Here is a 118,382-nt window from a genome sequence, read left to right on the forward strand (position 1 = left end):
GAGGAAGACCTGGGAAAGACCCTCCTCTCAGTTCCAACATGAGCTTCCTCTGCCCCGGCAGCTGAGCAGCTACACTCTGTGTTCACGGGGGCAGAGCAGGTATGAGAGGCTGGAGCTGGACTGGGCCAGGAGCTCTGATGCTCACACACTGGCACACCCCCCTCTCAGCCCCGCCTGCCAAGGATTTGCCCTTTCTTAGCGAAAGGGAAGAGGACTCATGTGGGACCCATAGAGTTATATTTGAACCATATCAGGGATATATTAACAGAGGTTATAGTCTGGCAACATATACATGAATACATATTTTTTACCAAAGTTAACTAGCATTATTTTTCATATACTATAATTTTTTGCAACTAGTAGAGCTCTTTCTATTCCCAGTTACAAATAAAACATTTTTGTTCAGCAACCTCTGTTCAGCTGACAAACTGCTGTGAGCCTGACAAATAACACAGGACAACAATTACTGCAAGACATGTGTAAGTTGGTCCACATTTTAATGGCTTCCTTTTGAGTAGCCTGTCTAAGAAACCAGTTGCAGACTTTTCTCCAAATATCACAATTGTTCAGTTCTACGTTCCAGGCTGCCAATTTGATGAGCTGCTACTCATATAATACTACTAAATCAATAAACACACTAATTGCTGTACATATGCTCTTTGCCTTAATGTCTTAGTTGTAGAGAAAAGATGGGGGGGGGACCATAACTGTCTCATCAATATAAAAATATATCTGCAGTGGCACTCCTTAAATAAACATGTATAAACAGTACGAGTCAAAAGTCTGGACACACCTATTCATTCAAGGGGTTTCTTCATGGTAGAATTATAGTGAAGACATCAAAACGATGAAATAACACATATGGAAACATATAGTAACCAAAAAAAGTGTTATACAAATAAAAATATATTTTATATTCTTCAAAAAAGCCACCCTTTCGCTTGATGATAGCGGTGCACACTCTTGGCATTCTCTCAACCAGCTTTATGAGTTCCCACATATGTTGAGCACTTGTTGGCTGCCTTTCCTTAACTCTGCGGTCCAAGTCATCCCAAACCATCACAATTGGGTTGAGGTCAGATTATTGTGGAGGCCAGGTCATCTGATGCACCATCACTCTCCTTGGTCAAATAGCACTTATATAGCCTGGAGGTGTGTTGGGTCATTGTCCTGTTGAAAAACAAATGATAGTCCCATTAAGCGCAAACCAGATGGGATGGCGTATCACTGCAGAATGCTGTGGTAGGCATGCTGGTTACGTGTGCCTTGAATTATAAATAAATCACTGACAGTGTCACCAGCAAAGCACCCCACACCTCCTCCTCCATGCTTCACAGTGAGAACCACACATGCAGAGATCATCATTCACCTACTCTGCGTCGAACCAAACATCTCCAATTTGGACTCATCAAACCAAAGGACATATTTCCACCGGTCTAATGTCCATTGCTCGTGTTTCTTAGCCCAAGCAAGTCTTCTTATTATTGGTGTCCTTTAGTAGGTTTCTTTCCAGGACATCGACCATGAAGGCCTGATTCACAGTCTCCTCTGAACGGTTGATGTTGAGATGTGTCTGTTATTTGAACTCTGTGAAGCATTTGTGGGTTGCAATCTTAGGGGCAGTTAACTCTAAGGAACTAATCCTCTGCAGCAGAGGTAACTCTGAGTCTTCCTTTCTTGTGAGGGCCCTCATCAGAAACAGTTTCATCATAGCGCTTGCGGGTTTTTGCAACTGCACTTGAAGAAACTTTAAAAGTTGAAATTTTCTGTATTGACTGACCTTCATGTCTTGAAGTAATGATGGACAGTCAGTTCACTTTGCTTATTTGAGCTGTTCTTGCCATAATATGGATTTGGACTTTTACCAATTAGGGATATCTTCTGTATACCACCGCTACCTTGTCACAACATAACTGATTGGTTTAACAAACTACAGTTTTGGCAAGTCAGTTAGGACATCTACTTTGTGCATGACACAAGTAATTTTTTCAAAAATGGTTTGTTTACAGATTATTTCACTGTATCACAATTCCAGTGGGTCAGAAGTTTACATATACTAAGTTGACTGTGCCTTTAAACAGCTTGGAAAATTCCAGAAAATGTCATGGCTTTAGACGCTTCTGATACACTAATTGACATAATTTCAATTGGAGGTGTACCTGTGGATGCATTTCAAGACCTGCCTACCTTCAAACTCAGTACCTCTTTTCTTGACATGATGGGAAAATCAAGTTTAAATCAGCCAAGACCTTCACAAGTCTGGTTCATCCTTGGGAGCAATTTCCAAATGCCTGAAGGTACCACGTTGATCTGTACAAACAATAGTACGCAGTGTAAACACCATGGGACCACGCAGTGGTCATACCTTTCAGGAAGGAGAGGAGACGTTCTCTCTCTTAGAGTTGGACGTATTTTGGATGCAAAAAGTGCAAATCAATCCCAGAACAACAGAAAAGGACCTTGTGAAGATGCTGGAGGAAACAGGTACAAAAGTATCTATATCCACAGTAAAACGAGTCCTATATCGACATAACATGAAAGGACACTCAGCAAGAAAGAAGCCACTGCTCCAAAACCGCCATAACAAAAGCCAGACTACGGTTTGCAACTGCACATGGGGATCGTACTTTTTGGAGTAATGTTCTCTGGTCTGATGAAACAAAAATTAACTGTTTGGCCATAATGACCATCGTTATGTTTGGAGGAAAAAGGGGGAGGCTTGCAAGCCGAAGAACACCATCCCAACCATGAAGCACGGGGGTGGCAGCTTCATGTTGTGAGGGTGCTTTGCTGTAGGAGGGACTGGTGCACTTCACAAAATAGATGGCATCATGAGGGAGGGAATTTATGTGGATATATTGAAGCAACATCTCAAGACATCAGTCAGGAAGTTAAAGCTTGGGCGCAAATGGGTCATCCAAATGGAAAATGACCCCAACCATACTTCCAAAGTTGTGGCAAAATGGCTTAAGGACAACAAAGTCAAGGTATTGGAGTGGCCATCACAAAGCCCTGACCTCAATCCCATAGAAAATGTGTGGGCAGAACTGAAAAGGGGTGTGCGAGCAAGGAGGCCTACAAACCTGATTCAGTTACAACAGCTCTGTCAGGAGGAATGGGCCAAAATTCACCCAACTTATTGTGGGAAGCTTGTTGTAGGCTACCCTAAACATTTGACCCAAGTAAAAAATATATAAAAAAAATGTAATAGGCAATGTTACCAAATACTAATTGAGTGCATGTAAACTTCTGACCCACTGGGAATGTGATGAAATAAATAAAAGCTGAAATAAATCTACTATTATTCTGACATTTCACATTCTTAAAACAAAGTGGTGATCCTAACTGCCGGAAGACAGGCAATTTGTACTAGGATGAAATGTCAGGAATTGTGAAAAACTGGGTTTAAATGTATTTGGCGAAGGTGTATGTAAACTTCCGACTTCAACTGTATATATATATCTTTATTTTATATAATCAATTTTAGAATAAGGCTGTAATGTAACAAAATGTTAAATTCAGGGGGGGGGGGGGTCTGCTGACTTTCTAAACGCACTGTATATGAATGCAGCTGACATTACATTAAAGCCATTAAACTGCTTCTATCATAGCACACTACGCTTTATTACGGGCGATAGGTTCAGAACACATCACTGCATTCTTTACCAGAAAGTAGGCTGGCACTCAATGAAGTCACGTAGGTCAATTCATTGCTTTCTTTAATCTATAAAGCGATCTTACAAAAACAAACACTCGTACCTAACGTCATTAATGATGTGGTTAAAAACACCAACACAGAATCCAAGTCCAATTTGTGAACAGTCTCTCGGTTATCCAACCCTCTAAGGTGAAACGTGACGTGGCCATTCAGATACGGTATGGTTCAGGTGGGAGGGGGTGTTTTGGTTTTGATGAGGTTCTGTCAGTCAGATTGAGGTTCAGGTCTGGTACGGCAGTATGTCAGTCAGGACGTCGATGAGGTTGTCCAGCCCCCACAGGTACCCGTCCTCTCGGTTGCCCTCTTCCCAGGGGGTGCGGTGGTCCAGGGTGAGATGAGGCGGCAGGGGAACAGTCTTCCCAAAATCAATCATCCATACTCCAGTCTTCCCTGTACTGTCATGCACAAAAAGCAGGGAGCTGCCCACAACCTGCAGAGAGAGACAGATGTTAGTGTGCACCTCTCCATACATAGACCAGCATCAAGACATGCATTATACTGTGAAAGCAGTGCAAAACAGCTTACCTCGTGTGTCCTGAAGAAGTCGGATGTCTCCAACACAAGTCGAAGCTCCTTCAGTCGTCTTAGATATCCCTTCTGAAAATGGAGAAGAGAAATGTCATCCTGAACGAGGAAGGGGGATGACGGAGGTAAGATTAAGAGCGACACACACTCACCACAATTAGAGCGTTGCAATCCACATAGTCCTGCAGTGCCTGCTTCACCGCTTCTCTGCTCTTGGTCCTTTTGAAGTTTGTGTTGCACACACCATCAGCCTTCTAAAACAGGCATTTAACAATGTTGTAGAGAGTCACATCAAATTATTGGCACCCTTCATAAAAAAAAAATGTAAACTACAAAATACATACAGTACAAATACCATGCTATATTACATGCTCCAAAACATTTGGAAATTATATTATACTAATATTGCTCAGAGAAAGACATTTGTTAAATGATTGGCAACCCTAAACATCTCCCTTTAAAGAACTGTTTTGGCCTTCCACTGCTTCCCGTTTCACTGGGGTATAAACATTGGGTCAAATCCCTTTGTCATTCATCACCATGCAGAAATGCAAAGAACTCACAAATGAAGAGACAAAAAATGTGTAAAGAAAAATAAATACTATTACTACCACTATTAGGGCAACAATTAATTAGTTGAAAACCCCTGGAACAGTGGTCAACTTACCTGGTGGAGGATGCGTGTGGGCACCTCAATTTAAAATATATTTTGGCAACATCCTTACTACATTTAGGTCTGAAAGGCACTTGCCTATTGGGCAAGTCAGGAATATTTGTTGGGTTCCCGAAGATTATAGCCACTTGCCCATAAATTTGGGAATAGTTGATTACACGCAGAAATGCCATAACTGTTCAGGCCCTAAAACAACAGGGAGGAAACAGAAAAATAAATCAAATTGACTGACCTGCTAGCGACATTGGACACGCAACTTTTGCCAAGCGTGAGACGCTCCTATGAAACTTGGGCCCCAGTATAGGTCCTATGCTATAGGTTATTGAAATTATTTGCAGTATGGTTGTTTTCGGTTTTAAAAATCACCTGACTAATGGGAAAACCCCAAAGCAGTCTGAAATTGTCAGTCTTTCACTTAAACAAAACAATGGGTATGAACCAAAAATATGTTTTAGGCTAGGCCTAGTTGAATTCTTTGCAGTTTTGTTGTTTTGAGTTGTATTTTTTAATCAACTGGGGCAACCTCAGAGCAGTTAATTATTATTATTATTTTTTTTACCAGGTAAGTTAACTGAGAACACTATCATTTAGAGTAAAGACCTGGGGACTAGTTACAGGGGGGAGTGAATGAGCCAATTGGAAGCTGGGGGTGATTAGGTGGCCATGATGGTATGAGGACCAGATTGGGAATTTAGCCAGGACACCAGGGACGCCATGGTATCTTTAGTAACCACAGAGTCAAGACACCTGTTTAATGTCCCATCTGAAAGACAGCACCAATCATTGCCCTGGGGCATTGGTACATTGTTTTTAGACCAAAGGAAAGAGTGCCTCCTACTGGCCCTCCAACTCCACTTCCAGCAGCATCTGGTCTCCTATCGAAGACCAATCCTGCTTAACTTCAGTGGCAAGCCAGCAGTGGGATTCAGGGTGGTATGCTGCTGGCTACTTGCTCAGTTCACTTGCACCAGGCAACCCTCAAAGTCAATCCCTGCTTCCTTATCTATAGGACTATGCAGGGAAAAAAGTGGGAAAAGGGAAGTTCTCTCTCTCACTCAAATGTTCAAGCATTGAAAAAAAGCTTGTAGACAACTAATGGTTCAGGCTATAGTATGAGGAAGCATTGCCCACTAATGTTTGTACCATGTTTTATGCTGCTACCATGTGTTGTTGCCTTGCATTGTTGTTGTCTTAGGTCTCTCTTTATGTAGCGTTGTCTCTCTCGTCATGATGCGTGTTTTGTCCTATATTTTTAATCCCGGCCCCCGAGGAGGTCTTTTGGTATACCGTCATTGTAAATAAGAATGTTCTAAACTGACTTGCCTAGTTAAATAAAGGTTCAATAATAAATCAATTTTTAAATTAAATGTAAAAGTATGATTTAAGTTCATTTCAGATATTTCTAGCGTCTGAAACCCTACTTCTTTAAAGAGTATCTTAAATAAATCCACTGTCTGCTAAATGACTAAGATGTCATTTCTCTTCCAACGTTCACCAGCCTTGGCTCTGGTCATACAGCACTTAAGCCATAGAAACACAATGGATCAATACATCTGACCAACTTATCTCATCTCCGTCCGTCTGTCCGTCTGTCTGTGTGTGTGTGTGTGTCCATGCCTTGATTCCCTCAATGCGGAAACCCAGAGTGGTGGTGGAACTCAGGGTTTCTCTCCACTGCATGTATCTGGTCTTGAGTACTGCCTGTAGGGCTTGCTCCTCTGCAGTGGGGGCCTCTGGGTCCACGTCCACCATCTTCTCATACATGTCTTGACGAGGCTGTGGACGCTCCCGAGCCTTCGTCAGCTCCTCCTCCAGGTATGTCCTAACAGAGCAGACAGCTCAATATTATATACATACTCATCACAAGACAACACACCCAGAGCCAGTTTGCCTATTCCTGGACTCAAAATAACACTTTAGCCCAGAGGTTTGTTTAATCTGGGTCAGGGTAAACCAGCTCCCAGTGTCTCTAAATCACACAGTCACACACCGGGTGCCAATCTTGCAGTCCATGATGGCGGGGGAGTTGAAGTGAGTGAGCAGGTCATCCATCATGTTGTAGTCCTGTTCAGCCTGCTGCACCACTCCGTGGTAGCCTGGTACGAAGGGCCTCAAAGAGTCCTCCATCAGCCTCTGCAGGCACTGTTGCTCCCCCTCAGTGTAGCGCTTCAGCAGCATCCCATAGTCCCCTGCATGGAAGCTCCCTGGCACACCAGCCACAAAAGGGGGAAAGAGGGGGAGGGAGACTATGCATGTTATACTTTCAAAACACATTTGGTACTACACAGCCATTTTTATTAGCAGTAAGAAATACTAACTTCACAAAACCATCAAGGCAGCAAAAGACCAATTAAAGATTGCCCGACAAAGAACCAACCTGCATGTCCGACCACTTGTACCCAGGGCTGTGGCTTCTTGGGGGGCACGGAGAGGGGAGGCAAGGTCCCTGTACTTCCAGGTTTCTTCCATGTGACGCCCTGCATGGGAAGAGCAAGCAATCTTGCACATTACACATCACAACCCCATTCCTTAGCGTACAGTGCAACACCTCTAGCTTACATTTCCTTCTCTGTCTGTCCTACTCCCTTGTAACTCCACTGAGAGACTCCGTCATGAGAAAGACAACCTCAGACTTCAGACTCCGTCACACAACTTGTTGACCTATGGCTGAGTGTCTCTATGGAAACAGCCATTGACAGACTCCTAGACTGAGCCAAGACATGTAGGAGAGGTTGGGCTGGAATCTTACGCAACAGTAGCTATTAAAAATATTGCCTACTCAGACCATTATTACCGTTCCTGCTGGCCGATGTGCGTTGTTAGGTAGATAATGTTAAGTGTAGCACAGAGAATTTGCAACCAAACCTTTACTTGCCAAAATTCCCAACTTGGAAGACAACACATGCTAAACATCTATGTCTAGTTTCAGGGGGTTCTTTGAATTTAGAAAATGCTCCATTATTACATTAAATAAATGTTTTGTGCCACGAAGTAATCCAACAAATTATTTTAATAACGGAGCATTTTCTAAATTCAAACGAACTAGACATGGAAGTTTAGAAGAAGTGTTGTCTTCCAAGTCGGAAATCGGGAAGAATCGCTAAGTAAAGGGTCTCTGTGCTACGTTTAACATTACCTACCTATTAACACATATCAGCCAGCAGGAACAGTAATGGCCTGACTCGACAATATTTTTAATAGCTGGTGCAACAGCTGCACACATTCATCAAACATTTACAGGCTGCTGGACTTGTTTTGATCAAAGATGTAGTGAATGTGAGACCACACCCACACGTTAAAGTACCACAGTGAGTGTTCAAATCAAATGTATTTGTCACATACACATGGTTAGCAGATGTTAATGCGAGTGTAGCGAAATGCTTGTGCTTCTAGTTCCGACAATGCAGTAATAACCAACGAGTAATCTAACAATTCCAAAACTACTACCTTATACACACAAGTGTAAAGGGATAAAGAATATGTACATAAAGATATAGGAATGGGTGATGGTACAGAACGGCATAGGCAAGATGCAGTAGATGGTATCAAGTGTTGAGTTTGTTGTTCTGCTCTAAGTCTCTGTAGTTTGACAATATTCTAAAACATGTCCCCCAGTATGTATAGATGAGGATATGCATTTATGTGGAAATACTTGCCCAATCTGTTCTCCATTAGTGTAGTGGCCTGCAGCTACACCTGAAACTACAACCCCCCAGGTAAGGAGAGTATACACCTGAAGGAGTTGACCAAACCTTTCTGTTCTTCAAAACTTAGTTGTCTAGAAGTAGATTACTTTCTTTCTATACAAATACAATGAGATTTCAAAGAATAAATTGTTCCATCTTTGTCCAATCTCTAATATATCCCCACACATCTATGTCCATCTTTTTTCTATCACCCATTCCCTCTCTCCTGCATGTTGTCAACTGTAGGATAGTGGGCAGCCAGAGCAGATAAACTCCATAAACAATGGATGCCAAGGGAGAGGCCAGCGTAGTATTAGTGAATGAGAGGGTGGAAAACCTTAGTTCATGTAGACAATACTCACTATATATCACTGGAGTGTTGGCTAGTAGACATGATGCAACACCCTGGTGCTGCCAGGGGTGAAATTCTGTAATCTCTGTATCAGTCTAATACTCTTTAATGCCCGAAAATGTTATGTAGCTATACAAATAGCCTATCCCCAGCTCAGCCTATACAGTGACAGGCTTTGAGCCTCGGTCTGTAGATACAGAGGGATGAGGAGAGGGCACCTAGGAGACAGATCACAAGTGTGTTTCGAGTTTCTGTGCCATTGTGGACTTCTTTTCCCTTTGCCGTCACAGTAATAAAAAAGGCATAAGATGTACTGACACGACAGGTGGAAATTTACCGGGACTGGAGAAATCTCATAGGTTGCTCTCATTTCCAGTAGTTTAGGCTAAATTTAGCAGAACTGTTGAGCCAAAGCTAGTTCTAATCATATAATCTAATGAAACCTGCATCTTCCTGAGCAGAATGTAACATTATTTCAGACTCATGCTGATATGTCCCATCATATGGCAGCTGATAGAGTATGATATCATTAACATAATATTGGTTGGGCCCTCTCCATCACAGTGGCGCACTCCACAAATGTTAACCCGCACACACTCACCCGGGGAACCGCATCAGGAAAGCCGCGGTCGTCCTCGTATTCTTCAAAAGACGAGGCGGGTGACAACCCAGACGATGAGGCGTTTGACAACTTTCTGAGTAGAAGTGATGCGGGGGAGCCTCCGAACCCACTGTCCGAGCAAATCGAATCGTCGTCGGGATGAGAGCCAACGGAGATCCCGCTAACCCTGATGGACTCCAATTCAATTCGGCATGGGCTTGTATTACATTTGACCATCAGTTGTGGAACATTTTCGTGTGCGTTTTCGCAATGTGAGAGGAAATCAACGACATGTTTTGTAGAGTCTGCCGACCATACAGGAACCCCCGATACGTTTGGGTAACTGTGGTTCATATCCCCCATACTCATCGGGCTATGAGCTGTGGTCACTGGGTTTTAGTCATACTCATCGGAAATTTAGCGGTGAATGAGTGCAGCCTCACCTGATTTAGCTGCTGCGGAGGTTTGCTAGCTAATCCAAACGAAAAGAGAGCCACCGTGCATTTCATCTCCGAATGGAAACAATAACCTGGCTGATCTCAGCAACTCTATGCCCCTTTGAACCATCCAGAAAAGTTTAACCACCTAAGCAGGCCTATTGTTACATTACCTTTTGCACGGGCAATAAGGCAGATATTGCGATGTTTTAATTAGCAAACACATTCACATTTTTATAACCGCGACCAAATGTTTTCAACCAGATGCTGGCAACAATTCTTCGTCACCACATAGGGGTGCTAGATTTACATTAGTTATTCTTTAGCCACTCCCTGTTGACCCAGTTAACTCCGCCCATAAGCTACACTGCGTTGGCCACATGTTAATCATCGATAAGTGGCTGTCTTGCCATGGGGCTGTAGCTCAGCTTATGATAACGAAATAGTCTTGCCTTTATTTTCTGGAGAATTGCCATTTTAGTTAAAAATGGTTATAAAGTATTGAGCACGTGCTACACAAGCACCGCATTTTGCATTCGTAACTAAAACCCATTGAAAGAGAGGACATTGCATGTTTAAATGTGTAAAGTTATGAATGATCCTCTAAGAAACAACTTCTGATAGATGGTGATTTAGTTAAGTGGAAAGCATCTGACATTTTATTAGCAGTGGAGGTCAAATATATACACTGCTCAAAAAAATAAAGGGAATACTTAAACAACACAATGTAACTCCAAGTCAATCACACTTCTGTGAAATCAAACTGTCCACTTAGGAAGCAACACTGATTGACAATAAATTTCACATGCTGTTGTGCAAATGGAATAGACAACAGGTGGAAATTATAGGCAATTAGCAAGACACCCCCAATAAAGGAGTGGTTCTGCAGGTGGGGACCACAGACCACTTCTCAGTTCCTATGCTTCCTGGCTGATGTTTTGGTCACTTTTGAATGCTGGCGGAGCTTTCACTCTAGTGGTAGCATGAGACGGAGTCTACAACCCACACAAGTGGCTCAGGTAGTGCAGCTCATCCAGGATGACACATCAATGCGAGCTGTGGCAAGAAGGTTTGCTGTGTCTGTCAGTGTAGTGTCCAGAGCATGGAGGCGCTACCAGGAGACAGGCCAGTACATCAGGAGACGTGGAGGAGGCCGTAGGAAGGCAACGACACAGCAGCAGGACCGCTACCTCCGCCTTTGTGCAAGGAGGAGCAGGAGCACTGCCAGAGCCCTGCAAAATGACCTCCAGCAGGCCACAAATGTGCATGTCTGCTCAAACGGTCAGAAACAGACTCCATGAGGGTGGTATGAGGGCCCGACGTCCACAGGTGGGGGTTGTGCTTACAGCCCAACACTGTGCAGGACGTTTGGCATTTACCAGAGAACACCAAGATTGGCAAATTCACCACTGGCGCCCTGTGCTCTTTACTGATGAAAACAGGTTCACACTGAGCACGTGCACGTGACAGTCTGGAGACGCCGTGGAGAACGTTCTGCTGCCTGCAACATTCTCCAGCATGACCGGTTTAGCGGTGGGTCAGTCACGGTGTGGGGTGGCATTTCTTTGGGGGGCCGCACAGCCCTCCATGTGCTCGCCAGAGGTAGCCTGACTGCCATTAGGTACCGAGATGAGATCCTCAGACCCCATTGTGAGACCATATGCTGGTGCGGTTGGCCCTGGATTCCTCCTAATGCAAGACAATGCTAGACCTCATGTGGCTGGAGTGTGTCAGCAGTTCCTGCAAGAGGAAGGCATTGATGCTATGGACTGGCCCACCCGTTCCCCAGACCTGAATCCAATTGAGCACATCTGGGACATCATGTCTCGCTCCATCCACCAACGCCATGTTGCACCACAGACTGTCCAGGAGTTGGTGGATGCTTTAGTCCAGGTCTGGGAGGAGATCCCTCAGGAGACCATCCGCCACCTCATCAGGAGCATGCCCAGGCGTTGTAGGGAGGTCATACAGGCATGTGGAGTCCACACACACTACTGAGCCTCATTTTGACTTGTTTTAAGGACATTACATCAAAGTTGGATCAGCCTGTAGTGTGGTGTTCCACTTCAAATCCAGACCTCCATGGGTTGATAAATTTGATTTCCATTGATAATGTGTGATTTTGTTGTCAGACCATTCAGCTATGTAAAGAAAAAAGTATTTAATAATATTTCATTCAGATCTAGGATGTGTTATTTTAGTGTTCCCTTTATTTTTTTGAGCAGGACTCTATATATATAATTTTTCATTTTTTAAAAACTCCCCTCCAAAAAACAGCAGAAAAGGCCCGTCAACTTCATTCAATATTGTCATCCTCCTACAGTAGTAAATGGAAGCAGCTCTTCCAGCTGCTCACCCAGGAGTGGAAGGGTCCAGGCCTGGAAGGTTCACTGTTAATTAATGAGACCCAGCCAGCTGTAGTGGCAGCTGCCCCTTGAGTAAAGCCCTAAGGAGGAACCTTCAGCCCATCCAAGCAACACTAACTGTACTGCAGAGAGGACACTGCACGTAGTTCACTCACACAACTAAGAGGAAAAGCTGCTGCAGTGACGATTAAGAGTAGATACGTTGAGTAAAAGTAACAATATTTACAGACTCAAATACATAAAATCACAAGCTTTGCATTCATCAATCACTTGTTTTATAAAAAGGGAAATGGGGTATTACTGTCACAACATACACAATGCATGAGTTATAAAACCATAGTATAAAATCAGTCACTCAGTTCAAATTCAACAAACTGTGGCTTAACAGCCTTCACAGTGGTATCTTTATCCACAGATCAGGCACTGTCTGCCAGAGGACAACAGAATAAGCTGTGTGTGCATCCGTGTTTGCACTTGCATAAGCCTATCGGTTGATAAGGTCTGCTTGTGTGCAAAAATATCATAGGTGTAGTGCAGTGGTCTTGTTTAGTCACAGTGTCGACTCCGATTGTAATCCTTGGTCTCAGTTTGCAGCACAGGAAAGAACCTATTGTCCGGATTGGGAGTGTGCAGAATTGATGGCTTTAGTGCCCCGTGTTCAGGTCCCTCATATAGTCTTGTAGTGCCTGCAACCGGGCATCGATCTCAGACAGGTCAGCCCCATCTATGGAGCCCTCTGGGTAAAAGACAAGCAGTACATAGCCAATGTTAAATTATTTGTTTCAGCAAGGGTCTCACACAGAAGGTTACTAGGGCTCATATTAAAAAGACATGATTTTTTTTTAGCTAAGTGACTCTGATTACACTTTAGATTGGAGAGTAGGGCAGGGATTGGTTACCTTTGTCTGATCGTATCCTGCGTGTGGGAGTGCTGCAATGGGGCTTCCTGGTCAAATTTCCTCCTCTGGGCTACAAAAAGAAGTCACTGTCACTCAACAAGTCAAGGTCTATCACCAGCTGTAAAAAAAACAACAACAAAAAACACCGCACTCACCATGGTTGGACCATTGTAGGTCTGCTTCCTTCCTCTGAAACACATAACAAAATTAGAAACTGTCTGAGACACGCAGTAAAGCAACAGAACATCTCCCATTTTCTCAAACAAACCCAGTTTGAACTTTAATACCATATGATATAGATGCAAGTTATAGAATAACTTACCCGATTGTCAACTCATCCAACTCCACCAATGAATTCACAGAGGACTGTCTGCTCCTCCTACTCTCTATTGATAAACTCCTCCCTCTGCTCCCACTGCCTGCCCTGGTTAGCTGGGGATATGCCTCCCTGGACCGAGATCGGCCCCTCTCCAGAACAGGCGATGCTAGCATGTCCCTCCGGACCTTCCTCTGGCTGAGGGAGAGAGAGAACACAGGAGGCCAAGTTAAGTTGTGATTAGTCAAAGTATCACTCAGTATTGGTTTTTATATTAGCATTAAGCTAAAATGGGTTGCCATTTGAAATCCTTGAATGCATTTCAGCAGATGAAAATCACTATAACAGTGTTCACATACATGGTATAATTGGCACAAGCTTGGACTGCAGATAGTTATGACAGTTAAATGATTAGAGGGAGATGTCTGACTTTTTGAGCTCCCCCTCTCTCAGTCGGCGCTGCCTGTCCTGGATATATGCAGTGGGGTCGAAGCGTGGTGCTCGCGAACCTGGAAATAGGAACGACAGGATTGACTGGGAGCTCCTAGTAAAAAACCAAGCAGAGAGTCAAGCTCTGACAGCTTTACTCAGACTTGGTGCTACATCAACTTTGATTGAATCCATTTCATTACCAAACTTATACTAAGTCAAAAACAATGCAATGAAGCTAAATTACCGTTAATCTCCAAAGCCTAATAAAGAGAGAAAAAAATGCAATACCTGTGGGAGAAGGTGAGGGTCTGGAAACATGCGAGCGGGGCCCTGAGGAGTCTGCCCTACGACCTTCTGACCTTCGACCCCTCTCTTCTGTCCTCTCCCTGGACCCTGAGCGAGCCCTGACCACAACACGTCCCAAACTGCGCTCCCGGGAGAGTGAGCGCCTGATCTCCCCATCACCCCGTGAGGCACTGCGCCCAGAGAGGGCAGGGGTCAACCTACTTTAGACACACACATAGTAAACAACATTAGCCACAGGCAGAGAGTATCATAAGGAGTGTGTGAGTCAGTAAGTAAGTAGGAAAGTGAGTGAAAGAGAAAAGAAAAAGGAAAGACATACATGCTTAGATTGACTAACCCTCGCCTAAGCAACGCCAGCTCATTGGTCAAACTCTTAACGCGAATCCGGAGAGCTCGCTCCGATGCTCTTAGCTCCTCCAACTAGGAGACAGGAAACGTCTGAATTACCAGCTTAACAGAGGAATCAGCACCAACAATGCTACTTATAATGGCACACAAATTAGTACTTCTAAGTCTTGACATGCACACAAGGCCTTGTTATGGTATGCAGGAATCTATGTTACTAGCTACATTATTTCCATCAACACAAAGCCAGTCATGTGGAATTATTTAAAGTTATAAAAGTTACAGACAAATGGCTTACTTGAAATAGGATGCAAGCAAGGACCAACCTGCTCCAGTAGGCGGCGCTGCTCCTGGCCCCTCTTGGTGGCAGAGCGCTGACTCTTGGCCCTCTCTCTGAGGAGCTGGTCCTCTAAACTCCTGACCACCTCTCTGAGCCCCCGAGCCCCTCCTCCAGGGGTGGAGCCAGTCCCCACTATCTGCAGACGCTCCAGAGCCTTGGTCAGGGCCTCCTTCTCGTCTCTCACCAAGGCGAGTCTGACAACAGAGAGAGAAGTGAGGGCCCTTAACCTCTAGCCTGAGTTTGGCCAAGAGTCTAAAGAACAATAATAGATTATAATTTACTCTGCCCGTAGCCGGCGTATCTCTGGCTCTGCTGGTTTGTGCCCTGCATGGTTGGCAAGGGCGTTTAGCTCAGTCTTCAGGGCTCTGATCTCCTTCTGCAGGGCAGCAGGGTCAGGCTTGCCATGGTAGGGCAGAGGCAGGGGGTAGTGGATCCTATAGGAAATAATGATTTATGTAAACCCTGGATTGCTGATGCTATGTATTGTCCAATCAGAGGCTTTGAAGCCACAGGTTGGTCTTATTGGCACTCCCCAGAAGGAGCAGTCCTCCATAGGAATGAATGGAATTCTACAGTATTTAAAGTACATGTATTTAATTATTTAAAAAGTTGTTTAACTCACATAATATAATTTAAAAGCATGCATTAAGATGTCTGTAATAGAATAAACATGGCAAAATCAACTGTAGACAGTATATATTTTTTTTACAATGGTGGGGGAGACCCCGCGCCCCGTCAGTCATCTAGTGAAGTGGTTCCAAACCAGGGGGAAACCACTGAAAATTGGAATGCAGAAGGTGGCATTTCAAAATTGTTTTCCTCTTGTCATGTCAGTCATTGCATACCTTAGAGAGCCATTTATAACTTGTCAGAAATGTCCAGATCACTAGCCCGACAGCTGTTTTTTAGCTAAGTTTTTAAGCCCATAGATTTTGCAGTCAAATATCAAATTAATACACATTAGACATGGCAAAATGTATAGAATTGCAAGAAAATGCGTTTTAAAACAGCATAATGTCCTCTGCACTCCATGACAAAATATGTAGAATTGCAGGCAATAAGCTAAGGAATATCCACATTTAATCCATATAATATAGCCTACACCTTCACAAAAAATCCATTATTTATTTTAGACAGGTCTAAAGAATCATTATATGAAGAAAGTGTAGTCTATTTCAGAAGAACATACTCTGAGTTGTCCTTATACTCTGAGTTAGGTCCTGATTTGGCTATTCCAAATAGCTGTGGGCTACATTTAGCAAAGACGATTTTCTTTGAATTTGCTTCGCATATTTTATAGTATGAAGAACACAATTGAACAAAGCTGAATAAAATAAAAAGGACATTTTCTCCAAACAATTTGAGGGAGTGTGCACATGCGCCAATTCTGTGTTGAGCAGTTAACAAAGAAATAGGTACTCATATATGCTTAATTTAGAGTTATTAATGTAACTTTAGTTGTTCTACAAACGTTGGGCTGTAGGTTTTGATTTTTAATACATTGTAAGGCTGCATGATGTGACTAATAATGATTTGAAAAAAGTTGTTTGAAAAGGCATGAGCTTTGCTTTGTTTTTTTTGCGCAGGCTGTAAACACTACATCAGCCATTCATTCACAATTTGACAAGCACTTGATAATGCCTAGAATTTCACGGCGGCATCCCCTTCGTGTGGCTGTAACGCACCCTAAACAAATCCATGACTTTTGCGGCCAGTGGCCGTTGTGCCCTTCTCCCTGAGTGCTGCGCGCTCCAAAATACCTATCAATCACATGGCTCTCCATCACGTGATCGGGTCTTTCTCACAGAATACAAGTTGCGTCCCACATCGGTGCATATTGAAGATATTGGAAGAACTGTCCATATTTACTTTTCGTCAGCCAACAAGATGAGTAGGCCTAAAGAACAGCAAAAGCAAAATCACTAGCCTATGCATAGTCCCTGTACCCCTACCTACATGTACAGTTTACCTCGACTAACCCCCGCACATTGACTCGGTACCACCTGTATATAGCCTTGTTATTTTATTTATATTTAACTTTACATTATTTAGTCAATATTTTCTTAACTCTATTTCTTGAACTGCATTGTTGCTTAAGCGCTTTTAACTAAGCATTTCACGGTAAGGTCATCCTGTCATATTCGGTGCATGTAACAAATAACATTTGATTTCATGTCAAATCTACTATCCCCAAGAGTACAAAAGTCAGATATTCTATTCTGTGCAAGATATAAATATTCCAAACAGTCTGGGACAATTGTGGGATGCGATAGATCCCAAATTAATACAACCACTAGCATAAAAATAAAACACATTTACATAATATGGCTATCGCAACAGATCAGAACGTTTAGCTTATAATGTTGATAAACTATTAGGCTATGTCTTCACATTATAGGCTCAACAATGCGCACATGGTAGTAGGCTAGAAGCGAGAATGTTCCATTAGCGGAAAACACCATTACCAAAGTGACCGCAAAGGCAATTATGCATCGAATGCTTTTATTATAATGGTGCGTTTTTATGTGAAAATGATCATCCCCAAACTTGAAACTCACATGCTGCTTATGTATGCCAGTTAGGCTCCACACCACTTGTAAAGCAGATTAATGTGCTTAATTTTAAGAAGTTATTTGGTCACTTTAGATGTGATACAAACCTTATCAAAACATATAGGGGGCTAGGCATCCGCTACAAGACCATGGTGCTTGCCTACGGAGCTGTGAGGGGAACGGCACCTCAGTACCTCCAGGCTCTGATCAGGCCCTACACCCAAACAAGGGCACTGCGTTCATCCACCTCTGGCCTGCTTGCCTCCCTACCACTGAGGAAGTACAGTTCCCGCTCAGCCCAGTCAAAACTGTTCGCTGCTCTGGCCCCCCAATGGTGGAACAAACTCCCTCACGACGCCAGGACAGCGGAGTCAATCACCACCTTCCGGAGACACCTGAAACCCCACCTCTTTAAGGAATACCTAGGATAGGATAAAGTAATCCTTCTCACCCCCCTTAAAAGATTTAGATGCACTATTGTAAAGTGGCTGCTCCACTGGATGTCATAAGGTGAATGCACCAATTTGTAAGTCGCTCTGGATAAGAGCGTCTGCTAAATGACTTAAATGTAAATGTAGGCTACATTAAGTGTGCGACTATGATTCGAAAAAGTTGCAAAAAAATCATTGTTTCTGATGTTGGGCACCATTCATCATGATAATATAGAATTCACAAATGATAGGCTAATACTATCCCCCATCAGACTATTCTTGATTTAATATTACCTTTACTAAATAATATGTGACATTTGTTTTTATTTCGAATGGACCATTATCATGCAGCTGTCTCGAAACAGGGGCAGCAGGAAAAAAATACATGTCATCTATGCACTTAAATAGCAAATGGGAGGTATGTTATACTCCTGTTGTAAATATAAGCAATGTGCTTAATATTAGGAAAGTTGAGAAATAAATATAGTAGGCCTAGCCTATAGAAAACTGATGGGATCCTGATGGGATTATTGCACAATTGCATAACCTATAGAAATATTGCGCAACATGAGCTCTTATGAAGTGTTTGATTAGATTTTCAATTACAATTCCATTGATGTCAGAGTGATTAGAGGGACAATAGAATGCTAATGCCTTGTACGAATCCGACGGCGAGTGGGTAACCTGCCTCTACTATCAGTCCTATTAGCCAACGTACAATCTTTGGATAACAAAATGGACGAGCTACGATCACAAATATCCTACCAACGGGACATTAAAAACTGTAATATCTTATGTTTCACAGAGTCGTGACTGAACGACTACATGGATAACATACAGCTAGCTGGGTTTTCGGTCCATTGACAAGATAGAACAGCTGCCTCCGGTAAAACAAGGTCTGTGTATATTTGTAAACAACAGCTGGTGCACAAAATCTAATATCAACGATGTCTCGAGCTTTTGCTCGTCTGAGGTAATCACATAATGGGCTGCCGAGTGGCACAGCAGTCTAAGGCACTGCATCTCAGTGCTTGAGGCGTCACTACAGATACACTGGTTCTAATCCAGGCTGTATTTATTTACCAACTATTTATCATTTGTAGCTGTCTATTTACCACCACAAACCGATACGGGCACTAAGACCGCACTCAATGAGATGTATACGGCCAAAAGCAAACAGGAAAACGCTCATCCACAGGCGGTGCTCCTAGTGGCCGGGGACTTTAATGCAGGGAAACAAATCCGTTTTAACTCATTTCTACCAGCATGTTAAATGTGCAACCAGAGGGGGAAAAAAACGACACCACTTTTACTCCACACAGACACGTACAAAGCTCTCCCTTGCCCTCCATTTGGCAAATCGGACCATAATTCTATCCTCCCGATTCCTGCTCACAAGCAAAAGCTAAAGCAAGAAGCACCAGTGACTCGCTCAATACAGAAGTGGTCAGATGATGCAGATGCTAAGCTACAGGACTGTTTTACTAGCACAGACTGGAATATGTTCTGGGATTCTTCCGATTACATTGAGGAGTACACCACATCAGTCACTGGCTGCATCAATAAATGCATTGATGACATCGTCCCCACAGTAACCGTACGTACATACCCCAACCAGAAGCCATAGATTACAGGCAACATCCTATCGTGGAAAATGACATAATTAGTCATGCTATCCCGTATTTTACTGTTTAAAGAACTGTGTCATTTTATGCTAGTGTTTTTCCAACCTGATACAAACTTGTCTTTGTGAAACTTAGTAATAAGACTGGGCATATAGCTAAGGCCCGCTTGGGTGACATCCCCTGGGTTTATTATCTACAGAAAGTCACATGTATGAAAACTTACAGAAAGGAGCACATAAAATTTTACTGTTGCGAATGTGCTAACTAATGACCTTTTACACACTATCTGCTGACAGCCACATATACAGAAAGGGGTTGTATGTATTTTCTCTATAAAAGCAGAGACCCGGCTATGTTTGTTAAGCTTTCAACTCAACCATTCTTGGTGATGTTGATTGCTTCATCTTTGCAAATCTTATGATGAAGTGTTGTTTGAAAGAATCTGCAGTCTCTCTTCCCACGACAAACCGCACTGAGCTAAAGGCTAGAGCTGCCACTTTCATGGAGCGGGCCTCTAGCCCAGACACTTATAAGAAATCCCGCTATGCCCTCCGACGAACCATCAAACAGGCAAAGCACCAATACAGGACTAAGACTGAGCTAAAGGCTAGAGCTGCCACATCTGACGCACGTCGGATGTGGCAGGGCTTGGAAACTATTACAGACTACAAAAGGGAAGCAGAGCCGCAAGCTGCCCAGTGACACGAGCCTAACAGATGAGCTAAATGACTTGTATGCTCGCTTCGAAGCAAGCAACACTGAAGCAAGCATGAGAGCATCAGCTGTCCCGGAAGACTGTGATCACGCGCTCCACAGCCAATGTGAGTAAGACCTTTAAACAGGTCAACATTCACAAGGACACAGGGCCAGACGAATTACCAGGACGAGCATGCGCTGACCAACTGGCAAGTGTCTTCACTAACATTTTCAACCTCTCCCTGTCTGAGTCTGTAATACCAACATGTTTCAAACAGACCACCATAGTCCCTGTGCCCAAGAACACTAAGCTAACCTGCATAAATGACTACCAACCCGTAGCACTCACATCTGTAGCCATGAAGTGCTTTGAAAGGCTGGTCATGGCTCACATCAAAACCATTACCAACAGATCCACAGATGACACTGCCCTTTCACACCTGGACAAGAGAAACACCTACGTGAGAATGCTATTCATTGATCACAGCTCAGCATTCAACACCACAGTGCCCTCAAAGCTCATCACTAAGCTAAGGACCCTGGGACTAAACACCTCCCTCTGCAACTGGATCCTAGACTTCCTGACGGGCTGTCCCTAGGTGCCACGCTGATCCTCAACACAGAGGCCCTTCAGGGATGCGTACTCAGTTCCCTCTTGTACTCCCTGTTCACCCATGACTGCATGGCCAGGAATGACTCCAACACATCATTAAGTTTGCCAACGACACACAGTGGTAGGACCGATCATAGACAATGATGAGACAGCCTATAGGGAGGAGGTCAGAACCGTGTGGTTCCAGGATAACAACCTCTCCGTCAAGGTGATCAAGACAAAGGAGATGATTGTGGACTACAGGAAAATGAGGACCAAGCACACCCCCCATTCTCACCGATGGGGCTGTAGTGGAGCAGGTTGAGAGCTTCAAGTTCCTTGGTATCCACCACCAACAAACTATCATGGTTCAAACACACCAAGACAATTGTGAAGAGGGCACAACAAAGCCTATTCCTCCTCAGGAGACTGAAAAGATTTGGCATGGGTCCTCAAAGTTTTACAGCTGCACCATGATGCACCACTGGTTGCATCACTGCCAGGTATGGCAAAAGCTCGGCCTCCGACCGCAAGGCACTACATAGGGTAGTGCGTATGGCCCAGTACCTAACTGGGGCCAAGCTTCATGCCATCCAGGACCTCTATACCAGGCAGTGTCAGAGGGAGACCCTAACAATGGTCATAGACTGTTCTCTCTGTTACCGCACGGAAAGCGGTACCCGGAGCGCCAAGTCTAGGTCCAAAATGCTTCTTAACAGCTTCTACCCCAAGCCATAAGACACCTGAACAGCTAATCAATGTTGGTTAAGGTCTTGTAATTAAGCATTTCACGGTTGTATTCGGCGCATTTAACAAATACAATTGGATTTGGAATATGGTCACCGCAACAGCCCTAGACGTGTGAGATAAAAAAAAGAATATAATCCATTTTAAATTCAGGCTGTAACACAACAAAATGTGGAATAAGTCAAGAGGTATGCATACATTCTGAAGGCACTATATAAATCATTGATAAGGAAAAGTTAACTTGGCAAGTTTGCAGTTGTAAGATTCAAGTAGAGTTTGATAGTGAAGTTTAAGATAGTGATCGCTAAAAGAAACAAACCTGTCAAATTCAACAGTGTAGATAAGGATGAGGTATCTTTTGGCACTGAGGTTAGGAGATTGCTGTTGGGCACGTGGACGAGCAACAACCCCAGCTTTACGGTTCCGCAGGAGCTCCAGGTCAGCATAGGTCAAGAGGTCAAGGGTAACAGACTCACTAGTCTGAAGAAAAATAATGCATTATAATCACAACACTTAAATCATACATGTTTTAGCTTCCTTTAATGCTTCACAGACTCACATTACTAACAGCAGATTCCAACATGCTGCAGAAGATGGGAAATTGCTTGAAGTTGCCTGTTTTGCGAGTGAGGTCTTCGATGTCTGGAACACAATGAAAACATGATAAGACCATAAATAGTCATGTCTACAATGTCCATATAAATTAATTGTAATTTAACAATACTTCACTTACATGCTGGATCAAACTCTCCCCTCCACTGGTCAGCTGTCATTGCATCAGATATCTCGACTATTAGCAATCCTTCTTCTAGCTCGATCTTCACAGCAAACCCTACTCCTCGGAAAATAATGTCCTCCTGTACCACTGAGCCCACCTCCATCTCCCTGCTTTGGTCGCAACGTCTACAGACCTACAAGACCGAGACAGACAATCAATCGATTCACAGCATCTCACACATTTTGAGTAACTAGCCAATGGAAATGTGATTACGAATCTTTGCTGGAACGTAATATAGCTAATATATGCCAAGTTAAATAATGGTTAAATAAAATAAATAACGTTAGTTTAGCTGGAGAGAACTTAACTAGCCAACAACATCTGGTTTGCTAGCTAACGAACGATAACTAAAACAGCTAGCGAGCAGGCTTGCAAATGAACTGCTGTTTTCTGCTAACTTAATTACACTGCTATCTTGCAAGTAACTAAACTAGCGGGCAAGTTTGCTTGCTCGGTCTGTGTTGGTAAATAACAGCTAAGTTAGCTAGCTAGCTAACGTTAGCCAGCTTGCTAGCTAGGTAATATATGCTTGGTTAGTTACATACCCGTAGTGAAGTGCTCGAACACAGATTCCAAATTGCTACACCTTGGATAGCATTGTTTTTCTCAAAATAAAATACAAATACCGAATGAAGTCAGATAATGTCTTTGGCATGATAGAGTACACCCCTCTTTGATACCTGACAGTTTGGAAGCCGCCGCCGCCACTGTTGAATGTAGCGGTTCCTTAACCGGGAATGCATAACTACCGCCCCCTACACAATATAAAGTAAATCTATTGGTCTAAAATACTATACAAGGAACTCTGATTGGGTGGAGCTACCGTCAGTCATATGTAAACGCTGTGAGGATCTCGCGGGTGCTCAAGCATCAGCTCCGAGGCCCTCTAGTGAAATTGATGCTGAGCCCCATGATAAGCAACACGGCTTTGTAAATATAAATCCTCAAAGAGCTAAATACTTCTGTAGCTGTTCTACCAGAACAGAAAATAGTAAGCTGGCGGGCACTTGGTCAGTAGGAATTATTTAATTGCAACAACACACATGTATGCAGACAAGCACAGTCACACACATACAAACCCTGCCCCTGTTGCCTAGGGATGTGTACACCATGGCCCTGGCCCCCCATCACCCCTGGTTGATCCGAAAAGGGGCTGAGCTGGTGTATGCAGTACTGCCTGACCGAAGAGTGTTCCTGGATTTAGTGTGTTTGTGTGAGCAAGGAGGAAAAGGAGGCAGGACGGTGCTAAACATTGTAATACACTTTATGAGAGAGGTACACACACGCGCACAGACCATACTGGAACGACATGTTGGAGCTACTATAAACAGACAAACACACACACACATGTGCGTGCGTCTGTCCATTTTCTGTAGTTTGAAAACACCTGCCTCACTAATACTGTAATACAAGCACAAACTAGAGTCCTTCAGAGTAGGACTGTATTTGGATCACCAGGCAGGCACTATGCTATGTCCTTCTACTATAGCGTCTCGTACAAAATTCCCCTCCCCGTCAGAGTCCATATCTCATTCACTCTGCCCCTCTATCTTGGGTTTTGGCTTCATTGCTTTAAGACTACTGCTAAACACAGATTGAGCTCTCTCTAGAATTCAAAGTTATTTTCCCCAAATCCTATGATATTGAAAATAGTGTGTCTTATCTCATCTAATAAGTGTATCCAGTGAGACTTCATCTCTGAAGACAGTGTGTAGTACTGTAGGCCATACAATGTTTTCAGAAAGTTATCTCAACTTGTCCTTTTAGTGTGTTATTGCGCATTCTATTTCAGAGTTGTTGGCAATTTTTTATGTAGGCTACAGTACATAATATGTTGCTGTGAAAAGTAAAGGTTTCCTGTATATTCCATTTGTATTTATCCTACATCTCTCAAATACATGATGTTACAGGTTCCTTACAGGTCCATATCATATCAATTGTTTTTCCAATAAACTGAAATAATACATTTTCAGGGCCCCCATTTACAGTGTTCATTCAGTATTGACAATGCTAAACCAAATGCAAACTGATAAAGAAACAGCTTAAACTTCTGATTAGTGAACTACTGCTTTAACATTCAGAACAGTCTGATGCTCTTGTGGTTGGTGAAATATCCCCCCCCCCCCCCCCCCACTCAAGCAGTATACATCTTTTATTGAACCTTTATTTAACTAGGAAAGTCAGTTAAAAGGTGGCCATGGATGTGGTTGAATAAATACTGTTACAGTAACCTCAATGTGGCCATGGACGTGGTACTCATTTTAAGGTTGAATAAATACTGTTACAGTAGTTTGTAAGATGGAGACGTGAATCCGACATAGCAATTATTCATTTGTAGACAAATTGGAATTAAAGCCTAAGACTAAGTCAGTGGCACAGATGGAACGATCCTAGCAGAATATACATCTCCTTCAAATGTTGATATTTGGTTGCGTTAACAACCAAACACAATTCAATTTCTAGTTTGTCTACAAATTAATAATGTATGTGGTGTATTCACGTCTCCATCTAAACTAAAAATCCAAGTTAAAGAATTGAACAAAATCAAGTCAAATCCATCTTTAAATGCACTTCAAATCAAGTTTGATTTGATTGTCGTTTTCTTTAACTTTGACTTTTCGTTGAGATGGAAACGTTATTCAAACACATGAATTATTCATTTGAAGATTAAATTTGAAATCAACCAAAGCTTCACACCCTAGGCCTATATTGAAACCATAGCTGTTGATGACTTCATAAATGCTATATAGGCCTAAATAGTATCATTGATAATATATGAATACATTGGTTACATTTCATTTGCTCTATTAAACCTGCCTTTTGGAATGACTTTGATAACAACAGTGAATCAATTTAGTAATTAAGTGGAGATCTCTTAATAATCATTCTCATGATAGCACATTGGTAGTAGTCAGAGACAAATATCAAAGCTAAGTTGGGCTTCTTTAAAACACGGGATGGGACACCAAAGGGATAGCTGTATATACAGTATATTTACTTACCAGTAGGAGGTGCTGCCCAGTTTATTGTTTTTTTTCTGATAGTGGATATAAGGTTGTTTCAAAGGTAAAAACGCAACATATTTGTCTAAATTGAAAATTGGTTACCATGATGACATAATCCTGTGGTTTAAATTTCACCCTCAAGACAACAGTTTATGTTGATTACTTTTTGCAAATCCAATGTAGATTCCACATCACAATATGTTGACAAATCACATTGAAACAATGTTGATTCAACAATTTTTTACCCAGTGAGATCTTTGCTTTGTATTCTCAGAAATCTCACGTTGTGTAATGTGTGAAAAGGTTAACCTGAATTGGGAATGTATACAGTGAAAATATTGTTTTAGTCAGGCACACAGTTGAGGTGTGTTTGGTAAACATACATAACTGTGTTCGTGGATCAACTCCAGCCTATGTTCAATGTCAATGGCAGTGGGGAGTCTTGACCTGTTGAGTGCACAGAGACTTTCCACTGCCAGGCCTCTTGGGTAGACCTTCTTTATTAAACCTCACCATGCGTTCCTGGATGCTTGCAATGGTGGAGAAATACTGATCCAGTCAGTGAGGGAGAGGTGCTAGCTTCTCTAGCGGCATCAAGCTCTTGTATGTGTGCAAGGGCCAGGATGAGGATCTCTATCCGTTATGTAGGAAACCGCTTTCATTATCTTCCCGCACATTTTGGCAAGGTGTACTTTGGTCGTGTTTCAATATAAAAAAAGAGCATGGTATTTATTTTTGAGAGGCTGTGGTGTTAGTGCTTAGTAGTCAATATGATAAACTTTATGTCCAACTTTCTATTAAATAATCATACATCAAATGTATCAAATGTACAGATTAATTTATGTCACATGCCCTCTTGAATAACCTTCTACTTTCTGATAAAAACACAAATTAACATTTTCAGTTGTTTTGTAGTGGATCAGGCAGGTTTGTTGTATATACAGTTGAAGTCAGAAGTTTACATACACTTAGGTTGGAGTCAATAAAACACGTTTTTTACCACTCCACATATTTCAAATTTAATCGTTTACAGACAGATGATTTCACTTATAATTCACTGTATCACAATTCCAGTGGGTCAGAAGTTTACATACACCATGTTGACTGTGCCTCTAAACAGCCTGGAAAATTCCAGAAAATAGGCAATTTACATAATTTGAGTCAATTGGAGGTGTACCTGTGGATGTATTTCAAGGCCTACCTTCAAACTCAATGCCTCTGCTTGACATCACAGGAAATCAAAAGAAATCAGCCGAGATCTCAGAAACAAATTGTAGACCTCCACAAGTCTGGTTCACCCTTGGGAGCAATTTCCAAATGCCTGAAGGTAACACATTCATCTGTACAAACAATAGTACGCAAGTATAAACACCATGGGACCACGCAGCCGTCATGCAGCTCAGGAAGGAGACGCTTCGTCTTCTAGAGAGGAATGTACTTTGTCGCGAAAAGTGAAAATCAATCCCAGGACAACAGCAAAGGACCTTGTGCAGATGCTGGAGGAAACAGGTACAAAAGTATCTATATCCACAGTAAAAGGACATAACCTGAAAGGCCGCTCAAGAAGGAAGCCAGACTACAGTTTGCAACTGCACATGGGGACGAAGATCGTACTTTTTGGAGAAATGGTCTGTCTGATTAAACAAAAATAGAACTGTTTGGCCATAATGCCCATCATTATGTTTGGAGGAAAAAGGGGGAGACTTTCAAGCCGAAGAACACCATCCCAACCGAGAAGCATGGAGGTTGCAGCATCATGTTGTGGGGGTGATTTGCTGCAGGAGGGACTGGTGCACTTCACAAAATAGATGGCATCATGAGGGAGGAAAATTATGTGGATATATTGAAGCAACGTCTCAAGACATCAGTCAGGAAGTTAAAGCTTGGGCGCAAATGGGTCTTCCAAATGGACAATGACCCCAAACATACTTCCAAAGTTGTGGCAAAATGGCTTCAGGACAACAAAGTCAACGTATTGGAGTGGCCATCACAAAGCCCTGACCTCAATCCTATAGAAAATATGTGGGCAGAATTGAAAAAGCACGTGCGAGCAAGGAGGCCTAGAAACCTGACTCAGTTACACCAGCTCTGTCAGGAGGAATGGGCCAAAATTCTCCCAATTTATTGTGGGAAGCTTGTGGAAGGCTCCCGAAACATTTGACCCAAGTTAAGCAATGTAAAGGCAATGCTACCAAATACTAATTGAGTGTATGTAAACTTCTGACCCACTGGGAATGTGATGAAAGAAGTAAAAGCTGAAATAAATTCTTATCTCTACTATTATTCTGACATTTCATATTCTTAAAATAAACTGGTGATAAAATCTGCCCTAAAACAGGGAATTTTTACTAGGATTAAATGTCAGGAATTGTGAAAAACTGATATTAAATGTATTTGGCTAAGGTGTATGTAAACGTGTATGTAAACGATTTCAACTGTAGAGCGCTACTGAAAGATTTTCAGCATACAGATTAGGACATTCCTCATTGATCAGGATTTGGAAGCAGATGTCCTCTTCCACTCTGTTTTGGTATTTATCTGGAGACTGAGCTCTGGATGAACAGAATGCCACAGATAGACCTGAAGAACTAAATAAATTAGTTTTTATGAATCCGCACAACAAAGAGCACGCTAACCAAACAGTAGTACTGGGAAAAACAATGTTTTAATATAGAAAAATCTTGAACATTCTTCAGTGCCATGGTCGGCAGAGGTCTTCTTGGCACTTGATTTCAGATTGGCCTTCAAGAAAACGATTTCAAATCCCATGTTATTATGTGTAACATCAAGCCGAAGCAACCAATAATTTTGTCAACATAAACAGATTAATTCAAACCTAGAAAATAACACAAATGACCAGAGGATGAATCTTACCTTCCTCTCTTTCTTCTTCTGAGCAACTGGCTCTTCATCCTTTTCCTCCTTCTCTATCCCTTTCTCCTAATGACTATCTTCCAAGTCCTATACAGTGTTCATCACAATGAAAGTCATTTGCTTTATAATCTGTATATAACTATAACTATCCGGCGCCGACAGAGATGGCCGCCTCGCTTCGCGTTCCTAGGAAACTATGCAGTTTTTTGTTTTTTTACGTGTTATTTCTTACATTAGTACCCCAGGTCATCTTAGGTTTCATTACATACAGTCGAGAAGAACTACTGAATATAAGATCAGCGTCAACTCACCATCAGTACGACCAAGAATATGTTTTCCGTGACACGGATCCTGTGTTCTGCCTTACAAACAGGACAACGGAATGGATCGCATGCAGCGACCCAAGAAAACGACTCCGAAAAAGAGGGAAACGTAGCGGTCTTCTGGTCAAACTCCGGACAAGGGCACATCGCGCACCACTCCCCAGCATTCTTCTTGCCAATGTCCAGTCTCTTGACAACAAGGTTGATGAAATCCGAGCAAGGGTAGCATTCCAGAGGGACATCAGAGACTGCAATGTTCTCTGCTTCACGGAAACATGGCTTACTGGGAAGACCCTATCCGATGCGGTGCAGCCAACGGGTTTCTCCACGCATCGCGCCGACAGAAACAAACATCTTTCTGGTAAGAAGAGCGGCGGGGGCGTATGCCTCATGACTAACGAGACATGGTGTGATGAAGGAAACATACAGGAACTCAAATCCTTCTGTTCACCTGATTTAGAATTCCTCACAATCAAATGTAGACCGCATTATCTTCCAAGAGAATTCTCTTCGATTATAATCACAGCCGTATATATCCCCCCAAGCAGACACATCGATGGCTCTGAACGAACTTTATTTAACTCTTTGCAAACTGGAAACCATTTATCCGGAGGCTGCATTCATTGTAGCTGGGGATTTTAACAAAGCTAATCTGAAAACAAGACTCCCTAAATTTTATCAGCATATCGATTGCGCAACCAGGGGTGCTAAAACCCTGGATCATTGTTACTCTAACTTCCGCGACGCATATAAGGCCCTGCCCCGCCCCCCTTTCGGAAAAGCTGACCACGACTCCATTTTGTTGATCCCTGCCTACAGGCAGAAACTTAAACAAGAGGCTCCTACGCTGAGGTCTGTCCAACGCTGGTCAGACCAAGCTGACTCCACACTCCAAGACTGCTTCCATCACGTGGACTGGGACATGTTTCGTATTGCGTCAGATAAAAATATTGACGAATACGCTGATTCGGTGTGCGAGTTCATTAGAACGTGCGTTGAAGATGTCGTTCCCATAGCAACGATAAAAACATTCCCTAACCAGAAACCGTGGATTGATGGCAGCATTCGCGTGAAACTGAAAGCGCGAACCACTGCTTTTAATCAGGGCAAGGTGTCTGGCAACATGACCGAATACAAACAGTGCAGCTATTCCCTCCGCAAGGCTATTAAACAAGCTAAGTGTCAGTACAGAGACAAAGTAGAATCTCAATTCAACGGCTCAGACACAAGAGGCATGTGGCAGGGTCTACAGTCAATCACGGACTACAAGAAGAAACCCAGCCCAGTCACGGACCAGGATGTCTTGCTCCCAGGCAGACTAAATAACTTTTTTGCCCGCTTTGAGGACAATACAGTGCCACTGACACGGCCTGCAACGAAAACATGCGGTCTCTCCCAGCCGAGGTGAGTAAGACATTTAAACGTGTTAACCCTCGCAAGGCTGCAGGCCCAGATGGCATCCCCAGCCACGCCCTCAGAGCATGCGCAGACCAGCTGGCCGGTGTGTTTACGGACATATTCAATCAATCCCTATACCAGTCTGCTGTTCCCACATGCTTCAAGAGGGCCACCATTGTTCCTGTTCCCAAGAAAGCTAAGGTAACTGAGCTAAACGACTACCCCCGTAGCACTCACTTCCTTCATCATGAAGTGCTTTGAGAGACTAGTCAAGGACCATATCACCTCCACCCTACCTGACACCCTAGACCCACTCCAATTTGCTTACCGCCCAAATAGGTCCACAGACGATGCAATCTCAACCACACTGCACACTGCCCTAACCCACCTGGACAAGAGGAATACCTATGTGAGAATGCTGTTCATCGACTACAGCTCGGCATTCAACACCATAGTACCCTCCAAGCTCGTCATCAAGCTCGAGACCCTGGGTCTCGACCCCGCCCTGTGCAACTGGGTACTGGACTTCCTGACGGGCCGCCCCCAGGTGGTGAGGGTAGGCAACAACATCTCCTCCCCGCTGATCCTCAACACGGGGCCCCACAAGGGTGCGTTCTGAGCCCTCTCCTGTACTCCCTGTTCACCCACGACTGCGTGGCCACGCACGCCTCCAACTCAATCATCAAGTTTGCGGACGACACAACAGTGGTAGGCTTGATTACCAACAACGACGAGACGGCCTACAGGGAGGAGGTGAGGGCCCTCGGAGTGTGGTGTCAGGAAAATAACCTCACACTCAACGTCAACAAAACTAAGGAGATGATTGTGGACTTCAGGAAACAGCAGAGGGAACACCCCCTATCCACATCGATGGAACAGTAGTGGAGAGGGTAGCAAGTTTTAAGTTCCTCGGCATACACATCACAGACAAACTGAATTGGTCCACTCACACTGACAGCGTCGTGAAGAAGGCGCAGCAGCGCCTCTTCAACCTCAGGAGGCTGAAGAAATTCGGCTTGTCACCAAAAGCACTCACAAACTTCTACAGATACACAATCGAGAGCATCCTGGCGGGCTGTATCACCGCCTGGTACGGCAACTGCTCCGCCCTCAACCGTAAGGCTCTCCAGAGGGTAGTGAGGTCTGCACAACGCATCACCGGGGGCAAACTACCTGCCCTCCAGGACACCTACACCACCCGATGTTACAGGAAGGCCATAAAGATCATCAAGGACATCAACCACCCGAACCACTGCCTGTTCACCCCGCTATCATCCAGAAGGCGAGGTCAGTACAGGTGCATCAAAGCTGGGACTGAGAGACTGAAAAACAGCTTCTATCTCAAGGCTATCAGACTGTTAAACAGCCACCATTGAGTGGCTGCTGCCAACACACTGTCATTGACACTGACCCAACTCCAGCCACTTTAATAATGGGAATTGATGGGAAATGATGTAAATATATTACTAGCCACTTTAAACAATGCTACCTTATATAATGTTACTTACCCTACATTATTCATCTCATATGCATACGTATATACTGTACTCTACATCATCGACTGCATCCTTATGTAATACATGTATCACTAGCCACTTTAACTATGCCACTTTGTTTACTTTGTCTACATACTCATCTCATATGTATATACTGTACTCGATACCATCTACTGTATGCTGCTCTGTACCATCACTCACTCATATATCCTTATGTACATATTCTTTATCCCCTTACACTGTGTATAAGACAGTAGTTTTAGAATTGTTAGTTAGATTACTTGTTGGTTATCACTGCATTGTCGGAACTAGAAGCACAAGCATTTCGCTACACTCGCATTAACATCTGCTAACCATGTGTATGTGACAAATAAAATTTGATTTGATAACATTGATAAATGCCATAATAATAATATTTTGTTGGGTGCTTATATTTGTCCTATTTCACATGCACAAGTGTGTATTAATATGCATGTGTGAATTGGAAATGTGTTTTATGCATATCCCAACTGTCCTTGAGACGCCCTCAGAGTGGGGTCACGGCCAGGGTCTGCTATTTTCAACAGCAACTCTAGAGCAGTTGCTTAAGGGCACATCAACAGATTTTTCACCTTGTCGAATCGGGTATTCGAACCAGAAACCTTTAGTTTTTTTTCTGTGTTTGAGGAAGGGGAAGAGTGGACCTGAAGGTTGCTAGTTTGAATCCAGCCTCGGCTATAAATAACATTTCTAAACAACCGCTAGTCTCCAAAAGTGTTATTTTTCACATTTGTGAATTAAAGATCACCTGAGTTCATGGAATGATTAAGGTAGCATAATCATAACATCTAAAAAAGTTATTCTAATGAGGTTGGTTTATTACTGTACTATACTCACGTTACTTTGTTTATGAAATCAGTATCTTAAATTAGTTATCTGTTGAGGTTTCTTGTGGACTGCATATTACCTGATCTAACTTTAAATACATCACATCCCACTGAGCACAACATCTATTCCACGTTGGTTCAACGTAATTTGATTGAAACAACATTGATTCAACCAATGTGTGCCCAGTGGGCTGTTTGACAATTTACTTTGAGAGCCACATATGTCATTAAAAGTGAAGAATTATTGACCTACAATAAAAAGTCATTCAAAGAATTGGTTGGAATATAGAAACAGGTTAATTAATGACAAATCAAATCAAATTGTATTTGTGACATACAAATGGTTAGCAGATGTTAATGCGAGTGTAGCGAAATGCTTGTGCTTCTAGCTCCGACCATGCAGTAATATCTGACAAGTAATCAAACCTAACAATTTCACAACAACGACCGTATACACACACAAGTGTAAAGAAATTAATAAGAATATGTACATAAAAATATATGAATGAGCGATGGCCAAACGGCATAGGCAAGATGCAGTAAATGGTATAGAGTACAGTATATACATATGAGATGAGTAATGTAGGGTATGTAAACATTATATAAAGTGGCATTGTTTAAAGTGGCTAGTGATACATATATTACATACATTTTTTCATTATTAAAGTGGCTTGAGATGAGTCAGAATGTTGGCAGCAGCCACTCAATGTTAGTGGTGGCTGTTTAACAGTCTGATGGCCTTGAGATAGCTGTTTTTCTGTCTCTCGTTCCCCGCTTTGATGCATGTGTACTGACCTCGCCTTCTGGATGATAGCAGGGTGAACAGGCAGTGGCTCAGGTGGTTGTTGTCCTTGATGATCTTTTTGGCCTTCCTGTGACATCGGGTGGTGTAGGTGTCCTGGAGGGCAGGTAGTCTGCCCCCGGTGATGCATTGTGCAGACCTCACTACCCTCTGGAGAGCCTTACGGTTGTGGGCGGAGCAGTTGCCGTACCAGGCAACTGACAGGATACAGCCCGACAGAATGCTCTCGATTGTGCATCTGTGTTTCTGTGTTTTTGGTGACAAGCCAAATTTCTTCAGCCTCCTGAGGTTGAAGAGGCGCTGCTGCAACAAAATAATACATAAAAAAACGAAATACTGCATAGTTTCCTAGGAACGCGAAGCGAGGCGGCCATCTCTGTTGGAACTCAGCTGTCTAAAATGTTGTTTTAGAGCTACAGTTCATATAAAGAAATTAGTCATTTAAAATACATTCATTAGGCCCAAATCTATGGATATCACATGACTGGAAATACAGATATGCATCTGTTGGTCAGATCCCCCCCCCCCCCAAAAAAGTAGGGGCCTGGATCAGAAAACCAGTCACTATCTGGTGTGACCACCATTTGCCTAATGCAGCGCGACATCTCCTTCGCATAGAGTTGATTAAGCTGGTGATTGTGGCCTGTGGAATGTTGTCTCACTCCTCTTTAATGGCTATGTGAATTTTCTGGATATTGATGGGAAGTGGAAAATGCTGTCGTACAAGTCAATCCAGAGCATCCCAAACATCCTCAATGGGTGACACATCTGGTGAGTATGCAGGCCATGGAAAAATTGGGACATTTTCAGAATCCAGGAATTATGTACAGATCCTTGCGAGATGGGGCTGTGCAATATCATGCTGAAACGTGATGGCGGTGGATGAATGGTACGACAATGGGCCTCAGGATCTCGTCATGATATCTCTACATTTAAATTGCCATCGACAAAATGCAATTGTGTTCATTGTCCGTAGCTTATGCCTGCCCATATCATTACCCCACTGCCACCATGGGGCACTCTGTTCACAATGTTGACACCAGCAAACCGCTTACCATACACGCTGTCTGCTATCTGCCCAGTAGTTGAAACCGGGATTCATCCTGAAGAGCCCACTTCTCCAGTGTGCCAGTGTCCATGGAAGGTGAGCATTTGCCCACTGAAGTCGATTACGATGCCGAACTGCAGTCAGGTCAAGACCCTGGTGAGGACGATGAGCATGCAGATGAGCTTCACTGATACGGTTTCTGACAGTTTGTGTAGAAATTATTTGTTTGTGCAAACCAACAGTTGCATTAGCTGTCCAGTTGGATGGTATCAGACAATCCCGCAGGTGAAGAAGCCAGATGTGGAGGTCCTGTGGTGGCGTGGTTACAAGAGGTTTGCGGTTGTGAGGCCAGTTGGACATATTGCCAGATTCTCCAAAACAACATTTGAGGCAGCTTATGGTAGAGAAATTAACATTAAATTCTCTGGCAACAACTCTGGTGGACAAGCTTCAGGGGAGTCATCTGTAGGTTACCCAGAACCAGGCTGTACAGCTATATGACAGACACTTCAAAACCTTGTTCCTTATGATTTATTTTTTGACTTTCCGTTTTTCCATTTATGAATGTGTTATTCAATGCGTTTCTATGAGCTATAGCAGTAAAGGCCAAATTCAAGATTTCATAAAATATATTTTTTTATATATATACTTTTTTTTTTTACAAGGCGGTGGCCCGTTCTTGTAGGTTCATGCTCTACAACATCCGCAGAGTACGACCCTGCCTCACACAGGAAGCAGCGCAGGTCCTAATCCAGGCACTTGTCATCTCCCGTCTGGATTACTGCAACTCGCTGTTGGCTGGGCTCCCTGCCTGTGCCATTAAACCCCTACAACTCATCCAGAACGCCGCAGCCCGTCTGGTGTTCAACCTTCCCAAGTTCTCTCACGTCACCCCGCTCCTCCGCTCTCTCCACTGGCTTCCAGTTGAAGCTCGCATCCGCTACAAGACCATGGTGCTTGCCTACGGAGCTGTGAGGGGAACGGCACCTCAGTACCTCCAGGCTCTGATCAGGCCCTACACCCAAACAAGGGCACTGCGTTCATCCACCTCTGGCCTGCTCGCCTCCCTACCACTGAGGAAGTACAGTTCCCGCGCAGCCCAGTCAAAACTGTTCGCTGCTCTGGCCCCCCAATGGTGGAACAAACTCCCTCACGACGCCAGGACAGCGGAGTCAATCACCACCTTCCGGAGACACCTGAAACCCCACCTCTTTCAGGAATACCTAGGATAGGATAAAGTAATCCTTCTCACCCCCCTTGAAAGATTTAGATGCACTATTGTAAAGTGGCTGTTCCACTGGATGTCTTAAGGTGAACGCACCAATTTGTAAGTCGCTCTGGATAAGAGCGTCTGCTAAATGACTTAAATTAAATGTAAATGTAGACCTACATGGGTCCTAAAATTCAAAATCAAATGACTAAACTATACACTTTATGACCATATAAAAAACAATTCCATGTGTTAGCTTAGTCTTAGTATTTACTGCGATTGAAGGGCTTAGACCATTAAAAAACAACTTAAGACATACATATTCAAGATAGCTTTTAATGTTTGATTTTCTTAAAGTCTATATTTTGCATTAGTAGGTAATGTTTTGATGTTTCTACTTATTGATGTATTGATGCTGTTTTGTTTATCTACATTATGTGCATTGAGCATGGGCTCTACAAATTAAATATTGTCATTATTATTATAAACTTATTTTCAATGGTCCCATAAATCTAAAACCACAAACAATTTGGCTCTACACGAATTACAGCACTACAAGTCATCCATCCATAGAGCAGGGGGACAGGCACAGGCCTCCAGGACCAATCTGTGCTATGTAAAAGTAGCCCAATCATACATTTCAAGTCGAGACAGATTGAGATCACTCTTTACATATTGAAATGTATTTATTTTAAAGCAGATAGATAAATGAATGACACAACCCATAACAAAAGTTCATAATGTAATACCAGATAAGCAAATGTAAAAACTAAAAACATTGAATGCAAAATTATTGGTATGTTTACAAAAAGGTGTAAAGTTGATCAATTTACTGTTAATTCAATGGGCTGCAGCACTTGAAGCCTCTGTCTCTCTGTGTTGTTAACAACTCTCCTCTGTCTCCTACCATTTTTCATACAGAAATCTCTGAAGTTTTCTCCCACAAAGAAGAAAAGGAAGGGGTCCAGGCAGCTGTTCCCTGCTGCAAGACAGAGCGTTACCACGGCGGCCTTCCGAATCCCTTGGAGATAGCTGCAAGAATCCACACAACCATTTAGCTGAGCCTTCCGCTCTGCTGCCAGGAAGAAGGTTCGTACTACATGATAGGGCAAGAAGCAGATCATGAAGATGCCGAGACCGAGGATAACGAGGGCACAAGACTTCCTCCTGGAGGGCCTCTTCATCCCCTCCACCCCAGCCCTACACTGCCTCAAGCTGAGCAGCACACACGCGTAGCAGACAGAGATGACAGTGAAGGGCAGGGTGAAGCCAACCACCAGGGCAGCACGGTTCAGGACGATGATGGTGCCAAGGCTGCTGCCCAATTCCAGACAGCGGGTCCGCTCTTCCCCCTCCTGCATAGTCCCAGAACTCAGTAGGGGTGCGGAGGCCAGGGACACAAAGATCCAGATGAGTAGACACCCTCCCCAACCACAGGATCCCCCCTCCAGATTCATGAACGTATAGGGGCGCGATACGGCCAGGTAACGGAGGACACTCAGGGCCAGCAGGAAGTAGACAGAGCCATACATGTTGATATAGAATACATAAGAGACCAGGCGGCAGGTGATGTCCCCAAACGGCCAATGGGAGTCCAGCAGGTAGTATGCTGCCCTGAGTGGCAGTGAGCACACCAGCATAAGGTCAGACAACAGCAAGTTCAACATGTACAGGTTGACTGTGGTGATACTCCTCTTCCTCCTGTACATGCTCAGAAAAACCCAGAGGGAGGCACTGTTGGCTATCAGGCCCAGGAAGAAGAAGAGCAGGTATGCAGCAGGAAACACGTTGCGCTTGAAGCTGTCAATGGGACAATCGCACGTCAGATTCCTCACCTCTGATTCCAGACTCATATTACCTGTGCCTCCAGTGAGACCTGTGAATAAAGGGAGGGAGACACAGGTATGGAAAATGTACTGCAAGTGCTGGAAGGTAAAAAGACAGCAAACAAAAGACTGAAAATGTGAATACTAACAGTACATTATGTTGAGGCATTTAATTACAGACCTCTCCTCTTCCGATGCTACCTATTTACCGTACATTTTTACAGCCACATGAGGGGCATAAAGACAGAATCTGATTATATGCTTTACTATCAGATGTTGTGGTTACTTTATAAAACTAGCCAACAATGACTGATAGATTTTTAAACCTGTCTTTTTCTAACAAAAGCCACTTTACAGGAACTATTTTTCACATACAGTGCATTTGTTAAGTTTTCAGAACCCTTCCCCTTTTCCACATTTTGTTACGTTACAGTCTTATTCTAAAATGGATTAAAAAATAAACACAATGCCCCATAATGACAAACCAAAACTTTTGCAAATGTGTTTGCCAATGTATTACTAATAAAAACAGAAATACCTTATTTACATAAGTATTCAGGCCCTTTGCTATGAGACTCGAAATTCAGCTCAGGTTCATCCTGTTTCCATTGATCATCCTTGAGACGTTTCTACAACTTGATTGGAGTCCACCTCAATTGATTGGACATGATTTGGAAAGGCATATACCTGTCTATATAAAGGTCCCACAGTTGACAGTTCATGTCAGAATAAAAACCAAGACATGAGGTCGAAGGAATTTTCCATAGAGTTCCGAGACAAGATTGTGTCAAGGCACAGATCTAGGGAAGGGTACCAAAAAAGATCCTCAAGAACACAGTGGCTTCCATCATTCTTAAGTGGAAGAAGATTGGATGCACTAACACTCTTCCTAGAGCTGGCTGCCGGGAGATGACCAATAACTAGATGGTTATTACTAGAGCTCCAGAGCTCCTCTGTGGAGATAGGAAAACCTTCCAGAAGGACATCCATCTCTGCAGCACTCCACCAATCAAGCCTTTATGGTAGAGTGGCCAGAAAGAAGCCACTCCTCAGTAAAAGGCATATGGCTGCCCGCTTGAAGTTTGCCAAAAGGCACCGAAAGACTCTCAGACCATGAGAAACAAGATTCTCTTGTCTTATGAAACCAAGATTGAACTCTTGGCCTCAATGCCAAGCGTCACGTTCGGAGGTAACCTGGCACCATTCCTATGGTGAAGCATGGAGGTGACAGCATCATGATATGGGGATGTTTTTCAGCGGCAGGGATTGGGAGACTAGTCAGGATAGAGGGAAAGATGAACAAAGCAAAGCAAAGCAAAGAGAGATTCTTGATGAAAACTTGCTCCAGAGCGCTCAGGACCTCAGACTGCTGCAAAGGTTCAACTTCCAACAGAAAAACAACCCTAAGCACACAGCCAAGACAATGCAGGACTTGATTCGGGACAAGTCTCTGAATGTCCTTGAGTGGCCCAGCCAGAGCCCGAACTTGAACCCAATTGAACATCTCTGGAGAAACCTGAAAATAGCTGTGCAGCGACACTCCCCATCCAACCTGACAGAGCTTGAGAGGATCTGCAGTGTAACTTGCTTGTAGTAATATACCAAAGAAGACTCGAGGCCAAAGATCTTTCGACAAAGTACTGAGTAAAGGGTCTGAATACTTATGTAAATGTGATATTTTTGTTTATTTAGTTTTTTAAATTTGCAAACAACAAATCAACAAATCTTTTTGCTTTGTCATTATGGGGTATTGTGTTGATTGATGAGGGGGGGGGACAATTTTATCCATTTTAGAATACGGCTGTAACATAACAAAATGTGGAAAAAGTCAAGGGGTCAGAATACTTTCCGAATTGATGTCCAATTATAATATTTTGTAAATTAATGATATTAGACCAGTGGTCTCCAACCCTGTTCCTGGAGAGCTACCCTTCTGTAGGTTTTCGCTCCAACCACAGTTGTAACTAACCTGGTTCAGATGATCAACAAGATAATTATTAGGAACAGGTGTGCTAGATTAGGGTTGGAAGGAAAACCTACAGGACTGTAATACTCCAAGAACAGGGTTGGAGAGCCCTCTATTAGACCTAGCTGATCAGCTGTTGATTTATTTCAGGGAATCTGGTTTCTCATATGTGGATTTAGTATTCACTCGTTTCAACAGGTCTAATATCAAATATAACAAAAATAAACATGAGAAAGTTGACCGTACCTCTTTCTGTGGTCCAATACTGTTGCATACTTGTCATCAGTCCAGTGAACCCTGTTGAATCAGTCTTCTGATGGCTGTGGTAGTAAGTGTCTGAACTATATCTGGAGAAAGCCAAACAGAAATGAGTGCAATCTCTTTCTCTACAATGCCTTCAGGGTTTACTCGGGGTGTGACTTCCTCTGATGTAATTGCAATACCACTCTGCCGCTCTCCAAGTCCAATTCTACCTAATTTGCCATTGTAAACAGTTCACTGAGGCTATTCAACTGCTATGCAAAGCAACTGTGTGTTCAATTATGTTTTTATGACAAGGCTGCTTTGAGTAAGTTAAGATAACATTTGAAATATGATTGAGACAGTTTATAATGGAATATACAGTTGTCACCGTTTTTGACAAACCTCTGTGCATGCAATTAGATCCACTTAAGTAGTTTCACAATGTCCTATAAAAAGCAATGTTATAGTGAGTTTTACAGTTTTTACTGTAACATGCAATGTTCGTGTGTTCATTCCATGACAGGCTCTGACCTGTTTTCTTCTGTTTGATTCAACCTTTCTGGAGCATCAGAGATAAAGATCAGTTTAGCATCCGCTCTACACCAAAGAAAAAACAAAACTACTGAGCATAAACACTTCTTTTGATGAACAATCTCTCCAATCCAAGTAACCCACAGTTTTCTTGACCTGAATGTGTCATTTTCGCTGAGCGAGGATGTATTGAACAGGATGTATTATTGAAATGATTCAGTACCTCACTAACAGTGACATATCATCCATATGTTACTGATGAAATATGTTTGAATTAAGTACCAAGAAGTACCAATCATTATTACCATCTTATTTGAGGTCAACTACCTGGTAATTGAACTGTACCCATAAAATAAAGTGTAACGACCAAAGCAAAAAAAATAACCATAAATCCTATGACGTTTTAGACAATGGTAAAAACAAAGGTTTTATCATAGCTTTAGAGAAAGACAGAAATATACAATTAATCACATAGGAACATCTTTTCCAAATAATTTTAAGGCAGAAAAATACCAAAACATATGTATTTAACATAACATATGTTTAACAATACCTTTGCTATAGAACATGCATTCATTTTCAATGTAAAATAAAGTAAATCCTTAACGGAAATGTTGTTTGTCGCCCATCTGTCACCCCTTTGTGGGGAATAAGCACTAAGAACCCTCTGTAGTTACTGTGGTTAGACTAGAGCGTCCTCTAGTGGAACAGGGGACTGAGACTGGAGACATCCCTCCTGCCTCACTGTGTAGGTTTATTGGCGGAATCTGTTAGAGCTGGTGTGTGATTGGTGACCGTGGCAGTATGGGTCATTTAGTTTTTTCTACTGGCCAAAATGGTCTGGATGCACATTGTAAGCTGTCAAGGGGAATCAGGGAAAGATGTAAGGTTAAGCAGTTACAAGTTAAAGATATATCAAAACCAGAAAGAAAAAATAAAATGTTGAGAATTGCGGCTTACTGATTGTTGTTTTGCGAGGAGGTCGTGATGTAAGGCCTGTCGTCACTCCCGCTCCTTGTCATTGCTGGTTTTCCAGGTCTGGGCCAGGGCTCTCACCAGCTTCTCATCTAGACTTGGGTTATCTTGCCACTGTAAAAACACAAGTCATTGTAATGCGCATTTGATTTTTTTCCACTCAATACTTCGAGACATCAGTGTAATATTAAATACTAATATAATATGAATGTAATATAATATGAGGGACTAACCAAGCGCAACACATAGTCATCCAGGGAGAGGTTCAGTAAGGAATGCAGGGACTTGATGGCCTCGTTGACCTTCTCACAGCTAGAATAAATCATGTTCTGTTTTTCAGGAGAGAGACGCATTCAAATGTTAATGTGAGACACATCTATCCACTGACAGATAATCCCAAACAGAAACTTTAGAGATAAGCAACTGATTATCACACAAGTGTGGTGGTGAGACAGGCCTGATACCTTCAGCTGCCCATTAGTTGTCTTGTACAGGGATGAGAGACTGACAGCCATAGTTGTGGAGGTGGAGGGGCTGGGAACGTTGGTGTTGCTGTGTTCTGCCTTGTTCAAGAAGAAAGCACCCTTCATAGTGAAGAGATAAACATACAGCTGTTTTTACACATCATACATATATCATTCACACTTGACTTATTTTTGAGGAACAAGAGTTCAAGTAAGGAAGTCGCAATGACTCAAAACCACAATTACTCTATGTTTACAGGCAAGAGCAGAAGAGAGAGAGAGGGGGGTGTGGGGCGAGCTCCCTTCAATACAGGACCTCCATCAGGCGGTGACAGAAAAATTGCTATAACGTCCAGCAAATGGTACCAGAGCATCGGCTCATTACAGGCTTACTCTAAAATGAATCAAATAGTTTCCCCCTCATCAATCTACACAAAATACCCCATGGCAAAGCAAAAACAGTTTTTTAGAAATTCTTGCCCAAAAAAAACCTACAAAAAACAATGTAATATCACATTTACATAAGTATTCAGACCCTTTACTCAGTACTTTGTTGAAGCATCTTTGGCAGCGATTACAGCCTCAAGTCTTATTGGGTATTGCGCTACAAGCTTGGCACACCTGTATTCGGGGAGTTTCTCCCATTCTTCTCTGCAGATCCTCTTAAGCTCTGACACAGTGGGGCAAAAAAGTATTTAGTCAGCCACCAATTGTGCAAGTTCTCCCACTTAAAAAGATGAGAGAGGCCTGTAATTTTCATCATAGGTACACTTCAACTATGACAGACAAAATGAGAAAAAAAATCCAGAAAATCACATTGTAGGATTTTTAATGAATTTATTTGCAAATTACGGTGGAAAATAAGTATTTGGTCACCAACAAACAAGCAAGATTTCTGGTTCTCACAGACCTGTAACTTCTTCTGTAAGAGGCTCCTCTGTCCTCCACTCATTACCTGTATTAATGGCACCTGTTTGAACTTGTTATCAGTATAAAAGACACCTGTCCACAACCTCAAACAGTCACACTCCAAACTCCACTATGGCCAAGACCAAAGAGCTGTCAAAGGACACCAGAAACAAAATTGTAGACCTGCACCAGGCTGGGAAGACTGAATCTGCAATAGGTAAGCAGCTTGGTTTGAAGAAATCAACTGTGGGAGCAATTATTAGCAAATGGAAGACATACAAGACCACTGATAATCTCCCTCGATCTGGGGCTCCACGCAAGATCTCACCCCGTGGGGTCAAAATGATCACAAGAACAGTGAGCAAAAATCCCAGAACCACACGGGGGGACCTAGTGAAAGACCTGCAGAGAGCTGGGACCAAAGTAACAAAGCCTACCATCAGTAACACACTACGCCGCCAGGGACTCAAATCCTGCAGTGCCAGACATGTCCCCCTGCTTAAGCCAGTACATGTCCAGGCACGTCTGAAGTTTGCTAGAGAGCATTTTGATGATCCAGAAGAAGATTGGGAGAATGTCATATGGTCAGATGAAACCAAAATATAACTTTTTGGTAAAAACTCAACTCGTCGTGTTTGGAGGACAAAGAATGCTGAGTTGCATCCAAAGAACACCATACCTACTGTGAAGCATGGGGGTGGAAACATCATGCTTTGGGGCTGTTTTTCTGCAAAGGGACCAGGACAACTGATCCGTGTAAAGGAAAGAATGAATGGGGCCATGTATCGTGAGATTTTGAGTGAAAACCTTCCATCAGCAAGGGCATTGAAGATGAAACGTGGCTGGGTCTTTCAGCATGACAATGATCCCAAACACACCGCCCGGGCAACAAAGGAGTGGCTTCGTAAGAAGCATTTCAAGGTCCTGGAGTGGCCTAGACAGTCTGCAGATCTCAACCCCATAGAAAATCTTTGGAGGGAGTTGAAAGTCCGTGTTGCCCAGCAACAGCCCCAAAACATCACTGCTCTAGAGGAGATCTGCATGGAGGAATGGGCCAAAATACCAGCAACAGTGTGAAAACCTTGTGAAGACTTACAGAAAACGTTTGACCTCTGTCATTGCCAACAAAGGGTATATAACAAAGTATTGAGATCAACTTTTGTTATTGAACAAATACTTATTTTCCACCATAATTTGCAAATAAATTCATTAAAAATCCTACAATTTGATTTTCTGGATTTTTTTCCCTCATTTTGTCTGTCATAGTTGAAGTGTACATGTGATGAAAATTACAGGCCTCTCTCATCTTTTTAAGTGGGGGAACTTGCACAATTGGTGGCTGACTAAAAACGTTTTTGCCCCACTGTATACATACATACATACATACTACACTGACACTCATGCACATTCACATATACTACATCCGCACTACGTACTTTTCTTTATTTTACTCTTATTATTATCTATCCTGACGGATAGTACCCTGCCTTTATGTACATATCTACCTCAAATACCTTGTACAGCTGCACAGTGATAAAGTACTAGCACTCCCTGAATATAGATTCATTCTTATGTATTTTATTCCTCGTGTTACTATTTTTTTTAAACTCTTCATCATTGGGAAGAGCACTTCACGCTAGTCTACACCCATTGTATTCGACTGCTCACCATTGTCCATGAAAACGTATTTATGTGTGTTGTAAAACTAATGTATAGTACTTCTTCTTTACCTCTGCCTCGTACTCAGCCCAGGCAGTTTTGCGGTCAGCCTCACTGAGCTCCTCCTCCTCTTTGTGGTCCAGCAGGGACTCGTGTTCATGGTAGCAGACAATCTGCCCTTTACAGCTCTGCAGCAGCTCTGCCAGCACCATGTCCTGGGAAACACAGACAAACAATGTCACTCAACTCCCTACTCTAATAATTGAGATTATAATGGTCTTGTGTGTTTAATTTGAAGCTCTGGTCACCTTGGGCAGCAGGGGTGTGGTCCTCTTGCTCTTCTTCTCAGAGTTGGGGTCATCCAGCAGGTCTGGCTCAAACATGTAGAGCTCCGTCAGTTCAAACAGTGTGAAGTGTCTCTGTATCTGCTGCTGGTCCACCACCCGGGACGACAGTGACTGCTTGGCCACCTGCAGGTCATAGATCTTCTCCTCCATAGTGCCCTGGAAAGAATCAGCAATTCAATATCAGTGATTACAGAATTATATGTAGGGTCCTATAAAATCCGCATTGCGAAGAACGCTGACGGAATCCAGACATTAAAACGGAATTCAACAATATTTAAAAATGTATTGAACTTAGTAGAAAATCAACTAAATGTATTATTAGAAAATTCATTGATTTGCCAAAGATCACAAGACATGAACAAAATGCATCAGTGATTCATATTTTCCTGCAACTTTCTGAAAATGGCACAGGAATGTCCCTGTCCGAGTGTGTGTCTGTGTGCAGTGTGCACATATGTCTAAACTGTGTAACCGTTGAGATGATGCTAATGATAACCTTCGTCTGGTAAAGATGGAAAGGCGTGCCAAAAAAAACATCTCAATTAAATGTTAACAACAAAGGAACCTATGCCTACCTGGCAGAATGATATCATGATTATTTGCATCAATCCAGTGGCCAGGTTTTGCACACTGCAATGCATGAACTCTACAGAAACATAGCAACGGTCTCTTGCTGGTGCACACTTGCATTAGGGTTACTACACCTAAATAACCAAACTTCTTCTAGTTTTCCCAGACCATTTCCCAAAATTGGTCTCCTGAGCATTGTTGTGTACTTAGAACATCCAAACATTTTTTTTCCTATAAAAAAAAGTAAAAAAGTGAATTTAAGATGGAAAACCTGAAAAAAAAACAGAGGAAAACCGAAACCTGGCCAAACAAAACCGGAGAAAACTGAATTTGGGAAAAAATAAAAAATATATTATAGGGCCTTATAAACTCAGCAAAAAAAGAAACGTCCTCTCACTGTCAACTGTGTTTATTTTCAGCAAACTTAACATGTGTAAATATTTGTATGAACATAAGATTCAACACCTGAGACATAAACTGAACAAGTTCCACAGACATGTGACTAACCAAAATGGAATAATGTGTCCCCTGAACAAAGGGGGGGTCAAAATCAAAAGTAACAGTCAGTATCTGGTGTGGCCACCAGCTGCATTAAGTACTGCAGTGCATCTCCTCCTCATGGACTGCACCAGATTTGCCAGGTCTTGCTGTAAGATGTTACCCCACTCGTCCATCAAGGCACTTGCAAGTTCCCTGACATTTCTGGGGGGAATGGCCCTAGCCCTCACCCTCTGATCCAACAGGTCCCAGACGTGGTCAATGGGATTTAGATCCGGGCTCGTCGCTGGCCATGGCAGAACACTGACATTCCTTTCTTGCAGGAAATCACGCACAGAACGAGCAGTATTGCCATGCTGGAGGGTCATGTCAGGATGAGCCTGCAGGAAGGGTACCACATGAGGGAGGAGGATGTCTTCCCTCTAACACACAGCATTGAGATTGCCTGCAATGACAACAAGCTCAGTCCGATGATGCTGTGACAACACCGCCCCAGACCATGACGGACCCTCCACCTCCAAATCAATCCCGCTCCAGAGTACAGGCCTCGGTGTAACGCTCATTCCTTCGAGGATAAACACGAATCAGACAATAACCCATGGTCAGACAAAACCGCGACTCGTCAGTGAAGAGCACTTTTTGGCAGTCCTGTCTGGTCCAACGACGGTGGGTTTGTGCCCATAGGTGACGTTGTTGCCAGTGATGTCTGGTGAGAACCTGCCTTCAGTCCAGCCTCTCTCAGCCTATTGCAGACAGTCTCAGCACTGATGGAGGAATTGTGCGTTCTTGGTGCAACTCGGGCAGTTGTTGTTGCCATCCTGTACCTGTCCCGCAGGTGTGATGTTCAGATGTATCAATCCTGTGCAGGTGTTGTTACACGTGATCTGCCACTGCGAGGATGATCAGCTGTCTGTCCTGTCTCCCTGTAGCGCTGTCTTAGGCGTCTCACAGTACAGACATTGCAATTTATTGCCCTAGCCACATCTGCAGTCCTCATGCCTACTTGCAGCATGCCTAAGGCACATTCATGCAGATGAGCAGGGACGCTGGGCATCTTTCCTTTGGTGTTTTTTAGAGTCAGTAGAAAGGCCTCTTTATAACTTTAGATTAACTAACTTCTTAGTAATGACTCGGGACGTCGGTTTTGATACGAAAGCTTCTTTTAGTAAGAATAATTGTTTACGTTACATTTAACAACAATTGTTTTGGTACAGAGCAATGCAGGTAAGATGCTGTCGGAAAGTCAGCCACAATCACTAGCACCTGCACATAATTGGCGCGTTATCACTCATTCCTCTCGCAAGGCATTCTGGGACTTGCAGTCAAAAAGCGTAATTCAACACAACCAATACAATTACATATGCAAATAAATCCAAAGAAATATCTTTACAGATACAGCTCAAAGAATAAACTTAAATATTAACTCTAACACATTAAAGTTATAACATCAGTGTCCTAAGTTTTCATAACTGTGACCTTAATTGCCTACCGTCTGTAAGCTGTTAGTGTCTTAACGACTGTTCCACAGGTGCATGTTCATTAATTGTTTATGGTTCATTGAACAAGCATGGGAAACAGTGTTTAAACCCTTTACATTGAAGATCTGTGAAGTTATTTGGATTTTTACGAATTATCTTTGAAAGACAGGGTCCTGAAAAAGGGACGTTTATTTTTTTGCCGAGTTTATATGTAATCATACAATGTGTCTCACAATCATATTACAGGAGATAGGGTCATAACGAGATGTGATTACCTGAGCCAAGAAGCGGTAGACAAACACAGCCTTCAGCTGGCCAAAACGGTACACCCTGAAGATGCTCTGGATGTCATAGGAGGGACTCCACGAAGCATCAAAAATTATGACCCTGTTAGCTGCTACCAGGTTGATCCCAAGGGACCCAGCTCTTGTCGAGATGAGAAACAGACGACCCCTGAAAGATAAGGTGGGGTGAAATGAAATCAAAGGAGTGAGTGTGATCTTAAAAACAGACCATCTTATCAATTCACATTAGGTCTACAATTACTGATGCCTTGCCATATAATAATACATCACTAAGTAAAGTGTTATGCTGCATACTGTGTTGAGGTTTGGCACCACAGCGAAATGTGAGATGTAGAAAAGTACAGCAGTCAGACAGAAATGTACTGCTCGTTGGTGGCATCATTTAAATCTTGCACCCATTTCATCCTGGATGTGGCGCTGGCATCCAGCTGCCATCACCTACAGTTTAGAAAAGGAAACAAAGAAAATATTATACAATAATAGACTCTGAAGATGCATTTTTTGTTGTTGTAAAACTATAGCATTTGAAAAGCCAATGGGACTGGTACCTTTGTATAGGGATGATTGCCTGTTGTTTTTGGCTTTGTTGGTGAGGTCCAAGAAATCTTCAATCATGTCTAATGTGATCAAGGATTGACTGAACACCAACCTGTGAATATACAACAAAAACTGATGAAGAAAAGGTTAATTCAACAAATCTGCTCTGTGAAACTGGCTAACTTGATCCTTCTTTTTTGAAATGCATCCCTGGTGCCTGAATCCATTTCCCAAGCACACATATGATGAATCCCAAACCAGCCCCTCACCCCTACCAACCTGCTCGGAGGGCCCTCTGTTGTCACGTTGCTGACAAAACTTAGAGGGTGACTTCAAGAGTGGCGGGGGGATCAAATAAACCCTTCAACTTCAGGGACACACTCGTGACTTGAATGATGCAATTCATGTTCCACATTTAAATAATAAAATTAGCATGAAATTCAAATGAGAAAATTCCCCGTCATTTTACAAGATAAAAACATCAGTAACAGTTAAACATTTCATTTGGGATGTATTTCATATGTTACATGTGTCAAGCTTTGAAATCAGACAAAAACAAATACAGGTGGCTTATAATTAGGCACGCCTCTCCATTCTTTTGTGTGAATTTGTACAAACTCAAAATAATGTGGTGTGTTTTTGGGATACCACTTCGCTCTGAAGCATAGCTTGCTCGGTCAAAGTGTTTATCGGAGGGTCTAAATAGCCCCTACACCCTCCATCATTTTCAATTCCTCAGCTTTGGGACACGACCCTCCAACTGCTCTTAAACGCGAGTAAAACCAAATGCATGCTTTTCAACCGATCGCTGCCTGCACCCGCATGCCCGACTAGCATCACCACCCTGGATGGTTCCGACCTTGAATATGTGGACATCTATAAGTACCTAGGTGTCTGGCTAGACTGCAAACTCTCCTTCCAGACTCACATCAAACATCTCCAATCGAAAATCAAATCAAGAGTCGGCTTTCTATTCCGCAACAAAGCCTCCTTCACCCACGCCGCCAAGCTTACCCTAGTAAAACTGACTATCCTACCGATCCTCGACTTCGGCGATGTCATCTACAAAATGGCTTCCAACACTCTACTCAGCAAACTGGATGCAGTCTATCACAGTGCCATCCGTTTTGTCACCAAAGCACCTTATACCACCCACCACTGCGACTTGTATGCTCTAGTCGGCTGGCCCTCGCTACATATTCGTCGCCAGACCCACTGGCTCCAGGTCATCTACAAGTCCATGCTAGGTAAAGCTCCGCCTTATCTCAGTTCACTGGTCACGATGGCAACACCCATCCGTAGCACGCGCTCCAGCAGGTGTATCTCACTGATCATCCCTAAAGCCAACACCTCATTTGGCCGCCTTTCGTTCCAGTACTCTGCTGCCTGTGACTGGAACGAACTGCAAAAATCGCTGAAGTTGGAGACTTTTATCTCCCTCACCAACTTCAAACATCAGCTATCTGAGCAGCTAACCGATCGCTGCAGCTGTACATAGTCTATTGGTAAATAGCCCACCCATTTTCACCTACCTCATTCCCATACTGTTTTTATACTGTTTTAAAAAATATATATATATTTACTTTTCTGCTCTTTTGCACACCAATATCTCTACCTGTACATGACCATCTGATCATTTATCACTCCAGTGTTAATCTGCAAAATTGTATTATTTGCCTACCTCCTCATGCCTTTTGCACACATTGTATATAGACTGCCCATTTTTTTTCTACTGTGTTATTGACTTGTTAATTGTTTACTCCATGTGTAACTCTGTGTTGTCTGTTCACACTGCTATGCTTTATCTTGGCCAGGTCGCAGTTGCAAATGAGAACTTGTTCTCAACTAGCCTACCTGGTTAAATAAAGGTGAAATAAATTTTTTTTTTTTAAATAGTGCATATGGCGGAGGCATGCGTGAACGCATAAAGTGCGTGAACGCATAAATGGAGGGGCGAGGGGAAGAGGGATGATTTGGGATTCAGCCTTACACTTTGTCTTCCAGTTCATCTGCCAAACAGCAGCACCATCTTCCCTGAGTGTCCCAGGATGGTGGCGTCAGAGTCACTCAGCATTGACTTGTACCAGTCTGCAGCCGGACTGTCAGGCCTGGAACTGGTGGACGATCTCAACGCTGAACACAGAGCATACATTATCACCACTGACCTCAAATGAATGAGACTAACAAATAAGTCATTAACATAAGGTAAATCATTCAAAATGTTCAATAGTAACACTTGAAGGTATTGTAATAGACTCGGTGAAGTCATTTCCTGATTGGAAGAGACAACTCTACCATTTACCACTGGAACCAGTGGACCTGCTCGCTGGTCTCCTTCCACATTGACACCCTTTGATGTGCTGTTCCACACCAGGATCACCTCCACATCCTTGCTGTCTTCATCAGCATTCACCACTTTCCCCTTGTTCTCCTTCTCTTTCCTGAGTGGGACATAAAGGAAAAGTTATGAAAGGCAACAATCTATTATTTGCATTATTTAATTTGTCATTGGGTGGTAATGGTCTACTTCAGGCATCACACAGTGGTAGGAGTTAAAAGATTTGGGTAGCCTACTGAATACTCATGCTTACACACCTGTCAGTTTTCCCCTGGTGCTTCCCATCAAAATGGCCCTGAAAACAAAGAGCATCTATGTTGATGACGGTTTGATTGACATGCCTCCGGATCCGTCTGCAGATGAGAAAATAGTCGTTTTTGTTCAAACCTGCATCTGATGGGTCTTTACCTTATTTTCTTTGCTGATATAGTTGAGCTGCAGACACCAAGGATGGTTCCAGATTCGGCTGAGGATCTGGAAGTCCTTGAAAAGGCTAGTTCCGGCTTTGCCCCTGGCTCCCTCAACCACAGACCTAGCTCCTAAACACATATGCAGCTTTTTTCTCCAAAAGGTTTATTAAATCATGCACATTTCATTGATATGTAGAGCTTTCTGAGCTAACGATGGAGGTTCTTACCAGTAAAGTTGTCCAGGTAGTAGCAATACAGTCTGTACTGGAGAGGGGTCACCCTCACCGCTATAACATATTCATGTTTAGGGGGCAGGAACTTGGTCAAGGCTGAGTAGTCTCCTCTCTGACAAAGAGGAAAACACACTAAGTGTATCCACTGGAAACTGACAAAGAACTTTGCAACAAATACTTGTAAAAAATTAAGCAGTGGTTCTGGTAAACTACAAATAAATATGCCATACACTCCTAGTAATTGAGCTGTCTCACCTGTACACACCCTGTCAACATTGCATGAAGGACATGGGCGCGATTCTTCATGATGCGGACGTCTCTGGGGTTGGAGTCTGCACACTGGCCTTTTTCAATGGGGTTGATAAAGCGATTCCGGAACTCCTTGATTGAGCCCAGAAGGTTTTCCTTGATGAAGTTGACCATGCAGTGGTCTGAGAAAACAAAAATATATAAGACACGGCTACACCTTTGACTACTATCATTTTTTGATATAATAAAACTGAAACATGAATAAACTAACCCAAACGTTGACATACTGCCCAGAGAAGTAGCTTAAATGGAAAGGCTGTCATAGGCTGTGTTCAAACTGAAGCAGGCCTCCTTACACTCATTGAGGTTGTTCTGCAGTGGTGTGCCTGTCAGCACCACCCTCCTTTTGGTCTTAATGGCACTCATAGCTTTAGAGATGTTGACCTGGAGTACAACAAATGTAGTGTATTAGAGTTTCAACATCAATCAATTATACTACTTCAAAATTGTACATACCTCTCAACACTTCACATGCATATAATTGGTAGAGGATGTACCTGGATCGACCAGAGTACTGTCAAAGGTCTTTTTGAACTTTCCGTAGATGACTTTGAGGCCTAGTGTGAGCCCATGATCATAACACCACCATCCATCTGCCATCTCTGCAGGGCAATATAACGCTCCTGTGTTCGCTTCAGTGTGGCCAACTCTGTCACCTACGAGATGGAAAAAAACTGGAAACACGAAATACCTTGAATATACTACAATGCATATCAATAACCTCTGCATGTATTTGACAAAACAAAAAGTAAAATCTTCTTGGCTACCTTGACTTTGTCAGCTCCCATGTCAACTTGCCACTTCTCAAACTCGTTGACCCAGTTGAGGATGATGTTGAGTGGACACACCACCAGGGCAGTCCTGAAGTTCATGCACTTTGACTGCAGCATCGTATGGAGAAATGTCACCACCTACATGAGAAAATATTGAAGCAAGAGCTTCTAGTATTATATACTAAACAAAAAATATAAACAATTTCAAAGATTTTACTGAGCTCATAGAAATAAATCAGTCAATTGAAATAATTTCATTAGGCCCTCATTTAGGGCAGCCATGAGTGGGCCTAGGAAGGCATAGGCCCACCCACTAGGGAGACAGGCCCAGCCAATCAGAAAGAATTTCCCCCCACAAAAAGGCTTTATTACAGAAAGAAATACTCCTCAAAACTTGAGACATCTGTGGCATTGTGTTGTTTGAGTTTCAGAGTTGCCTCTTATTGTCCCCGGTACAAGGTGCACTTGTGTAATCAAATACAATTTTATTTGTCACATGCGCTGAATACAACAGATACCGTGAAATGCTTCTTAAAATCCCTTAACCAACAATGCAGTTCAATAAATATAGTTAATACAAATATTTACTAAATAAACTAAAGTAAAAAAATCTAATCAATCAAAAAGTAACTCAAGAAATGTACATAACAATAACGAGGCTATATACAGGGGGTACCGGTACCAAGTCAATGTGCGGGGTACAGGTGTTGGTGACGTGGACACCAAGGAACTTGAAACTCTCAACCCACTCCACTTCAGTCCCATCGATGTTACTGGGGGCCTGTTCGACCCTCCTTTTCCAATAGTCCACGATCAGCTCCTTTGTCTTGCTCACATTGATGGAAAGGTTGTTGTCCCTGCACCACACTGCCAGGTCTCTGACCTCCTCCCTATAGGCTGTCTCATTGTTGTCGGTGATCAGGCCTACCACTGTTGTGTCGTCAGCAAACTTAATGATGGTGTTGGCGTCATACTTGACCACACAGTCGTGGGTGAACAGAGAGTACAGGAGGGGACTAAGCACGCATCCCTAATGATCATGCTGTTTAATCAGCTTGTTGATATGCCACACCTGTCAGCTGCATTGATTATCTTGGCAACAAATTAATGCACAAAATTTGAGAAATACATTTTTTGTGCATATGGAACATTTCTGGGATCTTTTATTTCAGCTCATGAAACATGGGAACAACACTTCACATGTTGTATTTATATTTTAGTTCAGTGGAGTATCTCTAGTATTGTTAACAAAATATACTGTTCTATGAATGACATATGCATATGACAACACTCCTACTGTTCGCTTCCTTTTACCTGCAGTGTCTTTCCTAGGCCCATGCAGTGGGCCAGTAAGCAGCCTGATCCAGGGGTTGAATTGGCCTTCTTCACAGACTCACAACAACAGTCCCAGATAAACTGCACACCTATCAGAAGGAGGAAGAGATACAGCAAATTGAAGGGGCAATGCTGATAGCCACTGTATTTAACTTACTGTCTGTATTGGGTTTGTACAACTGAAATAAAAACGGAGACTTACCATCCACCTGGTGAGGCTTGAGCCTGGTCACCAGGTTCCTGTGCACCTGGATGAGTGGCTCCTTTGTCCCCTCATCCTGATCCAGGACCAGCTTAGTGGTGATGGGACAGGCCACACGAGAAGCCTCATCCTCAAAAATAATCACCTGCGAGGAAACCACTATTAGACCAAAACTGATCATATAAAATTGTATAATATATAATTAATCAAATACAATCGAGTAGTAGTATGACATTTCTGATAGTGCATGGATTCTACAGTGAGTGTGCATGGAGGGTCAGCTGTGTGTAGTGTACCTCTCTGAAGTCCTCCCTCTGCTCTCTTTTTGCCAGGTGTCTGCGTCTCTCCTCCTCCTCTTTCAGGGCTCTCTAGGTCTCCGAGCGGAGGTGCTCATCTACGATGATCCTGCGGATCTTCTTGCGGCCCTTAGGTGTACCTTTGTTGTCCCCTTCCTCGCCGTCCTTCTCTTCATCGTCACTCTGTTTAGATAGATAGATCATTAAGTCACCAGCAGTTAAAGAACCCTTTAACACACTTGGGGCGGCAGGGTAGCCTAGTGGTTAGATCGTTGGACTAATAACCGGAAGGTTGCAAGTTCAAATCCCAGAGCTGACAAGTTACAAATCTGTCGTTAGCCGTCATTGAAAATAAGAATTTGTTCTTAACTGACTTGCATACTTCCATATATGACCAATGGAAGATCCAAGCCCGCAAAACAAGAGAGCAGACGTAACAGAGAGCCAGCTGGCATTTCTGATCGACACATTGAAGAAAGGAACGGATGATGACATGAGCAGCTATCTTGAAATTCAAGATCACATCACACAGTCAACTGAGTTAAGGTGTCGTGTCGACACAGGTGAGGCAGCAGATATCATCAGAATTGCCTATGAAAAGATATCAGGCATTGATGAAGAGTGCTGTCTCAGTGAGTTACTTGACCGCAACTACACTCGCTCCATTTACAGATCTACAGTCTCACAAGTCAGTCACAAGTGCAGTGTTCAATCCAGCCATCCTTCCATGGCCTCATGTATGGCAGCCAAATGTGCAGATGCAGCAGCAGAGCTGGCAGCAAAGGAAGTTGAGTATGAAGTGTTGCTGGAGAAAAAGAAACAAAAGGAAATGATACAACACTCAGAAGAGCAGTAAAGGAAGGATGTGAGTTGGAACAACTACGGGCAAAGAGAGATGTAAAGGCAGCTCGGGCCAGGTTTTAGGCCTAGAACCAGGAGATAGTATGGAAAAGTAGCTTCTAAACTGTCAACAACATTACTCCAACTACCATTCAACAACTCTCCAATGCCCCAGCATCATCACCTCATGTGGATGTGACTTCTCTGGCTCAAGCCTTCCAAGATAGCAAAGCCCTTAATCGTCTTCCAATGCCAGAGCCATTTGTATTCAATGGTGATTCAATTCAATTCCTTGAGTGGAAAGCCTCATTTGTGTCATTTATCGATCAAAGAAGTGTCTTGTCAGTTGACAAGCTTTATTATCTTAAGAAGTACGTGGGTGGCCCAGCTCGTAAGACCCTGGATGGTACTTTCTACAGAAATGATGACAAGGCCTACAAAGACGTGTGGAACAAACTCAACCATAGATATGGCCAGCCATTTGTCATACAGAGGGCATTTAGAGAAAGGCTTGCAAACTGGCCAAAAACTCAACTTAAGGACACCGTAGGACTCAGAGACGTTCCAGATGTTTTAAATGCCTGTCAGGATGCTATACCTATGTTAAAGGTCTTCAGATATTAAATGACTGTAAAGAGAATCAGAAGCTAGTTCAAAAACTGCCTGACTGGGCAGCTTCTTATTGGAACAGACAAGTTACACAAACCTTGAACAATAGTCAAGAATTCCCCAGCTTCCAGAAATGTGCTACTTTGATGACGTTGGAAGCAGAGATTGCTTGCAATCAGATAACTTCTTTCTATGCTCTCCGTTCATCCGAATGTACCACTGAGAAACTAAATGTCATGGAGACCAAGAGGAGCATGGCAAGTGTTCTCAAACATTCACAGATAGAGAGAATCAAAAGTCAGCCAAAGGACAGAAATATGTGAAAGAAAATAAGCTTTGCTATGGGTGCTTGAAATCTGGTCACAGTGCAAAGGACTGTCGTCATCACCACACCTTTGACACCTGCAAAGGAAAGCATCCCACGTGTCTCCACGATGACAGTTAGGCTATTTCCGTTTCACCTACATCTCTGCCAATTTCTTACCTAAATAATATGGATGAGGCAGCAACTGCATTGTCACTCAACGTAGCTGGAGAAGGACAATCTACTAACACTTTCATGATCGTACCAGTGTGGGTGTTCAAGGAACATGTCAGGTGCTGAAAAACTTGCCTACGCCCTGCTTGACATCAAGAGTGAGACTAAATTCATTGACTAGGAAGTGAGCAATTCTTTACAAGCAGATACGTATCCAGTGAAACTGAAATAAACTACTATGATAGGACGTGACAGTTGTGAAAAGCAAAAGAGTCTCAGGACTTCGTGTGAGAGGTTACAGCTTAACCATCCAAATCGATCTTCGTCCTACCTACACCAAGGATTGCATACCTGTAAACCGCACCCACATTCCGACCAGTGAAACGGCCAAGCACTGGAATCACTCCATGGTAGTAGATGAAATCCCAACACTGAAGGATTGTCAGGTTGGCCTTCTGTCATGACGTGCCCTGGGAGGAGGATCATAGCCCTCCCCTCTCTCTCTCCACAGTATTATGACTTTATGACAGGTCATAAATACCTGGTAGAAACTGCCATGCAGTATTGAGAGAGTCTACTAGAAAAAAGTACATATTTTGTTCAAAACTCCTAATCTCCAAAATGGGAGAACTAAACAATATTTCTATTTTTGAGAAAGTGGGAATGGTTCATGGACACTTAAGGGACGTGTGTGTCTTTGGCTATGCCGGATTAAGTGATATGATATGCTATTCTATAAAATCCTTTCTCTGTAATTAATATTACCTGATTGAGCTAATCATGTAAATGTAATTAACTAGGAAGTCGGGGCACCACGAAATAATATTTATATAATAATAAAATAAATTTTAGATGATTAATATGGACTGCTATTGATGTAAAATATTATATTATTATTATTATATTAATAATAATAATATAATATTTTACATCAATAGCAGTCCATATTAATCGTCACCTTATTTCAGTCTCATCTAAAAGTTGTAAATTCTTGGTTATCTTCACAAACCCTGGCTAACAAGTTGAATCAGGGTTTGAGTGAAAGAGCGGGAAGACTGAAGAACAAAGGGAGAAGTGATGTCTCTATCGGGCCGCAAGCAGCTACTTTATCGTAAATACAGAATCCTATGCATTCTAAATTACCGCCCATTTGGAAAAGGAAAATGCAATAAATATTTACTCTGAGCTGCGCTTCGGTAGGTTGGTCATAGATGCTGGTCGTGTTGGCCAACAGATCTTCCTGTCCTCGGAATAATGTCTCTGGTGGTAAATTGGATACGTTGTAGTAACATTGTTGTGTGGTAGACGGGATACTCTGTCTGTCTGTCCTGTTCTAGCCCACGTTTTCAGCTGCTGTTGCTAACTCAACGACTAGGAGGTATCACTTCTGTAGCGAATAAAAGTTCAAAGTTCATACCATTCGCAACCAAAGCTAACGCTGAGGTTGGCTTTGTTCTGTAGTTATTATCTGAACCCTTCTGACATCGGATCGTCATCCTAATGTACCCGGAACAGGAAGTTATATTGTCGTCAAGGCTTTATATAGGAAGGGAGAGGAGGGCGTGTTTCATAGTTTATAACCAATGTCTCTTCACGTGGGCGGGCCACTGAGTCGGGCCTAATTCACTCATGAAAACCCAATTCTCACATTTTAGAAAATCACATTTCATCCCCTCACAAATAATTTCATATTCAAACATTTAAATTGCACAACAATTCCATGTTTATCTGATAACTATAATGTGTAGACATTCCACTGTACCATTTATGTCATCCTATCATTGATGAGAATGTCTCAGATGACAACCAAACTGACATCATATTCATTAAGTACCAACGCATATGTTCAACTGGTTGGATTACCAAAATATGGTTAATTTCCCCCCACCTTCTGATGTTCCCAGAATCTCTATGTTAACCAAGGGATTTTCAATAGTCACATCAGTAGGGTAGAGAGAGGAAAAAGGGGGGGAGAAGTATTTATGACTGTCATAAACCTACCCCCAGGCCAGCGTCATGAAAGACGGTTATGACGAGTGTGTTTCATTTGGTGATCTCATGAAGGACAGGAAACACACATAACTGTATCTCTTAAAGTGTACATGTCCCAGCTGTCAGGTTTACATCTACATATTGTGAAACGTATGTGATTAAACATGAAACTATTTGTGAAAAGATGTAATGTCATGTTAACCTTCTAAATGAGAGTATGGATTTTCGTATAAAGATTAACTAGTCAGTGGCTACAATTCTATAGGCCACCGGAGACCATACAGCTGTAGTTTGGATACACGGCCGGAAATGGTTCAACTCTGAGACTATCGATCACTACAGAATAAAAGCAAATCTTAGACGAATAATTACTAGTCTGCATCTAGAAATTACATAAGTCTAGAACGAGAATACCGACAACCGCCGAAGCGTCCATCTATGAGAACATTTCCAAATGGTACTCTGAAGTAGCCATGTGTTCACGTGCAAAGGATTAGCATTTCAATTAATACAATTATAGACTGTGTGTAGTAAATCCCTTTCCTTTCCCGCACTTTCTCAGTCCCCACCCCTTTCCTTTGTCTACCAAGCCGTCATATCGGCTTAGCCCACTCTGGACTTTTCTATCAGTTAGTAACCAATATCTACTGTTGGTTTTTAATGTATTTCTGTGATTATTTAGTTAGTTAGTAAATAAATTATTAAGACAATTTGTATATTGCGGACTCATTATGGAAACTAGGGTTCGTGCAGATAACCAAGAATTTTACGATGTTTGGAATGAGACTAATGAGGTAACAATTAATATTTAATTAATAGAAGACTAATTGATCAGATATTAAAATATCTGAAGTTATATTCGGAAAATTATAACTTTAATAAACATTTTCCGTGGTCCCCCGACTTCCTAATTCATTAATGTTTACATGATTAGTTTAATCACATAATAATTAAACCTAGAGGGAACTGATTTGATATAAATAAGTCTTCACATTTAATGATCGTCACAGACACGACACTTCTGATAGGCTAGAACTGCTCAAGGGCAATGGCACCAAAACAAGTGATTTTAAGTGAAAATGATGAGCCCTACGCTGTTCAAACTGACTTAGGACAGAGCGTTGTGGGAGGCTCATCGCCATTCATTGATACACCAGGCGCCGCTAGTCTGTGTCACCGGGTCATCGTCAAAAAGGTCCCCTCAGTAATCCCTGCAGATGCTATTTGCATTCTGTAGTGCGATTTCAAGGACGCCAGTGAAGATAGCAAGACAGTGTCTCAGGATGACATCTTCTTCCTGAACAAGCTGAATGATGGTATAAGGAAAAATAGTCATGGCCCCTATGAAATGCCCTTGCCTTTTAAGGAGAGACCCAATCTACCCAACAACAAACAACTCGTCATTGTACGGCTCAGACATCTGTTAAAGGATGAAAGATATAAAGGAAAGTTATGTCAAATTCATGGATGAGGTCATTGAAAAGGGTGACGCGGAGAAGTTGAAGATGATGGAAATGAAGGCGAGAAATGGTATATTGCTCATCATGGCGTTTACCATCCTAAGAAGTCAGATAAGCTATGCGTAGTATTTGATTGCTCTGCCAAGTACAAGGGAATCAGTTTAAATGTCCATCTGCTTCCAGGGCCTGATTTGATGAACTAGCTGAACAGTGTTCTCATGCGTTTTCGGCAGCACCCTATTGCATTGATGTGTGACATTGAGTAGATGTTTCACCAATTCCATGTGCCCGACACTGACCGAAACGATCTGTGCTTCCTTTGGTGGAAAAAGGGAGACATTACTGTACAGCCTCAAGAGTTCCGCATGAAGGTGCATCTGTTTGGCACTGTACCATCTCCTGGATGTGCAAACTATGGACTGAAGCATCTAGCTAAGGAGAACAGAGACCTATACCCTCACAATTCATCATGAGCGACTTTTACGTCGATGATGGGGTTACAAGCATAGACTGTTCGGAATATCCTATTCAGTTTGCACAGGAGGCTCGAGAACTTTGTGCCATCGGTGGTCTTCGACTGCACAAGTTTGTATCCAGTGACAGAGCTGTCCTAGAAAGCATACCGCCATGTGAACGTGCATCCAACATTAAGGACCTTAACCTTGCATGTGATGACTTGCCATCAGAAAGAGCACTAGGGATTCAGTGGCGCATTGAGTCTGACTGCTTCAAGGTCAATGTCAATCTTAACCTGCAACACGTATACTGTCTACGGTTGACTCCTTGTATGATCCTTTAGAGTTTATAGCTCCATTCTTGCAAAATGGAAAAAGAGTACTGAAGGACATGTGCAGGCATTGCACAGGTTGGGATGACTCTCTGACTGAAGAACTTCAACCAATGTGGGCATGTTGGAAAAATTATCTTTTTCAATTGGAGAAGGTGAACACACCCCGTAGTTATGCACCTACTGACTTTGGAAGGGTTACCAAAACAGAGCTACATAATTTCTCTGATGCAAGCACGATCCGATATGGTCAGTGTTCATATTTGAGACTCAAGAATGAAGAGAGACAAATAAATTCATTGTGCTCTAGTCATGGGAAAATCTTGTGTCACTCCGACAAAAGGTCACAACTATTCCCAGACTAGAACTCAGTAAAAGCAAGCAATGTTCTCAAGGAGGAACTTAGAAATTCTGATTTTGAAGAGTTCTTCTGGACCAACTTTTCCTTCACTCTGTGGTCCAACTCATCCCAAACCATCTCAATTGGGTTGTGGTCGGGTGATTGTGGAGGCCAGGTCATCTAATGCAGCACTCCATCACTCTCCTTCTTGGTCAAATAGCCCTTACACAGCCTGGAGTTGTGTTTTGGGTCATTGTCCTGTTGAAAAACAAATGATAGTCCAACTAAGCCCAAACCAGATGGGATGGAGTATCTCTGCAGAATGCTGTGGTAGCCATGCTGGTTAAGTGTGTCTTGAATTCTAAATAAATCACTGACAGTGTCACCAGCAAAGCAACCCCCACACAATCACACTTCCTCCTCCATGCTTCACAGTGGGAACAACACATGGGAAGATCAACCGTTCACCTACTCGGCGTCTCACAAAGACACAGCAGTTGGAACCAAAAATCTCAAATTTGGACTCATCAAACCAAAAGGACAGATTTCCACTGGGGAGGCAGGGTAGCCTAGTGGTTAGAGCATTGGACTAGTAACCGAAAGGTTGCAAGTTCAAATCCCGAGCTGAGAAGGTACAAATCTGTCGTTCTGCCCCTGAACAGGCAGTTAAGCCACTGTTCCTAGGCCATCATTGAAAATAAGAATTTGCTCTTAACTGACTTGCCTAGTTAAATAAAGGTACAATTAAAAAATAAATGTCCATTGCTCATGTTTCTTGGCCCAAGCAAGTCTCTTCTTATTATTGGTGTCCTTTAGTAGTGGTTTCTTTGCAGCAATTTGACCATAAAGGTCTGATTCATGCAGTCTCCTCTGAACAGTTGATGTTGAGATGTGTCTGTTACAGTTAGCACCTCTAAGCTGACGACACCATTCTGTATACCTCTGGCCCTTCTTTGGACACTGTATTAACTAACCTCCAGACAAGCTTGAATGCCATACAACTCTCCTTCCTTCGGTGGCCTCCAACTGCTCTTAAATGCAAGTAAAACTAAATACATGCTCTTCAACCGATCGCTGCCCGCACCTGCCTGCCTGCCTGCCCACCTGCCAGCCAAAAATTAACTGAAGGAAGAACTCAAGGAAGTTGACATGGACAGGTTGACTGCGTTTCTTCAGCAGTGTGACTTCAGCATGAATGCTCCCCCATTCAAGTAACATGGGCAGCGTCTGGGAGTGACATATCAGGACAGTGAGAGATGTCCTTATCTCCACACTCTCTTCTGGTAGACTAGATGATTCTTCTCTACGAACCTTTTTCTAGGAAGCAATAGCAATTGTAAACAATCGCCCACTCACAGTTGACATCCTCAATGATCCAAACAGTCTTGAGCCACTCACCCCTATCATCTGCTTACTATGAAATCTACCACAGCTCTACCTCCTCCAGGCATGTTCATGAGGGAGGACATATACGCTCGGAAAAGGTGGCGGCATGTTGATTATCTAGCAGAACAGTCTTGGAGTCGCTGGCGAAAAGAGTATCTAGCCAACATCACCATCAGGCAGTGCTGGCACACCCAGAAGAGAAACCTGCGAATCGGTGTGATATGATGATGATAGACAATGATCTGCCTAGGAATGAGTGGCGTTTGGGTAGAGTTTCAGAGACTACTGTTGATAAAGATGGACTAGTAAAAAGTCAAAATATGTGTTGGTGATCGGGTGTTAGACAAGACAGGCAAGCATCTCACCAAGCTGTCAGTGTTATAACGCCCAGTTCAGAAGCTGGTCTTGTTGCTAGAGACTGGTATCTAACCATAATCTCATACTTTTGAATGGTTTGTACTATGATTCCATACCTTTATGATACCCTATTTATGGTCATAAGTCATTTAAAGTACAGAAATAATTTGTGCTTTGTGTTTACCATGTAAATTGCTCCAAATCACTCCTGGTTTGGTGGGAGTGTAAATGAAACCCTAAAAACAAGTGTCAGACCACAATGTAAATTGGACAGTGCAGTTAAATGAAGAAGAATTTAAGCTTTCTACCAATATCAGATATGTCCATGTCCTTGGAAATTTTCTAGTTACTTACAACCTCATGCTAATCACATTAGCTCAACTGTCCCGTGGACAGGACTCCGATCCCTAAATACATTTTTAAAAATAAACATTTTGACAGCATGCTTTTTTGCCTATTTTACACACAAAGGGTACATGAGAAATGGGCGCGAGAGAAAAAGGAAAATTACTTTTTTTGTACACGTGTCCTAGAAACAAAGTTAAACTTAGCACCTAGCTGGAAAGAGAACAAGGTATTTACGGTCTTTCAATATTGGTCTTGTTACAGAAATCTTTCTAATTCTTTACGGATATTTGTATTGTAATTGATTTTCTGAAGTCTGCTAGGAATATAACATTATTAGCTGTAGCCTAGCTCCACTGTTGGTGCTGGCTAATATTAGTTAATCTTGCACCACATTAACAAGCTATTAGCACGTAATCAACTATTTGGGTAGAAATTCTCATGCATATTGATGCATTTGATGTACGAAGCATGCCAATGTAAAGTTGTGTAAAAGTGTATCGTTTGGGCACTGTAAGAGCATTTTTGGTTTGTTTCTCCATCAGCTCTTATGGTGTTTATGGAAATGGTATCGCATTAAACTTTCATGAACCATCAGTTTGAGAGTTGACCATTCATTCAGCTGGGGATGCGACAACAAGTGATTGGTTACCTTATCGACACTGGAGTCAGACAGCACAATATATGAGGGTTGCTGCTTCTTCTGTAGATAATTACGGACTGATTCCCTCTCGACTCTAGAGGTAGATGATGTAGAGCTAAGGAGACAAAAGAGCAGAAAGTTATTTCACTAATGCACATGTGATGCACATGTAATGAAAGAAAAAATTAGGTTTCCTTCCTGTTTAGCAGCGCTGACCAATAAGGAGTCTTACCTTTTGACCATCTGTTCATTGCCCTCGTTCTCCGATTGGCTCAGCTCTTCACTCATACCAGACTCTTCCTGCTGTGATTGGCTATCATCATCACTACTCTGGCTATCCAATTTCTCACCTGAGGCAATGGAAGAAAGCAGAGAATGAGTTTACTCTGGGTAACAGAGCCACTCCACCACTAGGGCACTGATGGTATCCAATCATACTCGTACCACAGAACCCATCCCATGCAAACTGTTGGTTCTTCTAGACTTCCTGACTTTCTGCTCAATCCCATTTTCATCAGCAGTTTTCTAATCACTTGGATTTCCATTGTCAACGCTGAGCTTGTGGCGTAGCAGACGATGTCTGTGACGTGTTTTACTGGACTCAGAGGTCAAACTGGAGGTCTCCCCTGCAGTAGAAACAGCATGGTATATTGTCAGGAGGACATCATATTCCTATAGTGAATGTCAATGCAACCTGTACACTAACACACAGTAACACAGGGTGATGGCTTAGATCATCACAACAATAATGGGCCTACTTTAAAATGTTCAGTTACTAAGCAACAGGTGATGTCAGATAAGTATTTCAGCCTAATGTCAAAAAAATTGCCTTATTCAAAGGAACACTAAATTGAGCTTATTGCTGCATCTCAAAATAAACTTGAAATTGTGGTATGGAGGGATCACTCACCATTCTCATCGGAGCTTTCATCTTTCCCATCTTCTTGCTCCTTCTCTTCCCTGTCAGACTCATCATCATGTGATGACTCCACGTTTGAAGAGAAATCCTCCCCCGATGAGTAGTTGGCTTTGATTTGGGCCAAGAGCATTTTCTTAGCGATTCTTTCAGAAGCAAGGGAGAGAGGGAAAGGGACCGGGGGATCATTTTAATGATCATCACATCAAATCCATCAAGCAATGCTTAATAGGTTCATTCTCTAAAGGAACTTGTCTTTATATAGGAATTAGCAAACAAGATGCAGGATTTCACCTTAAACTTAATGTTACCAGGAGATACATTTATTCTAGAATTAATGAAAATAACAAGGTAATGTTAGCTATTCTAGTATCATTTTGCAGTCCCCCGCCTGCAAACAGCCAACAATATAGTCTAAGTGACTTTGAGAGGGGAAAGGCCATTGCATTAAGTAGTTGAATGTTTTCTTTATTGATGTGAATACACTAGATGACGAAGAGTATGTGGACACCTGCTCATCAAACATTTTATTCCAAAATCATGGGCATTAATATGGAGTTGGTCCCCCTTTGCTGTCATAACAGCCTCCACTCTTCTGGGAAGGCTTTCCACTAGATGTTGGAATATTGCTGCAGGGACTTGCTTCCATTCAGCCAAGAGCATTAGTGAGTTTGGGCGATTAGGCCTGGCTCGCAGTTGGCATTCCAATTCATCCCAAAGGCGTTCAATGGGGTTGAGGTTAGGGCTCTGTCCAGGCCAGTCAAGTTCTTCCACAACAATTTTGACAAACCAATTCTGTATTGACCTCGCTTTGTGCCATGGGGCATTGTCATGCTGAAAAAGGAAAGGGCCTTCCCCAAACTGCTGCCACAAAGTCAGAATCGTCTAGAATGTCATTGTATGCTTTAGCGCTAAGATTTATCTTCACTGGAACTAAGGGGTCTAGCCAGAACGATGAAAAACATCCCCAGACCATCATTCCTCCTCTACTGAACTTTACAGTTGGCACTATGCATTCGGGAAGGTAGCGTTCACCTGGCATCCGCCAAACCCAGATTCGTCATTCGGACTGCCAGATGGTGAAGCGTGATTCATCACTTCAGAGAACGCGTTTCCAGATTCCAATGGCGGTGAGCTTTACACCAGTCCAGCCGACACGTTGCATTGCGCATGATCTTAGGCTGGTGTGAGAGTCTGCTCAACCAGACACCCATTTCATGAAACTCCTGACGAACAGTTATTGTGCTGACGTTGCTTCCATTTCCACGTCACAATAACAGCACTTACAGTTGACCTGGGCCGCTCTAGCAGGGAAGAAATTTTACGAATTGACTTTTTGGAAAAGTGTCACCCTATGACAGCGTCACATTGAAAGTCACTGAGCTCTTCCGTAAGGCCATTCTACTGACATTTTTTGTCTATGGAGATTGCATGGCTGTGTGCTAAATTTAATTCACCTGTCAGCAACGGGTGTGGCTAAAATAGCCGAATCGACAAATTTTAAGGGGTGTAGACATACTTTTGCATATATAATGTATGCTGTGAGCAAATAGAGCTAAAACACTGTCAAGGACGATTTCACAATTGTCTTAACGCAACACATTGAGGAGTCAAAAGTCAGGTGACTTAATGACCTTGTAAACAACCCCTCCATAACAAATATCTAAGACTTATCACTCAGAACAAGATGAACAAACCCAGTCCTATGTAGAATAAGGAAGACATACGACACGTCATAAAGGGTATTAATTTATTACAACGAATAGTTTCTCTTACAGAGTTCATTCAATTACAAAAGTAAGAACATATCCTTGTTTAATGCATGCTCTACAAGTAACAGGCCTCTACAAGGCTAACACTACAGCACCTCAGAGCTAAAGACAACATAAATGATTAATTCAATTTGAAAATACGTTTTCTAACCACTGTTTTTTTAGTTGGTACGAAAGAAAGTTTGTAAAGGGTAAAAAAAAAAAACAGGGTCAAAATGGTTTTGTAGGGCATTTTCCAAGTTCGATACTCTGAAATACATGTACGTATCCATTTAGACATGAATGTTTTGCAGAAAGAATCCTTTTGGCAGATAGTAATAGTTGAACGAAGCCTCTGATGAAGCCTCAGCGAGAAGTACGTGTACATGATGAGGGCCCCATATGAGGCAGTAACAAACAGCAGCGGCCGGCAACAGCCTCGGCCTGGGCCTTACCTCAAGTGTTTAAACTGGGAAGAGAAAAGTGGAAGAAAAAAAGACACTTCACTACATACTCGTCTCACAGCAATGTTGTAAGGCTGACCTCAGAGGTCACAATGTTGTGGTTGAATAAAATGCATTTACAACCACTCCACAGGACCAGCTTTTAGAGCTGTTGCTTAGGGCATCGAGCTCCTCCAAAGTGAAATGCAATTGCATTTAAACTTTAAATAATTTTAAATGTAGCTAAATGGCCAATAAATGTGGCCTTGCATGCAAAACAGACATTAAAATACTGAAAATATGATTATGGATCGAGTACAATAAACAAAGCATACAAGAAATTCAGCTTGGTGCCTGTGGTAAGAAAGAAAACAAAGGCTCCAAAATACAGTACATTAGGCCTAATAATCAGTGTATTTGGTATACTGCTGTTTAGCATCACAAGTCCTCCTTCTCTGCTAAGCCCTCAACCTGTCAGAAGCGATAAATCATCCATTTTAAAATGGAATCAAGCAGAATAGATTGTATTGCCAGTCTGTTCAGAGAGAATGGGATCATCAACCCATCGTATTAGTATGAGTGTGAGAAAAGCAGCACGTAAAACAGCCACATCACCACTGGCATATTGCACATGAATGTTATCAATATATCAAAGAAAGAAATCTCCATATGGTAACCATATACCAACAGAATTACCAAATACTAGCAGAAACTTCTATGATTTTACAATGACTTACAGAAATGAGCTAAATCCAGCAGCCACAAGGGCAGTGGTGGAAGAAGTACTAAATTGTCATACTGGAGTAAAAAGTAAAGATGCCATAACAGAAAATGACTCAAGTAAAGTAACCCAGTAAAACAGTACTTGAGTTAAAGTGGTTTAAAATTGACTTAAGTAGCGGTGGGGAAAAAACACTTAATTGTCATACTTGAGTAAATGTAGAAGCTATACATCAAATTCCTTATATTATGCAAACTATTTTATTCACGGACAGCCAGGGGCACACTGCAACACTCAGAAATAATTTATAAAACGCAGTATTTGTGTCTTTAGTGAGTTCGCCAGATCAGAGGCAGTAGGGATGACAACCCGTTATATTGATAGGTGCGTGAATTTAACTATTTTGCTGTCCTGCCTGAGCATTTGAAATGTACCAAGAACTTTTTGGTGTCCAGGAAAATGGGATTAAAAATAACCTATTTTCTTTAGGAATGTTGTGGAGTAAAAGTAAAAAAGTTCAAACATAAATAGTACAGATACACAAGAAAATAACTTAAGTAGTACTTCAAAGTATTTTTACTTTAGTTACTTTGACACCACTGTACAAGGGTGCAGTCATGTACAATACTGCCACCCTAAAGAATGCCTGATCATGAGTTGACCATTAGGGCATGTATAATATCATCAGGGTCTGGGATCTAAATCCCAGTCACTTCAGAAATAACATCAAATTCCATGATGACTAATTCCCCGTTAGAGGAACATAATTCACCCCATCTAGTATAATGATATCCAGATCTGTAAGTGAAGTCTAAGGGCATTTTCAGGTTTGTATTGTGTACACTGGTGTGGATTGGTGGTGTGGTTTATTAGTTAACCATTTTAGGATATGCTTTGCGAAAAACAAAAATTCTACAAAAACATCACCTTGCTGGCTTGTTTTCATGCATGTAACTTGTACTACCATCAGACTATAGATCAAGAACCGAATCCAGATTCAAATGAGTGCAACTTAACATATTTGGAGCAAATTATACATTATTTACAAATAATACAATCAAATCCTTAACATGGCTTAAAATAAGTTTAAATATTCAGTATACAGTTATTTATTTTTGTAAAAAAATAAAAGAATACTGTATGTGGAAGAAATAAGGATGACTTACAGCAGGGGGGTCAAACATACGGTACGCGGGCTGGGGGCGTGCAATATACCTTAAACTGACTCAAACCAAATCGAAACTGGAAAAATTATAATCAAACAACATTCATAGTTTCTTGACTGAGTCCAGTTCATTAATAAATCCCAGAAATTATAGCTAGACAGTCAAGGACCATCGCAAATTCCAAAAACGACGGATAGGAAAAAAATAGCACATTTTGACAGCAAGGAAATACCAAAAATATTCTGTGCGGCCTTCTGGACCTCATTTAAGACTGAATGCGGCCCCGGGGGGAAATTAGTTTGACACCACGGACCAACAGAATTGTTAACCAATGAGAAACTATGAGATAAAAATGATTTGTTTAATCTGTTTTAATAAGTGTATAATGCTTTTGTGCAAACTGATGCATTGAACAGCATTTTCCCCTCTTAATCGCCTTGGTATGCACAGAGACATGGACTCAACTGATGCCACATTCTGCTAATAGACACGTCACATTTAACTTCAAATTAAAGACAAAAATGAATTAAAGAATGGGTAATCAACGAAAACAGAGTGGCATAAGTGGCCTATCATTTATAACACAGCCTAAGCGAGGTATGGGGGGTTTCTCCCTGCACTTGGCATGTACCTCTGAACTTAACACTAGAAATTATATGGGATAGCTGCTGGTTTACTGCAGCTGCGAGTTGGACGAGACCGGTTCGATTGGGACAGGGTCTTGACAACAGAGGAGTCCCCATTATTAGCACTCAACTTAGGGTTCCGTGGCATGGCCTTTCTCCTGCGCCTAGGGTGTGTTACAAACGCTATGTCCGTTCGTTCTGAACCATACCTATTTTCTGGATCGTCATCATCTTCTGCTGCCCAAGAAGGCCCAGACTGGGGCTGCTCTTCATCGCCTACAGAGTACAAAAAATGGAGGTTAGTTCAACATTTGCCACAGGAAATCTACACTGCAAGCTGAAAATGGTTACAATACAGCTCATGAATGCAATGCATTGTCTAAAAAGTACAGAGAAAGTGAGAGACCAGCTCACCGGACGACTGGTCGAAAGCTGCTGCCCCCAGTAAGGCCACCTCCTCAGTGATAGGCTTGATCTTCTGGTCACCACTGACATCGCTAGACTCAGAGTCCAGGTCCCCCTCTTCTTGACTGGAAGAGGATGGCGTCTGCTTCATTCTATGCTCGGATTGAGGTGTGCTTTGAGGCTTGGCTGCCTGGGTATTACCCTCCTTGCTGGATGTAGATTCATCCTCTTTCTTGACCTTCCGAGGTCTGCCCCTGGGCCTATGTTGAGGACTATCCTTGCTGGGGGTAGGTTCATCCTCTCTCTTAACCTTCCGAGGCCTCCCCCTGGGCCTGGTCATAGTCTTGATCTCCTTCTGCAGGTCCGGATCGTCACTGGAGGAATCAGAGTCAGAGGAGTGGTCTGGCACCTTGCGTTTGCGGACAACTCTTTCTGGAGAGAGGGGCGTGTTCTTCTTCAGGCCGAAGAGGCATTTCTTGGTCACACTCCGATGGTCTCCATCGTCACTCTCGGCTTCATCTGAACTACGCGTCATGGCGGCCCGCTGGAGGACAGCTGGGACCTCATCGGAGTCAGAGTCATCAGTTCCTCTCCCAAGCCCTCCCTCGTCAGTTCCTTGAGGCACTTCAGCATTGGGGCTGGTGTCAGGGTCCGAGTCACTCTCACTGTCTGCACCCGAGGGGGTCGGCTGGGTCTTGCCCTCACCTGGCCTGCGCAAGGGTGTGGTCTTTACCCGAGGTGAGCGTCTATTATCTGGTTCCTCTTCCAGTTCCAGAGATTCGCTTCCCTCAGCAGATTCATACTCCCCCTCTGTTACAAGTTCAATAGATTCACAGTCTCCCTCCCGTTCCTCCACTTTTTCTTTTCTCTCTTCCTCTTCCTCCTCTGCCTCCAACTCCACTTCCACCTCCAACTCTGGGGGGCCAGAGAGTGGCTCTTGTTCAACAGGGGCAGGTGAAATTTGCACCACCAGTTGTTTTGTCACATTGCAAGCATCTTCTCCAGGCTTTGAGTTTTTCCGCGGCCTGCCTCTACCTCGTCTGGGAATTATCTCTGTGCCAAGGACACCTTTCATTTCAATTGAGGACGAAGGCCTTCCATCATCCATAAAGCCATTTGAGTCTGAATCATTCTCTTCCAAATGTTCAGCTGCAATTTTCTTTAAGTAATGAAGGCCATTCTTATCAGAAATGTCAATTTCCACACAATCCTCTTGTTCTTGTTGAGGTACATCAGTATCATCAAACGTGGGGTTTTCGCCACCATTTGGCAAACCCATCTCTCTGAACTCCTCCAAAAGGGCTTCCTCCAGAGCCGTCTGAGACTTCTTCAGACCCTTCAGTACTGACTGGAAAGTCTTCAGGTATTGTAGCTTTAACTCGGTTGTCTGTTTCTGCTGCATGCCACCTTGAATGAACTTCACAAAAGTTGTGTTTACAGTGTTTGTAGAGTCCACCAGGTTTTTAGCCTTTTTGGCCATCTCCTCTGGAATTTGAAGGGTGTTGTAGTTGAACACAACGTGACCATCCATGCCACTATGGTTCCAATGACCCACGGGAATGTTTTGAGAATGCCTTGGATGGGAGTCATAATGTCCAGATTTTCCCTCGCCCCTGCCCCTCTTGCGGTGGTCTGGCCACAAATGCCCCAAGTTGTCAAGGACGTTGTCACAAGCGACAACCAGGTCCAGAAGAGGCTCTGGGCTACATACGTAGCAGTACCACTTACTCTCCTCATCCAGGATGCCAGACAACTCTTTTCGCCCCAGGTTCCGCAAAATGCATTTCTTACAGAAGGCATTGGGGCAAAAGTCGCAGCAGATCAGGTTTCCCCCCTCTGCACACCATCTGTAAAAAGCAAATATTATAGATTAAAGTAATGATTAACGTAACAACCTGTATGTTTATTAACATCTCAGGATTTGCTTGGAGCATCTTGTTGTATAAGAGAACCACTCCATCATACCTGCACTGTTCATCCATGCCATCACAATCCTTGCTGATATCATCACTTGAGTAATACTTGAAACAAGACTGAGAAAAATAATAAGACAAGAAAATTAGGAATGGAGCCCCTAAAAATGTAGATGGGCTCAACAACATTGTTGGAGAATGCCCATTATAACCAATGTGATATTAAGCCCATTTATTTCATTGACCCATTCTTTGACAGACCCAGGATCCTCTCACCTTGCAAATAAGTACTTTGAGTACTGGATGCTGATAGAAGGAGTCCCTCTGGAAGTGGTTAACTTGCTGGCCACAGGCTGTACAGCTAACAATCTCCAAGTGTTCACCACCTACAAACACACATCAAACGTCATTCTGCGGGACACTATTTTAAGGTAAAGGATCTCTTTTCTCATTTATTAACGAAAGCTCACCTCCACGTCTCCTAGAAAAAGCTCTCTTCAGATTGCCAGATTTTCCACAACGGAATTCGGGACCTCTGAAGTCATCTCTGACATTTTCCACTGGCTCAGGCCTCACCAGTACAGTGCCTGTGCATAAGACATGTAAAAACCCATGAATGAAGACCAAAGCATTTTCAGTTCATAAATGCATTATTACATTATTCATTTTCAGTGTAAATATCTCCGTACAGTTTAATTGCAAGCAGTAGTAGAAAAACCAACCTTTAGGTAATCTTGTTACATCAGGATAACCGTTTGAATTGATGATCAAGCCGTCATCATCATCATCACTTTCATTTGAAGCACCAGATTCATCCAGTCCACTGTGTTTAATCACAACTGAAGGTTTTCTGTAATACAAGTGACATCCATTAGAGTATGCACATACATCAAAATACTGTGTTTTTATGTTTTCCCATCCATAAACAATGTACATTAACTATCAAATTAGTCAAAATATCAGAAGGAAGCCCACCTCCTGGAACCACATCCAGACTGCTTCAAGGTGTCTGTTGAGGTCTGTATTCAACAAGAACATTTTACAAATATATCTTCTAGATCTGCATCAACACTGAATACTCTTTGGTCTATAACCGCATAAACGGATACTTCTCATGATAATACCTCAAGAGGGGTTCGGTCTGTTGAATGTGGCTCCACACAGTCCTTGTTTGTCATACCTGTGAATTAAAAATCAGTAGGCAATTGTGAGTTACTACTAATATTACGCCAAACACCACCATGCCTGAGTTAAAGTTTCACTTATTAAAGTTCTCACCATCAGGACTTTCTGTCACCAGTCTGTCCTCATCATCCTCTGGAGCATGAGCCAAGAATTCATGCAGTTTGGTCACCAACACATCGAGCTTGCTCGTGCCAGCAGGAACGCTAAAAATAACGAATAGAATGACCAGTAAATATGTCCTCAATCATGCGAGTTTCTTTCAACCCCCCCGTTCAAATGCCTAACCAAAAAGTGTGTGGATAAGATATAGCTATGATGTGGACATATCTGTCCTTGAGCGCATCGGTCCATTTCCTTCAGGCACAGTTATTATCATGATTCAATACTTGGCTAGTAATGCACTCCAGATCATTGACAAAACAATTTAGTTAGCTAACGTTAGCTAGCTAATATTCGCTAATAGCTATCATACTTAAATATCAAACAAAATGCATAACTTTGGGTACAGATATGTGGCCATCTTGATGCACGTACTAATTTAATGTAAATCTTACAAGTAGGACTAGCAGCTTCAATGTGAGAACTGACTAACTAGCTACTTTAGGACTATCTGCAGCAAATAAACTAGCTAGTTAGCTATTGCTTGCCCGATTAGCTTGCTCAGGCAACCTTTGCTATATTAACGTTACCTGAGCATCTCTGAGGACATCTTGAGCTGGTCAAATGCACCTTATGCAAACGGCGCACTATATGGGCTTATTCCCCCCAACATTTCACAATTACCCTCATTATTGCAAGTAATTTCTACTCAGATTTCTAACACAATGCCAGACACCGACAGAGGCGCTAGCTAAGCAAAAATGGCGCTGTTTCTCCGATGCCTTCGTCATTGCGACTGCGCAGACTTGAAAATGGGCGCGTTCCAGTCTGTAGGCCTGCCACAGAAAGAACAATGAGCTAGTTATAAAAAATATATATTTGGGCGTACTGTATCTCGGTATAAAGACTGTAGCTGTGTTCGAATACTTAAACTGTATACTACCTACTATTAGTTCATTTTAGTATACTGTAAACGAAACGTAGCATTTCAATTGAGCCTACTACAGTTTCGCCTGTCTACCGGAAGTTGATTATGTTGCTATGCAACATCTTGCTAGCTTGTTAGTGTAACAAATGACTAGCTAGACATTTTATGATTTCGGGTGTTTCGTAAATTCAATCTGGAGTGCGTTTGGGCGTTCGTAAATACAGAGCATTGTCAGATTGTCCGTTTGTACATCCAGAGCCCACACTGGACACTGGCTGAGGAATAGAGTTGAACCGAGTGCTCAATGGCAGTCAAGCACCCAAGCTAACTGGCTAACGTTGGCTAGCTACTTCCAGACACAAATGAGAGAACACTTCACTCTTTTACTCACCCTAGCAGAGATGGTTAGGCTGTTTTCATTTCATCCAGAGCGTTGGTGACTGTAACTGTGCTGTTGGCAACAATTTAATTAAGCTTTTTTTTGCCAACGTTCACTGATAACGGCCACATTCAACAGTGTTGAGCATTCCTACATTCATTAGATATGTGCTCTGGCATGCTCAGATGAGAGTGCTCTGAAATCGGAGTAAATAGCCAGAATTAACAATGCCCATTGAGAACGCACGACTATAGCACTTAGCTAAGAATGTGAATAATCAAGTCAATTAACGTTGGGTAGTTAGTTAATATACTAACCTGGCAAGTTCGATGTATTAGCCAAATAACGTTAGGTAACTAGCTAACATATCATAACATACTGCTGTAATGCTATGCGGTTCGTAAGGATATTGTAGCTAACAAATTGTCAGTCATCATAACTTATTTGAAAAATCATTACTTTATTACATTGCTCAACATTTTCTTAACATTTGTCATAGTTAAAGCAATTCATTTAGTATCCACTCTCGTCGAACTTCGCATGTATATTTTCCGCCATTTTCTTCACATCTGAAAACGTTGTGAAGGCACACCCATTTTCTGAAGAATGGCATTATGGGACCTAAAAGCATGGAAATACGTCCACTGCTTGTGTACTTCGTATTTTGGCGAATTTAGTACGACATCCGGGAACTTTTGGCATACTAACTATATCCATACTATGACAACCACCCGAGCCACTGCCTGTTCACCCAGCTATCATCCAGAAGGCGAGGTCAGTACAGGTGCATCAAAGCTGGGACCGAGAGACTGAAAAACAGCTTCTATCTCAAGGCCATCAGACTGTTAAACAGCCACCACTAACATTGAGTGGCTGCTGCCAACACACTGACTCAACTCCAGCCACTTTAATAATGGGAATTGATGGGAAATGATGTAAAAATATATCACTAGCCACTTTAAACAATGCTACCTTATATAATGTTACTTACCCTACATTATTCATCTCATATGCATACGTAAATACTGTACTCTATATCATCGACTGCATCCTTATGTAATACATGTATCACTAGCCACTTTAACTATGCCACTTTGTTTACATACTCATCTCATATGTATATACTGTACTCGATACCATCTACTGTATCTTGCCTATGCTGCTCTGTACCATCACTCATTCATATATCCTTATGTACATATTCTTTATCCCCTTACACTGTGTATAAGACAGTAGTTTTGGAATTGTTAGTTAGATTACTTGTTGGTTATTACTGCATTGTCGGAACTAGAAGCACAAGCATTTCGCTACACTCGCATTAACATCTGCTAACCATGTGTATGTGACAAATACAATTTGATTTGATTTGATTTGATTGGTGATTAAATGCCTCAGTATCATTTAGGGGTGAATGAGCAGACATTCATAGAGCAGAGCAGGAGGAGCTTGGGAGGAATGCACTGGCTGCCTCAGAGGGGGAATATTATATCAGACAGAGGGTGAGTCATCCCCTCACTCACCACCGTGATCCAGAGACGCAAACCTAATCATCAATCAAGCTCGATTCCCGCCCACTTCCCAGTTATGCCACCACCAGCACAACTTGTCTTTGAGGAGAACCCCCAGCACTAACCTGATTGGATTGTCTCTGCACTGACATACCACCAGAAATAAGGGATAGAGGGAGGACAAGGCTGTGCACATAATAGATAGCAATATTGTGGCAAATGTAATAATCCTGAATAAATGTAATAATTCCAGAACTTTACACGTCCATTCAGACATCCACTGACAGAAATAAAATAGTTATTTTTTGGGGTTGTTAGTGACGTCAAATGCAACGCACTGAACGCACCCCCTGAACATGTGATGGTGGCGTCATATTTGGGTAGTGTGCCCGGAAGTATCAACGATAGTCAAATTAAAATAGGAAAAGCAAGTGCTGCATTACGTTTAAATCGAGAAGAATAAGAGCAATAACAAGATATTAATTCAAAGAAATACATTTGTCAAAGCAACAAAATAACTAGGCCTTTACAATGATGGTGAAAACTTGGCGGTAAAATCTTCCTAGAAGTCACAGAGGGTGCATGGAGGGACATGTCAAAATTATGAATTTTGGTACATTAGTGTTAAGGGAATTTTTATCTATAATGACTAATTATGTATACATTTCAATCAGGATGTACTAATCAGAATACTATTATGCTACTGTACATGTATGAATTTTCTCTCTTAATCCCAGTATTGAATATAATGTAGTGAATGTGGTCAAGAGTTTAGAACAATGACGGTCTGTTCCTTGGTACAAATGAATGAACTATATCTCCAGACTGTCTAGAATGCTTATCTACACTGACTGACCTTGGCTCTAGGCGAGGAGGGAAGGCTTGAGAGCTATAGAGCCTTTCTACCAGCGTCAAGAGACGGAACATTTAGAAAACGCTGACATCATTTTCAGTTTATAACCTGTGGTAAAATGTGTATGTACTCAGTACTCTCTTGAATAAAGGCTGTTACTTGACTTTTAAGACCGGGCTCTGTCCATTCCTATAAAATAAGGGTCTTACAAATTCTTATGAATTGACAGAGTGTTTAATTTTAATTGGGAATTCAAACAGAGGAATAAAATTCCTTCAACAATTAGAAAGGCTTTATTCATATTGAAAATCTGATTTGTTAAAATCTGCATGTAGTCTATATTAAAGGGCACATAGAACAGGCTTTTACACATAGGTTAAGTTGAAATTATGCACCAATCAAAAAGGTCAAGTAGGCCCACTGTAGTTAATTTTGTATATCAACAACCTTGGGGATCATATTGAAACAGCAGATGTTAATTTTTATGCAGATAATACTGTTCTTTATTCAAGTGGTAGCAGTTAGCTTTTGAAAATGCCCAAAGAGCATTTAACAACATACAACAGAATCTATATGATTTGAAGTGGATGACAAGCTGAGCTTCACTGTTCATGTGGAGAACTTGATAAGGAAGCTAAAGCTGAGAATACGTTTTTATTACCAGCATTAGGCTTGTTTTTCTCTGGAGGCCAGGAAGGAGCTGGTACGATGTACATTACTGGCAGCTTTCAATTTTAGTGATGTTACATGGAGTGCAGCATCAGATGACCTGGCCTACACAATCCCCCGACCTCAACCCAATTCAGATGGTGTGGGATGAGATGGACCACAGGATGAGATGGACCACAGAGTGCAGGAAAAGCAGCCAATAAGTGCTCAGCATGTGGGAACTCCTTCAAGACGGTTGGAAAAGTATTCCAGGTAAATCTGGTTGAGAGAATGTCAAGAGCGTGCAGAGCTTTCATCAAGGCAAAGGGTGGCTACTTTGAAGAATCTAAAATATATTTTGATTTGTTTAACACTTTTTTGGTTACTACATGATTTCATGTGTTATTTCATAGTTTTAAGGTCTTCACTGTTATTCTACAATGTAGAAAATAGTCAAAAATAAAGAAAAACCCAGGCATGAGTAGGTGTGTCCAAACTTTTGACTGGATACATACATAAGTTTTGGGATCACTTAGAAATGTCCTTGTTTTCCATGAAAACATATATGAAATTAGTTGAAAAACAAATAGGAAATATAGTTAAGACAAGGTTATAAATAATTATTTTTAGTTGAAATAGTGTCCTTCAAACTTTGCTTTCATCAAAGAATCCTCAATTTGCAGCAATTACAGCCTTGCAGACCTTTGGCATTCTAGTTGCCAATTTGTTGAGGTAATCTGAAGAGATAATACCCCATGCTTCATGAAGCACCTCCCACAAATTGGATTGGCATGGTGTTGCAAAATGGAGTGATAGCCTTCCTTCTTCAAGATTCTTAGTTGCCCTGGCTGTGTTTCGGGTCATTGTCATGCTGGAAGACCCAGCCACGACCCATCTTCAATGCTCTTACTGAGGGAAGGAGGTTGTTGGCCAAGATCTTGCGATACATGGCCCCATCCATCCTCCCCTCAATACGGTGCAGTCGTCCTGTCCCCTTTGTAGAAACACATCCCCACAAAGAATGAAGTTTCCACCTCTATGCTTCACGGTTGGGATGGTGTTCTTGGGGTTGTACTCATCCTTCTTCTTCCTCCAAACACAGCGAGTGGAGTTTAGACCAAAAAGCTCTATTTCTGTCTCATCAGACCACATGACCTTCTCCCATTCCTCCTCTGGATCATCCAGATGGTCATTGGCATATTTCAGACGGACCTGGATATGCGCTGGTTTGAGCAGGGGGACCTTGCGTGCGCTGCAGGATCTTAATCCATGACGGCGTAGTGTGTTACTAATGGTTTTCTTTGAGACTGTGGTCCCAGTTCTCTTCAGGTCATTGACCAGGTCCTGCCGTGTAGTTCAGGGCTGATCCCTCAAGGATCAGGACAGGTGTCTTTTATACAGGTAACGAGTTCAAACAGGTGCAGTTAATACAGGTAATGAGTGGAGAACAGGAGGGCTTCTTAAAGAAAAACTAACAGGTCTGTGAGAGCCGGAATTCTTACTGGTTGGTAGGTGATCAAATACTTACGTCATGCAATAAAGTGCTAATTAATTATTTAAAAAATCATACAATGTGATTTTCTGGATTTTTGTTTTAGATTCCGTCTCTCACAGTTGAAGTGTACCTATGATAAAAATTACAGACCTCTACATGCTTTGCAAGTAGGAAAACCTGCAAAATCGGCAGTGTATCAAATACTTGTTCTCCCTACTGTATATATATATATACATATACATATATATATATATATATATAGGGTAAAATGTCACTTCCTTGGTTCTTTTTTAATCAGGTCAGTAAATACATATCAATGACAGTCCCATTCTCATTTGCTTTTAACAGTACCAAGAATTAGAACAGGTCATGGTATAAATTGTTTTAGTTGCCCAGCTCCGTGGTCCTGGAATTCTCTCCTGAACATTTTAAAATGTGATGATCTAGCCTCGTTGGTGGAGTTTAAATACTTGGTCGATGTAAATATCTTAGAAGAGTGTAATTGTCTTTAGGACGACTGTTTTTTAAGTTATGACATTTACATATTACATAAAACACAATTGTTGTTCTTAACTTACTTAACTAGATAAATAAAAGGTTAAATTAAAAAAATAAAAGTGTCTCTGTAATTCTGTTCAATGTTGTGTCAGTGTATGCAAGTTGGACACTAAGTTGCACGAATTGTGTCCCTCCACGTTTCGTTCCATTTGCTTCCTTAAAAAAAAATGTTTTGTAACAGAATCAGAATAATGATCTGGGCTCCAGAGTGGCGCAGCGGTCTAAGGCACTGCATCTCAGTGCTAGAGGCGTTACTACAGACCCTGGTTTGATTCCAAGCTGTATCACAACCGGCTGTGATTGGGAGTCCCATAGGGCGGTGCACAATTGGCCCAGAGTCGGGGTAGGCCGTCGTTGTAAATACGAACTTGTTCTTAACTTACTTGCCTAGTTAAATAAAGGTCGAATCAAATATAAAAATGATTATGCCCCTGATCTTTTTTCCACTAATTGGTCTTTTGACCAGTCACATCAGACCGTTTCACATCAGAGCTGATCTGATTGGTCAAAAGACCAATTAGTCTAAATAAGATCCGAATTGGGCCCACTGTGGCTGCGTTTAAACAAGCAGCCCAATTCTAATATTTTGCCCAATCAGCTCAGCTCTGATAAATAGCTGATGTCAACATTTTTGTTGTGATCGAAAAAAAAGAAGATCAGATTTGGGCTGCCTCTTTAAACTCAGCCTGTCATTAATTTGCTCTAAACACTTATTGGCTCGTCAGTAGGCCGAGGTTGCTAGTGCATTTCCATTGCTGGATGAGGGAGGAAGTCTCTGGGATCGAGCAGGACGTTGTGCGTAATTGTGGGGGCATCTGAAGTAAGTTATTTTTAAGAATACAAAGTAACGTTACATCATGGTTTGTTTAAACTGGTCAACAACGTTCCCTTTTTCATCCATTAATTATACGTTTGTATGCTTTATAGTAGCATCTGTTAGCGATTCAGCTATTAACCCTAACTAGCCAGCTAACCGTCCCAAACTTTACCAGGGGAAATGACTTTGGATGTTGAGTAAATACATTAGGATAAATTGGATTTCAATATGGCCCTTGATTCTTTTCATACTGTATTATTGAGTGTATGTTTGTTTATTCCATGTGTAACTCTGTCGAACTGCTTTGTTTTCTTGGCCAGGTCACAGTTGCAAATAAGAACTTGTTCTCAACTAGCCTACCTGGTTAAATTGAAAGATATATAACACACAAAGAAATTCGACCACGAAGGCCTGATTCACGCAGTCTGCTCTGAACAGTTGATGTTGAGATGTGTCTGTTACTTGAACTCTGACGCAATCTGAGGCTGGTAACTAATGAATTTACCCTCCGCAGCAGAGTTAACTCTGGATCTGCGCGCTAATTCCATCATAGCGCTTGAAGGTTTGTGCAACTGCACTTGAAGAAACGTTCAAATCTCTTAATTGTCCAGATTGACTGACCATGTCTTGGTCCCTCTTTGCTTATTTGAGCTATTCTTGACATAATATTTTTATTTCACCTTTATTTAACTAGTGAAGTCAGTTAAGAACAAATTCTTATTTACAGTGATGGCCTACACCGGCCAAACCCCGACGACGCTGGGCCAGTTGTGCGCTGCCCCATTGGACTCCCAATGGCGGCCGGTTGTGACACAGCTCGAATTGCTGCAAATAAACAACTAAAGGACCCCAATTAAAAGAAGACTTGCTTGGGCCAAGAAACATGAGCAATGGACATTAGACTGGTGGAAATCTGTCCTTTGGTCTGAGTCCACATTTTAGATTTTTTTGTTCCAACTGCCTTGTCTTTGTGAGATGCAGAGTAGGTGAACAGATCTCCACATGTGGTTCCCACCATGAAGCATGGAGGAGGTGTGATGTGGGGTTGCTTTGCTGGTGACACTGTCAGTGATTTATTTAGAATTCAAGGCACACTTAACCAGTGGCTACCACAGCATTCTGTAGTGATGCGCCATCCCATCTGGTTTGTGCTTAGTGGGGCGATCATTTGTTTTTCAACAGGACAATAACCCAAAACAGGCGAAACCAGGTGAAATTGTCATTTATCTTGTGTTCATTGCAAGCAGAGTCAGGGTATATGCAACAGTTTGGGCTGCCTGGCTCATTGCGAACTACTTTTGACATATATTCAAGGTTGTGCAATGTAACAAGAATATTTAGACTTAGGGATGCCACCCGTTAGATAAAATAACGAACGGTTCTGTATTTCACTGAAATAATAAACGTTTTGTTTTCAAAATGATAGTTTCCGGATTTGACCATATTAATGACCTAAGGCTCGTATTTCTGTGTTATGTTCGAGCAGTCTGACTGAGCGGTGGTAGGCACCAGCAGACTCGTAAGCATTCAAACAGTACTTTCGTGCGTTTTGCCAGCAGCTGTTTATGACTTCAAGCCTTCCAACTCCTGAGATTAGGCTGGTGTAACAGATGTGAAATGGCTAGCTAGTTAGCAGGGTTTGCGCTAACAGCGTTTCAAACGTCACTCGCTCTGAGACTTGGAGTGGTTGTTCCCCTTGCTCTGCAAGGGCCGTGAATTTTGTGGAGCGATGGGTAACGCTGCTTGGAGGGTGGCTGTTGTCGTTGTGTTCCTGGTTCGAGCCCAGGTAGAAGCGAGGAGATGGACGGAAGCTATACTGTTACACTGGCAATACTAAAGTGCATATAAGAACATCCAATAGTCAAAGGTTAATGAAATACAAATGGTATAGAGGGAGTCTTATAATAATAACCTAAAACATCTTACCTGGGAATATTGAAGACTCATGTTAAAAGGAACCACCAGCTTTCAAATGTTCTCATGTTCTGAGCAAGGAACTTAAATGTTAGCTTTCTTACATGGCACATATTGCACTTTTACTTCTCCAACACTGTTTTTGCATTATTTAAACCAAATTGAACATGTTTTATTTGAGGATAAATTGATTTTATTGATTTCTTTTTAAATTAAAACAAGTGTTCATTCATTATTGTTGTAATTGTCATTATTTAAAAAAAAAAAAATAAAAATTGGCCGAATAATCGGTATCTGCTTTTTTTTGGGGTCCTACTATAATCGGTATCGGTGTTGAAAAATCATAATCGGTCGACCTCTAGTCTGCTTGGGGGGAATATACACGGCAGTGACTAACCGAGAAAAAAAATTCTGGTCAGTATATGATAGAGGTATTCCAGTTCGGGAGAACAGAAGGACTTGAGTTTCTGTACGTTACCACAATCGCACCATGGTAGTAGGTGCCAGGCGCACCGGTTTGAGTGTCAAGAACAGTGATGCTGCTGGGTGTTTCATGCTCAACAGTTTCCTGTGTGTATCAAGAATGGCCCGCCACCCAAAATACATCCAGCCATCGGGCAAAAAAGGGTCATTGATTGACTAAAGGGGACAAAAAAGGCTGAAACAAATTGTAGCCAGACTGTTGCTCTGCAGTCTTTGGCTATGACTAAAGACTCCTAAAAAGATTGTAGAACTTGTACCTTGACCGAAATGGGGTATGCTAGCCACGACCTTAGTTACTACTTTCAGCAAAAAAATAAGAAGTTGCTGTGGGCTGATGAACCAAAAACATTGCCTAGTCTGAGTCCCTGTTCCTACTGTATCACGTGGTACACGCATCCATCATGCCGCGTCTCAACAAAGCTTGCTGGTGACTGTATGTTTTGGGCTCCTTGATAGAAGTAGAGCAATGTATGCATGCCATATGTGAACATTGCCAATCAGGTGCATCCCTTGGCAGCAGTGTATCAGTCTGCACTTTAATTTTTTTTTTTATCAAGTTAATGCCACAAGGCTAGGATTATCCAGAAAGAGTTCCACAAACATGACTCTGAATTCAGCTTACTGCAGTGGCCTGTCCAGTCACCAGATCTCAAGCCAATTGAGCATCTGTGGGAAGCATTGGAGTCAACCTGGTCCAGCATCCCTGTGGAATGCTTTCGACACCTTGGAGTCCATGCCCTGACAAATTGAGGCTGTTCTGAGGGCAAAGGGGGGTGCGCTCAATATTAGGAAGGTGTTCCTAATGTTTTGTACACCTTCAGAGCCGTGATTCTGTAAAACAGTATGTTATATAATTTGATTAGTGGGGAAATGCCCTGACATGACTCTCATAGGAAATTGCTGCTCTCTGGGGGGGAAAATATTGCCTAATAGTTTTGACTGAATTTAATTTCTAGTTTTGAGAGTTTGAGAAACCAAAGCACCTCTTTGCTCCCTTTAGTGTATGCAATCAATGATCTTCATTCATGGTTAGTGATTACACATTGTCTTTTGTCCTTTGTTCGTCCTGTTGAATATGTGCTTGTGATGCCAGAGGCTGATTGGTAGAGACTGGTCCCATTGGAGCAAGATCAGTCTGTTCGGTTGCTATCTTATTTATGATCATTTGGGGATAGGAAGTAGATGGGGTGGGCGGCGGAGTCCTGATGGCTCAGGTTGTTTTCAGGTGAGGAGCAAAATGGCTGACGAGACTGTAATCGCTGAGGGCCCTTCATGATTCAAATCAACTGTCGATCTCATTCTGCTGGTTTGGCAGAGTGGTCCGGTCACTAGAGGGTCTTTTGTAGTTGAGGCAGAATTTGACCCAGAGCTGAGGACCATTCACACCGAACCAAAACACAGGTATTGGGTATGGGGACTGTAAAAATACAGGAATCTTGACTGACTTTAGGTGGGTTTTAATATACTGCCCCCACCCCTTTCAGCTATAAAAGGAAGCAGGCATTGTAAATTAGTAGGATTTTGGTCTGTTTATGAAAGGGATAGGTTCCTAAGGACAACTTCTTGCAAACAGTATTTTAGAGTTCACCTTGAACAGATACATGTTACTACAGATGATAAACTAAGCAAAAAAAGAAATGTCATCACTGTCAACTGCATTTATTTTCAACAAACTTAACGTGTAAATATTTGTATGAACGTAACAAGATTCAACAGATGTGGATAACAAATGGAATAATGTGTCCCTGAACAAAGGGGGGGGTCAATCAAAAGTAAGTCAGTAACTGTTGGAGCCACCAGCTGCATTAAGTACTACAGTGCATCTCCTCCTCATGGACTGCACCAGATTTGCCAGGTCTTGCTGTAAGATGTTACCCCACTCTTTCACCAAGGCACATGCAACTTCCTGGACATTTCTGGGGGGAATGGCCCTAGCCATCACCCTCCGATCCAACAGGTCCCAGTGTAACGCTTATTTCTTTGACGATAAATGCGAATCCGACCATCACCCCTGGTGAGACAAAACCGCGACTCGTAAGTGAAGATCACTTTTTGCCAGTCCTGTCTGGTCCAGCAACAGTGGGTTTGTACCCATAGGTGACGTTGTTACCGGTGATGTCTGGTGAGGGCCTGTCTTACATCAGGCCTACAAGCCCTCTGTCCGCAATAGGCTGAGAACCATCTGAAACTGGACTGTCTGAGCACTGATGGAAGGATTGTGCGTTCCTGGTGTAACTCAGGCAGTTGTTGCCATCCGGGATGTTAGATGTACCGATCCTGTGCAGGTGTTACACATGTTCTGCCACTGCGAGGACAATCCGCTGTCCGTCCTGTCTCCCTGTAGTGCTGTCTTAGGCGTCTCACAGTACGGACATTGCAATTTATTGCCCTGACCACATCTGCAGTCCTCAAGCCTCCGTGCATTAGGCATGCTGCAAGTTCACGCAGAGACGCTGGGCATTTTTTGGTGTTTTTCCAGTTAGTGGAAAGGCCTCTAGTGTCCTACGTTTTCATAACTGTGACCTTAATTGGCTACCGTCTGTAAGCTGTTAGTGTCTTAATGACCGTTCCACAGGTGCATGTTCATTAATTGTTTATGGTTCATTGAACATCCATGGGAAACAGTGTTTAAACCCTTTACAATGAAGATCTGTGAAGTTAATACGTGAAAATCCAAAATCTTTGAAAAGACAGGGTCCTGGAAAAAGGGACGTTTCTTTTTTTTGCTGAGTTTGTCCATATTGATGTTCAAAGTTCTCAGAGGACAAGTTACAGATGGATGCCAAAAAATTATGCAATAGCATTACTCCAACACATTTCTGTAGTCTGCTGGATACTGTAAGAGTGGGAGGCATTTTCTCTTAACTGGGGAAGGGTTGACTGGCCCGTGAGCATTGTCTTGGGCCATTTGCTCTGTGGACCCAGGTGACAAAGTGCACAGAAGTTGGGGTGGGGCCTACACACTTTCTACTGCCTCATGAGCTGACTGGTTCTGGACTTCTGTTCCATGTCTCGCTCTAATGTCCAAACCTCATTGACAGTGTTCCCTGTTTTGTCTGTACAGAACCCACCTCTTGACTGACCACCTCGGATCATTTTCATCAAGATGGCAGGAAAGATTAGCTCCAAAGATGAGCTGGAGGAACTGAGAGAGGCATTTGGCAAAGTTGGTGAGTAGGCTACATCTGATTTTATTTATTTTCTGTGTTATTATGGTCATTAATTAATGTTTTCATAATGTGACATTACACACCTAGGCTAATAGTCAACAGCTTCTACATTGTACAGTCCCTGACGTTTTAGTCATATTAGCTTTTTTGTATTGTTTGGGAACCATGCCAGGGTTCCTAGAAACAAAGATTGTGTTGGCTGAATGTTGTTAGTAAAAAAAAAAAAAAATCATATGATTAAACTCCTGTCTGCATTTGTAGACCTCGATGGCAATGGCTCCATCTGTGACTACGAGCTCCATGAGTTGTTCAAGGAGGCAAACCTTCCCCTGCCTGGCTACAAAGTCAGGGAGATCATCCAGAAGCTGGATAGCAACAAGGACAACGAGATCAGCTTTGACGAGTTTGTATCAGTGAGTCATTGGGGGGGGGGTTGTCAAGAACTACGCAACAAAGCAGTAATCGATATCAGTAGTACTATTAAAATGAATGTAGAGTAGAACAAAAACGCATGAGAAGTAGAAACGAGAACACGTGTGAGTAAGGAACCTATATACAGGGTAAATGCAGTGTCGATACCATATTTGCAATGTGAAGGCAGGGATACTGGCGTGGTAGGGTTGTGCATGTGTTGTAAGGTGACTTTGCATCAGGATGTATGCTAAACAGTAACAGTTCCAGGGAGGGCTGAGTCAGGTTTTCGCTCCGCCCTTGTACTTAATTGATGACTTAATCACATTTAGTAAAGAACTCCTCTCACCTGGTTGTGTAGGTCTTAAATGAAAGGGAAAACCTGCAGACACTAGGCCCTCCACTCCATGGAATAAGTTTGACACCCCTGGTGGTGTGTGTAGAGCAGAGCTCTCCAACCCTGTTCCTGGTGTAGTGTGCATAGAGACCGTGGACCATGCAGGTAGTCCATGTAGCTATTTATCCGTCTTATTTCTCTCTAACGTTAATTTTAACTCTTAAACCTAAAATGATCTTAACAAGTGAGGACTGGCAAAATATCCTCACTTATCAATTTTAATTGATGACTTCTGGTACTCAGAAGTAGAGTAAAATGTGTGTACGTACACACAGAAATGAGGTCAGAATAGTAGTGTGCCCTTATTTTGTTTTGCCTGTGATGACACTAATTTACAGGCCTGTGCTTGTCTCCATGTTGAGTAATGATGTGACATCTTGCATCCCAAAAGAAAAAAACAAATTCATAATCTCTAAGGCCATTTCTCATAGCTCAATGATGAGGACAATCTTGAATTCAGCCTTTTTTGTATGGTTTAACATAACTGTGGCTATTACAGTATATTTGTTAGAGGGGGTTGTGCTATTTTTAGTTGCTATAATGGATTACATAATTTTTTTAGGTTGAGATGAACATGAACAATATCCTTTCATTGAAAGCAAATTAAATCACAACAAATGCATTATTTAAAAAGGGAAATGCATACTATTGTGGTTACTATGGGCTTCCTCTATCTACAGTGCATAATCAATGTAAGCTAACTAGGGTTGCACATTTTGGGGAATATTCAGAGTTGGAGACTTTCCATAGGAATATATGCTAATAAATATTAATACCGTTAAATGTAAACTCAGCAAAAAAGAAATGTCCCCCACATGTAACACTTGCACGGGATCGGTACATCCAAACATCACACCTGCGGGACAGGTACAGGATGGCAACGACTACCCAAGTTACACCAGGAACGCACAATCCCTTCATCAGTGCTGAGACTGTCCGCAATAGGCTGAGAGAGGCTGGACTGAGGGCTTGTAGGCCTGTTGTCAGGTGAGGACCTGCCTTACATCACCGGCAACAACTATGGGCACAAACCCACCATCGCTGGACCAGACAGGACTGGCAAAAAGTGCTCTTCACTTATGACTCACGGTTTTGTCTCACCGGGGGTGATGGTCGGATTCGCGTTTATCTTCGACGGAATGTGCGTTTACACCGAGGCCTGTACTCTGGCGCGGGATCGACGTGGAGGGTCCGTCATGGTCTGGGGTGGTGTGTCACCGCATCATCGGACTGTGCCTGCAATGACGACACGCTATCTCAGCGCTATGTGTTACAGGGTAGACATCTTCCTCCCTCATGTGGTACCCTTCCTGCAGGCTCATCCTGACATGATCCTCCAGCATGACAATGCCACCACGCACAGAACGAGCAGTATGGCTGATTTCCTGCAAGACCGGAATGTCAATATTCTGCCATGGCCTGCGACGGATCTCATGCATCTGTAAAATGGTAGTCTCGAAACTAAAGCTTTGGTTGTCTTCCTCTCAGGCTTCTGTATTTTCCTTGGACCTCCTCAATGTCTACCTCTTGAACATCAGACTGAGGCCTCATCTTCACTGTCACTTTCAAACCTTGTTGAGGATGGCTCATTGTCAGACTCAAAAGGCCTCATTTTCCCAGATGCCCACCAATTCTTCAACCCTCGTATTGGTCAGCCTGTGTGTTCCCAAACAAGGACCAGTTGTGCTCTGAGGTGGCTGATGTTGGTGGGATTTGGAGGATGATGGCGGCAACGGGAGAAAGAGTTCTACATTAGCTGCATTGAAATGTCTCCATCAGATGGTGCCCGTGGCGTTTTCCTGTAATGATTAGAGGAAAAAATGTGTGTAAAAATACTATTCCATGTACAGATAAATGGTGAAGCAGTTTAACGAACTCCATTGTAAGAAATGTTTAAAAATGAAACGTGTATGGAAACGGGTGAATTAACACCTCAGTTAGCAGGTTCAAGCAAGCTAAAACCCACATGGTGGCAAACTAACTAGCAGAAATGCTTTTTTTTTTGTTGCTGTAGGCTATTTACTAGTTAACAAAAAATCATGTCATATAAAATATATTCACCCCACCCAGTATTGTAATTCTAATTTACCAGAAAGCATGTAGTCCTTGGCGCAGAGTGTAGTAGTGTGGGCTCAATAGCATCTCTATTAGTGTGCAAGATCTTGAGAATCAGCTGTACATGTGATGGAAGAATGCATAGGGTTGCAATTCCATTGAATTTTGGATAGTTTAACCAAAATATGCCGCAAGATCTAGACTTGGCTTGTTTATCCCATAAAATAGGTTCACTGTTGTAAGCCAACTTTTCTTCTTTTTTTTCTGAATTTAAACCCAGAAATTTTGCTTAACTTCTCATGGAAAATTTCTGTAATTTTACTAAGCTTTAGGATTTCAAACTAACGCTACATGATCCGATGTTTGTGGCGTACACCTTTTAATGTCACTCCATTCCAGGCTGAGTAGCTGGTGGTGACTACTGAGACCAGCAGGTGTCAGGTCAGCGACTAGAGATGTTGGGGCCTGTGAATACAAACGCGTTGATTTACTTGGCTCAAACTTTGGCTCCTGTATAGATTTTAGGCCATTGACAAATGTCTTTCTAACCCAACCTACACCCCCCTCGCATCCTTATTTCCAAAAGCATTTCCCCTGGCCATTCAGCATACAGTATCCCATAATATGTTTACTTCTTACAAAGGAGGATGAAATGTTTGGTACACAGAGGCACTTAGCTTCCTGTTAAACACTGGTGTTTATGTTACCATATGGCCTCTCCCCAGTGAGAACCTTACTGAATAGAATTACAGCTTACAGAATTTTTGTTTTGACTCGTGCAACAGATTCGAGATGACACAATTCCTTTTTATACAGATTTCTCTTGTAGTAATCCTCATGACTGAGCATAACGTAATCGTAACTATATTAAGATCTTGAGGTAAGTCATGGTTTGTGGGAGCTTAATGCTTCTGCATTGCTTGTTTGGTGTTTTAGGCTTGGTTTCTGTACAGCACTTTGAGATATCAGCTGGTCTAAGAAGCAATATAAATACATTTGATTTAAATGCACTTTGCCCTCTCTACTGCAGATATTCCAGGAGTTGAAAAGCAGTGATGTTGCCAAAAGCTTTCGGAAGGCCATTAACCGGAAGGAGGGGATCCTGGCCATAGGGGGGACATCTACACAGTCCAGCGAGGGAACGCAACACTCCTTCTCTGGTGAGCTGCTCACAGCATCTCCTACCACTTCTGTCATTGCATTACAGTATGTTGTATTGCATATATGTAGGGTCTTTGCTTTAATCTAGGGGAACCTTACTCATGAGTTTAGGTAGATGCCCTGTTTGTCTCTTTCGTAGTGTATTGATTTGTCAATCGAAAACAATAACTGGGTTTCTGGGATGTCATAGGAATAATCTTTTCTGTGTAGTGACGAAGCAGTGGAGGCTACTCAGATGAGGAAGGGGAGGTGAATTCTCTGTGAATTTCATAAAAATAGGTAATATTACAGCTATTTCTTTGGGGTTAACTAGTTAAAATATATTCATCACCAAATAATTGAAAACAGTTTTGCAATGGTCTACAGTAGCCTCAACAGCACTCTGTAGGGTAGCACCACGGTGTAGCTGGAGGATAGATGGTTTCCGTTCTCCTCTGGGTACATTGATTTCAATACAAAACCTAGTAGGCTCTTGGGTCTCACCCCCTTCCATAGACTTACACAATTGACAACTTCAGGATGACCTCCGATCATTGCTTTTGACTGGACAAAATGTCAGTTAAAGCTGCAATCAGGATCAGATATTGAATCTAGTACTAAAAGCACAAGCTACAGTTGGCAGTGCATATAATGTGGTGAGAAGTTGTCTGAGACAATAGTTGAGCAGTTTTAAAAGAATACCTTTCTTCAAAAATGGAAGAGCTAGCTAGTTTAGCCTACTCAAACACCTGACTCTGACGGCTCCTGTGTTAGCTAGCTGGCTATGTTCTTCAACACTGACATTATTCCAAGGTAAGAATTTGGTTTTATAAACTTTTTGCAACCGGGGCCCACCGGTGTGACTGCTGAAGTGTTTTTGTGACTGTACTGCATGATTTGTAGCGGGTTTACTAATGCGTTATATTAGCATGTTTGACTATGCCGTTATATAATGTGGTGGCAACTATGTAGGCTCTGTCTAGCTGTTATGATATTTGGTTTAGGTTTTTTAGGTTTTCAACAGGTCAGACAGCTGAGGTCCACAAGCGATGGGAAAAGTTGAGGAGGAATTACAACAAGCAAAGTGATCATGCTGTTTGTTGCTGCTATGAAAGTGAACTTCATTTGTGTGATCAGGGGTGTATTCATTCTGCAGTTTCTGTTAAATTTTCTTAAACAGAATGGCGATAAACATAACTTAATTTGTCCAATAAACTCTCGTTTTCAACTGTACTAATGATTATGCCCTAGATCAGCTAGATGCAGGATGGTGTTGAATGTCACTGTCACCCTGATTACTAAACATTACATTCACAAGTTGAATTTTAACTTTCATTCATAGGCTAGGTTGTAGCAACCTCATGATGGGTATAGGGAAATTTGAGTATAATGTAGTAGGTTATATCTATTGATGTTACCTTGAGCTGGGTGAATGGAATTTGATATTTTTTCACCTTTAAACAGGTAGGCTAGTTGAACTCTTTGGCAACTGCGACCTAGCCAAAATAAGGCAAAGCAGTTTGACACATGCAATCAATAATACCGTAGGAAAATCTATATATAGCATAAATACAGTATCGGGTAGATTGGATGGGCTATTTACAGATGAGCTATGTGCAGTGATCTGAGAGTTGCTCTGGCACTTAAAGCTAGTGATGGAGGTCAGTCTCCAGCTTCAGATTTTTGCAGTTTGTGCCAGTCATTGGCAGCAGATAACTGGAAGGAAAGGAGGCCAAAGGAAGGATTGGCTTTGGGGGTGACCAGTGTGAGAGACCTGCTGGAGCGTGTGCTACAGGTGGGTGCTGCTCTTGTGTCCAGTGAGCTGAGGGAAGGCGGGACTTTACCTAGCAGAGACTTGTAGAATACCTGGAGCCAGTGGGTTTGGTGACGAGTATGAAGCGAGGGCCAGCCGACGAGAGCATACAGGTTGCAGTGGTGGGTAGTATATGGGGCTTTGACAAAACAGATGGCACTGTGATAAACTACATCCAATTTGCTGAGTAGAGTGTTGGAGGCTATTTTTTTTAAGTGAAGTCGAGGATCAGTAGGATACCCTCGTAAAACTGACTGGCAGCATGAGTGAAGGATGCTTTGTTGCGAAATAGGAAGCCGATTCTAGATATAATTTTGGTTTAGACATGTTTAATGTGAGTATTGAAGGAGAGTTTAGTATAACCAGACACCTAGGTATTTGTAGTCGTCCACATTTTCTAAGTCACAACCATAGTGATGCTGGACGGGCGGGCAGGTGTGGGCATCGATCGGTTGAAGAGCATGTATTTAAGAGCAATTGGAGGCCACGGAAGGAGAGTTGTATGGTATTGAAGCTCATCTGGAGGTTAATTTAGTGTCCAAAGAAGGGCCAGATGTATACAGAATGGTTTCATCTGCGTAGAGGTGGGTCAGACAATCACCAGCAGCAAGAGTGACATAGATGTATACAGAGAAAAGAGTTGGCCCGAGAATTGAACCCTGTGGCGCCCCCAGAGACTGCCAGAGGTCTGGACAACAGGCCCTCCGATTTGACACACTGAATTCTGTCTGAGAAGTAGTTGGTGAGCCAGGAACCGCAATCATGAGAAACCAAGGCTGTTGAGTCTGCCAATAAGAATGTTGTGATTGACAGAGTCGAAATCCTTAGCCAGGTCGATGACTATCGATGGTGGTTATTTCGTTTAGGACCTTGAGCGTTGCTGAGGTGCACCCATGACCAGCTCTGACACCAGATTGCATAGCGGAGAAGGTACGGTGAGATTTGAAATGGTTGGTAAGCTATTTGTGAACTTGGCAAGGCAGGGTAGAATAGATTTAGGTCTGTAGCAGTTTGGGTCTAGTGTCTCCCCCTTTGAAGAGGGGGATGACTGTGGCATCTTTCCAATCTATGTGAATCTCAGACGATACGAAAGAGGTGAACCGGTTAGTAATAGGGGTTGCAACAATTTCGGCAGATCATTTTAGAAATGGAGGGTCCAGATTTTGCAGCTCCTTCAGAACATCAGCCATCTGGATTTGGGTGGGGGAGGTTTGGGTGAGTTATGTGGAGCGCAGGGCTGTTGACTGGGGTAGCCAGGTGGAAAGCATGGCCAGCCTTAGAAAAATGCTTATTGAAATTCTCTATTGTGGATTTATTGGTGTTAAGTGTTTCCTAGCCTCAGGGCAGTTGGGAGGAGGTGCTCTTATGCTCCAGGACTTTAGTGTCTCAGAACTTTTTGTAGTTTGTGCTATAGGATGCAAATTTCTGTTAGGAAAGCTATGGCTAGCTTTTTCAAACTCCGTGTGTATATTTGTTCTTAACTTCCCTGAAAAGTTGCGTATCACGGGGGCTGTTCGACGCTAATGCAGAACGCCACAAGATGTTTTTGCGCTGGTCAAGGGCAGTCTGGTCTGGCGAGAACCAAGGACTATATCTGTTCCTACCTTTTTTTTTTTTAAAATGGGGCATGCATATTTAAGATGTTGAGGAAAGCACTTTTAAAGAATCAGTCATCCTCTACTGATGGAATGAGGTTAATATCCTTCCAGGATACCCGGGCCAGGTTGACTAGAAAGGCCTGCTCACAAGTGTTTTAGGGAGCGTTTGACAGTGAGGGGTGGTTGTTTGACCGCAAACTAATTACGGATGCAGGCAATGAGGCAGTGATCGCTGAGATCTTGGTTGAAGACAGCGGAGGTGTATTTGGAGGGCAGGTTGGTTAGGATTAAATCTGAGGGTGCCCTTGTTTATGGATTTGGGGTTGTACCTGGTGGGTTCATTGATAATTTGTGTGAGATTGAGGGCATCTAGCGTAGATTGTAGGATGGCTGAGGTGTTACGCATGTCAGTTTAGGTCACCTAGCAGCACAAGCTCTTAAAATGGATATGGGGGGGGCAGGCAATCAATTCGCATATCGTGTCCAAGGCACAGCTGGGGGCAGAGGGTGGTCTATAGCAAGCGGCAACAGTGAGACTTGTTTCTGGAAAGATGGATTTTTAAAAGTAGAAGTTCGAAATGATAGTACGACAGAGTTCTATCTCTGCAGTAGATTGCAACACCGCCCCCTTTGGCAGTTCTATCTTGTCAAAATGTTAGGGATGGAAATTACAGGGGTTTTGGTGGACTTCCTAAGCCTGGATTCAGACACGGCTAGGACATCCAGGTTGGCCGAGTGTGCTAAAGCAGTGAATAAAACATACTTAGGGAGGAGGCTTCTAATGTTAACATGCATGAAACAAAGGCTTTTACGGTTACAGAAGTCAACAAATGAGAGCGCCTGGGGAATAGGAGTGGAGCTAGGCACTGCAGGGCCTGGATTAACCACTACATCACCGGCGTAGGATGAGGGTACGGCTAAAGGCTAACAGGACTGGTTACTTGGTGCGTTCAGAGCAGAGAGTTAAAGGAGCAGGTTTCTGGGCATGAGAGACTAGATTCAAGGCATAATGTACAGACAGATGTATGGTAGGGTGTGAGTACTTTGGAGGTAAACCTAGGCATTGAGTAATGATGAGAGAGATTGTCTCTAGAGACGTTTATACCAGGTGATGTCACCGCATGAGTGGGAGGTGGAACTAAATGGTAGGTTAAGGCATATTGAGCAGGGCTAGAGGCTCTACAGTGAAATAAGATGATCTCTAACCAGGACAGTAATGGACAAGGCATATTGATATTAGGGAGAGGCATGCGTAGCCGGGTGATCAATAGGGGTCCAGTGAGTGGTTGGGCTGGCTGGAGACACAGCGATTCAGACAGCTAGCAGGCCGGGGCTGCAGGCCGGGGCTGAATGACAGTCATCCAATATACTGTATTTGAAATGATAAAATGTTTTATCGTCCTCCCTCATTTTAAACGGCACTGACCGCCACTGTTATGTGGTGCTAGTTGTTTCTCTGTGCTGTCCTATGCAGAGGAGGAACGGTACGCGTTTGTCAACTGGATAAACACAGCACTGGAGAATGACCCTGACTGCAAGCACGCCCTGCCCATGGACCCCAACTCAGACTCCCTCTTCAAGTCCCTGGGCGACGGCATCGTTCTTTGGTGAGACCATAGATTTATATAATTGTGTTCTGTATAATTCCTGCCCTTCAAGCCTTACAGCTCCTAATACAGCTATTTTTCCTTACACGTGGTGGTTTGAAATGGGGCATACATGTGTCTTCCAACATTAGGACCCCTCATAAACCAGCTGTTTATGTGCTCCTGTAGTAAAATGATCAACTTGTCGGTGCCAGACACGATTGACGAGAGGACCATAAACAAGACAAAACTGACACCGTTCACAATACAGGTCCTTACAAACTCAACCAAACTGGTCATATACTGTAGTTGACTGAGTGATTGTTAGATTTAGTCATTCCACCCCATGCTATTGTAAAGAGATAATTACTGTCATCTGTTTAATTTACATATGTGGGAGGGGCCTCGTTTCTCTTTCGTGAACGGTACTTCAAAACGGTCTTTGTTTCTGTTCGTCCTACAGGAGAATCTGAACCTTGCTCTAAACTCTGCCTCTGCCATTGGCTGCCACGTGGTGAACATCGGGGCTCTGGACCTTAGGGAGGGGAAGCCCCACCTGGTGCTGGGCCTGCTGTGGCAAATCATCAAGATCGGCCTGTTCGCTGACATCGAGCTCAGCAGGAATGAAGGTGAGGGGCTTTCACAGCACTATCACATCTTTGGTGACTCATGAACCTGGTATTTAACAATTGTATTCCTCATCACGGTACATTGACCTATTGCAAGGATCAAAGGTGTCGTTTTATGTCCGGTAGTCTGTCCTCAGTTTTGAAGTACATTTTTTTTTCATGACTGAAGACTTCTGGTCAGTGAGTTGTGGTGATGTAGCTGACTATGTCCTGTGACCCTGTCTCCTTCAGCCCTGGCTGCTCTGCTGAGGGATGGAGAGACCCTGGAGGACTTGATGAAGCTGTCTCCAGAGGAGCTGCTGCTGCGCTGGGCTAACTTCCACCTGGAGAACGCAGGCTGGGAGAAAATCAGTAACTTCAGCTTGGACATCAAGGTATGGATGTGGAAAATCCATGTACATTGACTTCAATGTATTTTCACCCCTTAACTTTTTCCACATTTTGTTATCACAGTGAAATTAAAATGGATTTAATTGTGTTTTTTGTCAATGACCTACATAATTCTCTCAGTGGAAGAAAATAATCTTGATTAGTATTCAACCACCTGAGGTGAAAATCAACTTTGGCAGCTATTACAGCTATGAGTCATTCTGGGTTAGTCTCTGAACTTTCCACACCTGATTGTGCAAATTCTTCAAGCTTAGTCAAATTGAGTGTTCATCATTGCAAGACAAAGATTTTCTAGCAGATTTCAGTCAAAACTGTTAGGCTATTGTCCTGCTGAAAGGTAAATTCATCTCCCAGTGTCTGGAAAGCAGACTGAAGCAGATTTTCCTCTAGAATTTTGACGGGTGCTTCTCTCTTTTAAAAAAATCCTGAAACAGCCCAGTCCTTAACAATTGCAAGCATACCCATAACATGATGCCGCCACCACTATGCTTGAAAATGATGGAGTGTGGTCCTCGATAATGTATTGGATTTGCCCCATAACTTTTTATTTGGCAAAAAGTGAATTGCTTAGTCACATTTTCTGCAGTATTACTTTAGTGCCCTGTTGCAAACAAATGAATTCATTTTTATTCTATGCAGGTTAGTTTCCTTTTCACTCTTAATTTGGTTAGTATTGTGGAGTATAGTATTGTGGAGTAACTAAAATGTTGATCAATGTTGAATACCTAGGATAGGATAAAGTAATCCTTCTCACCCCCCCTTAAAAGATTTAGATGCACTATTGTAAAGTGGCTGTTCCACTGGATGTCTTAAGGTGAACGCACCAATTTGTAAGTCGCTCTGGATAAGAGCGTCTGCTAAATGACTTAAATGTAAATGTAATCCAGCCTCACTCTTCTCCTACCATTAAATTGTAACTGTTTTTGTCACCATTGGCCTCATGGTGAAATTCCTGAGCAGTTTCCTTCCTCTCCGGCAACCGAGTTAGGAAGTACGCCTGTATCTTTGTATTGACTGGGTGTATTGATACATCATCCAAAGTGTAAAAAGTTGACCATGCTAAAGGGCATAGTCAATGTCTGCTACCAATAGGTGCCCTTTGAGGCATTGGAACACCTTTTGTGTTTGAATATGTGTTTGACATTCATTGCTCGACTGAGGGCCCTTACAATTATCTGTATGTGTGGGGTACAGAGATGAGGTAATCATTCAACTCATGTTAAACACTATTGCACAAAGAGTGAGTCCATGCAACTTATTATGTGACTTGTTAAGCAAATTGTTACTCCTAAACTAATTTAGGCTTGCCTTAACAAAGGGGTTGAATAGTTATTGTCTTAAGGTTTTTATATTTGTATAACTGTCAAAAAACAATTACACTTTGAAATTATGGGGTTAATGCCAGTGAAAAATCTCAATTTAATACATTTTAAATTTAGGCTGTAATGCCACAAAATGTGTAAGGAGTCAAGGGGTGTGAACTGAGTGCACTGTCTTTATGGTTAATGTAATACTATTCTCGTCTTCACAAAGAAGTGTGGGAACAATAGCTAAATCAAATAATGATGAATGTGCCTCAAACCAGGCTTTATCCAAATCTGGACTCTTAAATGTTCGCTTTGAAAGAATAGAAGGTTCTTTGTAAAGTTAATTTTTTTATATATTATGCCTGTGCTTTGATTTCTGACTGACACTTTTCTTTAAGCGGACAGACCTTTCAACATGCTCTATGAAGTAACTTTACAACTTCCTTACTGTATAGGAATTGACAATAGCGTCATGGTCATTGTACTGTAATATTTTCTGTCATGGTCATTGCATACTTGTCCATTTGGGTTCCCATGTGGCCTGCACAGCCTTGTATCTCAGTGTGCTTGTTTTTTTTTCAATGCTGAGATTGAAACAAAGATTTCTGTTTCAGGACTCCAGAGCCTATTTCCACCTCCTCATCCAAATCTCCCCCAAATGCACAGAGGAAGACCAGCCACACACAGACATCAGCATGGCAGGCTTCAGTGTAAGAACTTTTATGGCAAATGTACAAATTCTATACACTGATAACATGGCTAAGAAGATTCTGAAGGGATACATGAAATGTTATTCACATGACCCTGTGGTGTCTATCTTATAGGAGAAGGATGACCTGAAGAGGGCTGAGAACATGCTTCAGCAGGCTGACAGGCTGGACTGTCGCCAGTTTGTCACACCAGCTGACGTAGTCTCTGGCAACCCCAAACTCAACTTGGCCTTTGTGGCCAATCTCTTCAATAAGTACCCGTCTCTCACCAAGCCTGAGGGAGAGGGCATTGACTGGGGCCTGCTGGAAGGTGGGTGTTGAGCTAGTCTGTTGGTCATGAGGTTGCTGTGTGATTTCTGTTCAGTATATATTGTACTCCCCTAGACCTTAAAACCACTCAACAGCTCTTATTTTCTATTTAGGTGAGACACGAGAAGAGGGAACATTCCGGAACTGGATGAATTCCCTGGGCGTGAACCCACATGTCAATCATCTGTATGGGTATGTACCAAATTCAACTAATGACTTACATGAAAAATTTAACTGCCAATGACCTACTGCTCATAACATGCTCCCTACCAGTGGTGTTCATACACAGGGTAAGGTTTCTTTGGCTTTATTATCAATGAGTAACCTAAATAACTAGCTTTACTCTATAGAGACCTAGCAGACGCCTTGGTCATCCTTCAGCTTTATGAAAAGATAAAAGTACCCGTTGACTGGACCAACAAAGTCAACAAGCCACCATATCCCAAGATTGGGACAAACATGAAAAAGGTTGACTATTGTCAAATAAAATATATTTTCCTCCATTTATTTTTACTTTGAAAGAATGCTAAATAATACTGCAGAACTGACTGTTTTCAACTATTCATAGATCAAAAGACCACAGCTCCAGTTCTGGAGAGGGACTAATTTTGTGTTTCTCTTGATTCCTACTGTGTTTTGTCTGCTCTCAGTTGGAGAACTGCAACTATGCAGTGGATCTGGGAAAGATGACGGCCAAGTTTTCTCTGGTTGGCATTGGTGGGCAGGACCTGAACGATGGCAACGCCACCCTGACGCTGGCTCTGCTGTGGCAGCTCATGAGGAGGTGAGTCTTGGCACTTGCTTAGATCAATATGTAACATACTTTTATAGCCAGGGATAAAATATGTAATTATTATTTCTGGTTGTTTATGGAAAAACGGAGCACAGGTAAAATAAAGATCCAGGATGAGGGCTGAAAGGAACATTTTATCCCAATTGTCTTACCGTCAATTACAGTTACCTCTGTTTTCAGGGTGGCAGGGTAGCCTAGTGGTTAGAGCGTTGGACTAGTAACCGAAAGGTTGCAAGTTCGAATCCCCGAGCTGACAAGGTACAAATCTGTCGTTCTGCCCCTGAACAGGCATTTAACCCACTGTTCCTAGGCCGTCATTGACAATAAGAATTTGTTCTTAACTGACTTGCCTAGTAAAATAAAGGTCAAAAAAATTTTAAAAAGTCATACTGTCAAATATTTTGAAAATCTTAGTTTCCTGAAACCAAAAATATGCTGCTCCAATTTTAACTTTGCATTGTTACTTCAATACCCAGAAGTTATTTTATCATTTGTCCAGCTAGGCATGGTTATGGGCTGAAGTAGGTGGTGCGTAGAATTCCCAGTTTGTTCTGTTACAATACTACGATCTGTGGTGGTACTGTCAGCGATATTTGACATGCTTTCACATGCGGTTGCTTTTCGGTAAATCGGGGTCATAAGAGAAGGCAGCATATGGCAAAATGTTTTGTAAACCTGGCCCCCAGGCAACAGCACTGGAATATTGTTAATGTTAGTTCTTAAGCAGATCTTGATGAAGTTGATTTTTCCATTTACTCTTGCCTAATCTTCAGTGACTGCATGCTAACCACTGCTGAGTGCACCAGAAACTGCTCAATATACTAGCTAACACTTGACATCTCTCCTAGATATACTCTGAATGTACTAGAGGACTTGGGAGATGGCCAGATGGCTAATGATGACGACATTGTCAAATGGGTCAATACAACCTTGTCAGAGGCGGGGAAAACAACCAAGATCTCAAGCTTCAAGGTTTGTAAAGCTTTATTTTTATATCTCACACACATATATATATATACATACATACATACATACATACATACATACATACATACATACATACATACATACATACATACATACATACATACATACATACATACATACATACATACATACAGTGGGGCAAAAAAGTATTTAGTCAGCCACCAATTGTGCAAGTTCTCCCACTTAAAAATATGAGAGGCCTGTAATTTTCATGGGTGTACACTTCAACTATGACAGACAAAATGAGAAAAGAAAATCCAGAAAATCACATTGTAGGATTTTTATTTACATTTACATTTAAGTCATTTAGCAGACGCTCTTATCCAGAGCGACTTAATGACTTTATTTGCAAATTATGGTGGAAAATAAGTATTTGGTCAATAACGAAAGTTTTTCAATACTTTGTTATATACCCTTTGTTGGCAATGACAGAGGTCAAACGTTTTCTGTAAGTCTTCACAAGGTTTTCTCACACTTTTGCTGGTATTTTGGCCCATTCCTCCATGCAGATCTCCTCTAGAGCAGTGACGTTTTGGGGCTGTTGCTGGGCAACACGGACTATCAACTCCCTCCAAAGATTTTCTATGGGGTTGAGATCTGGAGACTGGCTAGGCCACTCCAGGACCTTGAAATGCTTCTTACGAAGCCACTCCTTCGTTGCCCGGGTGGTGTGTTTGGGATCATTGTCATGCTGAAAGACCCAGCCATGTTTCATCTTCAATGCCCTTGCTGATGGAAGGAGGTTTTCACTCAAAATTTCACGATACATGGCCCCATTCTTTCCTTTACACAGATCCGTCATCCTGGTCCCTTTGCAGAAAAACAGCCCCATAGCATGATGTTTCCACCCCCATGCTTCACAGTAGGTATGGTGTTATTTGGATGCAACTCAGCATTCTTTGTCCTCCAAACACGACTAGTTGAGTTTTTACCAAAAAGTTATATTTTGGTTTCATCTGACCATATGACATTCTCCCAATCTTCTTCTGGATCATCCAAATGCTCTCTAGCAAACTTCAGACGGGCCTGGACATGTACTGGCTTAAGCAGGGGGACACGTCTGGCTCTGCAGGATTTTGAGTCCCTGGCGGCGTAGTGTGTTACTGATGGTAGGCTTTGTTACTTTGGTCCCAGCTCTCTGCAGGTCATTCACTAGGTCCCCCCGTGTGGTTCTGGGATTTTTGCTCACTGTTCTTGTGATCATTTTGACCCCACGGGGTGAGATCTTGCGTGGAGCCCCAGATCGAGGGAGACTGTCAGTGGTCTTGTATGTCTTCCATTTCCTAATAATTGCTCCCACAGTTGATTTCTTCAAACCAAGCTGCTTACCTATTGCAGATTCAGTCTTCCCAGCCTGGTGCAGGTCTACAATTTTGTTTCTGGTGTCCTTTGACAGCTCTTTGGTCTTGGCCATAGTGGAGTTTGGAGTGTGACTGTTTGAGGTTGTGGACAGGTGTCTTTTATACTGATAAAAAGTTCAAACAGGTGCCATTAATACAGGTAACTAGTGGAGGACAGAGGAGCCTCTTAAAAAGAAGTTACAGGTCTGTGAGAGCCAGAAATCTTGCTTGTTTGTAGGTGACCAAATACTTATTTTCCACCATAATTTGCAAATAAATCCTATGTGATTTTCTGGATTTTTTTCTTCTCATTTTGTCTGTCATAGTTGAAGTGTACCTATGATGAAAATTACAGGCCTCTCTCATCTTTGTAAGTGGGAGAACTTGCACAATTGGTGGCTAAATACTTTTTTGCCCCACTGTGTGTGGTGTGTGTATAGAACCATATATATATAAAATCTTAGTTATTTGACAGTTTTAGTATGCATCTGTTCTGTAGTGATACTCAGTCAATACATCTAATCAGCAGACCTAATGTGACACCACAAATTCTGACACAATACTTGAACTGATTTCCAAAGTGGGTATTTAACACTGTCTTCTCCCCTTGATTGTCAGGACAAGGAGATCAGCACCAGTTTACCAGTGGTGGACCTGATTGATGCCATCCAACGTGGCAGCATCAGCTATGACCTGGTCAAGACTGGCAGCCTAGCAGCTGAGGACAAGTTGGAGAATGCAAAGTAAGACTTCCACTGATGAACCTGTCCAGACAAACTTTGATATGGGTTAGTGACCTATAATAGGAATTCAAGCTTCAATTACTTACTGGTTTTTGCTATACTTCCTGTTAACCTGAAATATGGGGGTTGTGAAGTACAGTGCCTTTGAAAGTATTCACACTCCTGGACTTTTTCCATATTTTGTTACAGCCTGAATTTAAAATGGATAAAATTGTGATTTTGTGTCATTGGCCTACACATAATACCCCATCATGTCAAAGTGAAATAATGTTTTTCAAAAAATGTACAAACAAATTAAAAATGAAAGCTGAAATGTCTTGAGTCAACTATTCAGCCCCTTTTTGTTATGGCAAGACTAAATGCGTTCAGGAGTAAATATTTGATTAACAAGTCACATAAGTTAGACTCTGCAAAATATTGACTAACATGATTTTTGAATGACTGCCTCATCTCTGTACCCCAAACACAGAATTCTGTAAGGTCCCTCAGTCGAGCAGTGAATTTCAAACAGATTCAACTACAAAGACCAGGGAGATTTTCCAATGCATCGCATAGGACACCTTAAAGAAAACATTGACTATCCCGTTGCGTTGTTGAAGTTATTAATTACATGTTGGATGGTGTATCAATACACCCAGTCACTACAAAGACTAAGGTGTCCTTCCTAACTCAGTTGCCGGAGAGGAAGGAAACCACTCGGATTTCACCAGAGACCAATGGTGACTTTAAAACAGTTAGTTTTATGGCTGTGATATAACAGGATGGATCAACAACTTTGTAGTTTCTCCACAATACTAATTGACAGAGCAAAAAGGAATCCTGTACAGAATAGAATATTTAAACATCATCCTGTTTGCGTTAAGTAATACAGCAAAAAATTTGACAAAGCTGTTAACATTTTGTCCTGAATACAAAGCGTTATGCATGTTTGCGGCAAATCTTATAGGAAACCCTGGTTCAGTCTGCTTTCCACCAGACACTGGAAGATGAAGTCACCTTTCAGCAGAACAATAACCTGAAACACAAGGCCAAATATTGCTTCCCAAGACAACATTGAATGTGGCTGAGATAGCTCTGAGTGGTTGTCTAGCAATGAACAACAACCAATTTGACAACTTGAAGAATAAAAATGTAATAATGAGTGGGCAAATGTTGCATAATCCATGTGTGGAAAGCTCTTTGAGACTTAAGGCACTTCGTGGTCAATCGGACATGCATTGGCCATGCAACATTTACGGTGATACGGTCTCTGTAGAAGTCAGAGCAGTCATACTACTTGCACTTCGCAGAGCAGCTTTTGGGAAGGGTGTGAGTTCAGAGTATTCAGACCCCTTGACTTTTTCAAAATTTTGTTTAGCCTTATTCTAAAATGTATTAAATTTTTTTTTTTTTTCACCCATCAATCTACACGCAATAACCTATAATGACAAAGCAAAAACAGGTTTTTAGGCCTCCTGATATGGCGCAGTGGTCTAAGGCACTGCATCGCAGTGCTAGAGGCGTCACTACAGATCCGGGCTGTATTGCAGCCGGCCGCAACCGGGAGACCTGAGGTGGCGTACAATTGGTCCAGCATCGCCCGGGTTAGGGGAGGGTTTGGCCTGCCGGGATGTCCTTGTCGCTAGAGAGTGATGGGACTCCTGTGGTGGGCTGGACGCATGCATGCTGACACGGTCGCCAGTTGGACGGTGCTTCCTCTGACACATTGGTGCGGTTGGATCCCTGGTTAAGTGAGCAGTGTCAAGAAGCAGTACTGCTTGGTGAGAAAGGGTTCACATTTTTTTCACACCTTTGTCTGCTATTACAGCCTCGAGTCTTGGGTATGACTACAATCTTGGCACACCTGTATTTGGGGAGATTCTTCTCTGCAGAGCCGTTCAAGCTTGGTCAGATTGTATAGGGAGCATCGCTGCACAACTATTTTCAGGTCTCTCCAGAGATGTTCAATCGGGTTCAAGTCTGAGCTCTGGCTTAGCCACTCAAGGAAATTCAGAGACTTGTCCCAGGTGGCCTTGGCTGTGGGGTTAGGGTCGTTGTCCTGTTGGAAGGTGAACTTTGGCCCCAGTCTGAGGTTCTGAGCGCTCTGGTGCAGGTTTTCATCAAGGATCTCGCTGTACTTTGCTCTGTTAATCTTTCCCTCGATCGATCCTGACTAGTCTCCCTGTTCCTGCCGTGATCCTGACTAGTCTCCCTGTCCACCATACTTCACCGTAGGGATGTGGCAGGTTTCTTCCTGATGTGACGCTTGGCATTCAGGCCAAAGAGTTCAGTCTTGCTTTCATCAGACCAGAGAATCTTGTTTCTCATGGTCTAAGTCCTTTGGGGGACTTTTGGCAAAATCCAAGCAGCCGGTTGTGCCTCTCATTGAGAATTGGCTGCCATCTGGCCGCTCTACCATGAAAGTCTGATTGGTGGAGTACTGCGGAGATGTTGTCCTGGAAGGTTCTCCCATCGCCACAGAAGAACTCTGGAGGTCTGGCAGAGTTGCCATCGTGTTCTTGTTCACCTCTCTGACCGAGATCCTTCTCCCCGAGCGGCCACTTCTAAGAATCTAATTTTATTTGTCACATACACATGGTTAGCAGATGTTAATGCGAGTGTAGCGAAATGCTTGTGCATCTAGTTCCGACAATGCAGTAATAACCAACGAGTAATCTAACAATTTCACAACTACCTTATACACACACAAGTCTAAACGGATGATAAAGATGTATGAATGAGTGATGGTACAGTACGGCATAGGCAAGATCACGATCATCTCCTTTGTGGTGTTGACATTGAATGTGAGGTCATTTTCCTGACACAACACTCCGAGGGCCCTCACCTCCTCCCTGTAGGCAGTCTCGTCGTTGTTGGTAATCAAGCCTACCACTGTATTGTCTGCAAACTTGATGATTGAGTTGGAGGCGTGCATGGCCACGCAGTCGTGGGTGAACAGGGAGTACAGGAAAAGGCTCGCCCCACCCTCACCACCTGGGGGTCCAGTACCCAGTTGTACAGAGTGGGGTCGAGACCCAGGGTTGTTGGAGTGGGTCTAGGGTGTCAGGTAGGGTGGAGGTGATATGGTCCTTGACCAGTCTTAAAGCACTTCATGATGCCGGAAGTGAGTGCTACGGGAAGGTAGTCGTTTTAGCTCCGTTACCGTAACTTTCTTGGGAACAGGAACAATGGTGGCCCTCTTGAAGCATGTGGGAACAGTAGACTGGGATAAGGATTAATTGAATATGTCTGAACACACCAGCCAGCTGGTCTGCGCATGCTCTGAGGATGCGGCTGGGGATGCCGTCAGGGCCTGCAGCCTTGCGATGGTTGTACTCACGTCGGCTACAGTGAAGGAGAGTCCGCATGTTTTGGTTGCGGGCCGTGTCAGTGGCACTGTATTGTCCTCAAAGCGAGCTAAGAAGTTGTTTAGTCTGTCTGGGAGCAAGACATCCTAGTCCGCGACGGGGCTCTTCTAGGAAGAGTCTTGGTGGTTCCAAACGTCTTCTGTTTCAGAATGGAGGCCACTGTTCTTGGACCTTCAATGCTGCAGAAATGTTTTAGTACACTTACCCAGATCTGTGCCTCGACACAATCCTGTCTCGGATCTCTACGTACAGTTCCTTCAACCTCATGGCTTGATTTTTGCTCTGACATACTATGTGAACTGTGGGACCTTTTTTAATGTTGATCTGTGTGTCCCCTTATCATCATCTTATAAATCATGTCCAATAAATTGAAATTACTACAGGTGGATGCCAAGTTGTAGAAACATCTCAAGGATGATCAATGGCAACTGAGCTCAATTTCAAGTCTCCTAGCAAAGGGTCGGAATGCTTATGTAAATAAGGTGTTTCTGTTCTATTTTTAATACATTTGCAACCTGTTTTGCTTTGTCATTATGGGGTATTGTGTTGAATAAGGCTGTAATGTAACCATGTTAGTGAAGGGATCTGAATACTTTCTGAATGCACTGTACAGGACCTCCTGCCCCCACCTACTGTCAACCAATCATGTCAATACGGAGCTATGTGGAGCCCTCATTGCTACAAAATTTGAATGCAGTACGGAGCTCAATTTGGCCTCTGGAGGCTCCGCAGTTGCGTCACACAATCCATAGGAAGCCACCGACCAAATTTTCGGATAATAAGCTATAAACGCTTAAAGTGTTGACTTGGTGTGAATACTTATGTAAATTAGATTTCTGTATTTCATTTTCAATGTCTATACATGTTTTCACTTTGTCATTTATGGGGTGTATATAGGCGGGTGAGGTATTTTCATTTTGAATTCCGGCTGTAACACTGGAGTAAGTCGAGGTGTATGAATACTTTGAAGGCACACTAATATATTAAGAAGTTATGCGAATGAATATTCAACAAATGTCAATGTCTTGTCATGCAAGAAAGTGCTGATCAATATTAAATGAAACAACCTATTTCTACTCTTAGATATGCCATTTCCATGGCGAGGAAGATCGGGGTGTGTGTCTACGCTCTCCCAGACGACCTGGTGGAGGTCAAGTCCAAAATGGTAATGACGGTGTTCGCATGCTTGATGGGCCGGGGGATGAAGTGGCCTTAACCAAGATGCTGTGTCACTTTGGCATCGACAAACTACCCACAAGCCATTTGCTTGATGAATGGCGACCTGGGAATTTAGAAAGACGTGGAAGAAAATGTTACTAAAAGTGCCAGTGTTACTTCAACCTCGTTTTGAACAGAAATGTTTGCACAATATTTTGTAGTATTCTTAAGTTAAGCCCATAGCATGTTTCTGAAGACTAGGTCTGTTAGAGGACAACTTGTTATGTTACTTCTCAATATGTAACTCTATTTGTTTCAGAATGCTGTATGGTGTATGTGCATTTTTACTGTTACAACTATATGCTTGCTGTTCACACTACTTATAACATCCCTTACAGTGGATGATGAGCTTTAACTTGGTTAAACTGAAATTGTGGAGTATTAACTTTCCCCTCTGCCCTATTGAAATGCATGCATATATTTATAGCTGGTCTTGGCAACAGCTGCACATCTCTACACAGAAGCCACAAGGTCAAACCTTAGTAATGACCAAGCCTGAAGGGTATTCTGTTTTTTTTCAATTATGCTAGGTAGTAAGCTGAAAGGAGCTGGGTGTCTCGTCTAGCATTTTTGTATTGGACTAAAGATGTCTTACTCTGGAAGAAAAGGGGAGCTTACTGAGTTCAGTTTCATTCGTTGTGCCTTTTCATTTTGTCTTGATGCTATATTCTGTTGCACAGTAAGGTTTCCACTTAATCTTTTGAATTCGCCATGACCAGAAAATATAGCTGACATATTTCTGCATTCCATATAGTGGCGTGTTTTGTATAAATGTATACTCTGCAGTGCTTTATACATAAAGAGAACAATAAATAAAACAAACAATGCATACAAATCCGCTTTTTATTTGTACTTATCTTTATTGCACAAATATAAATGAAATGATTTTAAAGAGTTCATATAATGCTGTACAAAGGAAATCAGTTGAAATCAATTAATTGGACCATAATTTATGGATTTCACATGACTGAATACAGATGGGCATCTCTTGGTCACTATTTGTTTATATTTAAGTGTGATGGTGGCTCAGACAACCAGTCAGTGTCTGGTGTGACCACTATTTGCTTTGTGTCGAGTTGATCAGGTTGTTGATTGTGGCCTATGGAATGTTGTCCCACTCTTCAATGGCTGTGTGAAGTTGCTGGATATTGGCTGGAACTGGAACACGCTGTCAAACGGGTTCATCCAGAGTATCCCAAATATGCTCAATGGGTGACGTGTTTGCGTAAGAAGAACTGGGACGTGTACAGATCCTCAGGATCTCGTCACGGTATCTCTGCAATCAAAATTGCCATAGATAAAATCCAATTGTGTTCATTGTCTAGCGTATACCTGTCCATACCATAACCCCACCGCCACCATGGTGCACAGTATTCACAACGTTGCCATCAGCAAACCGCTCGCCCACATGACGCCATACATGGTTGAGGCCGGTTGGACGTACTGCCCAATTCTCTAATACAACACAGTTAATTTCTCTACCATAAACTTCCAATTATCTGGCAACAGCTCGGGTGGATGTTCCTACAGCCAGCATTCCAATTGCACGCTCCCTCAACTTAAGATATCTATGGTATTATGCTGTGTGACAACTGCAGTGTCCTTTTATTGTCCCCAGCACAAGGTGCACCTGTGCTTTTTGAAGGTGTGAAACAATTTCTGGAATCTTATTTCAGGTCATGGGACCAACACTTTTACATGTATTTTTGTTTAGTATACATTGTAGAACCTTATTTCATTCATGGTCATAAAGTATTTGTCCCTTGACAAGCAGACATTATCATAGTGATTGGTTATGTTTCCCTGTTCATTGTGTGCTGTGGGAGGTCTGAAGGGACGTATGCTCTGTGGACTGTCTGCCTGCGGGCAGAGTGATGGGGTCGCACCACCCTAGGATTTTTAAGTGAGGTTTACCAATTTATCCAAATACATTTGCTTACTTTTCTCCAGATACCAGCATAGTCTAGTTGCTTGCATTCAAAAGTAGCAATCCATAAAGTAAGAATAGGCTGCTGTACAGTGATAGTGCAACCTAATGCCTATTTAACTTCTGTGTTCGTTGGATGGATGTATTCTCCATCCATACAGAGGTGTTTTGGTGGAGTAGTGATTAATCCATGGTGAACCCAGATAGCAGATCATTGGATGCTGTTCACTAGTCTAGATTCTGAGAATGCTCTCAGCCACAAGCCCCTCAGGCTTTCTAAGCACTCCGCTCAGACTGTGTTCACTAAGTGGAGACTGTCTGCCACAGTCTGTCAGAGAGCTCTGTGAGGGAGAAAGATGAGATGAGGGGATGGCAGACAGCTTTGGCTCTCATGGGCTTCATTATCTGGACTTGCAGGAACTAAATGCTACATTGAGGAGTCTACTTTGTCTATGTTAGTGTTCATTAGTGACTGAATCAAAAGGACAAATACCACCGTAGGGATGGAGCCAGGTTTCCTCTTGATGTGACGCTTTGCATTCAGGCCAAAAAGTTAAATCTTGGTTTCATCAGACCAGAAAATCTTGTTTCTCATCGTCTGAGTCCTTTAGGTGCCTTTTGCTAAAGTAGGCTGTCATATGCCTTTTACTGAGGAGTGGCTTCCATCTGGCTGCTTTATCATAGGCCTGATTGGTGGAGTGCTGCAGAGATGGTTGTCCTTCTGGAAGGTTCTCCCATCTCCACTCTGGAGCTCTGTCAAAGTGACCATCGGGTTCTTGGTCACCTCCCTGACCAAGGCCCTTCTCCGATTGCTCAGTTTGGCCGGGCGGCCAGATCTCTGAAAAGTCTTGGTGTTCCAAACATCTTCCATTTAAGAATGATGGCGGCCATTGTGTTCTTGGGGACCTTCAATGCTCCCGACATCTTTTGATACCCTTCCACAGATCTTTGCCTCGGCACAATTTGTTCGATCTCATGGCTTGGTTTTTGCTCTGACATGAACTGTGGGACCTTATATAGCAGGTGTGTGCCTTTCCAAATCATGTCCAGTCAATTGAATTTACCACAGATGGACTCCAAGTTGTAGAAACATTTCAAGGATGATCAATGGAAACAGGATGCACTTAAGCTGAATTTCAAAACTCATAGCAAAGTGTCTGAATGCTTATGAAAATAAGGTATTTCTGTTTTTAATTTTAAATAAATGTGCACAAATTTCGAAAAACCTGTTTTTCCCCTGCCTTTATGGGGTATTTAGTGTAGATTGATTAATATATATTTTTTCTTCTCTTTAATCCATTTCAGATTAAGGCTGTAATGTAACAACGTGTGGGGAAGGGGTCTGAATAGTTTCCCAAATGCACTGTACAGAGGAATGTGATTAATTTGGTACAATATGGAGCATTCCTTTGAATTAATTAATGGCATGTCCAGTCGTAATATGGCCTGGGAAGAAGCACACGAAGCACAGGTCTACATTGAAGGGGGCTTTTCTAGATCCTGGTGAGTTTGAAGGAAGATAAATACTCTATGTATTTTTCTGTACTTAATGAGTTAAATAAGTAGATACCTACCTATACCTAGATAACACACACACACACACACAAAAAAATACTGCAGTACTACCAAAAACAATATATATACTAATACTACTACTTGTCCTGAGTTGCAGCATGGTCTAGCTCCACACTCCATCACAGCAGATGGCGCTCTCACATTCTGGGTGTTTGTGGACCTGCCAGTGTTGTCGTTTTCGCAACCATAAAAGCGGTCGTTGAAACTCCACGCAGATAACGTGCGTTTTTCAATTTGTTGTCTGAAGAAAACGAAAGGTATGGTTATGTTATCCATTTGTTCAACGCCAGTGAACGAACTTTATACATTTGTTTGGCTGGAGGTTTAATATATGGCGTTTTGGCCATCTAACGTTAGTTTGCTAACTCGTTCGTATTTTTGTAGCTAACCAACCATAGCTGACTAGCTAGCCAACTAAAATTAGCTAGTTTGGTAACGTTAGCTAGCTAGCTGCCATATAGGCAATTTATTTGCTGAATGTCAACTGGCTTGATACCGTTCTCCCATTTGCTATTTATACATCAGTGTAAAAAAAATGCTATCTCAAAATGTAGTTAGCTGGCTAACTAGCTAAATTAGTCTGTTAGCATGTTGCCAGAAGATACCAGCCCTACCTACTGTTTCGATACCAACCCTACCGTTCACACCGAACTACACAGGGGTCGGAACGCAATCATGTTAAATCATAGTTCTATTTTAAGAGGCCGTGGAACCGGGGCCAGATACTGGTCGGAAAATGTACCGCTCAATGCAGGGATGGGATATCCTACTGTATATGACCTTTAGCCACACTGTTCCATCGAGTAGGTTGAAATAATGCAAGATTTCTCGGAAATCCGAAATGTTCTGCCTCATGCTAGTTAGCAGTAGCCCCCACACCCATAATGGAATGGGATGTTGAGTTGAACAAGAAAGGAACTGATTGGCTGACACTGCCATTCCAAAATGTCTGTGGTGGCTACTGCAAAATAGCATGAGCCTCCAATGTGTTTTAATGTAACCGTGGTTGTGTTCTGACCCAAGTGCAAGTCCGTGTAAACAAGCGTGATGGTAGGGTCGGTATCTTCTGGCAAGTTTTTGTTATCAGGACAGGTCATTCCCATGCCCAGCTGAATCTCTTCTCTGTTTCTAGCCAAGCTGTGTTAGTGGATGAAGATGTTGGAAGGGACAATAATGATATTGGTACGATATGTCATTGTATTATTCTCTCCCTTGTTCTCTTTCTGGATAGGACAATGAGTGGAGGATTCAACTTTGGACAAGCGTCCAGTACTGGATTCAGCTTTGGAGCTCCCAAAACCACAGCTGCAACTGCCCCAGCCACAGGCTTTGGGATGCCTAGTGCTGCAGCTCCAGGTGGTGGCTTCTCGTTCGGAACCCCCAGCACTCCGCAGGCCCCAGTAGCTGCCCCCCAGAGCTCTGGGCTGTTTGCTATGCCCACACAGGGTAGCACAAACCCAACTGGGGGGTTCAGCTTTGGGACCCCTGCACAGAGCAGTACTCCTGCAGGAGGAGGCTTCTCTTTTGGGTGGGTCTGTTGGATGATGTAGATTGCATGGATGTTTGGGTAGTTATATTATCTTAGGGTAGCTTTGATGGTGAGCTGAACAAACACCTGAGTGGCTTAAGGCACTCCGTGTCTGTGCAAGAGGCGTTACTACGGTCCCTGGTTCGATTTCAGGCTGTATCACATCCGGCTGTGATTGGGAGACCCATAGGGCGGCGCACAATTGGCCCAGCGTCGTCCGGGTTTGGCCGGGGTAGGCAGTTGTTGTAAATATGTTTTTCTTAACTTACTTGCCAAGTTAAATAAAATAAACTTGGTAGGTTGTTGCCTGTGTAGCTTACAGTAGGATTGCAATCGTAATCATATTTTCTCTTGCTTTTGTCTTTAGGACTCCCATTGCTAAACTCAATCTGGGTACACCAGTCGCCTCTCAACCTGCACTGACTGGGCTAACTATGGGGATGGCAACCCCCTCTGGGACAGGCTTTGGGCTTGGTGGGGGTCTCGCCACACAAACCACTGCTGCCCCTGCAGGAGGGGGGTTCAGCTTTGGGACCGCAGGGGGGCTTGGAGCCCCTGTTGCCCAAACTCAGCCCCAGACCCAACCTGCTGCAGCTGGTGGACTCTCTTTAGGAACTCCTGCTGAAGCCACCCAAATTATGGGAGGTGGGTTTAGTTTTGGTGCAGCCAAGGTCCAGGCCACCACAGCCCCAGCCCCTACTGTAACCGTAGGAGGGGGCTTCTCATTTGGAAACAGCACACCTGCCAGCCTCTCCCTGGGGACCCAGCCCACAAGTGAGTTTTCTGAGCTCCTCATCTGTTTATCAGATAATGGGTAATGTACTATAAATGCCATTATTACTTTACATCAGGTTTTTTTCATCCTGAATTATAGTATTTTGTCTTTACTCAGGTCTGACTCTGAACTCTGTGGCCTCAACAGCTGTACCAACCACAACCCAGGTTGGAGGATTTGCTTTTGGCGTCAAACCTTCTGGTAAATGGGGGAATCGGAGACATTTGGCATATATGAAAAGAATATCTGACAAATTGTATTTTTTTTTTTAACAGTGAAAATGTGCTGTTTTTTTTAAGGGGGTGTGTGCCTGTTTTTAAACTAACGGCTATGAGATTAAGATGATCGATTCTTTTCTCTCAAGCTACTCCAGCCCCGACTGCAACTGCCCCGGCTACCCAAGCCTCATTAGGTTCTTCTCTTTTTGCTGTACCAGCATCAACAGCAGCTCCTGCTTCAGCAGCAATCACAGGATTTTGTGAGTTTTATTTCCTACTAGCAAGCTCTTGCTTGAAATATCAAGTGTTGGAAAACTCAAAAATAAGGTTATATTGGCTTTCTAACGTTCTGTGGTGGAATTTAATTTCTTGACTCTCTTCTGATTTAGTGGGCGCTGCCCCTACCTCCGCTGCCCCGGCTGCCACCTCAACAGCGGGAAGTACCCTGGGCTTCATGCTCAAACCCCTGGGAGCAGTCACTGCCACAACTACTGTCCCAGTTGGCACAGGTACTATACAGGTTCACTGTTTTATCATGCAGGATTATTAGAATAACTACAGCTTGATATTGTTGCCTGTTTATGCAAAATTGTGTATATGGGGTTGTTCATGAAGTATTTTTGTTATATTTGTGAATTCCTCACTTGTAGTGTTTGTTTTAGCTGCCCCTACCACAACAACAGGTTTCTCACTGGCTATGAAACCTGCGGGCTCCATTGGCATTGGTGTAACGGCCCCCATCACTGGCGTAGCCACAACCATTGCTACTGTTACAGCAAGGTACTGCAGGGTTCAGCCTGTCCAGTTTATTACAACCACTCACTGCAATATCTCTCACTATATGTGTGTCCTTAACCATTGTATTTAGGGTTGGGGTTAATTCAATTTCAATTAATTCAATTCTGGAAGTAAACTGAAATGTGTGTACGTAGTCAAGTAACTAATGTTTAAATACTGTTTTACCCACTTCATATGTATTTACTGTATTCTAGTCAAGGCCTATCCTATAACTATTGCTGTACATATACTGTATAATACAGATTTATCCATATTGTCTGTACATCCCATCACATACAGTGCCTTGGGGAAGTACTCAGACCCCTTGACTTTTTCCAAATTTTGTTACGTTACAGCCTTATTCTAAAATGTATTCAATAGTTTTTTTTCTTTCATCAATCTACACACAATACCCCATAATGACTAAGTAAAACAGGTTTCTATAAATATTTTGCAAATGTATAAAACTTAAAATATCACATTAACATAAGTATTCAGACCCTTTACTCAGTACTTTGTTGAAGCACGTTTGGTGGTGATTCTAGCCTCGGTTCTTCTTGGTTATGACTCTACAACCATGGCACACCTGTATTTGGGGAGTTTCTCCCATTCTCTGCAGATTTTCTCAAGCTCCTTCGGGTTGGATGGGGAGTGTTGCTGCACAGCTATTTTCAAGTCTACGTAGATGTTCGATCGGGCTCTTGCTGGGCCACTCAAGGACGTTCAGAGCTTGTCTCCTTTCTCGTGGTCTTTAGGTGCTTTTGGCGAACTCCAAGCGGGCTGTCATGTGTCTTTTTACTGAGGAGTGGCTTCCGTCTGGCCACTCTACCATAAAGGCCTTATTGATGGAGTGCTGCGGAGATTGTTGTCCTTATGGAAGTTTCTCCCATCTTCACAGGGGAGCTCTGTCAGTGACTATCGAGTTCTTGGTCACCTCCCTGACCAAGGCCCTTCTCCCCCGATTGCTCAGTTTTGCCAGCTCTAGGAAGTCTGTGATAACAAACTTCCATTTAAGAATGATGGGGGGCCATTGTTTTCTTGGACCTTCAATGCTGCAGATGTTTTTTGGTACCCTTCCCCAGATCTGTGCCTCGACACAATCCTGTCTCAGAGCTCTACGAACAATTCCTTTGACCTAGTGGCTTGGTTTTTGTTCTGACATGCATTGTCGACTGTACCACAGGTGGACTCCAATGAAGTTGTAGAAACATCTCAAGGATCATCAATGGAAACAGGATACACCTGAGCTTAATTTTGAGTTTCATAAAGTGTCTGAATACTTATTTAAATATGGTATTTCTGTTTCTTTGATAAATTTGCAAGCATTTCTAAACCTGGTTTTATTTCATACATTTTAGAATAAAATATAAAGTAACCAAATGTGGAAAAGGTCTAGTGGTCTGAATACTTTCCGACGTGTGTGTGTGTGTGTGTACAAAAGCTGAAGAACATACGCACATCCAGGTACTTTCCGCAGGTGTTGGAGTTGTAGGCAAACTCATAGAAAACAGAAAGGAAAACCTGTGTACACACATTGCTCATCTTAATATTTCTTAAATCTGTTCTTTGAATTTTTTAGATTTGTGTGTATTGTTAGATATTACTGCAATGTTGGAGCTAGGAACACAAGCATTTCGCTACACCCCCAATAATTTCTGCTCTGTATGTGACCGATTTGTGACTGGTCCCTTACTCCTCCCCCTGCAGTGCTCCTCCAGTGATGTCATATATCCAACTAGAGGGTCTCATTAACAAGTGGAGTCTTGAGCTGGAGGACCAGGAGAGGCATTTCTTACAGCAAGCCACCCAGGTCAACGCCTGGGACCGCACGCTGGTGGAGAACGGAGAGAAGGTAAACAGACATGTCATTATAGTGGCACTTCTCGTAACTGCACCACTAGAAGCTAGGTAATGCTATTTGTTTTAATCTCATGAAGTTGAACATTGGGGTCTCTTCATGGCAGATGTTTGAAGGGCATGTTCACCTCGTTGTTACAGATCACATCACTGCACAGGGAGATGGAGAAAGTGAAATTGGACCAAAGAAGGTAGCGGTTAACAGCTTTATTTCTTATAATGTATTTGAATATATCAGATAATTCAGAATTTTGTCTTATCTGTAAGTAGATCTATGGTAATTGTCAATGTTTATTGTATGACCTTGTATTTTTGCTCTCTACCCCGTCCCAGGCTGGACCAGGAACTGGACTTCATCCTGTCACAACAGAAGGAGCTGGAGGACCTGCTGTCCCCACTGGAGGAGTCTGTCAAAGAACAGAGTGGAACCATCTACATGCAGAACGCAGACGAGGAACGCGAGAGGACGTAAGGTTTTACCAAATGTCTTTCTGAGTGAAAACCACTGCACAGTGAACTGAATCATGACTAAATGATATCTCATCCTTATGCAATATCTCCATCTCTTTCTGCAGGTACAAGCTTGCAGAGAACGTGGACGCCCAGCTGAAGAGGATGTCCCAAGATCTAAAGGAGATCATTGAACACCTGAATACATCCAGCGGGCCAGCTGATAACAGTGACCCGGTGAGAAGGAAAAACAGGCCGATGTCTTTTGAATACCTTGCTGCCAGTGCTTTTACTTATGTAAATTGCCTGCAGCCGCTATGGGTCCGCGGTCAAACGACCACCCCTCATCACTGTCAAACGCTCCCTAAAACACTACTGTGAGCAGGCCTTTCTAATCGACCTGGCCCGAGTATCCTGGAAGGATATTATCTTATCCCGTCAGTCGAGGATGCCTGGTCGTTGTTTAAAATTAATTTCCTCACCATCTTAAATAAGCAAGCCCCTTTTAAAAAATGTAGAACTAAGAACAGATATAGCCCTTGGTTCACTCCAGACCTGACTGCCCTTGACCAGCACAAAAACATCCTGTGGCGGACTGCAATAGCATCGAATAGTCACCGATATGCAACTGTTCAGGGAAGTCAGGAACCAATAGATGCAGTCAGTCAGGAAAGCAAAGGCTAGCTTTTTCAAACAGAAATTTGCATCCTATAGCTCTAACTCCAAAAAGTTTTGGGACACTGTCCATGGAGAACAAGAGCACCTCCTCCCAGCTGCACTGAGGCTAGGTAACACGGTCACCACCGATATAAATTCATGATAATTGAACATTTCAATAAGCATTTCTCTACGGCTGGCCATGCTTTTCTCCTGGCTACCCTGGCCAACAGCCCCCCCGCAACTACATTACCCGAGCCTCCCCAGCTTCTCCTTCACTCAAATCCAGATAGCAGATGTTCTGAAAGAGCTGCAAAACCTGGACCCGTACAAGTCAGCTGGGCTATACAATCTGGACCCTCTTTCTAAAACTATCCGCTGCCATTGTTGCAATCCCTACTACCAGTCTGTTCAACCTCTTTCGTATCGTCCGAGATCCCTAAAGATTGCTGGCTGCCACGGTCATCCCCCTCTTCAAAGGGGGTGATGCTCTGGACCCAAACTGTTATAGACTCATATCCATCCTGCCCTGCCTCAAGTCTTCGAAATCCAGGTTAATAAACAGATCACGGACCATTTTGAATCCCACCGTACTTTCTCCGCTGTGCAATCTGGTTTCCGAGTTGGTCACGGGCACACCTCAGCCACGCTCAAGGTACTAAACGATATCATAACTGCCATCGATAAAAGACAGTGCTATACAGCCGTCTTCATTGACCTGGCCATGGCTTTCGACTCTGTCAATCACCACATTCTTATCAGCAGACTCAATATCCTTGGTTTCTCAAATGACTGCCTTGCCTGGTTCACCAACTACTTCTCAGATAGAGTTCAGTGTGTCAAATTGGAGGGGCTGTTGTCCGGACCTCTGGCAGTGTCTATGGGGGTACCACAGGGTTCAATTCTTGGGCCGACTCTTTTCTCTGTATATATCAATGATGTCGCTCTTGCTGCGGGTGATTCCCTGATCCACCTCTACGCAGATGACACCATTCTCTATACATCTGGCCTTTTTTTTTAAACACTGCTAACTAACCTCCAAACGAGCTTCAATGCCATACAACACTCCTTCTGTGGCCTCCAACTGCTCTTAAACGCTAGTAAAACCAAATACAAGCTTTTCAACTGTTCGCTGCCTGCACCAGCCCGACTAGCCTCACTACTCTGGACGGTTCTGACCTAGAATATGTGGACAATTACAAATTCCTAGGTGTCTGGCTAGACTGTAAACTCTCCTTCCAGACTCATATTAAACATCTCCAATCCAAAATCAAATCTAGAATCGGCTTTGTATTTCGCAACAAAGCCTCCTTCGCTCACGCCGCCAAACTTACCCTGTAAAACTGACTATCCTACTGATCCTCGACTTCGGCCATGTCATTTACAAAATAGCTTCCAATACTCTACTCAGCAAATTGGATGCAGTCTATCGTTGTGCCATCCGTTTTGTTACCATCGCCCCTTATACCACCCACCACTACGACCTGTATGCTCTAGTTGGCTGGACCTCGCTACATATTCGTTGCCAGACCCACTGGCTCCAGGTCATCTAAGTCTTTGCTGGGTAAAGCCCCGCCATATCTCAGCTCAATGGTCATGCTAACAACACCCACCCGTTGCACGCGCTCCATCCGGTATATCTCACTGGTCATCACCAAAGCCAACACCTACTTTAGCCGCCTTTCCTTCCAGTACTCTGCTGCCAGTGACTGGAACTAATTGCAAAAATCGCTGTAGACTTTTATTTCCCTCACTAACTTTAAACATCAGCTATTTGAGCAGCTAACCGATCGCTGCAGCTGTACAAAGTCTATCTGTAAATAGCCCACCCAATCTACCTACCTCATCCCCATATTGTTTTATTTACTTTTCTGCTCTTTTGCACACCAGTATCTCTACTTGCACATCTTGTCATTTATCACTTGTGTGAATGTTGAATTGTAATTACTTTGCTACTATGGCCTATTTATTGCCTACCTCACGCCATTTGCACACACTATATATAGACTTCCTTTTTTCAATTTTTTTTCTATTGTGTTGTTGACTGTACGTTTGTTTATCCCATGTGTAACTCTGTTTTTGTCGCACTGCTTTGCTTTATCTTGGCCAGGTCGCAGTTGTAAATGAGAACTTGTTCTCAACTAGCTTAAATAAAGATGAGAAATGTATTTCTACAGTTATTCTAAAGCAAATATATCACATGTTCTTTACTGTGGTTACCTGGTTTGATTATTTTGGGAAGAGGAAATGTGTAAATAGTTATTCTAACACTTTTTTCTCTCTCCTTAGCTTCAGCAGATCTGTAAAATTCTCAATGCCCACATGGACTCTCTTCAATGGATTGACCAGAACTCGGGTCAGTATTTAACCCATGTGGTCTTGAGTAAACAACTTTTTAACTTGACCCTTGCTTCTGATAAAGTTGACATCCTTCAATCCATATTAACTCTGTAATATGTCTATCCTCAGTGCTTCTACAGAGAAGGGTGGAGGATGTGTCCAAACTCTGTGACAACCGACGCAAAGAGCAGGAGAAGACTTTTCGCATAGCATTTCATTGAAGATTGCAATAATTATCAGAATGATATTGAGAATGTATATGTGCATTATGCAAGTTTATTTCTTTTTTTTAATACAATGAAGATATTTTTGAGAGGAGTTATGTTAAGATTTTGCTTTTAATGCAGCATCAATTGTGATTTATAGAAAAGTACTCCAAGCTAAGGTGTGTGTGAGATGCACTTGTCAAATTTCAACACTGGTGCTGGGCAAATAATTAATTCTGAGTAAATAAAGAGTTGCACCCATGGGATCGATTAAATCAGTGACACTGAAGATCAGCGCTGTAGTGCAATTTAAATGTGAAGGTACTGGGTAATTGATGGCATGTACATATAGGTAGGGATAAAGTGACTGGCTAATCAACAGGATCGATGAACAGCAGCCGCGTACACTGACTATTTAAAACATTAAGAACACCGTAAAAT

At 42.6% G+C, this 118,382-nt stretch overlaps 5 protein-coding genes and 1 pseudogene across 13 annotated transcripts; 2 read left to right on the forward strand and 4 right to left on the reverse strand.

The window, feature by feature from the left end:
* Positions 1 to 3,702: 3,702 nt before the first annotated feature.
* LOC115105711 (inositol-trisphosphate 3-kinase C-like) lies at positions 3,703 to 10,288 on the reverse strand. Of its 2 annotated transcripts, none has more exons than XM_029628022.2 (7): positions 9,556 to 10,288; positions 7,294 to 7,393; positions 6,907 to 7,120; positions 6,534 to 6,738; positions 4,396 to 4,497; positions 4,244 to 4,315; positions 3,703 to 4,148 (listed from the first exon to the last, which is right to left on the reverse strand). In XM_029628022.2, exons 1-7 carry the CDS (start codon positions 9,922 to 9,924, stop codon positions 3,939 to 3,941), a joined length of 1,272 nt encoding a protein of 423 aa, XP_029483882.1. In that variant the 5' UTR covers positions 9,925 to 10,288; the 3' UTR covers positions 3,703 to 3,938. The 2 variants fall into 2 exon arrangements, with proteins under 2 accessions (XP_029483882.1, XP_029483883.1); XM_029628023.2 differs by having other exon boundaries at positions 9,999 to 10,286.
* A 2,322-nt stretch (positions 10,289 to 12,610) lies between these two features.
* LOC115105712 (centrosomal protein CCDC61-like) lies at positions 12,611 to 23,153 on the reverse strand. Of its 4 annotated transcripts, none has more exons than XM_065007394.1 (13): positions 22,963 to 23,153; positions 22,373 to 22,550; positions 22,199 to 22,281; positions 21,959 to 22,119; positions 15,278 to 15,430; positions 14,983 to 15,190; positions 14,649 to 14,731; positions 14,294 to 14,508; positions 14,004 to 14,082; positions 13,580 to 13,771; positions 13,413 to 13,446; positions 13,258 to 13,327; positions 12,611 to 13,094 (listed from the first exon to the last, which is right to left on the reverse strand). In XM_065007394.1, the coding sequence occupies exons 2-13, from the start codon at positions 22,518 to 22,520 to the stop codon at positions 13,003 to 13,005; spliced, it is 1,518 nt and encodes a 505-aa protein (XP_064863466.1). In that variant the 5' UTR covers positions 22,521 to 22,550; positions 22,963 to 23,153; the 3' UTR covers positions 12,611 to 13,002. The 4 variants fall into 4 exon arrangements, with proteins under 4 accessions (XP_064863466.1, XP_064863465.1, XP_029483887.1 ...); XM_065007393.1 differs by having other exon boundaries at positions 14,294 to 14,511; XM_029628027.1 differs by having other exon boundaries at positions 14,294 to 14,511; positions 14,631 to 14,731.
* Positions 23,154 to 36,112: 12,959 nt separating this feature from the next.
* LOC115105713 (cysteinyl leukotriene receptor 2-like) lies at positions 36,113 to 40,647 on the reverse strand. 3 transcript variants are annotated; one of them, XM_029628029.2, is made up of 3 exons: positions 40,559 to 40,647; positions 39,478 to 39,578; positions 36,113 to 37,315 (listed from the first exon to the last, which is right to left on the reverse strand). In XM_029628029.2, exons 2-3 carry the CDS (start codon positions 39,512 to 39,514, stop codon positions 36,264 to 36,266), a joined length of 1,089 nt encoding a protein of 362 aa, XP_029483889.1. In that variant the 5' UTR covers positions 39,515 to 39,578; positions 40,559 to 40,647; the 3' UTR covers positions 36,113 to 36,263. The 3 variants fall into 3 exon arrangements, with proteins under 3 accessions (XP_029483889.1, XP_029483888.1, XP_064863467.1); XM_029628028.2 differs by lacking the exon at positions 40,559 to 40,647 and adding an exon at positions 40,006 to 40,546; XM_065007395.1 differs by lacking the exon at positions 40,559 to 40,647 and having other exon boundaries at positions 39,478 to 40,546.
* Positions 40,648 to 40,746: 99 nt separating this feature from the next.
* LOC115104789 (transcriptional regulator ATRX-like) lies at positions 40,747 to 72,903 on the reverse strand (annotated as a pseudogene).
* Positions 72,904 to 79,102: 6,199 nt separating this feature from the next.
* On the forward strand, positions 79,103 to 106,465 carry LOC115105715 (plastin-3-like). 3 transcript variants are annotated; one of them, XM_065007397.1, is made up of 17 exons: positions 79,104 to 79,294; positions 84,753 to 84,858; positions 85,120 to 85,271; positions 88,752 to 88,881; positions 93,747 to 93,879; positions 94,048 to 94,129; positions 94,322 to 94,487; positions 94,719 to 94,861; positions 96,799 to 96,894; positions 97,009 to 97,204; positions 97,317 to 97,395; positions 97,554 to 97,671; positions 97,854 to 97,987; positions 98,845 to 98,968; positions 99,777 to 99,845; positions 100,942 to 101,066; positions 105,497 to 106,465. In XM_065007397.1, the coding sequence occupies exons 2-17, from the start codon at positions 84,795 to 84,797 to the stop codon at positions 105,627 to 105,629; spliced, it is 1,944 nt and encodes a 647-aa protein (XP_064863469.1). In that variant the 5' UTR covers positions 79,104 to 79,294; positions 84,753 to 84,794; the 3' UTR covers positions 105,630 to 106,465. The 3 variants fall into 3 exon arrangements, with proteins under 3 accessions (XP_064863470.1, XP_064863469.1, XP_029483890.1); XM_065007398.1 differs by lacking the exons at positions 100,942 to 101,066; positions 105,497 to 106,465 and adding an exon at positions 99,994 to 100,094 and having other exon boundaries at positions 79,103 to 79,294; positions 99,777 to 99,849; XM_029628030.2 differs by lacking the exon at positions 99,777 to 99,845.
* A 2,818-nt stretch (positions 106,466 to 109,283) lies between these two features.
* Positions 109,284 to 118,202, forward strand: LOC115105716 (nuclear pore glycoprotein p62-like). Its single transcript, XM_029628031.2, has 13 exons — positions 109,284 to 109,390; positions 110,365 to 110,661; positions 111,029 to 111,435; positions 111,554 to 111,637; positions 111,801 to 111,914; positions 112,044 to 112,163; positions 112,317 to 112,434; positions 114,139 to 114,283; positions 114,430 to 114,479; positions 114,622 to 114,756; positions 114,864 to 114,975; positions 117,685 to 117,751; positions 117,865 to 118,202. The coding sequence occupies exons 2-13, from the start codon at positions 110,369 to 110,371 to the stop codon at positions 117,954 to 117,956; spliced, it is 1,737 nt and encodes a 578-aa protein (XP_029483891.1). The 5' UTR covers positions 109,284 to 109,390; positions 110,365 to 110,368; the 3' UTR covers positions 117,957 to 118,202.
* Positions 118,203 to 118,382: the final 180 nt, after the last annotated feature.

This window comes from Oncorhynchus nerka, linkage group LG22, assembly GCF_034236695.1.
Source record: "Oncorhynchus nerka isolate Pitt River linkage group LG22, Oner_Uvic_2.0, whole genome shotgun sequence".
NCBI lineage: Eukaryota > Metazoa > Chordata > Actinopteri > Salmoniformes > Salmonidae > Oncorhynchus > Oncorhynchus nerka.

Coding starts and splice junctions, on each gene's coding strand:
- LOC115105711 (XM_029628022.2), bottom strand. CDS start 9,924: ATGAGTATGGGGGATATGAACCACAGTTACCCAAACGTATCGGGGGTT. Junction 7,394..9,555: donor TTCCTGATGCGGTTCCCCGG/GTGAGTGTGTGC, acceptor CTTCCCATGCAG/GGCGTCACATGGAAGAAACC. Junction 4,498..6,533: donor TCCGCATTGAGGGAATCAAG/GCATGGACACAC, acceptor TGCCTGTTTTAG/AAGGCTGATGGTGTGTGCAA.
- LOC115105712 (XM_029628027.1), bottom strand. CDS start 22,520: ATGGAGGTGGGCTCAGTGGTACAGGAGGACATTATTTTCCGAGGAGTA. Junction 22,120..22,198: donor TGGAATCTGCTGTTAGTAAT/GTGAGTCTGTGA, acceptor ATTTTTCTTCAG/ACTAGTGAGTCTGTTACCCT. Junction 13,095..13,257: donor CAGGATACGATCAGACAAAG/GTAACCAATCCC, acceptor TCTTTTACCCAG/AGGGCTCCATAGATGGGGCT.
- LOC115105713 (XM_029628029.2), bottom strand. CDS start 39,514: ATGACAAGTATGCAACAGTATTGGACCACAGAAAGAG. Junction 37,316..39,477: donor GTATTGGACCACAGAAAGAG/GTACGGTCAACT, acceptor CTTTATTCACAG/GTCTCACTGGAGGCACAGGT.
- LOC115105715 (XM_065007397.1), top strand. CDS start 84,795: ATGGCAGGAAAGATTAGCTCCAAAGATGAGCTGGAGGAACTGAGAGAG. Junction 94,488..94,718: donor CGAGCTCAGCAGGAATGAAG/GTGAGGGGCTTT, acceptor TGTCTCCTTCAG/CCCTGGCTGCTCTGCTGAGG. Junction 101,067..105,496: donor GACAAGTTGGAGAATGCAAA/GTAAGACTTCCA, acceptor TTCTACTCTTAG/ATATGCCATTTCCATGGCGA.
- LOC115105716 (XM_029628031.2), top strand. CDS start 110,369: ATGAGTGGAGGATTCAACTTTGGACAAGCGTCCAGTACTGGATTCAGC. Junction 112,435..114,138: donor ATTGCTACTGTTACAGCAAG/GTACTGCAGGGT, acceptor CTCCCCCTGCAG/TGCTCCTCCAGTGATGTCAT. Junction 114,976..117,684: donor CAGCTGATAACAGTGACCCG/GTGAGAAGGAAA, acceptor CTCTCTCCTTAG/CTTCAGCAGATCTGTAAAAT.